We start from the raw sequence: 144,179 nt of genomic DNA, 5'->3' as shown, positions 1-144,179 counted from the left end.
AAAGCCACTGGGGCCATGTCAGAACTGGAATAATTCTACAGGCTCTTGAGAGAATGGAGAAGTGAGTCAATTACCCTCAAGACTGCATTTAAAAGCATTTACACAGGGATTGTTAGTGACACAGAAAAAACTTAATTACATTCTGAATCTCTGGTAGCTTCTAGGTTACAAATACTAATTTGTAAACAAGTCCCAACTGAATGAATGCATTAAAAAGCGGGTTGTTTTTTCCTTCTCAAACCACACTGAAAACAGCCCTCCCCCACTTATAGCTCCCATAGCTGGGCAGTTATGAGCCAATGGTGTCCCCTGGTGACTAACAAGGGGAACCATCTGGCACAGTGTGCTGCCTCTCTTTGTATCAGCCATCTCTTTACTCTTGTACCTATGGACACCATTTCTGAAAATCAAAGGTAAAAATAGTTGGATTTAGGTACTCTGTATGGATTTACATGTTATGGGAGTTTCCATTTCTAGAGAACTAAACTGGATAATCAAATTCTTAATTTTATTTCACAATCTTCAAATATATATTTCTAATAGTTGGCACATATTCTTTAATTTTCTTCTTTTTCTTTACTATTGCATCAGTGGACATTCGACCGAGACTTAGGACATGTTCCTCTGAGAGTCATCTCTGTCTCGATTGTATTCTATTAACATGGTCAACATGTTGTCTTTATTTTGAAATTTTCTCTGATTTTTTAATTAAAATAAGGGAAAACAGAATAAAGTATTAAATCACATGGGCAAACGTGCCAAACAAAGATGGCGTACTGTCTGCTGGGGGCAGGGACCTCTGTACAAGGGCCCAACTCCGTCGTTTGCTGGGTACCGTTGTTTACCATGTAAAATTGCAGGTCTGAAACATGCAGTGGGGGCTGGCCCCCTGGCTTAGCGGTTAAGTGCGCGCACTCTGCTGCTGGTGGCCCGGGTTCAGATCCCGGGCACGCACATTCACACTGCTTGTCCAGCCGTGCTGAGGCCGTGTCCCACATACAGCAACTAGAAGGATGTGCAGCTATGACATACAACTATCTACTGGGGCTTTGGGGGAAAAAAATAAAATAAATAAAAATTAAAAAAAAAAAAAGGAAACATGCAGTGGTTGCAAGTATGAAAGTCAAGGACTTTTATCATATTTTATTTTTCTTTTTGGAAACTCTATCCTGCCCTTATTTCTTAAAGCTGAGTTATTCCATTCCAGACAGTTTTTTTTCCTCCCACATGGATACATATCATTTTAAGGAAAATATATCTTCCTTTTGTCCTCTTCTGTCTCTGTCTTTCAATTCCATGTACAGGTGCAAAACCACTTCCAATAGTGGCTGGGGGAAGAAAGCCATATAAGTCCTGGGTGAAATAAGACTTTCGAAACAATTTTGAGTATCAACCTCTGAAACCTTTCAAGTGCGCACATGTTTCTTTTCGTCTTGTCACAAATTTCCATTTTCCTTTTCATCCATTTAAAAATCTACCCTGTTTTTCTTCAAGTGTCAACTTTCAAGATAAATAAAAAGCTACTGATTATATTTTTAATCATTGTTCCATTTATTTTCTGTTATTACAATAGAATGGTCTGAAATTTGTTTTTAAACTGCAAACACGTGAGTCTTCAGTGATAGCACGGCTTGAAGAGCCTTTTGTTGGAGGTCCTGGGAACTAAGCATCATCTATTACAATGTTTCTGTGTAAAGATATATCCAAAAAAAAAAAAAAGAGGAAAAAGCCTCAAAAAAAAAAAAAAAGATATACTCCAACCTCTGAAATAACAAACAGATGAGGACTTCTTGTGCTAAGTTTACAAAAATTCTAGCTGATTGGACTCATGCAGGGATATAAGACTTATTAGTAGTTTAAATAATAATAATTATTATTATAAACACTTATCGAATGTTTTCTGTGCTCCAGGCCCTGCTTAAGACATTTCTATGCATTGACTCATTTAATCCTCATCACAAGCCTGTGCCGCAGACACCTCCTGTTATCTTGTTTTACAGACAAGGATGCTGAAGCATAGAGAGGTTAAGTGACTTATTCAAGCTCACAGAGCTAGTAAGTGGTGGAACAGCTTGACTTTAGAGCCACCGTAATCCGCTCTTTTGCAGAATCGATTCTGTAACACAGACATATTTTGAAATCTCAGTTAACCAGAGATTCATATTAAAGCTGCGCGAAGTTGGGCACCAAGTCTTATTCATTTTTGTTTCTCTCGCAGTTTTACCCCTAGCACACTCTCAGGAGAGTTGTTGGCAACTAAGCTGGTTGGGGATACCTCTCTCTGATGGCTATTATCCTTCATACAAAAGGATTCTCTGTTCCCAATATGCCCCCGAGGGACATGCCTTAGCAGGTGTGAAAGACGGTCAGCGCTGTAAATGTTGATTTACTCGGAAGAGCTGAAGAGTGGCTTGCGGCACTGGTGCAGGTGAGTCCCTACAGGGCTGGGTGGGAGGGGGACAGCCCCCCGCAGCCTGTAGCAGAACCCGGCCGGGTCAAGGGTCACCGTATACCCGAGGCACCTGCTTTGCTCTGGTCCCACCCATTCAACCAGCGGCCTCCCTGTCTCTGTTTAAAACCTTGGGTTCTGCCTGCTGATCACTGCCAGAGATGGTGGAGCCAGGGACGTTGTGGGCCATGTGAGCTCTTGTTGAAGTAGCCTGACCAAAAAGAGTGGGGCAAAGTTCTTGGGTTTCCCTTTCCATGGAGTCTTTTGCTACAGGATACGGTGGGAGCGGGGGGGTGGGAGACTCTCCTGGACGCTGTCTCTAACATGTGAGGGCCAGCTCGTTTCCTCCCTAGCACTGATACCAAAGTTCAAGGCATTATTTGTTGAAGCCAGAAGCTGTCCAAGCAGGTTGTTGAAGGAGAGCAATTCTGATATAACTAGAGACTACTACTGGAAAAGAAAATGGAGAGATAAGAGAGTATAAAGGACATGATACAGAAGGAAGTCTTGAGGCAGATGGACCTGGATTGGAATCCAGGTTCTGCAATTGCCAGGGCCATGTGAATTTAGGCAAGTTACTTAAGCTGTTTGGCCTTAGTTTCCATATACTGTATTCAAACTGAGAAGAATCATCTACTTCACAAGGTTGCTATGAGAAGTAAATGAGATAATGTGAATGAGAACCTGCCATGCAGTGGCACTCGATAAATATTGTTTTACCTTCCCCTGAATTCCCTTCCTGTACTTCTGCCATATGAAAAAATCATTAGGCAGAATTGGCTGAGTCTAGGAGGGGAAAAGACACTAAACTTTCCTGGACTACATTTTTATATGGCTAAAGGTTTTTGCCACTGCAAATATAAGCAGCACTTAGCTCTTGGAGATATCAGTGATATTTTTCTCTGATGTTCTTTAAGCTCTTGAGAATCACCGTGGGCTGAGGGTTGGGGACAGACTGTGAAATACTGCCTGTTCCCACTCCCAGAAGCATATATGACTCAATAGACAGGACTCTAGTGACCTCCAGATGTTGTAGAGAAAATTGAGCGTTAGTGTGCATGACGTTAAAGCTGCTTTTCCATTCTAGCAGCCTGTGATTCTAGAACCTAGCATGAGTTTCCTCTTCTGAACAGACTGCTGTGCAGAATAAATGAAATACTTTATATAAGGGACGTGAAACGTAGTACACAGGTGATACCAGGTCATGATTGTATCATCACTGTTAACAATAGCTAATTATTGACTTGGACATCTAAATCTGATGGAGGCAGGGAAAGTTGGTGAGGATAACTGGACTATTCTTCCATCTTTTTATAATGGATAATTAACATACAGAGTTGTTTGAGCTTGGTGATGAGAAAGCTTTTCTTTCACCTTCCCAATACTCCTTACCTTGTGTACTCCATTTCCAGAGGCCATTGACATGTTGACAGCCACTGAACTGCTGTTTTCATTTTGTTACTCCTCTGATCACACACCTACCATGACTCCCAGTTAAAGTTCCCAATGGAATCCAAGCTTCTAAGCCTGGTGAATTGAGACCCTCCCCCAGCTGGCTCCATCCTATCCTTCTAATTTCATCTCCCACTCCCCGGCGCCCGTGAATGCTCCTCTCTAGCCAGACTGGGCTCTTTATCATCTCCAGAATGAACTTGTAAATTCTTGCCTTTGACTCTGTGCTTGAAATATCTTTCTCCTTTCTCATTATCGAGTCTAAATCCTTAAAGGCTAAGGGATATAGCACGGTGTTTACGTACACAGACCGGGAACTAGACTGCCTGGTTTTGTCTTCCCAGCTCCACTGAGAATTATTTATGAGACCTCAGGCGTGGTACCTAACCTCCCTGTGCCTCCGTTTCTTTACCTGTAAAGCAGAAGTTGTAACAGTACCTACATTTTAGACTTATTTTGAAGCTTAAAAGAGACAATTTATATCAAGTGCTTAGAACAGTATCTAGTGGGTAGTATGTGACCAACAAATGTTAGCTGTTACTGTTAATGTTGTCTTCTCGGACTGGAGCCTTTTCTGACCACCCTGTTTCACAACAATGACTCCTTTTTCTAAACTCATATATAATCTCTGCTACTTCTTTGCCACATATTCATTAATTCCACAAATATTTATTGAGTGCCGATTACGTGCCACGCAATGTTCTCAGTGCTGTAAACAAAGCGAATCCCTGTCCTCACGGAGCTTATGTTCTAGTGGGGGAGACAAGCAGTGGACAATTAAATAAGTGAGACAGACAGTATGTCAGATGGTAATAAATGCGATGGAAAAAAATTAGGCGGGGGATTGGGAATGCCGGAGTGGGCATGGCGGTGTTGTTATTTTATCTAAGGTGGTCAAGCACCCTGGAAAGGTGCCCTGCCAGCAGAGCCCTGAAGGAAGCAAGGGAGAGCCTTCGATATCTGGAGAGAAAGAGCATGCAAATGCTTGCTTCGCTCGTGGGAGCAGCAGCAAGAAGGCCAGGGTGACTACATCCTCCAGACGGCAAGGGGGAGAGTGCTGGGGATAAGAGCAGAGCAGTAGGGAGGGCCTTGAAGGCTATCAGGGCTTTGGCTTTTTTCTGAGAAGGAAAGCAGTTTGTACAAGTGTGTCTTTTTCCCCTGGGTACTATCTCCATCAATTAACCCCTGTATCTTTAGCTTCTCTCTCTCTATTGTTTTTTACTTTTCCTCAATGTAAAACAAATTTAAGTGTCATTAAGAATTTTGTCCTCTGGTTTATATCCTCATCCAGTGACTGCACTAGTTCTCACCCTCCATTTCCACAGCAAGGTCCTCGGGAAGTTATGGTAACATGCTTCCTCATTCTTCCTGCAGCAGGATGCTTTCTCCCACACGGCTCTGCTGAAACTGCCCTGTCGAGGCCGCTGTCAGACACTTTAAAACATTTCTCTTCCTTGGCCTCTGTATAGCCTTTAGAACTGTTGACTCTCCTTCCTTTTAGTTTCTAGGATACGATTCTTTATAATTTTCTTCCCGCTTTCTCTCCTTCCTTTTCCAGCCCTGTATCAGTGAGGATGGGTTTGGCTGCTCGGTGATGTCATCCAGAATCCTGGGACATGGTTCAGTGGTACCTCCCTGTCTGGTCACCAGGTGGTGCTGAAACCCCTGGTTGGTAGTATTTGTACCTACTAGGACAGCGTCCCGTACATCTCATGCCATTTTACCAGGGAGGCCTGCCCTGACCACTCCATATAAAATATTATTGTACCTCAGCCCATTTTCCCCCATTCCCCTTATTCTGCTTTTTCTTCTTAGGAATTATCAATAGCTGACATATGCCTTTATTTCTTTATTATCTGTCTCCTCCATGAAAAAGTAGGCTCCATAAGGGCGAAGATTTTGTTCTCAACTGTGTCCCCCACAGCCTTGACGCCTGGGAGGCAATGGCACCGTTTGCTGAAGGAACAAATGAATCCCATTTTCCAGAATTGGGTCACATGTCCACCCTTAGACCCACCACTGGCAAAAGGGGAAAGATTGGTCACGATTGGCTTGAATCGGTCATGATTCACCCTCAGCGCTGAGTCCACTGCTGCCCAAAATTAAAGAAGGGAGAATGGCTATTGGGTGAGCAACCAACAGTGCCATACAACTTTGGCCAGTTTTTCATTTTTCTACCTTTTCATTCGGTGTTAGTATTCCTCACATTCCTTCTTTGGTAGTTTTCTCTTTACACCACATTCTTCTTGAGTAATTCCATTCACTTCCTGTCTGTCACTTATAGGCTGATGCTGCCAAATGTATGTTTCTAACTCAGGTCTCTCTCGGACCCCAGACCTGTAGCAGGGTGACCAGCTGTACTCTGCCTGGGCCTTTCCTGGTTTTGGCACTGAAAGCCCCATGCCCCAGGAAACTCCTCAGTCCTAGGCAAACTGGAATGATTGGTCATCCTACACAACATCGAACCCAGAACGCTCTTGAATGCTAGAAGTAAATCTGAGTGCCTCTAGAACTTTCCATAATCACAGAGTCTCTTAGTTACTTCAAACTCAATATAAATGCAAATTTATATCTTCTACCCAAAATATATTCCTTTTCTTGTACTTCTCTAACTAGGAGAGTATTACCACTATGCATACAGTTCTTTAAATCAGAAAGCTGGGTGTTATCATCAAAGGAAAAAGTCTACTGTGCATTTGCCTTGGTTCTTTGCAAAATTTCTGGATTTTACCAAAGTCTGAGAAGGTTCATTAGAGTATGTTGCTCAGGTAGAAAAACAGCCGAGTGCCACATTTCTGAGTATAATGTCTCTGTGTCTCTTGAATCTGTTGCTTCCTCCCTATTCCTGCTGCAATTTTAATTAAGATCATTTCTGCTGTGGATTAAGCAACTGTCTATTGCCTGGTCTCTTTGAATCTAGTCATACACTTTCGCCTTCCGCAATCCATTCTGCATACTTTCTAAATCTTATCTTAACTCTTTTTTTTTTTTTAAAGATTTTATTTATTTATTTTTTCCCCCAAAGCCCCAGTAGATAGTCGTATGTCATAGCTGCACATCCTTCTAGTTGCTGTATGTGGGACTCAGCCTCAGGATGGACAGAGAAGTGGTGCCTCGGTGCGCGCCCGGGATCCGAACCCGAGCTGCCAGCATCAGAGCGCGCGCACTTAACCACCAAGCCACCGGCCCTTATCTTAACTCTTGATGCTTTAAATCATGGATGGTTCCCTTTCATGGTCTGAGTCCTATCTACTTGTTCTTCCTCTTTTCTAAAAATTTCCCCCTTCACTCTCTTGATCCAGCCATTCTCAACTACTTCAATTTCTGGAACACATCCTATATTCTCACCTTTCCATTTTTTCCTCAATCTGATTCCTTTGACTTGAGGGTCCCCTGTCCCATTCCAGCCTAGCAAACTACCAGTCATCTGTCATGCTGCACAGTGGTTACGAGTGTCGGTGGTTATGAGTATGGGTCGTTATGCCTGGTTATAAAGACTGCTCAGCTTTACCACTTCAGAGCTGTGTGACTTTTGGCTAGTCCCTGAACTTTACTGAAGCTCAGTTTCCTCTTCTGTAAAATGGGGATATTTGTACCATAGGATTGTAGAGAGGATTAAATGAGATAGCAATCTGTTAATAGTGTTAACTATTATTATATCAAGAATTAGTTTAGGCTCCTTTCAAAAGCCTTCAATGAACCCTCTCCTTCCCTGGCTCTGAGTTTGGATTAGGAAGATCTCCTCTGAGTGCCTGCAGCATCCTACACTTAACTCTAGTATTGATCAAACTGTAATATAATAGTCTTCCTTGTAATTTTCTCCATGAGATGATAAGTTTCCTGAGGACCTTGACTCATTTGTCATTGACTTTTAGGGAATACCTAATGGCCTGGACACAACAGGAACTCCCTTTTGCTCAATTTATCTTCCTGTCATTCCCCTGAAGATAAGGACAGTATTTCATACTTCTTTGTATCTTCCATAGGTCCTTGTTACACCATACCTCTCCATGCATAGCTTTATCTACATCTACTGTCCATTTCACTTGATGGGAAATATGTTCCCTGATAGTTTCTAAGAATCAGCCTCTTTCTTGGTTCCAAGTCCACATTCAGTCAGCTACCTCTCGTGGGCCAGCTGAATTGGGGAGGCTGGGTCACATAATGTAGACAAGCTGGTAGAAGCCCAGCCCTCTAGATCAGATCATGGACCTCTGTGGCCTGAGGGAAGGGTAGCTACCAGGGAGGTGGATTGTGAGCTGAGGGGACATCCTCATGGGGTCATACCACTCTTTATAATGCCTTGCATGAATATGGTCTCTTGATTCCCATGCAGAATTCCAAATAATTTATGTAGACACTTTGTTCTCCAGTAGGGGGAGCATAGCTCCCCATCCCTTAAGTGTGGGCTGTACATAGTGACTTTCTTCTAAAAAGTACAGAATAGAAACGAGGAAAAAGAGTAACTTTCCAGTGAGGAAATCTGATAAACACTACCACAACCAGGTAATCAAGGTCAATATCAATAGTCAAAAATTATGTTGATAGAATGTACCGTTGATATGATACCATTTTACCATTGATAAAAATGGCCCTTTGCTTCTGTGATGTTCCTTCCTAAAACCCATAACCCCATCTTATTATGAGAAAAACATTAGACAAATTCCAGTAGAGAGCATCCTGCAAAATACCTGAACAGTACTCTTTAAAACTCCCAACATCATCAAAAACAAGAAGTCTGAGACACTGCCACGCCTAAGAAGAGCCTAAAAGGGCATAACAGCTAAATGTAATATGGTATGCTGGAACAGAAAAAGAATATTAGGTTCAAACTAAGAAAATCTGAATAAAACATGGACTTTAATTAATAATAATGTATCAATATTGGTTCATTAATTGCAACAAATGCACCATACTAACTACATAACTACATATATGTTAGTAGCAGGAGAAACTGGGTGCAGAGTATACGAGTTTCATCTTCTCAATTTCTCTGTAAATTTAGAACTGTTCTAAGAAAATAAAATCTATTTTAAAAATGAAGGAGAAATTAATACATTTTCAGATTACAAAAACTGAGAGGATTTGTCCATAGCAGACAAATAGTAAAAGGAGTCTTTCAGGTTGAAATGAAAGAACATTAGAAATGGTTTTGTTTGTTTGTAACACTTTTTTCTTACACTATCTGATTTAAAGGGCAACCACATAAAGCAATAATTATAAATCTGTGTTAATGGGCATACAATGTATAAAGATGTAACATGTATGACATTAATAGCACAAAGGAGAGGGCAAGGAATGAAGTTCTATAGGAGTAAAGTTTTTGTATGCTATTGAAATTAGGCTGGTATTAATGTGAACTAGGTTTTTATAAGTTAATGTATTAATTGTAATCCCCAGGGCAACCACTGAGAAAATAACTAAAAAAAAAAAATACTAAAACAAATGACAAGGGAATTAAAGTGGTACACCAAAAAGTATCTATTTAACACAAAAGAAGACAGTAATGAAGAATAAAAGAACAAAAAAGAAGTGAGACATATAGAAAACAAGTAGCAAAATGGCAGAAGTAAGTCCTTCATTATCAGTAACACTTAATGTAAATGGATTAAAACTCTAATTAAAAGGCAGAGATTAGCAGAATGGATAAAAAAACATAATCCAACTATATGCTGTCTACAAGAGACTCACTTTGGATTCAAAGACATAAATAGGTGGAAAGTAAAAGAATAGAAAAAGATATTCCATGAAAAGAGTGAGCAAAAGAGAGTTGGAATGGCTATAACAATATTAGACAAAACAGACAATTAAGACAAAAATAGTTATGAGAGACAAAGAAGGACATTATATAATGACAAAAGGGCCAATTTATGGAAAAGATATTACAATTATAAACCTATACACACCTAACAACGAAGCCCCAAACTACATGAAGCAAAAACTGACAAAATTGAAAGAAGAAGTAGAAAATTCAATAACAATGAGTGGAGACTTCAGTACCCCCCTTCAATAATAGATAGAACAACTAGACAGAAGATCAACAAGGAAATAGAAGACTTAAACTACACTATAAACCAACTAGACCTAACAGATATCAATAGAATGCTATATCCAGTGACAGCAGAATACACATTCTTCTCAAGTACACATGGAACTTCTCCAGAAAAGACAGTGTCTACTGTCTAGGTGAGAAAACAAGTCTCAATAAGTTTAAAAGTATTGATCATACAAAAATGTGTTCTCTAATCACAATAGACTGAAATTAAAAATCAGTAGCAGAATGAAATTTGGAAATTTCACAAATATGTGGAAATTAAACAACATGCTCCTAAATAACCAGTGGTCAAAGAAGAAATCACCAGAAAAAATAGAAAATACTTTGAGATGAATGAAAACAAAAACACAACATACTAAAATTTGTAGGATGCTGCTAAAGCAGTGTCTAAAGGGAAATTTATAGCTAGAAATACCTATATTTAAAAAAATAGAGATTTCAAATCAATAACCTAACTATATTAGTTTCATAGGGCTGCCATAACAAAGTACCACAAACTGGGTGGTTTAAAACAACAGAAATTATTGTCTTACAGTTCTGGAGGCTAGAAGTCTGAAATCAAGGTGTCAGCAAGGCCATGCACTTTCTCCCAGCGTTGAGTAGTCACTGGCAATCCTTGGCATTCTTTGGTTTGTAGCTGCATAACTGTAATCTCTATCTCCAACCTTATATGGCCAGCTTCCCTTTCTGTGTCTGTGTCTTTACATCGCGTTCTCCTCTCTGTGTATCTCTATCTCTATGTCTCTTCTCCTCTTCTTATAAGGAAACCAGTCACATGGGATTAAGGGCCCATCTTACTCCAGTATGACCTCATCTTAACTTACATCTTACTTACAACTTTGCAAGATCCTATTCCCAAGTAACATCACATTCACAGGTAACAAGAGTTAGAACTTCAACTTATCATCTTGGGGGCTACAATTCATCCCATAGTGCTAATCGTTACCTTAAAGAAACTGGAAAAAGAAGAGCAAATCTAGCAGAAAGAAGGAAATATAAATATTTGGATGAAATAGAAAATAGAAAAATAAAACACAATCAAGGAAATTAAAAGTTGGCTCTTAAAAAAAAAAAAGTTGGCTCTTTGAAAATATCAACAAAATTGACAAACCTCTAGCTAGATTGATTAAAAAAAAAGAAAAGTGGGAGTCACAGTTTAGTCAAATTACTAAAACCAGGAACAGAAGAGGGAACATTACTATTGACTTTACAGAAATAAAAAAAAATTGTAAGCAAATACTATGAACAACTTTTTGCCAATAAGTTAGATAACCTAGATTAAATGGCTAGATTCCTAGATAGACACAAACTATTGAAATTGACTCAAGAATAAATAGAAAATATGAATAGATCTGTAACAAGTAAAGAAACTGAATTAGAAATTAAAAAAAAAAAATCCCAGGACAAGATAGCTTCACTGGTTAATTCTACCAAATGTTTAAAGAAGAATTAACACCAATAACACTTCCCGACTCATTACATGAAGCAAAACCAGAGACATTACAAGAAAAGGAAGCTGCAGACCAGTATCCCATATAAGCATAGATGTAAAAATCCTTGAAAGAATACTAGCAAATTGACCAAAATATAAGTGCTAAAACTACAAAATTGTTAGAAGGAAACTTAGGTGCAAATCTTTGCCATCTTGACTCATTCTATGGTTTCTAAGTTTTAACACCAAAAGCTCAAGCAACTAAAGAAAATATAGATAAACTGGACTTTATCAACTTGAAAATTTTTGTGCTTCAAAAGACACCATAAAGAAAGTGAAAACACAACCCACCAAATGGGAGAAATCATTTGCAAATCATGCGTCTAATAAGACTTTAGTATCCAGAATATATAAAGAATATTAGTAACTCAACAATAAAAAGACAAATTACTTAAATAAAAAATGGACAAAGGAATGAATATGCATTTCTCCAAAGAAGATAGACAAATGGTTAAAAAGTATATGAAAAGATGTTCGATGTCATTCGTCAACAGTGAAATGCAAACCAAAACTGCAATGAGATACCACTTCACATCTACTAACATGGCTAGAATCAAGAACACAGATGATAAGTGTTGGCAAGGATGTAGAGAAATTGGAATTATCATCAATTGCTGATGGAAGTGTAAAGTGGTGCAGCCACTTTGGAAAAAGTCTGGCAGTTCCTCAAAAAGTTAAACATAGAGTTACAATAGACCTATCACTTCCACCCCTAGGTGTATACCCAAGAGAAATGAAAGTGTATATCCACACAAAAACTTGTACACTAATATTCATAATGGCCAAAAAGCAGAAACAACCCAAGCATCCATAAATTGAAAAATGGATAAACAAAATATGGTATATCCACATAATAGAATATTATTCAGCCACAAAAAATGTATAAAGTACTGGTTCATGCTGCAACATGAATGACCTTGATAACTTTATGCTAAGTGAAAAAGCCAGTCACAAAGGATGACATATTGAAAGATTCCATTTATATGAAATGTCCAGAATAGGCAAGCTTGTAGAGACAGAAAGTAGATCAGTGCTTGTTAGGAGCTAGTGGGAGGGAATGAGGAGTGACTGCTAAAGAGTAAGAGTTTTTTGGGTTTTTTAAAAATTTATTTTATTGAGGTCTTATTGGTTTATAATATAGTATAATTTCAGGCGTACATTATTGGATATCAGTTTCTGTATAGACTACGTCATGCTCACCACCAATAGTCTAGTTTTTATCCATCACCTTACACATGTGCCCCTTTACCCCTTTTGCCCAACCCCCAACCCCCTTCCCCCCTGGTAACCACTAATCTGTTCTCTTTATCCATGTGTTTTTTTATCTTCCACATATGAGTGAAATCAAACGGTGTTTGTCTTTCTAAAGAGTACAGGTTTTTTAGGGGGCAATGAAAATATTCTGAAATTAGTGGTGATGGTTGCACAACTTTGTGAACGTACTAAAAATCACAGAATCATACAATTTTTTTTTTTGGTGAGGAAGATCGGCCCTGAGCTAATATCTGCCAATCCTCCTTTTTTTTTTTTTCTGCTGAGGAAGACTGGCCCTGGGCTAACATCCATGCCCATCTTCCTCCACTTTATATGGGATGCCGCCACAGCATGGCCTGACAAGTGGTGCGTTGGTGCGCGCCCGGGATCCGAACTGGCTAACCCTGAGCTGCTGCAGCGGAGCGCACGCACTTAACCGCTTGCGCCACCTGGCCGGCCCCAGAATCACACATTTAAAAGGCTGAATTTTATAGAATGTGAGCTATATCTCAAAAAAAAAATAAATAAAAAGAAGCAAAGGGTAATGCTTTAAAAGATTATGGTGCTAAATGAGCGGCTTTAATGAACTGCCAGGCTCTCCAACAGATCCAATGATCAAAGACAAAACTAACTCCTGAGTATTGTCATTAGGTCTTCAGTTAACTCCAGTCTCAAGCATCCGATTCTGAGAAAATGCATTGGAAAAGATCAAATGATTCTCTCCACTCAGATGCTCCTTGGTGGCGCCAAGATGATTGCTTGATCTGCTGAAATGGAACCTCTCAAATATGTTACATGCTATGACCCACCACAGAACGAAAACTTTTAAATTCATCTTTCTGCAATTCTCCAATTTTGTGAGCACCAACAAGGTGTCCAACAATTTAATTCTATTCTGACACTAACTACCCGGAATTAGCATCAGACTCCACAGTTTCAAGGGCTCAGTGCCACAAGACTACCCTCACCCGGCCCCCAGGTTACCCACACTTCTGTCCAACTTGGCTACAAATTTAGAGGTTCCCACAAATCCCTCCTCAGGTTCAATATTTCACTAGAATGACTCACAGAACTCGGGAAAGCACTTTACTTACTATTACCAGTTTATTGTAAAGGATACAACTCAAGAACAATCAAGTGGAAGAGATACATCAGGAGGGTATTAGGAGGGGGGCACAGAGCTTCCATGCCCTCTCCAGGCACACCACTCTCCAGCATCTCAATGTGTTCACAAACCTGGAAGCTCTCTGAACCCCATCATTGAAAGGTTTTTATGAAGCTTCCATTACGTAGGCATGGTTGATTAAATCATTGGCAATTGGTGATTGAACTCAATCTCCAGCCCCTCTTCTCTCCCCTAAATTCTGGAGATGGGGCTTAAAGTTCCAACCTTCTAATTACACGGTTGGTTCCTCTGGTGACCAGCTCCCATCCTGAAGCTATCTAGCGGCCTACTAAGAGTCACCTTACTAACATAAACTCAGGGATGATTGAAAAGGGCTTGTTATGTATAACAAAAGATGCTCCTATCACTCAGGAAATTCCAAGGGTTTTAGAAACTTTGTGCCAGGAACTGGGGACAAAGACCAAATGCATGTTTTTCGAGATACCACAGGCTATCCCTTAGTCTAAGGATTCTAACAGTTAAAAGATACCGGCACATTACTAGTGTCCCATTCGGTCATTCATAATTAGTCCAGTCCATCATCCTTATTGTATGAAAATGTCTCCCAAGGTGTGGCCACTCAGGTTTGCAGGCTTCTATTAGATCCTGTCACATTGCACAAGCAGAAGAGGTCTTTGATTTGATTTCTCTTATTACATAACTCATTTATTCATTCCTTTACCCTCAGCTACTATTCCTCCTTCTTTCTATTTATACCCAAGCTTTTCCACCTTTGGAAGGGACATTAAGTTTGGCCACTGCGCTGGTCTAGATTGCAGGCAGCAACACTAGTCTAGCAAGTACCTCTCCTTCAGCCCATATCCATATGTATAGCGTGGGGTTACAGAACTAGTATTTCTATTTCTATATAGCTATTTCTACCACTAGATGATACAATTGCATTCACTGTTAACCCCAATTTTGCCAGATAGGGTGAAGGCACAACCTTCACCAGGGATAAAGACCAAATATATATTTTATATTATACCACAGTCTTGAACAAACCTTTGTGGGAAATCTGTAAGATTTCAGAAGATATCTCTGGAATATGATCCATCTGTTCAAATCACACTCCTGGGAAAACCATAAGGATAGAACATTGGTATCAGCCAAAATCTTTATGTCCTTTTAAATCTCTACAAATTGATTTAATTAAGTTTCTTCCTCATAGGGTTATAAATATGTTCTTACTTCTCTGTCTCTGTTTTCTAGTTGGGTAAAGCCTTCTCTTGTTGTAAAGCAACTGCTTTGACAGTAGCAAATAATCTTTTTAGCTTTTATATTTCCCACTTGGAAAAAACCCATCTAATTTGCATAGTGATAGAGGAACCCAATTCACTGAAATAGTAATTAAGGAAATCTCGATGGCTCTGTCACTCATAAACCTTACCATCCACAGTCCTCAGAGAAAATTGAATGAATAAACGGTAACTTGAGAAACTACCAGAGGAGCTTCAGTAGCTGCAGTCAAAGGCTATGCCCTTGGCTCTTATGGCCATTAGGGTCACTCCAACAGGAATTCATAGACAATCCCCACATAAGCTGGTCACTGAATACTCCATGAGTCTATGGATCTTACCCTCATCCTTGGCTCTGTTCTTTTACAGTCCTATATGGCAAAAGGTTATAGAGGGTTAACGCAGATATCCAAGTTTATAATCAACAGGTCCAGTAGTTTTTCCTGAAGATAAACCAGAGGAACCCCTGCATGATCTTCTTCCCAGAGACCTAGCTTTTGAAGTTGATACCATTGTAAGACTGTTCTTGAACATCTTGGGAGGAACTTTATCAGAAACAGAAGGCATCACGACAGAGACCATTTTCTCAAGAGCCTCAGACTATGAGCAGGTGGCTAGACATAAATAATTTCTACCAAATTGGAATCAGGATCCAGGCACACCCAGAGTCATTGACTGCCACACCCTTCTTTGTCTCTTTCTCCTCCTTTTCTTGGCTATCTTTTCTTTCTCTGTTGGTTTAAAGCTTTTATTGCTAAAATGAAATTCTTAAAGTTTCTTCCCATAATCTTTGTTACTTTGGATAAAAAAGGAGGATGAACAAAGAAAGTGTTACACAAATCCATTAATATCAAATCTCATTTCCCTACAAACTCACAGTGGGGATGGAAATTGTTTTCCCTCCTAATCCCAGGTGGGCCGGTTCAGGCTGTTTTAACAGAATACCGTAGACTGGGTGAATTAAACAACAAATATTTATTTCTCACAATTCTAGTGGCTGGAAGTCCAAGATCAGTGTGCCAGCGTGGCTGGGCTCTTGGTGAGGGCTCTCTTCCCACTTTACAGATGGCGGCCTTCTTGCTATATCTTCACATGGTGGAGAGCAGAAAGAGAAATGAGCTCTCTCCTCTCTCTTCTTTAAGGGCACTTATCCCATCATGAGGGTTCCACTATTATGACATAATTACCTCCCAAAGGCTTGGGGACTAGGGTTTCAAGACACGAAATTGGAGAGGATATAAACGTGCAGTCCATCATAGCTGGTGTTAAAAGGACTTAGAGGCATTGTTCAAGGCCCTCTGATAAAATCTCATGCTAGCGCTTGTCTTCACAGTCATTCACTATACTCCCCTCTGTGCAACCACTCATTTGACAAATGATTGGAATTCAGCCTCAAAGGCAAAAGTCATGGGAAGCATTGATGCTTGTTCTTACCAGAGTATGAGATAATCATCAGGAGTAATGTAGATCTAGTAAACTAAAAAAACAAGGTATGATCAAGTCAAGATATGAGACTTAATATCCCAGTTGACCAAGATGGGGGATTGCAAGACCCTGACAGACTGGAAATTTTCCACTGAGGACCGAGCAGATTTTGTCCCGACAGCTCTTCTGCCCCACTCCTCTTGCACAGGGCTTTAGCTCCTATCTGCTCCTCTCCATCACTCTAGGTAAAATCTAGATTGTTCAAGATACGGCTGTTAATCCTCAAGAACAATCTCTCTCTATTCCTCAATCAAGCTAAGCTTTGACAGACCCCTCTTCCTAAAGTACCATAAAACATTCTACTCATTGTCCCGAAGTTGACTGCTCCTCTTGACATTTCTCCTGCCAAGTATTATCAAATAAAGTCTCATGCTAAGATTCTGTGGTTAATTTTTTTCCACATAAGCAATAATTAAGCTTTCTAAAATGCTCTCTGGGGGAATGCCTGGGTCCTTTCAGAATCATTACCTGAATGTCTGATTAAGGTGAAGATAAAGAAACAGAGCAACTTATCAAGACCTGGAGGAGATAATTCAGAAGTTAACACTGAAGTCAAACGATTGAAAGAATGAAGAAATCTTAGAGCTGGAAAGCAGATTAGAATGGTTTTCAAATTGTATTTGAGGGTCATTGTCTGCCAAACTTTTGGGCTGCTAGTCATTTGTGTCTTTTGTAAAATAGACAGATTCCTCAGTTCTACTCCAAACCTACTAAATCAGCATCTCCAAGCGAGGGCCTGGGAATTGGAATTGAATCAAGTGTATTAGTGGTTCTTATCATCAGGGGAGTTTGGAATACATTGTTCTAGAACTGTGTTTGTAAACAGAACTGGCACTTGGAGCTTTTAAAATTAGAGCTCCCCAGTTCCGTTCTGAAGCCTACATCTAAATGTGTAGTGAGGGATGTGCATGTGTAATTTAAAAACTCTTCTCTGGTGAGACCCACCGACAGCACTGGCTTCCCTGGGAACTTGTTAGCAATGTAGACTCTCAGGCACCACCATGACCTGAACCGGCATCTGATCTTTAACCAGATTCCTAGGCGATTGGCATGCATATTCAAGTTTGAGAAGCATTGCCCTGGGGTACTTGGAGGTGCAGGTATTTCCATTCCCAACATTTATGTAGGACAAGTGCAGGCCTCCCTCCAGAGGGGATGCACCAAGGTGCCTGTGAAGAGGAGCCATTACACCTTCTTGAGTTCTGGGTAATATTTCATTTGAAAAACAGTTTTTGCTGATGAGAAAATTGGAAATAGACGATGGTAAAGTGATGCTATGGAAAGAAATTGAAGTAAGAGTAAGCAAGATTTGAGCTTCAGAGTTTAGAGGCTACAATATGGCTAGAAGGAATGTTGGGGGACATGTCTTGAAACTGTGTTAGCAAATGGTTTCTCCTTAGGGTGTATGCTTATTTGAGGCTGCTAAGAGAAGGGGGTCATGGCAGAAGACACTCAGGCTATCCTTGGGGTCCCCACTGCTCAGACCACTTCATCTCCTTAGACCTTAATTTTGACTTCTGTAAACAACAAAGACTTTAGCCAGGAACAAGTCCCTTTCAGCCTTAAGATTGGAAAACTGGGAAAAAGCTACGTTTTTTTTCCGTACTAAAAATTAAAAACAAGTTCACTTTCAAAGTTTCATTTGTAATACTACATTTGTTAAGACAAAAATGACTGGCCTTTGAATTTGACTCTCTTGTTTGCTGTCCTAGAACTTTTCTGTATGATTTCACATCAGTAATATAGGTAAGGAATTTCTAGCCACTTTCTGATCTCCAGGAAGAATAAATGAATCTGTGGTTTTCTGAGTGTTTCCTCTGGGCCAACAATAAACTCTTCAAATAAGTTTCATAATTTTCTAGTGAAATACGTGTACTGTGTTGTGGAAATAAACGAAGAGCAGTATGTATTCAGAGTTTGCTATAGCAAGGGAGTGAACTACCATCACTTACATTTGGCAGAAACTCCCAGAGGAGTGGGAAGTGTCCAAGGATGCCGAGATTGGAGGCTGGTGGCGTGGGGAAGCAGGAGGTGGGCTAACTAGAAGCGGGGAGTCATATGAAATTGTGTTGGGGAGCAGATGTGGCTTTCTCTGATTAGTCCTGAGTTGCAAGTGGGGCAAATACTAAGGAAGCTGGCAGTCGTTGATCTAGTCTGACTGTTTTGGGTTAATTGCTGCAGAGGTTGGGGTTTGGCTCCTGGGACTGGTTGCTGCAAAGGTTGCGGGTCAGAGTTCTACGGTCACACAGGGTGGTCATCGTCCTCTGTTATTCAGTCTCTCAATATGAAATTGTTGGAAAAAGATATGGATTTTTTTTTTGCTTCTAAGAATAGCTCCTATCTGTCACAAGCTATATTTAAAATATATTTTGAAGCATAGAAAATATATTCTAGAGCTAATCTATCCTAGACAACTTTTGCTTTTAAAAGATGTAAGAGCCCGTGTCTATTGAAGGCCAAGTCTCTGATCAAACGTCACCTCAATTATCTATTCACAATCTGATCAGCTTGATCAATAGGTATATGTGGGGGAAAAAACCCCAACAAAACTAATTCTGGCCATACTAAGCCAGACCCCACTTACTAAAGATCATCTTTCTGGTTTTTTTTTTAATAATTTTATTTATTTATTTTTTTCCCCCAAAGCCCCAGTAGATAGTTGTATGTCATAGCTGCACATCCTTCTAGTGGCCGTGTGTGGGACGCGGCCTCAGCATGGCCAGAGAAGCGGTGGCCAGAGAAGTGGTGCGTCTGGACGCACCTGGGATCCGAACCCACGCCGCCAGCAGCAGAGCGCGCGCACTTAACCGCTAAGCCACAGGGCTGGCCCATAAGATCATCTTTCTATTAATGATGCATGTAGATAGACCAGACTCCCGAATTTAGAACTCAATTATAAGCCTCTTGTATGGTTAACTAATTCTTTAGTTGATCGACCACTTATTTAATTAAACGATAATTTTCCTCAAAAGGGTAAAATCATTACTCCCACATGGATAGAAAATGAACACGTGTTAAAGATTTTTAAAAACTCACTAATGAGGAAACTGGCGTTAAGGAAAAACCAAAATGGAGGCCACAGTTTTCCGATACAGTGAAGCCAATCACCCAGAGCCACATAACCAAAACTTCAACTTCCTGATTTCCCCAAAATGCTGACTCTGACCTTAAACAAAACTTAAGCTTTCTTCATGTCCGAGTCACCTTGCAGCTTCCCAGCCAATCAGCTACAAGCAAGGAAGCTTACTCAAGGCTACTGCTCTAATGTAAGTTTCTAGTAACCAATCACAATAGAAAGCAATGTACTTCCTCCTTCAAGCTTTATAAATTGAGCTGTGGAACTGTGGAAAGCGGAGCTTCTTATTGCTTTTGATTTTGAAGTCTCCCTGTTTTCGATTAGTTTGTTTCTCGCTCAATAAAATATTCATATCAGGTAAGCTCTCTGAATTTTCTTTTGACACTGTAAGCTATCACAACTTGTTCAAAGGAGACTCCAATGGATGCATTTATAGATCCAGGAATATTGAATCTGCAAATGGAGGCAAAACTGGCTTCTTCCTCTACAGAGCAGGAGAGAAGGCAATTGGACAGGACAGAATTTGCACGTCTATAGTCAGGATTTCTTTAGGATTGCTGTCGGCTATCTACAATTTACAACATTGTGAAATAGTTCCCAGAGAATCAGAATCAGATGACCCAGAGGGTCATTATGTTAAACAATGTATAGTTTTCTACTGGAGCATAAATTTTTCCCTATAACCATTAGAGAGAAATTCTAACTACAGAGATCCTTATAGTTAACAACTCTATCCCTAGCTTAATTTTTCTTTGTTACATAAGTTAATGGTTTATGTGAAAGCTTGTGCAGGGGCCGGCCCCCTGGCGTATTGGTTAAGCGCTCGCGCTCCGCTGCTGGCAGCCCGGGTTCAGAAGCCCAGGCGCCCACCGATGCACCGCTTGTCAGGCCATGCTGTGGCCGTGTCCCATATAAAGTGAAGGAAGATAGGCACAGACGTTAGCCCAGGGCCAGTCTTCCTCAGCAAAAAGAGGAGGATTGGCATGGATGTTAGCTCAGGGCTGATCTTCCTCACCAAAAAGTAAAATAAAATAAAATAAAACTTATAAAAAAAATTAAAAAAAAAAAAAAGCTTGTGCATATGTCAGTCATTACATTTTAAGAATTTAGAGCATATCAAATAAGTGCTCATGGAGAAAATAAAACCCCAAGGATAATTTCCAAACAGTTACATACATTTTATTAAAAGTTCTCGTATTTTTTTTCTCCCCAAGCTATAAAAGCCTTATGATGTTTGACAGTACCACACAGCCCTGTGGGCATAAAATAAATTTAAAAATTGTAAACAAGTTTTTAGGGAAGTAAAGCATCACGGTAAGTTGTAATTACCATGACTATCCGTGTGATATTGGTTCAGAATGGAAAAAAAAGGGCTGTGAGTTGAATATCATTCCGAGTCAACTAGGCAGGATGTCCTTTCTCTCCCATTCAAGAAAGATCTCAAAACCCAAGTCAGAGAGAGTATTTTCTGGGTTATAATCAAGGGATAATAACCTTGAATCCACTCTAATTTGTTTATTTCTTAGAGTAAATCATTAATTCATTCAACAAATATTTGTTGATCTGCTAGTATGAGCTCCACCTTGTTCTTATGTGCAGGAAATAAAGCAACAAATAAAGTGGACAAAATCCCAGCCTTCAATAAGCATGTGGAAATGAGTCATAGGGAAATGCAAATTAAAAACCCCAATGCGATACCACCCCACAACACTAGTACAGCTAACACTGAAATGACTGACACTGCAGTGCGTGACGTGGAGCTCTTGCACACAGCTGGTGGAATGTTAAAATGGTATAACCATTTTGGAAAACTGTTTGGTGGTTTCTTACAAAGTTAAACATACACCTGTAGTCTAGCGATTCGTCTCCTAGGAGTTTACCCAAGAGAAATGAAAACATATGTCCACATGAAGAGTTCTACAAGAATGTTCATAGCAGCTTTGTAGCTTTCTTTATAATGGCCTCAAACTGGAAACAACACAAATGTCCATAAACAGAAAAAGAGATAAACAAACCGAAGCATGTGCATACAATGGAATGCTACTGAACAACGAAAAGGAACGAAGTATCATTATAGGCAACAACATGGCTGAATCTCAAAAGCATTATGTTGAGCAAAAGAAGCCAGATACAAAAGAGAATATACTGTATAATTCCATTTATATAGATTCCAGAACAGGTAAAACTAACCTATAAGGATAGATGTCAAAACAGTGGTTGCCTAGAGTTGGGTGGGTAGATGTGTGAGATTGACTGAGAAGGGGCCGGTGGGAACTTTCCGGGCATTGGGAATGTTCTGTATCTATCTATAGGTGTGGGTTACATGTGTGCAAACATTTATCAAAACTCTCATCAGACTGTTCACTTAAGATTTATACATTTCAGTGTACGGGAATTAGACCTCAATTAGAAAAAAAAAAGGAAGGAAATCCGTCCTCATGGCAAGTCCCTGTCCTCAGGAGGGTTCAACAGGCAAAATAAGTGATGAATGTCTATGGGGAAAAGCAAAGCGGGGAAAGGAAGGTTTGCAATTTTAAATTTAAATTTTTAAAATTTAAATAGGGTGGTCAGACCTCACAGAGTTGGTAGCGTTTGAGCAAAGACTTAACGGCGAGGAGGGGTAAAAATCCTCCACAAAATACTAGAAAACCGAGTTCAGCAGCATATGAAAAGGATTATACACTGTGACAAGGTGGGATTTACCCTGGAAGGCAAGGATGATTCAATATATGAAAACTGATCCGTGTAGTACACCACGTTAACAGAAGGAAGGGGAAAAACCACATGGCCGTCTCAACTGATGCAGAAAAAGCACCTGAGAAAATTAAAAGAGATGAGGGGTTAGTTGCGCACCCGTCTGAGTGAAGGCCGTTCCAAGCTGACGATACAGCAACTGTAAAGTCCCTGAAGTAGGAAACAGCGAGATGGTCAGCCCAGTGTGTTTGAAAAGTTGTTGAAAGGGGGAAAGCAGCAGGAGTGGAAGTCAGAGAAGAGGCCAGGCTTGCTGTGAAGGGAAAGGCAACGGGATGCTATCGGAGGGTTTGCAGTGGAGGATGATGTGACCTGACTTCCTTTTAAAAGGATCCCTCTGGCTTTTTTGTTGAGAACAGACCACAGGGAGCAAGGGTGGAAATCGAGAGGTTACTTAGGAGATTATTACAATAGCCCAGGCTAGAGGTGATGGCGGCTTGTACTAGAGGGAAGCAGTGCGGGTGGTGAGCAGTGGTCAGATTCTGCATGTATTTTGAAGGTGGAGCCCGCAGGATTTGCTGGTGGATTAGTTGTGGAGTGTGTGTGTGTGTGTATGTGTGAGAGAGAGACAGAGACAGAGACAGAGACGGAGAGACAGAGAATGTGTCATGGATGGTACCAAATGTTTCTCAAACTTTGGGCCTTAACTATTATCAATGATGAGTATTTCCTCCATATCTGACAACTAGACAAGCATGCCAGTATGTGATAACATTGTGGGTGAGAATCTCTGCTCTGTATATATAACAAAGTCTATTTCACAGTTTCAGTTTTAGTTTTTTATTTTTTGTTTGTACCATGTTAGCTCAGACACACTTGGCCGATATTAAGCTAAATCATCCCTAGATGGCACTGTCACTTTAGTTAGTTCAAGATTTCACTTCTCGGTGAGAGCTCAAACCCTTGTAGAGATGACTGGTCTTAAAGGGCCAGCCGTCTAGATTTTTAGGTGTGACTTAGTGACCTGTGTTTAAAAGTTTGCCTAGCGACTAACTGAAGGAGCAGCAACTGCAAACCAAAGATAGGGAACCGAAAAGAGGAAAGCTCCGAATTCACACAGACATGGCGCTGTAGATTGGTTGCAAGGGCAGTTTGGTGGAGAGAGAAGCTAGAAGGAAGCGGAAGCTTTAGAGAACCCAAAACTTCAAACTTCCTTCAAAAGTCTTGGGAGAAACACATTCTAGGGTTGCAGAGGCAAATCACACTTGCTTGGGTACAATTTATCTGTTTGCCTCTCGAGGCTGATTTTAAAACTAAACAGAAATGGCAATATTTTATTAGAAATATATTTACAAATTTATTTAGAATTTATATTTATAAACATTTACAAATTATATGTTATGTCAATAAATAATATTCCCCCCAAATGGCAAGAGAAGTTATTTTTTTCTTATCGTGCCAGATAACAAAATGTGAATTAAAACCATGATGAGAAACCACTTCACACCTACTAGGTTGGCTATTATCAAAAAGACAATAACAAGTGTTGATGAGGATGTGGAGGAACTGGAATTCTCATACACTGATGGTAAAATGAGAAGGTAAAATGACACAGCCATTTTTGAAGAAGTTCACAGTTAATCACACCACCATATAATCTAGCCATTCCGTTCCTAAGTATTTACCCAATGGAAAAGAAAGCATATGTCCATGCAAAGACTTGTGTACAAATGTTCATAACAGCTTTTTTTGTAATAGAAAAAAAAAAGAAACCCAAATGTCCATCAATAGGTAAATGGATAAACAAACTTTGTATATACATATAATGGACCATTACTTAGGAATAAAAAGGAGTGAACTATTGATTCATGAAACAACATGGATAAATCTCAAAATAATCATGTTGACTGAAAGAAAAGACAAAAAAGAGTACATTCTGTATTACTGTATTTATATAAAAATCTAGGAAATGCAAACAAATCTATAGTGACAGAAAGCAGATCAGTGGCTGCCTGGCGATGGGGAATGTGTGGAAGGACAGGAGGGAGGGATAACATGGTATAACTCTGAGTATGTCTGTAAGTGAACATAGTGAGGCCATCTTGTTATGCTAAATGACCCCAGCCCCACCTCTGTGTGACTACTCAATGCTCTGCACATATTCTAAAATAATTCACATGCTCTCCTGATTTATGGCCTCCATTTACGCATGTACTCCCCTATATCTTGATAAATTAAAACTTTGTTCTATGAGTTTCTCTTCAGGAACAGGCTGACCACAGGTGGGAAACACATCTACAAGATATTCATCATCACTGACAGAAGAAAAGAACAATGAAAGACCCTGGAGTCCGTCATGCCTGAAAGCCAACATTTCTAAACCCACTCCTTACTGCCCATTTTCCCTATACTACTACCTCAAGATTCTGTAATTCTTGAAAATGGGTTTTTTGAGACATTAGTCACCTGTCTTCCGATTATGCTGGCTAATCAAATTAAAACTGCCTTTCTTGATCCCCAACTTGTTGTAATTAATTGGCTCACACCTCAGCAAGCAGAGTGAACCCATTGCTCGATATCATGTTCACTGTCTTGACTTTGGTCAAGATGGTTTCATGAGTATACACATATCAAAACATCAAAGTGTGCACTTTAAGTATGTGAAGTTTATTATATGTAAACTATACCTCAATAAAGCTGTTAAAAATAAAATTAAAAAATGAGGCACTGATATGTAATATTTGTTACTCATTTACTTGCTTTTTCTTTCATTTAACAGAGTTTATTGTCTAACTGTGCCAGAAGATAAAAGGGGGATGAGATGGTCTGCCTCGAAGTCCAGTAGAGGAGCCAGGCAATGAGAGGTCTGCAGGATATTCTTGGCTACACCCATAGGAAGCTAAGAGAATGTCCAGATCAGCGTGTGTGTTGGGGAGAGCTTTTCAGAGGACCTTGACCCTGAGCTATGTTCTGAAGGATGAGGAGCATATTTAATTAGGCTCCAAGTCCTGCTAAGAGCTTTTCCTGGATCATGTTCAGACGTGTCCAATTCTTTCCGTCCCTGCTGCAGTTGCCTTCGTTCTGCCCTTATTATTGCTCACTTGGATTACCACAATAGCCTCCAACGGGTGGTGTTGTCTTCAGTCCTGCCTCTACTTGCTACCTGCAGCTTAAAACATTTTTCTTTCTTGTTTTTTTTTTTTTTGTGAGGAAGATTAGCCCTGAGCTAACCCCTATTGCCAATCCTCCTCTTTTTGCTGAGGAAGATTGGCCCTGGGCTAACATCTGTGCCCATCTTCCTCTACTTTATATGTGGGACACGTGCCACAGCATGGCTTGGTAAGCGGTGCATAGGTCCTCACCTGGGATCCAAACCTGTGAACCCTGGGCCGCCAAAGTGAAGCACACAAACTTAACCACTATGCCACTGGGCCTGCCCCTTAAAACATTTTTCTAAGACTCAAATCTGTTCCTCTCATACTTAGCTGAAAACCTGATCTTCAGTCTCCACTCTTAAGCCTTACCAACACTATCTCTGTATTTCCAATAGTGATAATCACAGTTTTAGTGCTTTAATCATTTATCAAGCATTTACTATATGCCAGGAACTGTGCTAAGCACTTTACTTTTATCTCATTAAATCCTCCCAATATGTTGTTATTATTATCATTGCTATTTAACAGATGAGAAAACTGATTCTTAGTGAAGGGGAGCAAAAACTTTCCTCTACCCTCTTATGTTCAGTGTCTGGGACCTGCAAATTAAACTGACAAAAGCTAGACTAACAGGAGAAAAAGCAGAATTTACACGCACAACACATACACACAGGAGAATTCAGTAATGAGTAACTCAAAGGGGGTGGTTAGAATTTAGTGCTTGTACAACTAATTTAGTAGGTGATGGGGAAGGGGAGAAAGAGCACTTATGGGAATGACTTTTTGGAAAGATAAATGGTCCTTTAGGAGAATAGAAAGGAGATATGATAGTCTTGGGACAATGTCTGTTTGGGTGTGGTGTCTACTTCTCAAGTCCGAGAAGATTAGATTTGCTCCCGGGGAGGAGGTTTATGACAACTGAGTTCTTTTGGGAGGCTCTGCTTTAGGCAGATAAGGGATTTCAGGAATTCAAATCCGTTCAGCTCAAAATAATTCTTATGCCACAGTGGCATATTTTGGGGTGGCATATCCTGATCCCCTTCATTAGGAAAGTTTAATAATGTACTTGAGGTCATATAGCTAATAAGTATAACTGAATAGCTTGTTCAAAAAAACCCTTAAGACAAATTTGAGTACGGAATAAAAATAATTGCACTTGCAAGTGAGTCTAGTTATTAGAGAACTGGCTCTCTGACCAAAAATGTAGGCAGATATTTAAAGGCAAAAATCACAAGGTAAGACGATAGCTCAATTATCAGACGATTGAAGAGTCTGCTTTGTTGCATTTGGGTCAAATTTGATAAAAGCAAGACAGTTCTTTCTTTCAGTTAAAAACAACAACAGATCAACCCCAAACAACAGAAAAGAAAATCCATGTCTGTTTTTCGTGGTTATCTGGCTTATCTTATGGGAATGTAACGCCTTTTCTAGACTGTAGAAAGTAAGTTTCAGAAAATCCATTTAAGCTGTAGTATAGAGAATGAGATAGAGGATAGAGGAAGCAGGATTGCAGAGAGACCTGTTGCAGGAATTCAGGCAAGTGATCATAACGCTGAACTAAGGCAATGGCAGGAGGGATAGAAAGAAATGGATCAATCAAAAAACTATTAAGGGGTGGGCAGGACATGCAGCATTCCTTTTAGCCTAGTTCCAACTTTTGGATAAGGTGTCTTCATATTATTAAATGCATCTTCCATGATGAGCACCAAGATTTTTACTGGAAACTCTCTTTCGTAGAAATGTTAGGCTTGCCTCCATTCCCTGGTTTCTTGGGCAGTGATTGGGATGTTCTTGCTATTCACAGAGATAGAACACAGAAGCTGGTTAAAAACAATTCTTGGACAAATTGATCTTGAACATGTATTAAGGTTTATTGCTAGTAAGAGAATCGAAGAGTGTATGGAAACAAGAAGTTATAGTTGAGAAAGGTTTACATCGGCAGCTAATTTTTTAAAAAGCAGCTAGTAGGTTAATGAATACGGTTTGATTCACAGTCATAAAAACGCCTATTTTAGTTCTCAGAGGAAATCTAGGGCAGAATACACTGAAATGCCAATCAATCCTATTTGAAGTGCCTATCAATTCAACTGCCATTCACCTAAGAAGCAAATGATAAGGATGCATCTGGGGCTGATAATTGGAATAACAGTTTCATTCCCCTGTAGTAGTGCCTAGAGGTTCCATTTTACAGGGAAAATGGGAAAGTCTTAAACTGAGAACAGAAGCACAGAACCGAAGCAACAAGCTCTAATTTTGAACGGCAGCTGCCAGTTCATTTCTCAAACTGCAGACTAAGATGCAGAAACGTGCTTTGCCTATTTCTTGGGTCAATTTTTTTTTTCCCTTTGGCACTCTAGAGCAGGTTTTAATTGTTGTCAGGTGAGATGGTCAGTTAATTTGAAATGTGTTGAGTGAGGGGTTGGAAGATGGACATATAGGTCCAGAACTTGAGTGATATAGATTGCAAATAGATTTAGATTTTACGTTTATGGAAATTATTATAAAAGGGATTACAATTTAATCTTGGTTGACTGTAAGCATCATAAGGGCTTATACTGTGTCTATTTTGCTCATCAATCTGTGCACAGTGCCTAGGACTGTGTTTGGCACAAAGCAGATGCTCCACAGTTTCAGAATGGATTTTTTGAAAATCAGAATTTGAAGTTCTCTTATTTCCGAAGTGAGGTCAGGGCATGCTGTGGTTTCGCACTTCCTGCCCCTTTAAGAAAGCGCAGGAAAAGGGAGAGCAGGCGCTGCTGGGACGAAGGGCGCAGGGGGGAGCGGGAGGGCTGGGGACCCGGTGTTGCTGCTCGGCGGCAGCTTTCGGCTTGGAAGCGGAACCCACGTTCGGTTGTAAAGAATGCGAGAAAAGAGGCTCAAGGGCAAGTGACAGACGTGCCCTGAGCTTAGCTTCCCAGGGCGGTGTTAGCAAAGACAGGTAAGGAGAAAAGGAGGACTGTGCCTGCCCCTTTAAGATTGTCTCCTATCCTCTTGGAGGGAAAAATAACGTGGTCAGAAACACCGTTGGAACTTACACTTTTTACCCTGTCTTCTTTCCTTACCAGTTAATACATGTACAGTGTCCGCCACATAAACACGTATTCATAACCGATATTCCATTGGCGCTGGGGTGGAGGGGGAGGCGTCGGTCTAGAAGACGTGGTGTCCAAAACCCAAATCATCTCATATTTGCTCTGCTTTATTTTTAAACCTTAGGCTTGTGCGATTCAAGGGCTGACCCAATACTGCCTAACAGAATTAGTCCCCTGAGAAGTCAGGCTGTTAGAGACCCTGGGATCCTGAGGGCACAAACCCTCAGGTTTGTGGGATAGCTAACACCCACTGAAAGTCTCTCCTGAGTTCACATACTAGTGGCCTGACAGGCATTTTGGCCTGCCCTGTGTTTTGATATTTTAATTAATCGCCAGCGTTTAAAAGTGGAGTTTTATATGTAAATATCTGGATTATCTTGTGACATTGGAAGATCTGGCAGCATGTTCCTGCCTTGCAGCAGTTTGCTGGCCCCTTTGGACTGTTGAGAAACAGTCTCCAGGTTGCCATCACCGCCCTTTTACCTTATAACCAGCCTGCATCATTCATTTATCAACAGTCTGGCTGCTGGCTGGCATTTAAGTTTGGGGCCCCTTCTCTAAATACTTGGGTGGATATAAGACTAAAACATTTATGCAGAACAGATGAGAGGTCCCAAACAACTTGGGTGTATAATTTGTGTTAAAACTACTCTTCCTCATTCCTACTTATTCTTATCAAGGTGTTTTCTGTTGGAACAAGCCTTTTCAGCCCAGGCTTGGTAAGGATCATCAGAGATATTTACAGAAAGAGACTTGGGAGTTAATATTCTTTTATTACAATTAAATCCATAAAGTTTTTTTTTTTTAGAATGTGTTTTGTTTTGTTTTTTTTTTTTGGTGAGGAAGGTCAGCCATGAGCTAACATCCATGCTCATCCTCCTCTTTTTGCTGAGGAAGACTGGCTCTGAACTAACATCTATTGCCAATCCTCCTCCTTTTTTTTCCCCCAAAGCCCCAGTAGATAGCTGTATGTCATAGTTGCACATCCTTCTAGTTGCTGTATGTGGGACACGGCCTCAGCATGGCTGGAGAAGCGGTGTGTTGGTGCGCGCCCGGGATCTGAACCCCGGCCGCCAGCAGTGGAGCGCCCGTACTTAACTGCTAAGCTACGGGGCCGGCCCTAAAGTTTTTTTTTTTAAGGACAAAATCTGAGTCTTGATTACATTGATGTTTTATGCTACGACAATCTTTATCAAAATAGGGTGTAGTCAGTATAATTTGTATGCCGCTGCCCACAGACAACTGTAGTTTGTTAACGTCGACACCTCTTGGCTAGACTTCATAAAAGCAAGAACTGTGTGTGCCCTGTTAATTGCTCTTTCTCACCACTAGAATCTAAGCTTCCTGAAGAGGGGGACTTTTGTTTGTTTATAATTGCCAAGCGTATACCTGATTTTCTGTAACAGGCATGTTCCTGAGGATTTCTCTCAAAATCAAATAGTTGTATATTTGTTGTTCTAAATTATTAAAAGCATCCTGTTGTGAAAAGACATCCTTGTAAAAGATTGAATTTTCCTAAATTGATGCACCTATGTCTTCATCTAAAATGAACTTGCACTTCTGAATCATCTGCTACAGAACTTACACTGTAATATTGTCTTACTACGTAATAGGATTTGGAACTGTCAGTGAGCCTTGGAATTTTCAGTATTATTTCTGTTTTCAGAGATCCAGAGATTCCAGTTGAGAGCAAGTTGGCAGCCAGACCCTTGTTCTTTCCCTGTGAGGAGCAGCTCTTACCAACAGCAACATTGACAGAACCTGTGTTTTGGAAAAGGCCTGATGGCTTTGAGCCTAGGCTGGAGAGCATTTGCCCTGCTTCCCATGAACCACTTCGGTGTTTCTCTGAAGGCTGTGAGGAACAGTGGTCTTCCCTTGTTTCCCTGGGGCCACTGCCCCTGGAGAGGAACTGGAAGCTTTTTGGACCCTGAGATGAAAGCTTTCCTGGAGGAGAACACTGAAGTCACCAACAGGGGCAGCCTCACCCCCGAAATCCAGTTGCGGCTTTTGACCCCTAGATGCAAGTTCTGGTGGGAAAGAGCTGACCTATGGCCCCACAGCGACCCGTACTGGGCAATCTACTGGCCCGGAGGCCAAGCCCTGTCTAGGTACTGCCCCTGTTGAAATGGGAACCTTTAAGGCTGCTACAGATCCTTTCTCTTTTCAGCCCCTTCCAACTCTGCATTCTCCTTGCCCTGACAAAAAACCAGAGCAAAACCCAAAATTCTTGTTTTCCTAATTTAGAGCAGATTAAGAATATTTTTCGGTGCTTTGTTGCATAGTTCTCCCTTCTACTCCAAGCTTATCAAGGTATTTCCCCAAATATAGTTCTCTCCCTAAGAGAGATGCTAGGGTCACCTGTCGAGACCCTAGATAGCTATAAGTGATCCAGAAATCTCACAGTATCCTCAGGTTCATGGTTCATAATGTATGGCCAGTGCAGTTCCTCAATGGAACCTAAAGCCCCAGTCCTTCAGTTCTCCTAGTTTAATCCTGTAAATGTTGCTCCTTAAGCCTCACACTTCCTCCGTCGTTGCCTCTCCATCTCCCAAAGAATAAGAGATATGAGTGATTGGGCTGCTCAAGGATTCCCTCTTCTCTAGTGGTTTGCTGACATCTCAGGTGAACTCTGGACCCGAACCTGCGTTGTTAAGGTCCCCCCTTCCAGCTCCCCATGCTGCAAAGGTCTTCTCTACTACATTTTCTCACACACTCACACTATGCTTTTATTAAAACACAGCTGCTGAAACAAAGCCAAGGACCTTCAGCATTTCATCTAGTCTTTGCTCTTGGCTTGGTAAATGATTTAATGTTTATGCTTTGAGGTTACAAAGCTGTGAAATGAGAAGGATGTGGATTTCTCTTTCACAGGAACGGTATGGCCTAACAGAATTAATGTTGTATATACAGTCATGCGTCACTTAACCACGGGGATATGTTCTGAGAAACGCAACATCGTCACTGTGTGAACATCACAGAGTGTACTTACACAAACCCAGATGGTATAGCCTACTACACACCTAGGCTATATGGTACTAATTTTATGGGACCACAGTTGTATATGCGGTCCATCGTTGACCGAAACGTCATTATGCTGCACATGACTATAGTTTTAAATGCAAAATAAATAAATGCAAACATAGAGCTTTTTGGAGAATCCCAAGGACTACAAAACTTTCCAGTTGGTATCAAACAATTCCAATTTTCTGGTTGTGTTGCCAAATTTTCAAGCTTTATTTACTTACATCATATTTTTAAAATACTGACATTTTAAGTGATGTCTATTAAAGTTATTGTTTATCAACTCCAAATATAAACACAGTCAAACTCCTTAAGAGACTGTCTGAATCAGAGGTCACAAACTGGTGACCCACAGATGTCTTTTGTTTGGCCTTTATTTGTAAACTTATAACAGATCAGTTGCTAACATTTAAAACTTGAGAGATTTCATCTAAAAATCTACTTTGATTTGAAAAACAGGAATCTCTGATAACACGGGATTTCTATGTGGCAAGAATTAGCTGAAGATGGCTAGCAACTGTCCCTTTAGACAGGGCATGTACACCCTTACTTTGCCTTAGTCCCTGCTATTCTTTATTACTCCAATACTAAGATCAAGTGTCAGTTGATTTATTATTTCAGTGTTTTCCTCTTCATCTTCACTTGTTTGGTTACTACTTAACCCTGGTCCAAATCTTTGGTTGAACTGGACTTTGATCATACCTTACCAGAGAGGTCATTATAATACAATTAAAGCAGTTGGTAAAACCAGTCTAATGGACAATCAAAAGGAGATGGTTAATTTGGGGTTAGCCTACTGAGTCCTGATTTTAGCAGTACTTTGTCAGTCTATATTCTTGGTGCTTGGTAGTTTCTGGATCATAGTAAGTGCTCAGTTGTGTGGAACTGCTCTTCACAACTGCTAAAGAGAAAGACCAAATGATCAGGGTCTCTCTCTGCCACTTCTGCCCAGCTCTTAAGATTAACATTTTGTCTCACGCTAGTCAGGACAGACTTGCCAAGGTTGGACCAAATTCTTCTGCTAAGTTCCACTATTTCTTTGTCCAGTCAACTCAAAGAAATTCTTTTTGGACATCTCTTACCGACCTTCTCCCATCTTTCTTAGATAATGTTTTTCGCTTTCTCTTTTTCTAACTTAGGTATTTTTTGGATAATCCTGATGTTGTCAGAGGAAAATCTGTGTTGGATCTTGGGAGTGGATGTGGAGCGACAGCTATTGCTGCAAAGATGAGTGGGGCATCAAGGGTCTTGGCCAACGACATAGACCCTAGTAAGGATTTCATATTGAAAAATATTCAAAGCTCATCTTCTTTTCTTCCAGGATAAATAACTACAAATGCCTCAATGTGATAGCTTATTTCCATGTGTATTTTGCAATCTGATATTGTGAATTTTGTTCAGTGGGACATTATCTGTGGGAATCATGTAGGCCTGAGTTGACGGTGCATTTTTCCCAAGAGGATTTGTATTTGTGTCTGTCAGATAGCCCAAAGTGATACCAACCTGGGAGCACTTACTGTTAATTTCTGAGCTAGGAATTTCCTGAAATATGTAGGTGGGTGTTTATTTGACCCAAAACCCAAGTGAGGATAGGCCTGTGTCTTTGAGGGAGATTTTGTTCCATTAGAACCCAAGTTGAGACAGGTAAGTTTTAATTTTATCTGGTTTTCTTCTAGTCTTCCCTTTCACTGAGGATCTAGCCCTTGAAGATTCTTATTTTATACAGGGGTCCCAGTTCTAACTTGCCAGCTTTCTCGCCCAAGGCTTGTTTCCCTGTCTCCTGTATAGCCCTAACAAACCAAAACTCTTGGTTATTGAGATCAGCACATGTTCCTGAAAACCTCAACATTTGCAGGTGTTTTGTATTGTTTGTTTTATTTTCAGGATATCCATTCATATATTTGAAAATTGCAGCTTCCTTACCTAAAAAAACAACTTTCAGCAAAAAGGGAAAAAAATATTGTTATGAGATTTTCTAAATTACTTAAATTAATCAATAGGGAATTAAACAGCCTAGCATATCTCAATTCATTATGTGCTTTTTTAAAGTTGCAGGAATGGCTATCACACTAAATTGTGAATTGAACCAACTGAATCCTTTTCCCATTTTAACCAAAAACATTTTGGATTTGGAACAAGATAAGTGGGACCTTGTCATGCTTGGAGATATGTTTTATGATGAAGACCTTGCAGATAGTCTTCATCAATGGCTGAAGAACTGCTTTTGGACCCACGGAACTCGAGTATTGATTGGTGACCCTGGGCGACCCCAGTTCAGTGGACACAGCATTCAGCATCACCTGCACAAAGTGGTAGAATATTCACTTCCAGAGCCCACTAGGCAGGAAAACAACGGACTGACAACAAGCACAGTGTGGGATTTTCAGCCTTGAGTTGTCAAAGTGCTTCCAAGGATGGATATGGCAATGTTGGGGTTTAACCCTAAAAGATTCTCCAGTTTAAAGAATGCAATTCCTGTTAAATAGCAGATCTTGTTTCCAAAATATGAAGGTTTAAAGTTTTGTCAGCCTTTGTCGTGTAACTAGTTCTGCATTATGCCAAATCTCTATTTGTAATTTTTTTTTCCTCATTTTACTGCTATAGGAATATAATTATAGAAGGCAATGCCCAATGGTAGCAACAGGTAATTTAAGCAGCGGAGAGGAATTAGACATTGTAGCAAGAGTCTGTTTCTGTAGTTGAGGACAACTATATGATGTATCTAAGTACAAAATATTGGAGAATACTATATATATATATTTTGTGTGTGTGAGGAAGATTAGCCCTGAGCTAACATCCGATGCCAATCCCCCTCTTTTAGCTAAGGAAGATTGGCCCTGGGCTAACATCTGTGCCCATCTTCCTCTGCTTTATATGGGATGCCGCCTCAGCATGGCTTGACAAGCAGTGTATCAGTCCGTGCCCGGGATCCAAACCTGCGAACCCTGGGCTGCTGAAGCAGAGTGTGCGAACTTAACCACTATGCCACTGGGCCGGTCCCTGAAGAATACTGGTATTTTAAAAAAATTATCTGTAAAGATCAAAGATGCAGTTAGTATGGTACAGAGTACATGGGCTTTGGAATCAGGTAACTCTTGTCACTTTCTAGTTGGGATTTTGGCCTAGTTATGCTCTCTGAGCTTTAATTTCTTCATCTATTAAATAGTAACAAAAATTTATAAACCTCACCTCAAATGGCTATTGTATTAAATGGAAGTATAAAGTGCCTAATATAGTATTTAGTACATTATAGGGCCTCAATTGACAACCATGGATAAAAATAAAGATTTTAGAATTTCCTTCATACTCTGTACTGTGACACCTTATGGTCCCTCTTTATGCCTCACTAAGGTTAGCTAGAAATTGGTTTTGCCACCACTACATGCCTCAGCGTGTCAGGATCTTATATATCAATAAAAACACCATGACATAAATGAGAAACAATGTGAATAAGAATGTCTATAGCATATTACTATTTATATAAAAAAGATGTATGCATATACCTACATATGTATGTATGTGTATAAAATACATACTTGCTTGCAGTATACATAGAATATCACTAAAATAAGACACTGGTAACAGTGGTTGCCTTCTGAGAGGGTACCAGATAGCTGGAGGACTGGGATGGGAGGGAGACCTCCTTTTTACCTTTGGGTCTTGTAATTTTGTACTAATTATATGTACTGTATTTCCTATTCTCTAATTTAAAACTAAACACTACCACTATATAGGTTACAAGTGAAGTATAAAATGTAGCCTTTCCAATGTACTCTCATGTTCTTATATACTGCTTAGGAATTGTTTATGACACTTACATTATCTGCTTTCTAATAATACACACATGCCAGTGGGATTAGGACACCAGGGAGACATGATCAGAGTTACAGTCATACAGCAGAAATGTGGAGAAAGCAATTAAGGGTAAGTTGTTGCTTAGATAGGAAAACAGGATAATTAGATGGGAGTTTTGGAGCTGGGGTCGCAGAGGATCTTGAAATGTGTTTACTTGTGATTCTTGAACTTTGGAAGTCAGAGTTTATTACAGCCCAGTCAGTCAACTCTTGCTGCATCCAATTTCCATTGGTCTACTGGGGCTTAAAAATTATAAACTCAAAATTTTGATTCAGCCTTGGTTGAAATTAATAGAAATTACAGGCTACAGTGGCATTGGATGATATTTGAGAGGAAAGTTTTATTGACATATGCTTTGAAAATTCAGGGTATTCTGGTTATTGCTCTTCTCAGCAAGGTAAGAAAGAGAAAATTAAACTCTGGAGCACCATTAGAAATCAACTTGATGAGGCAAAGAGTAGATTTAATTTTAAATATCTACAACCCTGTTTCTGTTATCTTAATGATTTATGAAGAGGGCCCAAGAAGGTCTTTGAGGTATCCAAATATTACTTAAAATATTTTTGAGTCTCTCATGTATATAACAGTGAGACTTGAAGTGACTTCATAGCTTAACAGGTTTGTATTAAAACCATTCACATCTCAAGTGGTTATTCATACAGTTGGATTAATTCCTACCATATTTTTAATTTTCCTATCCATTGCCCCTGTTCTTTTTTTTGTGTTCTACTCTTTTTTTCTGCCTTCTCTGGTTTTAATTGAGCATTTTATGTGATTCCATTTTCTCTCCTGCCTTACGATACCAATTATACTTACTTAAAAATTTTTTTTAGTGGTTGCCCTAGAGTTTGTAGTATACATTTACAACTAATCCAAGTCCACTTTCAAATAATACTGTACTGCTTCATGATTTTCAGTTTGTTCAGCTTTTATCTTATTGTGAGGATGGGAGTGATGACTTCTAATCTCTCTACATGTCAGACTGGAAGCTAGAAGTATGTGTTACTGTTATTTATTTCTTTTCTCCTTTATTTATTTTCTTGCCCATTCATTCAACAAATATTTGGATGCTTATTATGTACCAGACACTGTTTTCTAGGCACTGGGGATACAACAGTTAAAAAACAAGACAAAAATTTCTGTCTTCATGAAGCTTATATTCTGGGGTGAAGAGACATAATAAATAAAACAGATGTCAGATGGTGATAGGTGGTAAGGAGAAAAAGAGAGGTCAGGGAGATAGGGATAGGTGGGGTAGGAAATGAGGTACAGAGATTTTAAACAGGGTGGTAAGAAATAGCTAATACAACCAGCAACAGAAAAAAAAGCAAGATCAAACTGCAAACTGCTTTAGGAAGATAAATCCTTCACAAACCCTAAAAAGCTGACATTTTAGATCTTGAAACTATATTCCCAAAAAGGGGAAAAAGCTATTGACTTAGATGTTCAATATTAAATTTTACTGAATTTGCCTTCAGAAAAATGTCATAGATGGAACTATGGCCTTACCCATTTTACACGTAGATACATATGTGCCACTTTTGCAGTGGCAATATATATATAGCCACACTATAAACATACCACATTTATAAAGTAATTAATAGTGAGGACGAGAAATAGAGTTGAATATGTAAACCCTCCCTGTAAACAGGTACAAGAAACTTACCATACCTTACTCTCCTAGCTTTTTGCTACATCAGAGTTAAAATAGGAAATCTTGACAAAGTCCCACTGGGACAGGCTCATGGCACAGGGAATATGCTGAATTTAGGGTCAGTTTAAGCACAGTATACTTCAGGGAATTTTTTGATTATAGAAAAGTAATACATTTCATTTGAAAACTAAGACCTGTGCTGTTTATTTCACAATGTGAAAACCAATAGAGCTTCTGGATACAACCTCTGTAATGATATTTTGTATTTACTAATTCTTACACATTCCTGAATGCAGTTTTTAAGGAAGGAAGTTCATAGACGTATTTGGGAAAAGTAGCCATAAAAATCAATGAAGTAATGGCTGGGCAAGGGGCTCAGTAACGTTCATATGCTGAATGGCTAAGGTGTATTATGTCATGGATTATGACATTAAACTATTATATTTCTCTGTTTCATTGAAATATTAAATTCTGTGAAGAATTTATAGGCCTGATGTTCAGCTTTGCTTTTGGCCAATGTGTGAACAGGGAACCAGGCAAAGAAAAGGTTACTGAGGATCTGCTCAATAACTAACATGGTCTGTCCAATGTTTTTCAGACAGGAAGAAACTATGCGTTCTGTTTTGCAGAAATTGATGTTCCCATTTTTGCAGATGTTGCTATCTTGCAGATAAACTTACATGTTTGCAGCAAGACCCCTGCAAATGTTCCAGCTCTAAGTGTCCTAAAGTTACCTTAAATTCATTAGCATCTTAAATTCTCCTCCTCTGGGAGGGTCTAAGCAGCCATTTTCAGATCATGTATGTAGTAGCATGTTTACCTGCTATGCATGCGCCCTGAATGAGCATAGTTGTTACACAGTTGTTATAAATAAACCTGTTATCTTCTGCTGTCTTGTGTATAAAGTTTCCACCAGCACTGAGCTCAGGGAGACACTGCTTTGGGGAGATATCCCCGGTGGTCTCCATTGCTTGTGCAAGCAAAAAACCTTTTCTTCACCTACTTCTGCCTTGGTTGTGCTTTTCCACTTTGCACCCACCAAGAGACAAACCCATTGAGTTCGGTTACAAATGGGCATTTAAATACTTCAGGTAGGTAGGAGCCAGAAAATAGCTAGGAAGGTAATTATGCTTTTAGAAATAACTTTACTTAGAATTTTCCTAATGTTTATCCATATTGGTAAATTTATAACAGCTCAAATATCTAGGTAGGAGAAGGGAATCTACAGGGAAGACAGGTAATTTGAAATTTTGTTATTTACGCAACAAACACAACACCTCACTCCCACTCCAAATACATCAGAGGGCATGCTACGATTACCATTTCAAAAACAATGACTCATTAAACAAACACAGAACAACAGCACTATTAAAATGTTTAAGGGTCTGGTTAACTTCAAAGCACAAACCATATTATTGGAAAGCCAATCTCTAAGACCATTGTTTCCTGGGACAGTAGTATGACGATCACAGCTTTGACAAGCTTCAATAAGCATCAATAAACAGTCCATGTCACTTGCTTTAGCTTGTTTGGGCCTACTAATTGCTCCAAGACTTCTCGTGAATGATCTATAAAAGAAAACAATGACAATACATTAATTCACAGTAATCAATGATATTTCATGTGTCCTAATGTATAAACTGGGGATGATGATAACTATTATATCTCATAGAGTTATTTAAAGGATTAAATGAGACGATAGATAAAGAATAGTATATGGGTCGGCCAAGTGGCATAGTGGTTAAGTTCGAGTGTTCAGCTTCAGTGGCCCAGGGTTTACCAATTTGGATCCTGGGCACGGATCTACTCACCACTCATCAAGCCATGCTGAGGGGGCATTCTGCATAGAAGAGCTACATCTCTACAACTATGATATACAACTATGTACTGGGGCTTTGGGGAGGAAAAAAAAAAAAGGAAGATTGGCAACAGATGTTAGCGTACAGCCAATCTTCCTCAAAAAAAAAAAAAGAATAGTATACAACTAAAAATACATTTAATTAATGGTAACCCTCACTATTATTAGCTGTAGTGCACAAATCATAGTAATACTTTTTAAAAGATAGGCATTTATTGTTTTCTCTATAATTTCACCAACCACAGAGTAACAGTGTAATTTCACCATTAACCTGTGTATAATGTTTCCCAGGGTCCCGGCAGGAAATAGATGACGCACTAAAGTGAGGTGTTTCAACAGGGTTTAATGAAGCGACTATTTACAAAGGAGTGAGCAAGATTAAAGAAAGCTGACACATGTGGTAAAGCACCTTGGGAAGCTACAACATGCGCAAAAGGTTAGGGGAGGGAGCAGTTACTAGAACAGGACAACCTGAACCTGTAGTTGAACATCTTTCCACGTCATATAATACTATTATAAAGCATGACTTTTAATAGATAACTATTATATGATTTCATTACAATTTAACCAAGCTATATTATCTGACATCCAGATGGTTTTCAATTATTCAGTGTACAGTAGTAATTTTAATATGGTTTACAGCCCTTTTGCAAAGTCAGTTTTATAATGCCTTCGAAAATTATGAATTAAAGCAAAAATACTGCTAAAATTTTATTACCTAGAAAATTACTCAGAAGTTTAACAAACTTGTTCCATAGATACAACCTATGTTGTATGTACAATATATCTCTAATCTAGTCTTGGAAATTTTCTAGTTTAGTGGTTCTGAGACTTACAGATTTCATAGATCAGTAGGAAAAAAAAGTGGGTCCAAATATGGTTACTAAATTTTATTTTAAGCAAAACAAAAAAAAGCCAAAATACCCAAAGTTCAGTGCAAGAAAGAGAACCAGAGAGCATATGGAAACAAGAAGTTATTACAGTAGTGAAAATAAAGGTTTACATCAGCAAATTAAAAAAGAGCAGCTAGTAAGATAAATGCAGTTTTATTCATTGTAATAAAAATATCATCAGTTATTATAGAGGAAATCTATTACATGGGAAATCTAGATTAAAGACAGGTTTCAAATAGGTTGAAAGTAAAAGGATGGACAAAGATATATCATGCAAGCAGCAACTATAACAAAGTTGGAGTGCCTATATTAATAGAAAAAGGAGGAACACTTCCCAGCCCATTCTATGAGGTCAGTATTACCCTGACACCAAAGCCAGACAAAGACATCACACACACACAAAACACCCAACCAATATCTCTTATGAATATGTACTCAAAAATCGTCAATAAAACACTAGCAAATGAAATCTAACAAAAAGAATTATATGCCATGATCAACTGGGATTTATCCCAGGAATTCAAGGTTAGTTTAATATCTGAAAATCATTTAATGTAATACACTGTATTAGTTTCCTATTGCTGCTGAAATAAATTACTATGACCTTAATGGCTTAAAACAACACAAATTTATTATCATACAGTTCTTGAGTTCAGAATTCCAAAATGGGTCTCATGTGGCTAAAATCAGGCATTAGTAGGTCAGCATTCCTTTTTTGGAGGCTCTAGGGGAGAATCTACCTCCTTGACTTTTCCAGCTTCTAGAGACCACCACATTCCTTGTATTCCTCCACATTCAAAGTGAGCAACATTGGACAGAGTCCTTCTCATGCTGCCATCTTTCTGGTTCTCATTCTGCCTCCCTCTTCCACTTTTAAGGACCCTTGTGATTACGTTGGGCCCACCTGATAATCCAGGATAATCTCTCTATTTTAAGGTCAACAAACTCACAGGTTCTGGGCATTAGAACATGAACATCTTTGGGTAGGGCATTATTCTGCCTATGGCATACACGATATCAATAGAATATATAGGTCAAAAACCACATGATCATCTCAATAGATACAGAAAAGGCATTTGACAAAACTCAACATGATAAAAACACTCATGAACAAAACCTTCAACAAACTAGGAATAGAAGGGAACTTCCTCAACCTGATAAAGGGCATCTATGAAAAACCCACAGCTAACATCATCCTTAATGGTGAAACACTAAATGTTGTCCCCTTAAGATCAGGAACAAGACAAGATGTCGGCTCTTGCTGCTTCTATTCAACATTGCACTGGAGGTTCCAGCAACAGAAATTAGGGAAGAAAAAGAAATAAAAGGCATTCACATCAGAAAGGAAGAAGTAAAACTATCTGTATTTGTACATTATGTAATGTGGTATATAGAATATCCAAAGGAATCCAATAAAAGGTTAGAACTAATAAACAAGTTCAGAAAGATTTCAGGGTACAAGATCAATATACAGTCATTTGCCGAATAATGATGTTTCAGTCAACAACAGACCGCATATACAACAGTGGTCCCATAAGATTAGTATCATATAGCCTAGGTGTGTCGCAGGCTATACCATCTAGGTTTAGGTTTACGCTCTATGATGTTTGAACAATGATGAAATCGTCTAACGACACATTTCTCAGAACATATCCCTGTCATTAAGTGATGCATTACTGTACAAAAATCAAATATATTTCTATACACTAGCAATGAATAATCCAAAAATGAAATTAAGAAAATAATTCCATTTACATTACCATCAAAAAGAATAAAATACTTAGGAATTAATTTAACAAAAGAAGTGAAAAAAACTTATACTCTGAAAACTACAAAACATTATTGAAAGAAATTAAAGATTTAATAAATGGAAAGACATTCATGTTCATAGATCAGAAGATTTAATATTAAGATGACAATACTCCCAAAATTGATCTACAGATTCAATGCAATCCCTACCAAAATCCCAGCTGGCCTCTTTTTTTTTTTTTTAGAAATTGACAAGATGATCATAATATTTTTTTCTTTTTAAAGCAACTGAATTTTTATTTATTTATTTATTTTGTGTGTGTGTGTGTGAGGAAGATCAGCCTTGAGTTAACATCCGTGCCCATCTTCCTCTACTTTATATGGGACGCCACCAGAGCAAGGCCTGACAAGCAGTGTGTCAGTGCGCGCCGGGGATCCCAACTGGCAAACCCCAGCCGCCAAAGCAGAACGTACACACTTAACCGCTTGCGCCACCGGGCTGGCCCCGTGATCATAATATTTACATGCGAATTCAAGGGACCCAGAATAGCCAACACAATTTTGAAAAAGAACAAAATTAGAAACTTACACTTCCCAATTTCATTTTAGCTGGTGTTTCTGGAATTATTTTGGCAGTTTTACTAGTTATGAATGTTATCAAATACTATATACAAAGATTTGTTTTCTGACTATATTTGTGTCACTCTTCTGTAGGAGTTTATTATTGCACATAAATAGGAAGATACTTTTCCCTCCAATAGTAAGCACACAATATATTTTTAGGTAGTTTAAAAATTTTGATACTAGATGGCAGTATTACATTATTCAAAGTCTCCTCAGGCAGCTTTTTCCTTTGAAAGTATATTTCAGTCTGTGAGCTTGAATAGCAGGAATATTCAATGCCTGTGAGTTTATTATGCTATAAAGAGAAACTGTGGGGTCTCTAGTTCATGATCCCTTGCCAGAACACTTTATAGAAACTGTAGGGGAGAAAAAAGCATTTTCTCTCTACCCTTCTGAGTTCTTGGTCGAGACCCCTGTAATAAAAGACAGATTAACAAGAGAAAAACTGTGGACACAGATAATCAATAATTATTCTATAGTAAAGAAAAGAAGAGAGTTTTTTATTTGAGCCAAACTGAAGACGACAGCCCGGGAGTCGAAGCCCTCACAAGGGAAAAAAGTGCTCTGGGGAAGACCGATTTTCAGCATAGTTATATACCATTTCGAAACAAAGATACCTTCATCAAGCATGACGGGGGTACATTCCTTCAAGGGTTCGAGGAGATGTTCATTACAGATTAGCACATACACAGTGGGTCAACATGACGCTGGCATCATGGGAAGGGAGACTTATCTTCAGAGGGTACTGGCGTCATAAGAAGGGAGGTATTAATTCTTATCTTTAAAGAGTACATTCTTTATTTTAGGGTAATGATTAAAGCAGATGTACAATGTATGACAGGCTTTAAGTCAGGCTTCTTTGGTTCAAAAAAATTCAGGCCAAACCAGAATGGCTTCCCCATATACTTCAAAATAAAAATTTTCTCATTTCAAAACAAACATACATTTATCAACATGTATACCTCATGCATACACAGGAGATACCCAGGAAAAATGAGTCAACTCCTTCAGATGGCCCAAGCCACCACCTTAAACACCATCTTCAGCTAAAGACAAAAGAAAGATGTTGGGGTGGGGAGGGGCAGTTATGGGAGGTTGCCAGGAAAAGCACAGTAAACAGGGGTAATGTTTGCTCTACAGATTTAAGTCAGTGCCTTCTCCATTGATAAGATTTTCTTATGATTTAGAGTCATCCTTCTCTTCCTTGAACAGAGAGGAGAACATTTACAGAGGGAAACACTTTACAAATAGAGATTTCCTTTATAAATGTAAACTTCCCTTACAAAAGCGTAACTTCCACTCTGTTTTCAGAGCTTCTGCAGTGCCTGCTGTTTCTCAAAAATTATCAGCTCAAAATAATCCTTCTGCCAAAGAGGTATAATTTAGGGTGGCATATTCTGCTACCCTTCAAAACACAGACTCTCAGGACTGAAAAAGACCCAAAAGGTCATTTATACCAATCACACTACTGATGCTTGAAGTCACTCTCCTATTTCCTTCCCTTTTCTAGTCATAGTTAAGCCACTTGACACTAAAGGCTCAGGAATTGCTCTACTGGGGAAAGAATTAGAGATTATGGATCAGGTGACTTAGATTTTTACTTCCAGTTCTATCAACTATTTCTAAGGTCTGGCGTGAGTCACTTAAATTCACTGTATCTCTGTTCGCTTATCTTTAAAACAAGGAAGTTGGACAGATGACTTCTAAGGAAGCTTTCACCATCTCTCTAAAAATCTATAACTAATATGGATGGAGACCATCTCTTGAAAGAGATTCACGACAGGAGCTTTCGGAGCACCAAGGAAAAGAAACTATAGGAAACATAAATTAACAATCTTTTTTTCAAATGATCAAGTAAAACAAATTTAGACATTTTTATAGAATACACTATGAAAAAAGACGCTGGGCACATTTTTACAAACAACAGTCAAGGTTCTAATGCTTCATCACAGTGTCTGGCATAAAAAAGTTCTGTCATGCTGGATTAGTAATGAACGAATAAATAATGATGAGGAAACAGAATATAGCATTTAGAACATGAAAAATATGAAATAAAAAAAGAGCTGTCCTTGCAAGAAATCAGCTTTAATTACAGGGAAACTCTGAAGCAAACCACTTGGGTCTTAAAATACTTTTGTTTTGGCTCTTTGTGGTAAATCTTGACATATTTATTACTCAGGAATCTAAGTAAAGAACTTGCTTGTAAAATAGTCGGGTTGAAACAAATCCTCAGATATCACTAAAATTTGAGTCAAATCAAATCAAAGTGGCAGATTTCCTGCTGGGTTTTCCTGCCTTTCAATGTAAACATAAGGACTCTAGGGCTATCTAATTCCTTCATTGCCCTTCTAAAATCCAAACCTTCGTGTGTGTGAATACTGTGAAACATTTTTAGACAATTATGAGAAACTGAAATGAATGTCCATTGTAGGGGATTAACAAAGTGTGTGAGTTGAACTAACTGATAACCATTGTAAACATAATTGAATTAAAGAGAATTTAATAAGTTTAAAAATTATTTTCTGCTTTCATAACGTTTATGATTTACAATATTTTAAATAGCACCTTAGTTTTTTTGTCTCCTCTGAAGAAAGAAAATCAGAATGCTTCTAACAGTTTAAACTTCCAATTTATAATGTGGAGTTCTGTTTACAGCCTGACTGTAAGGTTAAGAAATTTTATAAAAACTTAGAAATATAGCAGAGAAGATAAACCTATTAATTGAGGGAATCTGAATGGTAACTACAGGGGACACTGCCAATCTAGGGGTCAGGTTGCTTTGAGGATAACATAACATTAGAATTGCACAAACATATGGATGTACATATATTCTTTTTATAGAATAAGTATTGTGTTGTCTTATATAGTCATATAGGAGCCATCACATGAATACATAAGCAAGAGGAAATATGTTCTATAAGGTGTCATGAAAGAAGAAAGAACTTTCACTTATCAGGCAAAAAAAAAAAAGCATTTGTCTTCTTTGGAGAAAAAAGAAATTAAACATTAACTATGAGGTGAATATCTTAGCCCACTCTATTTTCATTCAATGATGGTAGCAAAAATATACAAAATATACAATGGTAGCAGTGCTGACAGGAAAGGAGGAAGAGTAGAGATGATCTGGGTAGTTGAAAAACTTCAGATTTTTTCTCTTTAAGAGCCTTTATTGATAAAAGCCATTGTGTTCTCTTTTACATTATTATCAGTTCCCCCCTTCTTATGACTCACGTAAGGGAAAGTTGAGGTCTATAAAAGTTAAGTTCTTCAACATTTTGGAGACATGGCAGCAGACGGGATTGGTGCTCATTTCATTATATCTTGAGATTTTAGTTTTAGTCTTGGCACTATTATTAAAAACTGTGACACAATGGGCAAACAAGATTTCAATATCTCACTTTCCTATTCTGTGAAATCAGGGATCAGAAGAAATATATAAAGTATTCTGTGCTAAAAAAAAATTTGGGAAGTACTTGGGTAAAAAAGTTAAGTTTCTTAGATATAGTATTTTTTCAGAGCCTTTGATAAATTGATATTCATTATAGTGGTATGTTGCATTTCCCAAACTTTTTGGACATAGAAACATTTTTTGTTTTATGCTATACCTCTGGTGTCTTCCAGAACACCATACCATATAATAGTAGTTAGTGAATTTAAGGGATTTGGGGGCAGATCAAGGAAAAAGATATGACCACAAGGTGGCAGCAGGACACAACGAGCTTTAGTTGGGCAGCACTTGGATAGGTTTGCACGGAGAGAAGTCCCTTACAATATGAAACCTTCCAACCAGGAGTGTGGGGGAGGGGATACTACTCAGAAGGGCATCAGGGTAAGGGAACTCCCAGAGGACTCAGGAGGGGATTTATGTTTCATGATGTTGCTAGGCAACAAGATTGGAGCTCTTGGGTCAGAGAGCTCCAAAGGGCAAGAATGGCTTGGGGTCTTTACAGCCCTGGGTTTCATCTTATCTATGGGTAGTAGACGTTGAGTGCTGTTTTTCGGGGTATGCAAAGCAGGCAGGCTCCAGATGGCTAAAAATCTGCTTAGTTAGGTTATATTTAAAACAACTGGATGGGTAAAAATTTGAGTTTGGTGCTGGTGGGCTTTTGAACTAACAGTCCCAGTCTGCTGTGAAGAAGTAACCAACAGAGGGCCAATATATAGAGGCCATCTTTGGCTCATTTATATAACAGCAATACAGTTGGTAAATACTGGGCTAGGTGATCTTCTAGGTCAAAAATATTATTCTATCCCAAATATTTTGAACGCTTGTCATTTCAATGTCTACTTCCACCACTTTGCAGCTACACGAAAATATAAGAAGTGATTCGAAAGGGATATTGTTAAACAACTGTTTAATAATGTGTGTGGACCATTGCTCTCAGAGGAAGCTGGTTCTGTTTTGGGATTCTTCTATTTTTATATACAGTCATTCTCACACAACGATGTTTTGATCAATGACAGACTGCCTATATGACAGTGGTCCCATAAGATTAGTACCATATAGCCTAAATGTATAATAGGCTATACTCTCTAGGTTTGTGTAATGTTTGCACAATGACGAAACTGCCTAACACCACATTTTTCAGAACGTATCCCTATGGTTAAATGACACATGACTGTACTCTGCTAGTTACACAGATAGAAAAGAGTCTATGTGATAACTATTCTCCATCCAGCCATGCCCCATAAAGTCATATATTGCAGGTCTATTTAAATAAGCAATCTAAACAGACCCTTTCCACTGGCAAATACCATTAGCATGTTTATAAGGAGGTCTGGTTTAGGCAATCGTTCCCTCACTGAACCTGAGTTGAAGGAGGTGACCACAGCCTGGATGGTCACTCTTTCCCTTGTGATACCAAAAGGATTGAACTATTGAGTCACGAAGTCCCCTAAACTTGGGAAGAAATGGTTCATATTCAGTGCCAAGAGAATAAACTATATGCTCATAATTTGACTAACATTTATCAAAGGTATTACAGAATATTACAGATTGAATAATCTAATAATTCCATAAATAGAGAGTACAAGTAAATAGCTTTATTTGATTAAGTTTCTAAACACATTAATTTGGAAGTCTACTGAATGAATAAGAATTCCATGAAGTAGGGAATAGCTAGGTAAGTCTCTCAGGATTAGGAATCAGTTTAGGTTTTTGTATTATATTTTCAGGCACTATGACCTCTGAATAAATCAGAATATTTTAAAAGTATTTTTTCCTTTTCTGAAGAAAAAGAAGTAATCTTTAATTGACCATAGGCATGGGAATAGCTTTTCTGATTAACTGAATATTTTTATTTTTATAATTGTAATTACCATTTTGTTTGTGATTAAAAATGTTTCTAAATATGTCATGACATTTTTCTATAATGAGACTTTCATTTGTATGTTGAATAAGCATGGCTCTTAAGGTACAACGTTAATATCAACTCTATTTTTGTTCTTTTTGTCCCTCCAAAACTGTTCATTGAGGGATCATTCTCCCCCTGCTTTTGGATGAAAATTTAGGTAATACTATGATGTTCTAATCATTCCTACCATAGACTATCCAACTACATTTTAAGTTGCAAAATATCCAGTCCCCCCTCTGCAGTTATCCCTCTTGGATGGCTCTCCCTCCCACTATGCCCACATCTGGTCTATGGGCAACATTTATGCATCTTCAAATTCTACGAGTGCAGGCTGATTTTAGTGCAGCAGCAATAACCTTTCCTTCACTTCTACTGCCAGCAGCTAGCCTACGGCCACCTGGCAACTGCAGGGGACACATATCAGGCCTGAGTAGTCCCATTGAAGGTCCTCTCATTGGACTCTAGGTGAAAGGTGAAACAGCAGCACTATCCAGAAGTCCTCACCAAAACCCTTTCTCAATAGTCACCATCTCAACCCCTTTAAAACCTTTTTGTGGATGATGGGTTTTTAGGGTTGTGAAATAGGTTCTCAGATATATCTTTTGAAAATTTGCATCTCTGGCATTTCTCTCACCTTAGAATTTTATACCTACTGTATCTAGTTGCCTTAGTTGAAATTTCCAATTTAATGTTTTACTAAAGTAGCCATATTGTATAGAAGAATATAATTAATTTTACTTTTATGATCTAGAATTAATTATACATATTCATTGAGTATCTGCTATGTGTACAACACTACACTAGATATGGAAGACAACAAAACAAAAAAAAGAATTGCATGGCATAATCCCTGTCCTTTACGATCTTCAAGTTGAGTTGGTAAGGTCAGCATTTTGAGTCATTATGTGGATGGGGAAAAATTTATTAGGATTAAGCCTCCCCAGGGCCGGCCCGGTGGCTTATCAGTTAAGTGCGAGGGCCCCGCTACTGGCGGCCCGGGTTTGGATCCCAGGCACGCACCAACGCACCGCTTCTCCAGCCATGCTGAGGCTGCGTCCCACATACAGCAACCAGAAGGATGTGCAACTATGACGTACAACTATCTACTGGGGCTTTGGGGGAAAAAAACAAAAAAACCAAGCCTCCCCAGCTTCTGGAATCATACCAGGAAGGCGTTTATCTTGAATCCACCAACTGATAACATATCTTTGGTTATCAGTGATCTCAATAATTATGTTATTTATCTCAAAAGACTCCTGGTTTGAAAATCAGATTAACCCATCCAACATATTTTTCAGACTTGAAAATTGTTGGTATTTGTCAGTCATCTCTGTATTAATACAGGCACATTTAAATATTTTAATATTGGTCTTGTATTCAAATAAGCTTTTGGTCGTATCTTCTAAAGATTTCATTACCCATAAGGTCTTTGATAACTGTTTTAGGCAGTTTGCCTAAGGATACATTTTCTTGGTTGACTGTATACATTTTTTCTGACTTAACTTCTGTTAAAAGTAGAGGGAAAGTGCCAATTTAATTATTTCCAAATGGTAACCAGAAAGATAATCAAGATAAAATTAGCAAAGGTTGATTTTATAACATGTTGTATAGCCAAAGGATCCTGAGACAAATATAACAGAACATTAAAATAGAACTATTTCAGCTAAGGTTCCAGGACTAGAGGTACCAACTACTCTCATCTCAAAATGAGATGCCAGACCACCTATACACATGACTTGCAAATGCTTGGCTGAAAACTGGTTTCAGAATCCATGGTGCCTCATCCTTTCAAAGGTACAAAAGTGTTAAAGTGGGAAGGATAGAGAGTTGAAAATTTCTTTGAAGATAGCTGTGATTTGAGTTCTAGAGAGAGGGCTAGAGGTGCTTGCTTTTCCCCTCAAGCCTAGTGACAGGGGGCTCTAAGGAGATCAGTTGCAGAGTCTGATATGTCCCATGGAGCTTGGGGGACACTGCACACTAATATCAGACCCACATCTAAGAATACTAAAGGGTAAGAGGTTATGGCAAGAGTCCATGCAGCTAAAGAGAGGACTGAAGTTGGGAAAGACCTGCACTCTCATTGTCTGAAGCATGTATTTCCTGTGGATGGACGTGGGCTGGCATAGGGTTGCCTCATGAGAGCAACATGGATGGGCTAGGAAACCTCGACAAAAAGAGACTGAGGGTGTATTGCCAGATGCCTGAGGGCAGAGGAAGAAAATGCTGGCTACAAGGCAGAAGAGACACATTTGCTTGAATCAAGAGAACTGCAGATAGGAGACATATGCAATGATGAGGGTGGAGATAGGAAGAAAAGGGCTCTGAAGAACCCCAGAAACAACTCCACCCTTGAGAGAGTACAGATCAGAATCAGCTCACCCACAGAGCCCAGAGTGCTGACACTAGATCACAGTAGTAGTGGTCAAGTAAGATTTTTCTTTCCCTTACCTCGCCCTCCTACCCACCCCTGTCCCACCCTGTACTGACATTGGTGGGGTCAGAAACCATATGGGCAACCTGGGGAAGGAAGAGGAAAAGCACAGGATGGTAAAACAGAGAAACTAACAGTCCCCTTACCCACTGCAGCCTTTCCACCTCCAGCAACCCTGGGCTGACTGGAGGAGCAAAAAGCTTTAACTTGCACTTGTTTAGAGTGTTACATGGGTCTAAGACATTTTAATTACTGAAATGAGAGGGCTTCAGTGATATGAAATGACAAGACTTTTAACTATCTAAGGATGATGAGAAAAGTCAATGGCACATGTCTGAGATTTCATCTAGCTTTGGGAAAAATTATTCCCTTTAGAGCAGATTTGTAGTAAAATAGTGTGAGGAAAATAGAGTCACTATATGAGTCCCACTTGCTTATTCAATGTATTGATTAAATGCACACATAGCTCAGTGGGTAGATTTACACATTTTTAGTTGGTATTCTGGAAAGATTATCAAAGGTTGCCATTATTACATTTCACATATTGTGGTAACCTACACCTTACAATAACAGCCTACTCAGAAGACAATTTTCTGCCTTGTTTGATGACTAGAGAGCCTCTCTTTGCCTTCTCACAACTGCCAGAATAGTGTACACATGTACCAATCCCCTGTACTCAGTCCCATGAGTTTTTCCAGTTCTAAATTATTTTCTTAAAGTTATTATTATTAATTTTTAATAGCTAAAATCATCCATGTGATACAAAATTCAAAAGGTACAAAAGGGTATATAATAAAGGCTTTTTCTTATTCTTGTCCCTCCACAACTTTCTCTAGAGGTAACCACTGTTAACGGTTTCAAATGTCCCTTCTGGTTTTAATTTTTTTTTGTGAGGAAGATTAGCCCTGAGCTAACATCCGATGCCAATCCTCCTCTTTTTGCTGAGGAAGATTGGCCCTGGGCTAACATCCATGCCCATCTTCCTCAATTTTATATGGGATGCCGCCATGTAAACTGAACCCGCGAACCCCAAGACGCCAAAACGGAGTGTGCGCACTTAACCACTACGCCACCAGGCCGGCCCCTGGTTTTAATTTTTTGAGAAATGTTTTTGCCTAAAATAAGATTTAGTCTTCATTATAGATGTCACTGATAACCAGATATAACCCGCTACATGTTTGGTTTAGATTGGCAGTCCAAACATGAGAAAAAACAGAACTTGTCAAAAGGACTTCTAGGAAAATAACTCAACCTAGAGAGTAACTGTTTAGACTGTAATTAGAGAAATGAACTGGAAGGACTGGGCATAAGTACCAATTTACAAGTGAGACCCAGGTTATATTGTGGTATGGGACCCATTGCAGGGGTAATATGAAAGGGGTGAGGTGCTGTGGTTTAGGGGGCACAATGATATACAGTGTCATGGCTCTTGTACAGGCCAAATGGGCTGTGACTACTTTGTTCTCCTTCAGTGAAGTGCCACATTAGCCGAAGAGTCCAAATTATTCTGAATCTCAATTGCTACCGCTTGATGAGATTACAGTTAACAGGCCATTTAGTATATTTGATAGATGTAATATTATAAACTTGAATTTTTTTATTGTCTACATAAAGCATAAGTTTGATATCATGACCACTACCTCCACCACCATCATCATCCTCATCATAGTTAACATTTATTGAGCACTTACCATCACCACCGCCATCGTCATCATGACTAATATTTACTGAGCCCTTACTACATGGAGGCACCATATAAAGTGCCGTCAGATAATCATCATGGTCAAGTTTATGAGGTAGGTACTGTCATTATACCCATTTCACAGACAAGGAAACTGAATAATGGAACCGGTTAAGTAATTTACTCAAGGTGACATAGTTATTAAAAGGTGAAACCAGGATGTGAACCCAAGCAATCTATCATACTAACCTGTGATAAGAGGGCATCCGTGGAAGAGTAAGATGCGTATCTGAGGACAACAAGTAAGGACAGCTTCCACAGCCTCGTCAGTCAAATTCACACAATGTCCCATATGAATCTCCTGTTCAAAAATAAAGAAAGGATAATCCAAAGAAAAAACAGGCCTACAATAACAGTTTGAAAAAGCTTGGAAAACACTGATCCAAAAAGAACCAAATACATACTTGCAAGAAAAACTACAGAAAGGACCAATGTAAGTCTGCAGTAATTTGGAAGCTATAACAGCTTTAAAAGTTAAATGCCCAACCATTTTATAAAGCAATTTGGCAATATCTATTAAAGCTGAAGATGAGTATACCCCCAAACCCAGCAATTCCAACTGCAGATGTCCACTATACAGAGAAACGCTTGTACACGTGCACAAGGAAACAATTTATAAATATGCCCATTGCAATATTATTTGTAATAGTAAAGAAGTGGAGAATGGGTAGATAAATGGTGGTTCATTAATATAACGGAATAATATAAAACAGTTAAGATGAAAAAAATCTACTTGGGTTAATAGACATAAATCTCAAACATAATGTTAGTTCACACACTTTGGAAAACAATATGGTAGTATCTTATAACGCTAAACATGTACTTACTATATGACCCAGCAATTCCATTCCTAGGTGTTTACCCAAGAAAATTGAAAACATATGTCTACACAAAGACTTGTATGCAAGTGTCCATAGCAGTATTCATAACAGTCCAAAATTGGAACAACCCAAATGTCCATCAAATGGTGAACGTATGAACAAACTGTGTCATATCCAGACTACGGAATACTACTCAGCAAAAAAAAAGAAATGAAATATTAAGACATACAACAACATGGATGAATCTCAAAAACATTACACTAAGTGAAAGAAGTAAAAGAAAAAAGTAAAAAACCAAAAGACTACATACTGTATGATTCCATTTATATAAAATTCTAGAAAAGGCAAAACTATAATGACAAAGTAAATTAGTGGTTGCTTGGGGGAGGGCCACGCAAGGGGACTGACTGCAAAGGGATGGGAAAAAACCTTTTAAGTTGATGGAAATGTTCTACACTTAATTGTGGTGGTGATTACAAGGCTTTATAATAATTACCAAAATTGATCCAACTGTATACTTAAAATGGATGAATTTTATTGTATATGTAAATTATACCCCAATAAAGCTTGAAAAATTAAAAAACATAATTTTGAATAAAAAGCAAATTGTAAAAGAACACATACATTATGAAACTATTATATAAAATTTTAAAATATATAAAACAATACTATATCGTGTTTACGGATCTCTATAGAGAGAGAGAGGGGCAGAGAGATGAAGGATCCAAACGTGCAAGAAAAGATGCAGGTATCTTTAGAATAGTGGTTACTCTGAAGGAAGAGAAGGGGAATCAAGGAGCAGGGAGCTTTAGATAGAACATATCATTTTTAAAAAGAACTGAAGTAAATACAAAAAATGTTAAAATTCAAGTGGTTGGTCCACAGGTTTCTGTTATATTATTTTCTATACTTTTCCATATGTTTGAAATAGTCTATATCCTTTGTTTGATGTTCTCATTTGGAACCCTTTTGCCTTGATGGTGAGAATGTAAAATGGCACTGCTGCTATGGAAACAGTATGGCAGTTCATCAAACAATGAAACACAGAATTACCATATGATCTGATCTAGCGGTTTCACCTTTAGGTATATACCCAAAAGAATGGAAAACAAGGACTCGAACAGATATTTGTACACCTATGTTCATAGCAGCAGTATTCGCAATAGCCAAAAGGTGGAAACAAATATCAATGGATGAATGGATAAACAAAATGTGATTAGAATCAGCAAACGCATAGAGATGGAAAGTAGAATAGAGGTTGCCAGAGGCTGGGGGAGGGGGTAACAGAGAGTTATTATTTAATGGGTAACGAGTTTCAATTTGGGATGATGAAAAAGTTCTGGAGATGGATAGTGGTAATGGCTGCACATCAATGTGAACGAACTTAATTTCACTAATTGTACACTAAAAATGGTTAAAATAGTAAATTTTATGTACATTTGACCACTATAAAAAATATTTTAACAATTCTGGAAGTAAGATTCATCTAATAGCTGATGTGTACAGATGGTCCCCAATTACAATGGTTTGACTTACAATTTTTTGACTTTATGATGGTGCAAAAGCGATACACATTCAGTAGAAACTTTACTTCAAATTTTGAATTTTGATCTTTTCGCGGGCTAGTGATATGCAGTACAATGCTCTCTTGTGATGTTGGGCAGCAGCAGTGAGCTACAGCTCCCCGTCAGCCACGCAATCACGAGGGTAAACAACCAATACCCTACGAGCATTCTGTACCCACACAACCATTCTGTTTTTCACTTTCAGTACAGTATTCAATAAATTATATGAGATATTCAACACTTTATTATAAAACAGGCTTTGTGTTAGATGATTTTGCCCAACTGTAGGCTAATGTGAGTGTTCTGAGCACATTTAAGGTAGGCTAGGCTAAGCTACGATGTTCAATAGGTTAGGTGTATTAAATGTATTTTTGACTTATGATATTTTCAACTTATGATGGGTTTATCGCGACGTAACCCCATCGTAAATTGAGGAAAATCTGTATATTTATGGGAGTAGTATTTCTTTTCTCCAGAAAAGCTGATATCAAGTTGGTGTACATATTACAATCAATCATATCTTAGAAATAAAGGAAACCTGAGTATATTGAAAACTCATAAAAATTGAGGCAAAAAGTATCCTATGATATAAATTGGCAAAGGCTACAAAGAAATACAATTTGAGAACAACCGATGGAAGGAACAGTGTTCAGCTCAGGTTCCATTTAAAATATATTAAATTAAGGCATTAAAAAAAAACAGAAAATATTCAATTCTGGCTAATTGGGCTCCAGGCAAAAATTGAATTTACAACATAACCTTTACAGGAAACAATTTAGCAATATGAATTTAGGACCACTAAAAAACTGTTTATACCTATTGATCCACTTGTTCCATTTTTGTGAGTTTGTTATAATAACGGAAGAAAAAAGTGATACACCACAACATAAACTATTTAAAATAGCTAAAAACTAAATAATCTGAATTATCAACAATAGAAAAATGATTAAAGGAAAGAATGATACATTATATGGACAGATTTTGTTCTCTGATATGCCAGTGCCTAGAACATATCTGATACTTAATATTTGTTGAATAAATGAATAATTTTATAGAACAAATTAAACTTTTAATCATGAAGATTATAGAAAATTATAAAATGACTGAATATGAAGAATGTGATAATATTTATTGAGATACTACCATGTGTCTAGAACTATAGTAAACCTGAGGATAAAATGATGAACAAAATGGTCCCTGCTCACTAGGAATTCAGATCAACAGAGATTTTAGAAACAATCATGACATTTAATAAATGCTGTAACATAAGTTTGTACTAAGTGTTTGTCAATCTTTAGGAGAGGTCCTTAGACTTTTAAGCAAATTTATTTTCAAGTTATAAACAATTTGGGAACATTAATAATTTAACTTCCCAGAATAGAACAAATTCAGAGCAACAGATTAAAACAGGGCATCTGATAAAAGGTAGGCATACATATTACGTACAAGAGAAGAACCAGTTAAAAAGATGAAAAAGTTTGTATTTCAATTTCAGTCAGAAATTGTGGTCACAAAAATGCTATGAGCCAAACGTTAAAGTACATTCACTCTACTTTCCTTAAGGAAGGAATTAAGTTCTAATAAATTTTAGAAAGATTTCCATTAAAATGTTTTGGCACTTAAAGAAACAACCTTTGGAAAAATGAAAAATTCAACGATATGGCACTATAATCGCCAACACTTACTGGTTATTAGATTTTTTCCTAAGTTTGCTTAGGTTGGTGCTCCTAATTTTATAACACTAAAGTAAATATGTAGGTATATTCCTATCACTGCATAACAACTAATTTCCTGGTGGTTTTATAAGGAAGTGATAAACTAGGTTAACTGTTTGAGAACTTTATTAAAAATGATGGTGGTTATAGGATAACGTTGTAAGAATTAAATAACCTAATGAATATGAGGCAGTAGCATGGAGGCTGGAATATAGTCAGTGCTCAACAAATGTTAATATTTAAAACAGTAGGGGCCAGCCCTGCAGTGTAGTGGTTAAGTTCGCACGTTCCGCCTCAGCAGCCTGGGGTTCGCACAAAGGTTTGGATTCTGGGCACGGACCTACATACTGCTCATCAAGCCACGCTGTGGAGGCATCCCACATACAAAACAGAGGAAGACTGGCATGGATGTTAGCTCAGGGACAACCTTCCTCAAACAAAAAGAGGAAGACTGGCAACTGATGTTAGCTCAGGGCCGATCTTCCTCACACACACACACAAAAAGTTAAAACAGTAAAAATTATGGCAGAATTTATTTCTGCTACAAATAGGATGCAATTTGGAATTTGGAACTTGGTATAAGGAAAATATGGTAATTTCTTAATATAAAGATTTATAAAAAATATATATGTGATTTTTATATATATACACATACAGATACATACAAGCAAGATGCAGATATATAAATTACACAAAAAAACTCTTTGGGCAATAAATCAAAGAAAAATATTTTGGCAAAAACATGGCACTGCCATTCTATCACAATAGTTATTACTAATGTTTATAATTCATTTATATCTTGGTTACTTTCAAAAAGGATTTGGTGTGGCTTACTGATGAAAAGCACAGCTATATTAAAGAAGAATTAAAAAAAAAAAAACCACTATAAACCGAGAAAGGAAGAAACCAAAATCCCTGGCACAAAAGGCTTCTTAACATATTTAGAAATAGGTTATAGGTGCCATATCAGTCATTGGATCCAAAGGCTGAACACTAATTTAAGATCTTTTTAAATGGCTGTACAATGTGGCTGTTGGGGAGGAAAAACCTTTTCTCTGTCCTCTTAGGTTCTTGTTTTGGAGGCCTGTGAATCAAACTGACAAAAGATAGATTAGCAAGAGAAAAGCCAAAGTTTATTTACATGAGTGCTCACAAAGAAAGTGGCTCAAAGAAATGGCTAGAATTTAGAATTTATATACCATCTTAATAGGGGAGGCGAAGGGGAGAAAGGACAAAAACCAAATGATTTTCAGGGAAGACAAAATGGGCCTTTAGGAAAGCAGATGGGAGGTATGATAGTCTCGTGACAATGTTTGTTTATGCAATTTCTCATCTGGCTTCCCCAGTGATAGGAGTGATATTCCCAGGTATGGGAAGTCTTCCTTGAAGGGGTTCTGATGGCAGCTGAATTCTTCTGGAAGGCTCTGCTTTTAGGCAGATGGGGGAAGGGAGGGTTTAGACAAAGCCTCTTGCTGCATCTGTGGATTCTCAAACATCTTCAGCTCAAAATAATTTTTATGCCGCAGTGGTATATTCTGGATCCCTTCACGGATTCAGAAAAATACAATGGCAAGAAAATAAATACAATAGCAAGGAAAATATGATGGCAAAAGAATAAGTAGTCCTGGTAGAAATATCAGTCAGACATGAAAATTGTACGGAATATCACTTTACATTGACAAATTATCACAATCTTCATCTATAATAAGACTATTCTTAAAAGTGTTAGAAGCTAAAACTTCTGGAAAATAAAAACTTTCACTGGAAGTAAAATGGGTTTTTATTTTAAAGCATACTTTATCTCCTAACTTTATCAGTTTTCCTTTACTCTGGGAATAAAGAGGTGGAAGCAAAAAAAAAAAAAAAAATTCCATGGAAATACCTCATTGATAATAAGGCCTTGGTTATCTGGTTTAAAAAATAATTTCCGAGGATAATATAAAAATTTAGTTAGCATCATCATTACAGATATTTTTAAGTTACCTCCAATTTCTTGGCACAAGGTCCACTGACAAGCGCAACCACACCATTGTCAGACACCTGAGCAACGGGAAAAAGCAATACAGCACATAAATGGAGATGACGGAAATAAAATTTTCTAAAAATTATTAAGCATTTAGATATAGTTTTATTGCCTCCCATTCAGCAAACATGTGTTTTAGCCACACACACCTTCCACCCTTACTTAAAATAATTGAGGGGAATGTGTCAAATTGTATTGCAATTATTTAAACCACCAAAGCATGAAGTGGTCAATAATTTCAACAACAACAAAAATTAATTATGTCCTTCTGATGAGTCATGGAAATACACTGGCAAACATATATAGTCTTTATATTTCAAGTCTATATTTCACTTACCTGAGTAGCTGAAAAATCAACACACTGCAAAAATGAGCAGTTTTCTCCTAAGGCATGTAAGGATACATCAGTAATACCCAAGCAGCCACCTAAATCAAGGATCTTCAGCAGCCGGCAATTGAACGCGAGAGCAAGAACTCCTTCATCAGTGAGATTGCAGCATCTTTTCAAAGAAGCTTCATGCAGGTAAGAACAAGATGATGCTACAGCTTTTATTCCTGGGAGAAAACACAATCATGTATCGATGAGCTATATATGTATATGTATGAGAAATGTGACTGATTTTCATTTTAGTGTCACCAGGACTGGTACATCCACTTCTTTGTTAGCCTTTTTCAAAGTAGTCCATCTGTGAGGATATACTTATTCTCTAGTGCTGCTGTCATTATTTAAAAGTCTTTTGGAATGTTTCAGGAATTCTCTACACAGTATCTTCTTCAGAATATCTGCAATTAATGGCAAGCCTTTATTGTTTATGAGTAGATTTGCTTTTAGGAAACAGCCAAAAGTCATTCAGAACCAAATTAGGTAATTAAATAGTAAATGATTCTCCTTTTTGTTAAAACAAAAGTTTTAATGTAGTAAAATTAATTTTCTTGTGAACTCTCAAGGGAAATCAGATGTTAAATTGCCCAAATGCTTTAAGTAACAGTTTTCATGCTTATCCTTAAGAATCATACCTGTGTCTTTGCATTTTCTCTTCCTCCTTTGACTCTGCTCTTTTCTACTACCAAGCTCCTTCTCTGTTAGTCCGGACCAATCTTTTTTTTTTTTTTTTAATGCCCTCAAATACCTCTTCTTTTTTTTTTTTTTGAGGAAGATTGGCCCTGAGCTAACATCTGTTGCCAATCTTCCTCTTTTTTTCTTTTTTTTTCTCCCCAAAGCCCCAGTACATAGTTGTATATCCTAGTTGTAGGTCCCTCTAGTTCTTCCATGTGGGACACTGCCTCAGCGAGGCCTGACGAGCGGTGAGTAGGTCTGAGCCCAGGATGTGAACGGGCCAACCCCGGGCCGCCCAGGCAGAATGCACAAACTTAACCACTGCGCCACTGGGCTGGCCCCCCACACCAATCTTATATTTTACTGAGGGTCAAGAAGAGAGAAGTCCTTAAATCCAATTAAACAGATGTAAATGCATGATGGAGACTGGTACATGATAACGTGCCACAGAAATACAGTTGTGTGTCGCTTAACGACGGGGATACATTCTGAGAAATGTTGTTAGGCGATTTGGTCATTGTGTGAACATTATAGAGGACACACCTAGGCTATATGGCACTAATCTTATGTGACCACTGTCGTATATGCGGTCTATTGTTGACCAAAATGTCATTATGTGGCACATGACTATAAAAGTGTACTTGGTAGATCCCCCTTCAATCACAGACAAACATTATTGAACCGTTAAAAGATAGCCTTATGGGCAAAATACACAAAAGGGAAGATGGTAAATTCATGAATAGGTCAATATTTTATTGTTTTCCATATCTTAAGAAAGAATTTTTATTTTATTCATCATTGTCCAGCATGGAAGTTCTTTCTAGTCAGTCATTACTTGTGTGAACACTTAAAACCTATAGTTCTTTGCAATACTGTGAATATCCTAACTTGCTAACCAAGTTGATTGCAAAATATAGCTGACCACCCACAAAATTTTCCAGAAACCTAGTTAGCCATATAAGTCCCTCTTTCTTATATTGAAAAAAAAAAAAGGTAAAAATTCTATATCGAAAAAAAAATGGTCTATATTGAAAAAAATGGTAAAAATCCACTAATTCATGTTATAGTGACATTGAAAAATGAAATCTGGCTATAAAAAACTATACATTGTACAGACTGATTGGAGAGTGTCTGGTAAATTTAATCTGATGCTGATCTAACCTTCTGTTGTAATATTGTATCAAAAAAGTCTTAACAGGGCCGGCCCCGTGGCTTGGCGGTTGAGTGCGTGTGCTCCGCTGTTGGCAGCCCGGGTTTGGATCCCGGGCGTGCACCAATGCACCGCTTCTCCGGCCATGCTGAGGCTACGTCCCACGTACAGCAGCTAGAAGGATGTGCAGCTATGGCATACAACTGTCTACTGGGGCTTTGGGGGAAAAAAAATAAATAAATAAAATTTAAAAAAAAAGTCTTAACAAAGTATGAACTGTTCATTTCTTGTTCCACTATACCAGGCAAAATATTTAAAATACATAGTTATCTATCCATGTTTATTTTAAATATGTTTAAAATACAAGATAGTGACTTACCCAATTATTTCTTAACTTTCAGCACTGGTTATAATCAAGAACTCTAATTTGGATTCTTCATCTTAGTTTGAATATTTTTATTGATAAATATAGTACCTATTTTTTGATACCTTCATACTCTCTTTTGACATATTTTCCCCTTCTTTGCTCCAAAATGATACCAGATGGTGAAGAGTAATCTACCAATTCATTCAGTGTTAATGACCATACCTTTTGAAGTTACAGAAATTCTGTTTCCTTTTGAGCAATTTAAATTTAATTTTTTCAGTTTTCTGCAGTTACACAGATGCAGGAGAGCAGTATCTGAAACATCACAACTCCGTAGATCTAGAGTTTGGACTTCAGGATGTAAAATCTGTAATAAATACATGATTTTGAAAAATTAACTTTTCCTATAAATACAAATATTTATTCCATATTCAGTGTTTTGGTGGTCATAACAGACAAAGAGTGGATGGAAGATACAGCAAAGAATACAGAAGTTTACCTGTGTGGAGACAGACATATAAAGCATGAAAAAACCAAGTCCACTTCCAGCTGGAGATGCAGCTTCTAATGTCCCCAAAGTCCTCATTGGGACACACAGCACTGTTGAGAAGCTGGTGCAGAGTAAGGATCCACTAGCCCTGAGATGCAGAACCAAGGTGGTGGTGGGCACTTTTCCTCTTCTAGTAGTTCCTGACTGCTATTAGAGATTCTGGCTATAATGCCTCTTTGCTCAGCAGGTATGAGTCTTTAATCACTTATATACCAAATGCTTACAGGGTATTAGTATTGCTTATCTAGTACACTTACCTTCTTCATTCTTATTTTTGGGAGCTAGTAACAAACCCAGTATTATTGAGTGTTTACTTGAGACTAACAAATAGCAGATCAGTTTCAAAGCATTCTGAGCTCTCTTCCTGGGGGTATTTTCCTTTTCTTTTACTTTATTTTTTCCAAAATAGAAATGCCTTTGCTATTCTGCATATAAAAGTACTGTATTATTACTGTAAAACATTCAGACAATATAGAAAAATTATAATAAATGATAAGAATAACTGTTTCTATTTATTGGGCACTTACCAGGAAGGGTACTAAGTATGTTACATACATTGTCACTGAATATTCTCTCTCTCTCTCACACACACACACACACACACACACCCGCTGAGAGATGGGTCATTACCATTTTAGAAATGAGGAAATTGAGGCACCGAGAGCTTAAGCAGCGCACACAAAGTACACAGCCAAAAAAGGAGCAGAGCTGGGATTGGAACCCAGGTTTTTCTAATTCCAAAGGCTATGCTTTTAACCACTATACTTAAAATTGCTCATAATACCAACATCTGGAGACAAACATAATATTAGTTTTGATGTTTTTGAGTTAAAAAGAAAAACCCTTTGAAGAAAAATGGGATCAGATCATATATACCATAAGATGAGCACTTTTTACAAAAATAACTTATTGTGGTTACATACTATTCCATTTTATGCATGTACCATAACTTACTAAACATATCCTACACTGGCAAACACTCAAGTTGAACATTCGGGCTGATTTAGGGAGGCAATATAGTATGGTGATTAAGAACACGTGCTCTTGAGGCAGACTGCCTTAAACTTGTACTTGCACCTTAAACTTGCACAATACGTCAATTATATCTCAATAAAGCTGGAAAAAAAATACCAGAAGTAAAATTGTTGAGTCAATAGGAAGCAAATTTTTGGGACTTTTGATAGTTAATGCCCAACTGTCCTCCTAAAAGGTTTTTATCAATTTACACTCTCACCAGCAGGGGATAAAAGCGAGTTCCCCACATTACTGCCAACACTCGGTATTATTATTTTTTAAGTCTCTGACAAACTGATAGACAAACTGTGACTTTGATTACCAATGAGGTTAAATATCCTTTTATATATTATCGGTGATTTTTTTTTTTTGAGTATTTCCTGATTCTTCTATTTTGTTATTTGATTTTTCTTACTGGTTTGTAGATAAAAATTGGTTTGTAGATTTTATCTTGAAATTGGTTTCAAGATGAAAAATCCTGTAGAATTTCATACATATTGCAAATATTTTTCCTAGTTTGTTACTTAACTTTGTTTCTTTTTTTTTCTTCTTGCCATAAATAAGTTTATATTTTTATGTAATCAAATCCATCAATCTTTTTCTTCTTGTTTTCTAAATTTGGTGTCATGTTTAAAAAGGTTTTTTCCATCCAGAGACTACAAAAAGATTTAGGAAATATTTCAAAAAGAGCCATCTAAAGATGTGTGCAACTTGGTAACAGACGTTAGATCTGGCTTTTCGAATAATTTCATAAGCAGGACTCTTGTAAGGATGGGGATTAGAGGGAGAGCAACAAGGAAAATCATGCTTTTTTTCCTCATCTCATTCATCCCTTTACCCCTTTTTTATTCAGGTAAAATTAGGTTTAAATGAATGTTAAGGATTGCCATAAAACAAAAGTTTAAGTCACTGAAATATAGGCTAAAGGGGTAGAACGAAATGGGGATGGTGGGGAAGTGAAGGAAACCTATAGTGTCTGTAGTGTCATGTTTCATCTGTGAACCACACATAAATTTTTCTCTTTTTTTGAGGAAGATTGGCTCTGAGCTAACATCTGTTGCCAATCTTCCTCCTTTTTTCCTTTTTTCTCCCCAAAGCCCCAGTAGATAGTTGTATGTCATAGTTGTACATCCTTCTAATTGCTCTATGTGCGACACTGTCTCAGCATGGCATGATGAGCGGTGCGTAGGTCCACACCCAGGATCCAAAGCAGCAAACCCCAGGCCACTGAAGCAGAGTGCACAAACTTAACTGCTATGCCACCAGGCCGGCCCCACACATAAATTATATACATCCACAGAACCATCAACAATAAGTGCCTAGAGATATTATTCTACCTCCCTAGAGCCAAGCAGGCTATAACACTAAAATGTCTATGTTCAAATGCAAGCTAACATGAAGAATATAAAGCATTAAAGGTACCTCAGGTTAATGTAGAAGAAACATGAATGGCCCACTGAAGCACAATCACAATGTGAAGTCACAGGGACGGTCATATGCAGGATAGCTGATATGCTATCAGCAGTTTGTTTCCTTTTGATCACAGGATTTGGGCAGAATGTGTGGTAAAGTCAGCAATTAGTAGTTCCAGTCTCTGCAGATAGTGATGGTGGCTGCAAACCCATTTTATAGAGAACTGAGGCTCAATCTCAGAAAAGATGGCAAAGCCTGAATTTTAACTCAGGGTGGAGGCCTTTACTATATTTTTTACCTTATAAAATAGCCAATTTTAGCTTAGTTGTAGGGAAGGGGAGTAAGTCTAAGTTAGCAAGAGTAAGGTACCCAGAAGAATGAGAAGAGTTTAAATGAGTGATTTTTTTAACTGCTGATTGTTATTCATGAATGGATAAAACTGATTTAGACTGTGATCAACATTTTTTAAATGAAATAAGACAAATTAGAATAAAATAGAAGATGTCCAAGTATACTGCACACAGTATTGGTACACGTAAGCATGGTTTGTGTACTAGAGTCACAATGTAACATATATTTCTTACTATGAGTCTTTTTTTGGCCATGTGTTTATTCACCCTGCATTTTTATTTTTATTTTTTCCAGCTTTATTGAGGTACAATTGATCAAAAAATTTAAAACTTTTTGAAAACATGGAGATCAAGGGTGCTGGTACCATGAAGACAAGGCAAGTAATTGGAAGAATAGTGGGAGTTTTTTTTAGGAACTATTACACACGGACATTCTGGTTATCTGGAGAAAAAAGAACCCTGATGCTTTATTATATTTTAAAATTATTACTAATCTTACTGTGTACCATTGCTCCAACAGTCTGAAACCATATCTAAACAGTAAAGTATGCTTGCTTTACAGCTGTACATACTCTTACCTCACTGATATTTGAATCTGTTATCTGCCCGTGCATGCTCATTATTTTAATCAGTCTATCTTTTATGTTGGGAGGCAAAGGCTTAATGTCTGTACTATATCTGGAAATATTCTTCATGAAGCACCAAAGGCATCTGAAACACAAATACAACATAATAAATTACACTGCACAGTACTGATTCCTAATATTTGTTTAATGCTGTTTGCTAGCACTTAGTCCTGTCCTAAGCAGGGTGCACATTTTATATTAATATTTACAACTGAAGCGTGGTAAGATTCAAAAGCCTTGTCTGTGCTCAGTTATGGACAGGTTGCTCTTCCTCTACGTAACTTTTCTCAGCATACCTCATTTCCTAAAATGCATTCTAAATGACAAAAAAGTGTTTCTTCTAAGGCCGTCTCTCAAATTCCTAAGACACAGTTACCACCAAGGTTTCAGTTGCCTATACCTATTGATGTAGATATACATTGATGCCTACTGATGTAGATCAATATTAAACTAGGGCCTACTAATCAACAAGTTTTATCTGTTAACCCAGGAAACTTGTTTTCACTATTTTTCCTAAAAATTATGTGGGTAAGGAATCACTACAGAAAGAACGATAACCACAAAGATTCCACAAATAGCACAAATCATAGAGATAACAAACTTAGTGTAAGGACTGTAAATGCATAAAGTAGAATTATCAGAGCAGGCAACAACCAAGACCCATATGACCAATGTATCTCATAGGTGGCCTGAAATTCCAACTATCTAAGAAACTTATACGTTAAACAAATAAATACAAATCTTATTATTCTCTGCCTACAAATACCCCACATATACATAATTTTACATTCATGAATAAACGTGATCACACACTTGAACTCTTTTTTTTTTTTTTTTTTTGCTGAGGAAGATTAGCCCTGAGCTAACATCTGTGCCAATCTTCCTCTATTTTTGTTGTATGTGGGTCACCGCCACACCACGGCTGATGAGTGGCGTAGGTCTGTGCCCAGGATCCAAACCCATGAACCTGGGATGTCAAAGCAGAGCATGCCAAACTTAACAACTGTGCCACAGGGCCAGCCCCACACACTTGAGTTTTTTAGTGCTATCTTTATTTTTTCTTTTCCTGTTTTGGTTGCCTCCACCTTCCCCTCACCTATCCTTCCACCTCCCATTAGTTTAGCTCCTCACGCTAACTTAGCATATGTTCTTTCTCATTTTTCTCTGTGCTCGTACACACACACATACTCATATATACATTTAAAGGGTTGAGGGGGGAATCGTTAATAAATAAAATGGCATTATTGTACACTCATTTTTCTACACCTTCTTTTATTTAATACCTTATGAAATTCTTCAAAGCATCAAGTATAGTTTTAATTCTCCTTTAATGGCGATATACCATTTCACAGTACGGATGATTTCTTTAGTCATTCCCCTATTGACGGGCATTCCACTGTTTCTAGAATGTGGTAGCACATGTTGTCAGATTGTTTTCCAGAAAGTCTGTAACACTTCATGTTTCTACCAGCAGTGTCGAAGGGTTGCTCATCCTCTACATCCCTCAAGCAATAGGTATTATCATTCATTTCATTTACTTTTCCATTTGTTTCCATTATTTCCATTTCCCAATCCCATCCTCTACGACTCCAGGAAACAATTCTAATGTCTAATGTCCTGTTGTTGTATGTGTCCTGTTACATGCTTGTTGTATGTATGTATTTTTGATTTACGTATACAGCATTTGTCATAGATTTGTTTAGTTTTTCACTCAGCCCTATGTTTTTAAGATCTACCTACTCTTAAATGTTGGAAGATCTCACGGGTGAAAAGTGGTATCTCCTTATTACTTAAATTGACTAGTAATTAGAAAAATACAAATTAAACATATTTCGTGAACTTGCTGGCTATCTGGATATGCTTTTCTCTAAATTGTCTATTCATATCCTTTGCCTATTTTGCTATTTTTTTGGCTTAAATTTGTAAGAGCTGTTTTTGTGGCCAAATACATGATTGATTTTGTTTATGGTCCATAAATATTCAAAGAATATATAGTCTCTATTTGAGAGATGTAGTGTTTTCTCTCTCTCTATTATATATGTCTAAATATCCTTTTCCACGCGTGTATATATATGTGCACGCAAATATATTATGTAAATATACTGTTTACTAATAGTATTATTTAATTTTCTTTTTCTTATTTTTTCTACTAAATCTGTAGAATTCTTAATTTACAATACTTGTATTTTGAAATGAAATTTTCCTTTCATTTCTACTAGTTTTTGCTAGTTTGTGTGCATTACTGTTTTATAATGAAAAATTTCAAAAATACAGAAAAATAAAATGGGATGATCTAAATTCATGTGCCCAAAACCTAGCATTTTAAAATGTTACTACTTTATCATATTGTGTCAGCTCTGTTTCTTAAACCATAAAACACCTCAGATAAAATTAAAATCTCCTTTGTATACCTACTCAGGCTTACTCTCTTTATCTCCCTTTCCAGAGGTAACTACTACCATGAAGTTTTTAAACTAGTTTCTGTCCATGATCGTATTATACTTTTAATACTAAAGTATATACCCATAAATAACATATAGTATTATTTTCTGTATTTATAAAATGTAGAGTAGCATATTAAGTTTCCTACCATGACCGAATTTTGTCAATTGTCCTTATAATTGTAATAATTTTCCTTTTTATAAGACTATGGTGTTTGTTGCAAATTCATGCTCATTATATCTTCTTGTGGAATATTCCTTTTATCATTAAGTAATGTCTCTCCATACCCATATTAATGTCTTTCACTTTAGATTCTATTCAGTCTGGTTTTAATATTGCTCCACCACCCTTTGTTGGCTTGTTTTGCTAACATGTTTGCGAGATTCATCTGCACTGTTGCAGATAGCTATGGTTTGTTCATTTTCATTTTCAGTTTGTTCACATCCATTTTCACTGCTGCATAATATTCCATTGTTTGAACAATTTATTTATCTATTCCACTGCTGAAGTATATAGTTGGGTGGCTTATAATTTTTTACTATTCTGAATAATATTAAGTACTGTTGGACATGTCTTTTGCTGCACCATGTACCTGTGTTTCAATTGAGTATATATCTAGGAGTAGAATTACCGGCTTATAGGATATGCATATGTTTAGCTTAATGCCAAACAGTTTTTCAAAGTGGTTATACTGATTCACACTCCTACCATCAGTCAGTGAGAGTTCCTGGAATCCATATCCTTGCCAACACTCAACATTGCCAGTCTTTTTAATTTTAGCCAATTTAGTGAGTGTATAGTAGCAATGCAATGTGGCTTTAAATTGCAATCCCTGATTATTAATTAATTGAAACACATTTTCATTTCTTTATTGTCCAGTTGGATAGCCTCTTGTGGAGTATCTACTCAAGTCTCTTGCCTAGTTTTCTTTTGGGTCGACTGTTTTACTTACTGATATGTAGAAGTTCCTCTTACATTCTGGACATGAGCCTTTTGTTGGTTATATATATGTTATAAACATATCTCTCATTCTGTGGGTTGCCTTTTCACTCTCTTAATCACGTTTTTTTGCTGAAGAGAAGTACATTCTAATATAGTCCAATATATCAGTGTTTTCTTTATGGCAAGTATTTTTTGTGTCCTGTTTATGAACTCTTTCCCTGTCCTAAGTTTATGAAGATAGTCTTCTATGTTTTTTTCTAGAAAAAATTCACTAAATTTATTGTTTTACCTTTTACTTTTTGACTTAAAAACCACCAGGAACTGATTTTTACAATGTCAAGAATTGTGCAGGGTCTGAGAGTTCACCCTACTTATAAGCTTACAAGTTAGCCTATTACCACTTCATAAATGCTGTCAGAAGACATGAGATTCCTGGGTCAGAAAAAAAGGACTTTATTACTCATGACAAGAGTAATACTAATACTCAGTATCCAGACCTTCATGTTTGTTTTGGCTCCCCAGGCCCTCCAAGTCCTTCAGTGTAAAGTAGACGAGCCCAGATGGATGCTTGCCCTGCACTGAGTTGTATTATAGGAGAGGAACACTAAGCTTGAGCAATTCACCACTTTTATAGCAAACTGAAGCAAGCCCGCTCTTTTTTGGAAAGAAACAATACTTCATCCCTCAGGGTTGCTTGCTGCAAACACATAACCTTAAGAAATGCCTAGGTAAAGAGCAATTAGGGCCCTGCATTCTTGGCATACCCAGCAAGAATGTGCTGGTCCATGGCAGATTGCCTCTCCCAACTATCTACCCAACATGTTCTTGATTGAACTCAAATATTTATATAAGTATGCCACTCTGTCAGCTACTTTGACTAATTTGACCAACAGAGGCTGAAACCAAATCTGTTCAATTTGTCTTAAAGCATTTAATTAAGGCTACTATCAACAGCATGCCAAGGAGCAGGATAAGGCCAACCTGTAGTAATGAGCTCAATCGTGCCCCCAGAGTCCCAGACTCAGCTAACCGCGAATCAGTATGGCAGGAAGGGGTACCAGTAGGTTTTATTTTAGACAGACAGGATATAGTCAAAGCCCAGTCTATGATCCTGCTGGTAGGAATGTAAAATGGTGCAGCCACTTTGGAAAACAGTTTGACAGTTCCTCAAAAGTTTATACACAGAGTTACCATATGACCAAGCAGTTTATGTGAGCCAACAATTGAACTAGATATGTCCCCAAGAGACATAAAACCATATGTGCAAAGGAACTTAGATTGATATTGAAATCAGATACTCTACCATCAACAGAAATTTATGTCACTTATTCTAAAAGTTAAAAGCTTAACTAAAAAAAAATTTTTTTTTGGTAACTACTTTTAAAGATATAATTGACATCAGTGGTTTTTAGTGTATCCACAGAATTCTGCATCCATCATCACTATCTAATTCCAGAACATTTTCATCACTCTAAAAAGAAATCTTGAACCCATTAGCAGTCACCTGCCAATTTCCCCCATCTCCCACAGCCTACAGAACCCGCAATCTACTTTCTGTTTCTCTAGATTAGCCTATTCTGCACATTTCATATAAATGGAATCATACAATATGTGGTCTTTTGTTACTGGCTTCTTTCACTTAGCATAATGTTTTCATGTTCATCCATGTTGTAACATGTATTGACACTTTATTCATTTTACTGCTGAATAATATTCCACTGAATGGATATACCACATTTTGTTTATCCATTCATCAGTTTACGGATGTTTGGGTTGTTTGGCTATTATGAATAATGCTGCTAATGCTGCTATAAAGGTTGTACAATTTTTCGGCGGGGGACATATGGTTTTATGTCTCTTGGGGACATATCTAGTTCAATTGTTGGCTCACATAAACTGCTTGGTCATATGGTAACTCTGTGTATAAACTTTTGAGGAACTGTCAAACTGTTTTCCAAAGTGGCTGCACCATTTTACATTCCTACCAGCAGTGTATGAGGGTTCCAATTTCTCCGATTTCAGATATTTCACATAAAAGAATTCATACAATATGTGGCCTTTTAGGTCTGCCTTCCTCCCCTTAGCATAATGTTTCCAAGGTTCATCCATGTTGTAGCATGTATCAGTACTTCATTCCTTTTTATGGCTGAATGATATTTCATTGTATAGATATACCATATTTTGCTTATTAATTCATTGGTGACAGACATTTTGGTTGTTTCCATCTTTTGGCTATTGAATAGTGCTGCTATGAACATTTGTGTACAAGTATTTGTTTGAGTACCCAGTTTCAATTCTGTTATGTATATACCTAGGAGTGGAATTCCTGGGTAATATGGTAATTCTATGTTTAACTTTTTGAGGAAGTGCCAAACTGTTTTCCCCTTTACTTCTTTAAGCAAGCTTCCTTTAGTTCTTTGAACATATTTACAATAGTTTCTTTGAAGTCTTTGCTAAGTCCAACATCTGGGTCCTCTCATAGGCAGTTTCTGTTGCCTGTTTTTTCCCCCTGTGCATAGGTCATACTTTGTTTCTTTGCTTGTCTGGCAATTTTTTGTTGAAAACTGGACACTTTAGATAATATAATATAGTAACTCTGGATAGTGATCCCCCTAGACTTGTGACTGTTTACTTGTTTATTTGTTTAGTTACATGGCTGGACTATTTTAGTGAAATATACTTCCCTCACTGTATACAACCTCTGATGTTGCTCCTTAGTGGGCACAGCCTTGGACATAAGCATTGTCACTTTGGAATGACAGTGGTTTTTGTAGGGCTTTCTTTGACCATCTCTTTCTTTGATTATTCTGTTAAGCCTCTATTGATATCACACCCAGCTGTTAGCCTTCACTCATTGCAGATTAATTGCTCTAATGTTTTCAACAATGCCTAGGGTATAAATTGCTTCACTATGTCATCCAATTCACTTTGGACTCCTTTGCAAGGTTAGTTTCTGAGGTCAGTGTTTGAGGTTTGCTCTGACTCCAGGCAGGCTCTTCTTAGATGTCTCTTTCTCTGGTTTTCTCTAGAAAACTTGCTGGCCTATGGGTTAGCTTGTGTCTCACATGAAGCCATCAGCCTCTTTGTAATTACTTAATACCAAAATCTCCATTGATTTTGAGAGCACCCTTAGGCTTGAACTTCCCCCACCCTCTGTTTCAAATAAAGTCAGTTTCTCGAGAGTTTTGGAATTCTTTGTTTTGCAGCCTGCCTTTCCTCCTGGGAAAAATCTCTGAGCCGCAATTTCAGAGCTGGGAACAAGGACAATGACGTGCTTCTCTCTGAATGACACCCCTGCTTTCGGAGAAGGGTGCTAGGCAGTAGCCTCTGATCTTCTTGGCTTGCCTCTTCTAGGATGGAACTTCTATTCATGAATGAGCGGGGATGAGGGAGTTTGGGACCCCAGTATGCTCAGCATGACATGCTGAGATAGAGCCTCTGTCCTATCAGTGGAGGCTAGGTGGAAGTAGCAATCACCCAACCTCTTGGCCATACTTGCTTATAATTTAGCCTGTGAACAAGTATCTGGGGAGATAGGTGATGAGAAATGCTGGCATCCCGCCTTTCCCAGGAAGATACTGAAGCCCTCAACTGGGAGCTGGAGGGGAGAGGTAGCCTCATCATCTTGGCCACACTCACCTGGAGTGGAGCTTCCAGCCAAGCTGAGCTGGGGAGGGAGATGGAGGGAGGGAGCAGGTGTCGTTCAAATGCCACAGACTCTCGCTGTTCTTACTGAGTTTTAATAAATTATCTTAAATGAATGTTTCTTCATTTGCTGTATCCCCTTAGGACGATTTCCAGAGTTTAAGTGATTGTTTTTGTTTTATAATTTTCAACTTTTATGCTTATTTTACTGGGGAGCGGGTCCATGGAGCTCCTCATGCTGCCATTTTGTAAGTCTTCCAAATCTTGTCAATCTTCTCATCAATTTAACAAACATCTAGATCCCATTAGCAGGAAATACTGTTACTCCTTCTCTTTCAAATATATACTCAATTTCTTTTTGAATGAATTGGTCATTTTAAGTTTGCTTACTTTTGAGTACAGGGTTCTTCCATCCCAATGGATTCCAAAACAATTCTTGGAAAGCGTAGTGTGTGTGTGTGTGTGTGTGTGTGTGTGTGTGTGTTATACTCATGTATATTTTTAAAACTCCATAAAATTGTTAAATTGTGTTAAAAATTGCAGTGAGATAGTTTTCCAACTTCCGCCTGGTGGTCATAGTTAAGTCTTTCACACTTCTATGGGTATGCCAAAAATGCAAGGTCCTCACTGATCTTTATTGGGCCCATTTCTCAGGTGGGTTGTGTTTGTGGCAAGCAATTCTAAGAGATGAGATACTGTCTTCCTCTAGGACAAAGGGCAAGTTTGCTTTTTGCTTGCTATAAAATGGTTTCTTACCCAAGCTCAGTGTTCCTCTCCTGTAATGCACCCACAGATATGTGCAGACATCCATCTGAGCCCTCTGTGTCACCCTATGGGATTTGGGGGAGAAGGGGAGCTGAGGCAAACACGTTAATACTCATGCTGCTTGTTGTGCTGTAACAAAGTCCTTTGTCCCTACCCAGGAATCTTGTGTCTTCTGCCAGCATCCATGAAACAATAACAGTCTAATCTATTAGTGTGTAAGTAACCTAAAATTAAATCCTAGATCTGACAGTTTGGCAATGAGAATCAGATGCTGACAGAAACATAGCTTTATGGAAGAGGAAGGTTTGGTAAGCCAGGTTTGGGGATACAAGGAGACTCTCTGAGATTTGGTAGCAAATGTTCTCACCCAGGTGGTGGGTGAAGAGAAAGGAATAAGTGTCCTCCACTGTCCTACCTGTTGATGAGGCTGAGTGATTAGACAAAGGATTGAAACAAGCCACCTGAATGGTGTTTTGGTTATTGCTCCCTCTCCTTTATATGGGAGGAGGAAGGGATGTCATTATGACAATTAGGTAGCAAACCCTGTGGCTCCAGGTGAAAGGCTACATTATTGTGGCTTCTGAGGCAATTAAACCCTAATGCTGAAATAAACGGTAACAGTAGTGAGGATCTTGCTATTTGACAGACCTATGAGCGGACCAAAAACATTAGAAGTTCCTTTGGTTGAGCCACAGGTGAGCAGCCCTTCAAAATAAAAGTGAATGTAAAGCCTTGCCTAACAGTGCAAAGCCAGCTGCTCATGTTTCTGGCTCCCACCACAGTCCAGTGTGACTGGTGAGGAGGATGGGGTGCTGGGCATAGAGGTGGCCCAAATTACCAAGGACTGTGGGGTAAAATGCAGTGGTATCCACTGGGGCAGAAAGAAAGGGACCTCTGAGCCAGGATGCTCACTGGGAGGTACCCAGAGGAGGAAGCAGTACCTACGCTCACCAATATTGGAGTGGGAGGGCCAAGGAAGGAAAAAGCATCCTTGCCCCTCCTAATATCCCCTCTGAGCTAGCCTTTCTCACCACTCTGCATTCTCCACTAGCTAGGGAATCACATAGTCTCTTGTTGGCTGTTGCTGTAATTCATAACTTGTGCATGCGTTAAGATCCTTGGTCTCTGATAACTTAGGAGGAAAAGGCACCCAAATTCAACTTACAGCATTTGAGTAAAGTTCTCAGTGGGGAAGAGATGCTAAAGTGACCCTATGGGTGGAGCCCTTTGGGCCTATCAATATACTGTTACTGTGGCTTTTGCTGCTGAATGTATAATTGATACTGATGTGTTACATGGTTATACTTCTCTACTCCATGAGAATCAGAGCTGATTCTCCTGTTCCAGAAATGCCACATGTAGAAAGGTAACACGGAATATGTAACTTGCTCTCTACCTCTCTGTCCCCTCCTGAAGAGTCCAGAAGAAAAAATACAGAATCCCAAGAGAAGGAAAAATCACAGCTTTAAAGACTTAATAGCTGCCAGAGTATTCAGACAAGCCCTTTTCAAGGACAACATTACTACCTGCCTGATGCACATACATACACTTGTTTTTTAAGGCAGCTATTAATCTGCTAATAAGCTCCTGTTGAAACAGAATGCTGAGCATGAGGCCTTGTGACTGCACGGCCTGATATGCTCATTTTGGTGTGGCTCAACTAGGACTCTACAACTAACAAGAGAAGGGCCCAAAGGCCTTGCTGATCATATGGAAATTGTATAGTCAAGATCACAACTGGCCTGGTTCTAGAGGGATCTTGTTTTGTGTGGAAAAACGACAGTTTTGGGGGACACATTACCTGCCGCTCCTACCACCTGGAGCAAAGCCATCGGCTCAGTGGCCCTGCATGCACAGGTTTCCCTAAAAGTCTGAGCCTCATTCATTGATGGTTCAGCTCAGCTGAAAGCGGATGGTGGTCACTGGGTGTCAGTAGCTGTCCAGCCCGAATGATAACTTTGGAAGATAGACCGCACTATGGGCTGGTCAGGGCAACGGGTGAATGAAAGCTGTTACCCTTGCCTTAGACCACGGTCATAAAACTATGGCCCATGGGCCAAATCCAGCCTGTTGCCTGCTTTTGTAAATAAAGTTTTCTTGGAATACAGCCATGTCCAGTCATTTATGTACTGTCTATGACTGCTTTCATACTATAATGGCAGAGATGAGTAGTTGTGAGAGAGACTGTATGGCCTACAAAGCCAAAAATATTTACTATCTGGACCTTTACAAACAAAGTTTGCCAATATCTGCCCTAGATAATAGACAGTACTCCTAAGATTGAGGCATATTTTATTTTTACTGACTCATGGACTGTTGCCAATGGCCTAGTCACCTGGTCTGCCACTTGGAAGATCATAGATAAGCAGATTAAAGACACCCCTCTTTAGGAATGTGAACTATGGAAACAAATTATAGCTGACAGTTGGACAGATATACATGGCAATGGCTCATTCTATAAGGGAATGGGCTGAAATTATGCTGCTGATTAAGTGTGTACCACCCAGATCCCAGCCATTGATACTGGGATCCATCATCATACCAAACATAGCAACACATCAACCACCATGGCCTGGGAACAAAGTAAGGATTACATGTGTCTGATGCTGAAGCTACCATTGCATGCCAGTCTTGTACCTCCCTTCAAAAGTCAGCCTGTTTGTCTTTAATGAAATAGGCCACATTGCATGGGGTGTTATCTGCTCTCACTCCTGACAAGCTGACTACATCAGGCCTTTGGCTCCCCTCTCGGGGCCTCCACTGATGCCTTACTGTTGTTGACACCTTTTCAGGTTACGGTGCCACTGTTTCAGTCTGATCAACCAACTCCAGCCACACTGGCCATCACATAAAATGTGTTATGTTTTTGGCTTTTTCAGATCATTTGCAGTCTGACAATGAGATGCCTTTTATTGCAAAGGTCACTCAACACTGGGCCAATAGTCCAAGTATTTTATGGACAATTTCATATCCCTTATCATCCTTAGGCTGCTGGCTCCAACAAGAGATAAAACGGACTTTAAAAAAGTCAACTAAAAAAAAAAATCAACTAAAAGAGATTTCTGACTCTACCTCCTTCACCTTCTCCTGCCCCACACACCTTAGTGAGGTAGTTTCGTCACTAAATGCAAGCATCCCCTGAAAGAGTTCATATCCTCTTGGCCACCTTCTAGGTAATGATCAGGATGAAAGGGGTGGAGGGTTATCTAGACCTATTCTGAAAATTTAGGATTCCACTCTGAAATTCCTGAGCATGATGCGTCTTTCTTTTCCCTAACAGCAACTCCAATCCAGCCTGGTTGGTACACCCTCTGGGTGGCAGCCTGGCCAAAATGGAGCTTAGGGAATTCAAACTTAACTCTGGTTTAGTACCCTGAATTCTCCTGTTGGAATGAATTGGTTCCAGATCAGTGGTCCGCAAACTGTGACCTATGGCTGAATCTAGCCTGCTGTCTGTTTTGGAAATAAAGTTTTATTGGAACACAGCCATGACCATTTCTTTACAGCTGCTTGTGCTATATAATGGCAGAATTGAGCAACTATGATGGAAGCCTACAAAGCTGAAAATATTACTATCAGGCCCTTTCCAGAAAAAGTCTGCCAACCTCTGTCCTGTGAAGATAATGACCACTTGGTTGACTACACTGTTCACCAAGTCCCCCTACAGTGGCCCACGCCTGTCAAAGTGGGAAATATGATGGGTCTCTATAACTTTTGTAAAAAGACCCTAGTCCCTCTTGCACTTGACTTCTGTGAGTAGGAGATGACTGGAAAAAGTGAAGCTATATGTACTGGTATGGGACACACCACTCTTGTGATCGTAAGGAATAGCAATAACTCCAGAACCTGGGGAGGGAACACTTTAGACCTTGAGAAGTACTCCAGGGAGAGGAGGAATTAATTCTCCCTTTGTCCTCTGGATCCAGCACTGCACCTTGGCAAAACAAGTATATGGTCCACCTGAGGCAAGCAGCAGCTGCAGCTGACAATCTGACCTGCTACTGGGTTTCTCATCCTTGTCCATGTGCTACGAAAACAAAAAATTCACGTGGAGATGGATGACCCTGAACTATGCTGTTGTGCCTGGCCTCTCCACACGTGCGTATAAAACCTTGGACTAGCACAACCTTGTTTCATTCTGACAGATACAAATTCATGTTTCTCCTGATGCCCAAGTCATCTTGGGCTATTCTATGTATAGCAATCAAGGCTGCAACTACTCAGAGACATTGCCCATGGGGCATAAGCAAAACAATGTCATAGTGATCCGAATCAAGTTTAACAATAAATTTGTACTAGAGTGACCTCTGTTCCTTTGGGTTATATGATGGTATGTACAGAAGAACAGGCCATGGAATATCTCTCAGTTGGGTTGGAGGTTGCTTTTTGGCCTATCTATTGGCCCTTTAATTACTGACAACACCACCAAAGATTAGCAGATAAGCTTAAATATCTTTGTGCAGGTCATAATGGATACTATTCTGGGCTTAGACTACATCTTGGCTGTCTGAACTAAGACATACTGGTCTCCCCTGGGATTTATTCAACAGTTGGCTGAGTCTGGGACCCTGGGGGCATAGTTGAGGTCAATACTGCAGGTATGCCTCATCCTGCTTCTTGGAGCACTATTAAACAACGTATAACACAAATTGAATACATTTGGTCCCAGTGTCTGCTGGTCAAATTAATCAGTGTGGCTGAAGGAGTGGCTTGTGATAATTTGTCAGAACCCAAGATGGCAGGACCAAGAGGTGGAATGTTGAGGAAGGCAATCTTCTAAGATTTTTCATGGTTCGACCTGTCTTGCTGGGAATGGCAAGAATACAAGGCCTGATACTCTCTATCTGGGCCATTCTCAGGGTTGTGTTTACAATGAACAACACTGTTGGGATAAAGTAATGTCTCCATCCAGGACCAAGAGGCTGCTTACTGCTTGCTATAAAACGGCAGAGTCCCCAAATTTAGTGTTTCTCCTGTAATGTAACCCACTACTTGTGTAGGCATCCATCGGGGCCCTCTGTGTTTCTCTTCTGTAACACAACCCACTGTCTGTGTACGCACACCTCGGGGCCCTCTGTGTTTCTCTTCTGTGACACAACCCACTGCCTGTGTAGGCACACCAAGGGGCCCTCTGTGTTTCTCTTCTGTAACACAACCCACTGCCTGTGTAGGCACACTTCCGGGCCCTCTGTGTTTCTCTTCTGCAGTGCAACCCACTGCTTGTGTAGGCATCCTTTTGGGCCCTCTGTGTTGCTGCTGTGTCTTGAAGGTCAAGGGGAAGTAACATAAACATGCTAATGCTCACGCTGCTTGCTGTGCAATGAATAATCAAGCCCTTTGTGTCTCTGACCCAAGAGTCTGCAGTCTTCTACCAGCATCCATGAAACAAGACCAGGCTAAAAACATACTGGCTTATAAGAAGGATAAAATCAAATTCCACACTAACAATCACTCCCCTTATATTTTCCTTTATGCAGATTTCAGCTATATTTTTTAAATGTTTCTTTTTTTCCACAATACCACTCTTTTTTCTCCCCCCCTCTCTTCCTCTCAGTCTTTTTCATCTTGGTCCTTTAATATCCTCTTCTCTGAGCTCAGCTGTGCAAGCTGTGCCACGTGTTCCCCACAGTAAATGGTTTCCTCTTTTGTTCCAGTTCCCTCCAGCAGCAACAGCAGGGAGCTGGGACAGAAACAAATATTTCCTAAAATACTGCTATGAGAACTATTAAATGGCTCACAAAGACCCGCTAAAAAGCCTGTTGGTTAAACAAAGCGAGCTTATTACATTTACTGCAGCAAGGGTCTAACGGGGTTTTAGTAGTGTCTCAATAGGGTAAAGCTAGAGAAGAGTACATTCAGGATTTGGGATGTAAGCTCAAGTAGTTTAAGAGGGTTCTCACCCTCCAAAATGGGGAATGGGTTAGGATTAGGAAAAAGTTGTGACACAACAGCTTAAAAGACTGATGGACATGGAGTCTCAAAGCAAGCCTGGATGAACAATCTATCCTGATAAACATAATGTTTGCCCTAACAATCAAAATGTTTGTCCTAATAACCAAATGTTTATTTAGATAAATTGATTGCAGAAACTTCTTGGAGCAAAAAGTTACATTGAGGTAAGTGATCTCAGTTCTCAATCCCAACAGTTGACACGGGTAATCTCGGTTCTCAAGACAAAATAAAAAGTGATCAGCTAAAACTTAAAAAAAATCTTCAGGGGGCTGGGCCGGTGGCGCAAGCGGTTAAGTGTGAGCGCTCCGCTGCGGCGGCCCGGGGTTCGCTGGTTCGGATCCTGGGCGTGCACCAACGCACCACTTGTCAAGCCATGCTGCGGCAGCGTCCCATATAAAGTAGAGGAAGATGGCATGGATGTTAGCCCAGGGCCAGTCTTCCTCAGCAAAAAGAGGAGGATCGCAGATGTTAGCTCAGGGCCGATCTTCCTCACACACACAAAAAAAATCTTCAAAAGCTGTAAGAAAAAGGGGAGAGGTAGACATCTTGTCCAATATGAGTTGCTCTAAACTTCACAGTTAAAAGAAACAACTTATTAACATTTAGCCAATCAGTTATACGGTGAATTAATCTAACAAAGAAATGACTTTTGGCAAAATGGTCTGCTTCTAACGGTAAGTGTTGCATAAAACTTGGTCCTTGGCTTCCTTTTCTTTTCTCTATATCCTCTCCCTTACACTTAACCATGGCTTCACCTATCTGTAAGGAGTTTACTTCTTATCCTAGTCTCAATCCTTGATCTCTCTTTCAGATTAAAAATTATATTTCTAACTGCCTATTTGATACTTCTACTGGTTGTTCTGATTTATTTTCCTCATAAGACACTTAACTCCACAATTATCTAATGATAGCACCATTCTCCCAGTACACAAAGCTGAAAACTTTAGAGTAATTTTTTATTTTTCTCTTTTCCTTGTTCCCTCTATTCAAAACTATTCACCATAGCCCAGATCCAAAGGATTCTCTAAGGCAGTGCTATTCAAAGCGCTGGTCGGGGAGGAGATTAGGAGCTTACGCAAGGATGCAAACCAAGCAGTTTCCTTCATGGAGGAAATCCCATCATCTGGACTACACAGTGTGCTTAGTAAAAACAGGTGATTGCTATTCTGGATCAAGCTCCTCACCTTGTCACAATCCAGAAATAGCTTGCTGACCAACTGCCAATCTGACCATACCTTGTCCCAAGAGGGGTAGAAAATATAAGCTAAAGGCAAATATGGATCCTTACATGGGGACCAACACCTGAGTATGATAATGAAGGTCATGTGATCATCCTTTTGCTTTACTTTCAAGTTTTGAATAATTTTTCTTAATCTGTATTACTCTGTTTCCTCTTTTTTCACTAAGCACTATGTTTTTAAGTTCCATCCATGTGACTACATATACATCTACTCTTTACCTTTCTTTTTTTTTTTTTTGGTGAGGAAGATCAGCCCTGAGCTAACATCCATGCTAATCCTCCTCTTTTTGCTGAGGAAGACCGGCTCTGAGCTAACATCTATTGCCAATCCTCCTCCTCTTTTTTCCCCAAAGCCCCAGTAGATAGTTGTACATCATAGTTGCACATCCTTCTAGTTGCTGTTACTTTTTACCTTTCTAACAGCTGCATAATACTCTAAGGCACCTTTCCCAGTGATGGACATTCCAATTCTGTCACCAGAAAGAATTCTGCAATGAACATTTTCACACGTATCTCTTAGTTTGTGCTCTCCTTACTTCTTCCCACGATTCTGTAACAGTTTCCTAAGTGTCTCCTTATTCCCAACTCCTCCCTAATTCAAATCTCCCTCTGCTCCCAGCACAGTTCCAAAACCTTTGATAGCTCCCCACTACTACAGAATTAACACCCTTATCTCATTCTGTTCCCCAAGGTTCTACTCCTAATTATCTGGCCTTATGTCGTATTCTCCACCATTCATATTGTACTCTCCAGGCAAAATGAAATACTACTTTTTGGTCTTCTCATATATTTCTAACTTTCCTGCTTGTCAAGCCTTTACTCTTATTATTCTACTCCCTCTTGGACGCATTTCCTCCTATTTGTTAATCCTTCCTTTGTGGTATTATTCTACCTATGTTATAGTTATTTATATACTTGTCTTGTGCTAGTCCCATAAGACTGTACCTCCTTTATGCTAGTTATTTCCCGCAATCATCAGCAAAGTGCTTCATATGCCACATGTACTCTTTAGATACATGCTTAAATGTATACTGAGCAACTACTAAAAATAAGGAAACTAGATATAAAGAGGAAAAAGACTTGATTCTGGCCACAGTAGTTCAACGGATCATTTGTACGGAACCCTCGAGATAGAGATAGGAATTAAGAGATAGGAATTAAGCCAGGCCTTAGAAAAAAGGTCAGGCCTTAGGTAACATATCCTTTGTTACACTGCTTTCTATGCTAGGTATAATATTAATAACTAACATAAATGAACACTTACTATGTTCAAGCACTGTTCTGTGGGCTTTACATGTATTGGCTTTAATCTTTGCAAGTTCAATAAGGTAGGTAATATTATCATTACCTTCTATTTACAAATGTGAAAACTGAAACCCAGACAGGTTATATCATTTGCTCAAGATTTTATAACTAATAAACGTTAGGTGTATGAATAGAACTCAGGTAGTCTGTCTTCCTAACTTGCACTCTTAACCACTACTCTGTCTTAAAAAGAAAAAACATCCCAGTTGGATCAGGTGTAAAATTTATGCCAAGAACTAAAGCAAGACACTTTTCTTAAGACTCTACACAAGTCTGAGTCTACACAAGGGAGAATCAACAGATTTCCCTTTTACGAAAAGTGACTGTGAACTGAGGGCCAGAAGTTTATGAGATATAATGTAAATGTCAAATCCTACTGTTTTAGAAAGCATTCAGTGAAGTGATTGTTCTCCTTAGCCTTAATTTTTTACATAGCAATATTAACAGACTGAAAGCTCTTGGAGAGAAGAAATTGCCATTGTAACTGCAATTTCTAGCACAATTTCTGGTGTGAAGTAATTAATAACAATAATAACTAACACTCAGTTTATTATTTGCTAGTATTAAAATAAAATTAAATGGAGACCAGGCTTGAAAATCTCCCAGGCAGACAAAACCTGTTAGGCCACATAAGTGCAACTTAATTTAGCTTATTTCATGAACGTTAAGTGAAACTTAGGTTATTTCTTGTAAATGCCTCTGACAATCACAAACAAAACTTAAATTGTCTTCTAAAATAGTATAAGATAATCACTTTTAATCAATCCCCTGCTGTATGTAAACTCCTGTAACCAATCACTGTAAAGGTTAAACACCTTACTCATTCTCACTTTATAAGCCATCCTGTAACTACATGCCTCTCAGCTTCTAACCACTCTTGGTTTGAAGTCTCCCTGTTCACAAATAGTTTCTTTCTCACTCAATAAAAATATTCATATCAAGTAAAGCTCTCTGAATTTTCTTTTGACAGTTTTTGGTGTCAGAAGTGGGATCTATGGAAGACACCCCAACACACACACTCCCACACTCCATTAGGTGCAAGTACTCATGGAGCCCATTGTGCTCACTGCTTTCTCACCAGTCATAGAGTTCCCAGTAACTCTCTCTCACATCCAAGCTCCACTCCCTTTGTGTTGAGCTCTCCAATTTTACTGAGCAAGCTTTGTTGAAACTTTCCAGTAAGTCACCCTGTTATGTTCAAAATAGGGAGGGAAATGCATAATTCCTTGTGTTTTGGAACAGCTGTTGAAAAACAAGACCCCTCATAGTTAAGATGTCTTAGGGAATCTAAAGCAAAGATGGGTTCCACCTGGTCCAAATCTCAGACCAGGATCTTGTGCCATTTTTAAAAATGGGTGAACTTTACAGAGGATAATTGGAATTGCAGTGGCCACTTTGGGGAACCTTTAACTTAGATAAGATAGTCTATCTTAGGGGTGCCCTTAAAAAAAGAAGATTCCAAACTTCTCAGAGACAATGGAATGCATTCTTTGATTGGTATGCAAAGTTTCTTAAAGACAAAATGACTCCAAAAATAGCTTCTCTGAAAGAATCCTCACAGCACACAAATAAAAAATTTTTGGAAAAAAGCTTCAGCCATCTGAGCAGGAACTTTAACTTATTCCATCTGCCAGAAACACAATTTGGATCCAACTATTCTTTTGAGTTTTATATTATCGTACCTGACACATGGCTAAAATTTTCAAATGAAAGCTGTAAGATCTCTGTTTGTGTCTGTATATTTATGTATATGTGTGTATGTATGTACATATGTATGTATGTATGTAGGCATGTTATATATGTGAGATATTTTTTAAAGAGCTCTATTTAATTGGCTTAAAGGAAAATAAGAATTTATATAAAATAAGTATTCTTAAAACTCTCAGAAATATAGAAACGAACCCAAATGCTTTTCAAGTTTGTGTGATCTGAGATAATCTTTGGTAAATAAAAACTAATTTAAATGTGTTGATTTAATAAAAACAGGTATGTCTTCAGAGTGTCAACATTAAATATAATGCAAATATACAACCTTTTCTACCTGGGTTTACTAGTAGAATAAGCTCATGCCATCTCTATGTTACAAAGTTTGTCAGCAAGAAAAACAATTTAAGATGATGGTTAACTGTGTAATGTTTAATCCAAGCATAATTATGAAAAACAAGTAAATTAAATAGATGTAAGTAAAAGTTTATACTAAGTTAAATTAAATTATAGATATTCATTAAATATCTAGATCATTTCCAAATAAAATAATATACTGAAACATTAATTGCTAAATATAAGTTTAAGTTTATCTACTTTTGGCTTCTTAATTTTCACAGAGACAAAAAATACTTGGGACTATTAGTAAACACATCTTTTGCCACATAAAAATTATACTATGAAAAAGCATGTTTCTAAAAATACATAAATTTTTATAATTATGTATTCATGAATTTGCTAATCTACTACAGGATGCTGATACATGACAGTTCACAATTGTTTGCTTCCTAGTTTTCACTGGAAAATAAAGGTTACTAATGGTTAAAATTTATAATCAACATATAAAATAAAATACTAGAAACAAGAATGAAAGAAAACAACTTTGTATATAAAGTATGAAAGAAAATGAGATGCATTTTATATGAGGACTATGCAAGAAATATAGGATGTGTTTTTGTTAAAGAAAAAAGAGAGTAATTTTGTACTGTAATTTTGTAAAGTAAAATTACTGGTTATTCCAGAATGAAAAAGAAAAAAGGAATAAGACAAAATCTAAATGGATATAGAAAGTTGCAGAAAGCTTGTTTAGAAATTTTACGCTGCAAGGTCAAAGTTAACTAAAATTAAATGGATTTATTTTTAAGCCTTTTTAAAAATGAGCTCAATAATGTACTGATACAAAACTAGAGTTTAATTTTCTCTTTGTTTCTTAGATTATTGGTCTGCTCTTATTCTGAGATTATAAAAGGTTTTTCTTTACCTTTTGTGTAATCTGCCCAGGAATCAAAGATTCTCTGCCTGAGCAAAACAATTTCCTGTGCTTCATGTTGGTTTTATCAGGTCGTTGATTACTTAGGAAAACTGAATCTTTTCAATATTAAAAGAGCTAAGGTTGTTTTTACAACTATGTAACTTTTTTTCTTTTGCTGAGGAAGATTCCCCCTGAACTAATGTCTGTCACCCATCTTTCCCCTTTTGCTTGAGGAAGATTCGCCCTGAGCTAACACCTGTTGCCAATCTTCCTCTATTTTGTAACTTATTGTAATGTAACTTATTGTATTGTAACTATTTTGTAACCACAACTATGTAACTTTTTATATTTGCTTTTGAAATCTTTTAACTGTCACTTTGGTTGCATAGATAACTGAGTATTGTTTCACAATGACCTGTGACATTTCACAAGGTCACAATGACCTGTGACCTTATTTAATCAAGTGTTTTAAACCCTTTGACATTTTTGAGAAATTTCCCAAAATCTAAGTGAGGTCTCGTTGATCTTGAACTAATTTTGGGATTTTTCAGAGGGCCCCTGGAAGATCTCAAAAGATTTGTTATCTCTCCTTATAAAGAGAGATATTAAACTAATTAGGCTGTTTTGATATGTTGAATTGCAAGGGAAGTATTGTTAAATAAAGGTGATGCTTAACCTCTTTAGGTTGTATTTTTCTGGACATACGTGTTCCAGAATATATAAGTGTTCCAGAAACTGCATGAAATTCCTAGAAATCTGATATGTCCTGGTATTATGTTATCAGTCATAACTCTAGTTATTATCTTAAAAACTGTAGGTCACAGAAATACCCAAATTTACCTGTCAATTAGGTCATTTTTTTCAAAAATGTGAAGATTTATGTATTTATTTTGTGCTGAGCAAGATTCGTCCTGAGCTAACATCTGTGCCAATCTTCCTCTATTTTGTACATGTGGTGCCACCACAGCATGGCTGCTGACAAGTGGTGTAGGTCTGCGCCTGGGAACCAAACCTGGGCTGCCAAAGTGGAGCACACCGAACTTAACCACTAGGCCATGGGGCCGACCTCATGTCATTTTTTAATAGTGAACTTTCATCAGATCTTTAACCATGGCTATTTTTAAGTCTTTTGCCATTCACAGACAGTTATTTTAATTTTAATTCTTCCCTGAAAGCATTTACAATCAACTACAGGCCAAAATGCTTTGTCTTCATGGACATTCATGGAAAGAACCCTGACAAGTACTCTAGAATACAAGTTTCTGATAACTTTAAGATCATACCACTGAACTGGGTAAGAATTTCTAGAACTTTAATGGAGAAACTGATCAAAACTTAAAACTGCTAACCCAAGATCAAGCAAAACAAGGATTAATTTCATGAGATTAAATGAACTGATGAAGATGATGATAATTTTTACGACTTTGTTTGAAACACTGTTGGTTCTTTAATGTTTTGTTTTCTAGGTTTAAAGAACCCTTTTTCTCTTTTCTTTTAAACTATCTATAACTTACAATAATTTGGTGAAGTATACTTTTGAAAACAAAATGAAACATTTATCTTTTTTCCCTATTTGATCTCTACAGAATTTAAAAACTCTTATTGAGTATTCTTATTTTCATGGCAATATAGATATTTGCATAAATTCAATAAGAACCTGTTCTCTTTGTAAGAGGACACAATTGGATGAATCCTTGGACTGGCTTCTTAGCATAAAGAGGCTTTTAAAGATCTAATCTGAGATTCCTTATTACCAGACAGTATTAAGGAACTCAGGTTGACTTTATGGAGCCAATAAAACCCCTTGGACATTACCAAAGCTTTGACTGAAATATCATATCTGAGAATGTGCATAAAATCACTATTCTTGCTGCGCTTATGTAAATAACAAGCCAAGTAATGAAACTAGACTTATTTTACAAACAAATTAATCTTATTGTGATTATCTTTGGTAAAAATGGGGTGACTATAGAGAGAAAAATTATGTTTCAGCAGAAAACTTTGGTGTACCCATTATCAGATTCTAGTCCTGTTCATCGTCTTTGAGGTTTTGTATCTACCTGTAAACTGGACTGGATCCTGAATTCTTCTAGTTTCCTTCAATATCTGGCTACATTTCCAATTTTCTCCCACACTTCTGACTTGGAATAAAAACTAAAACTGCCCTTTTCTCCAAACCCTACAAGCTAAAGCTGTATGTCTTGGTATAAACTTCAGAGAAATCACCACAATAGATCATGTATAGACAACCTTCATACTTACTTCTATGTGGGCCACCAAGAGAGCTTACCAGAACACCTGATGATATCATCAGAGACATTTAAACTGCAAACCAGGAAAATCCATCAGATTGAAATTGCCATCCTCATTCTACCATCTAAAGATTCGAGCTCAAATCCAGAAATGTTTTCAACTGGCTGCTCTCTGGACTCAGAAACTAAGCTTATAATTTGCTCCAACTATTAATCTTTGTCTTTCTTTTGTTTCCTTAGAAATGCCTCATTAAATACGTGATGCTCTCACTATACAGGGGCCTAACTTAGATGGACGCTTACCTATATAACACCGCCTCCTGAAATAGGACATCCTCCTGTTTAACCTGCCCTAAGTAATCGTGACATAGTTCAATACTGTAAGGCCCTAATGCAGTACTGAAAGGCTTATTTCTACCAGGTCCAAAAAGCTTTCTGAGATCTGCTTCCAAAGGAAGACACTGTGTCCCATACATTAGAGCCTAGACACTTTGTTTATTGGAAAAGACACCAACAGAATATGGCACTTAAACCTCATTAGGAGGGATCTTATCCTCTGCAAAATCTCTACAATTACAGCAAGAATCTATAAACTCTTTAGCCGGAGTTATGTCAGACAGTTGCATAGCCTTAGACCCCCTGACCAGCCCACAAAGAGGTGCATGTGCTGTAACTGGTAACTAATGTTGTTTGTATGTTAATAATTTAAGAATTGTTATCCCAAATCTAAAAGATCTTAAAGATCAGATGCCAATCTCTCATCAAATAGGCAATGCTTCTTCCATTAATTTATTTAGTTGATTAAATCTTGGCTCTTGGGGCTCTCTGCTCTGGGGAACTGTTCAATCCTTGGCTATTATTCTCCTCATAGTCATCATGTATCCTCTCACGAGTTTTAAATGCCTTTCAGGGCCACTGACACATCCAATGTTATCACAGCATTAGACAACTTGGAAGAACTCAATGATCCTACCACCCATGTCTAGGATGACTACACAACTGTCGGTAATAGCGATTACATAACCATTTATCCCAATGACTACATCAAAAGTGGTAGTGAGAGTAATACTATAGTGGTTCACATTCTCAGCTTGCTGAGAGAATGACCAAAACAGGAGAATTTTTTAAATAAAATAAAATGGAGACCAGGCCTGAAAACCCCCCAAGCAGGCCAAACCATGTAGGCTACACAAGCGAGACTTAATCTAGTTTACTTCACGAACATAAGCAAAACATGTTATTTCCCGTAAATGCCTCTGATAATCAACTTAAATCGTCTTCCTAAAATAGTGTAAGACAATCACTTTTAACCAATCCTTTGCCAACTGTAAATTCCCACTGTAATAACCATTGTAAAGGTTAAACAACTTCCTCATTCTCACTTTATAAGCCATCCTGTAACTATATGCATCTGAGCTTGTTTCTCCCTCAATAAGATATTCATATCAAGTAAAAGCCTCTGAAATTTCTTTTGATATTAGGCATCCTTCTGAAGACTTTACATATGTTAAATTTATTCCTCACTACAACTCCATGAGCTAGGCACTGTTATTACACTAATTTCATAGATCAAGAGCTCGGGCACAGAGAGAGATTGTTAGTGTCCCGTGGTCACACAGCTGGTGAACGCAGAGCCGGGAGCTGAACCCAGCAATCACAATCAAGATCCGTGCTGCCTCAAGGAATCAATCTTTATCCCAGTTACAGAAACTGGGTGGAACTTCGCTGAAGGCTTTTGAGAGCCTATCCAGTGTGTTTTGTCCTACGAAGGCTTTCTGCTCATGTCAGAAAGAGGCCACTGCCAGGAGCTACCCGGGCGGGCATCGAGCGGTCAAGGCTGACTGCGAGTTCGGACACCCGTCTGGGGGCGCCCAGGGCAGAGGACAGAGGGGCAAGGCCGCCTACCAGCCCACTCGGCACAACCGTTCTCAACGAGGAGACGACAGGTCAGAAACCCAGGAAAAGAAACCCCAGCGGGGCCTCTTCAGAGTCTGGGGGTGGAACGGAGCGGGGAGGCAGAGCAGCGCAGGGCCCCGCCGGGCGGAGGAGGTGCTGGGGCGGGGCGAAGGGGAGGCGGGGACGGGTGGACTCACAGATCCAGGAGCTGACTGACTCGCTGCGGGCGAGGCATCGCGGCCGCCCTCGGGAGCCTCTTCCGCGGTCCCTGGGCCGCCCGAAACCAGCCAGAGACCGTCCGTCAACTCCCACCCCCCGCGCGACGCGTAGGCCCCCGTGACGTCACACGGAGTCTTCCGGTGACGGGGGCGCGGCCAAGCTCGGGACTACAGAGGGAAAGAAGAGAGCCCACCCTCGGGGCGGAGCCTCTGGAGGCTGTGCGGAAGGCGCTGGGAGCGATAAAATATAGAGTACCCCTAACTCGGGTGAAGCACGACGGGAGTTGTAGTTCTTCCGCCTCGCGGGCTCCGGCTCGGGGCGGTTTCCCGGGTGTTGCAGCCTAGCGCGCAGCCGAGCCCGGTGCACCTGGAGCCGCGCCTTGCTGAGAGCTCGCTGCTGTTACTGCAGGATTGCGTTTGCTGCTGGGCGATGAATTTGGCGATGCACAGCGAAGACCCCCCTCAGATGCAGACTCCTTACAGATACCGTCTAATGGAGCGTTTTAGAGGATCCGGGAGTGACTGCCGTTTACCGAGCACCTTCTATGAAGCACGCACTGAGCTACATGCTTTCAATAATTGGCCATATTCATTTAGTCCTGTGAAATAGGAAATATTTAGCTTTGTTTTACAGATGAGGACACTACCTGCCAACAAAAAAGTTCAGTAAGAATTTCATCATGGGGTTAGGGGTTTATGTTCAAATCAGAAAGGATTCTAAAGAAGGGGCACCTTTCGCCAGGGGGAATTCTCTCTCCTTGCAGAGTACTTGCTGCGTTTTAGTGCTTTTTTATTCTTCCTTGTAGGTGAATTTGTTGTTTGTATGTCTGTCTTCCCTTCGTAAGCTCTTGAAAATTGGAACCCAGTCTTGTTTATCTCTTCAGGATGCTACTTATTCAATCAGTACGCATTTATCAAGCACTGAAGGAGGGCAGAGATTGTGCTGGGCGCTAAGGATTCAGTGGTGAACACTTGGACCAGACAAGTAAACGGACAATCAGAATAACTTAAATTCTAAAATGGAGATAGTTCCATGGGAGCACCCATGGAGGGGTGATGGGAGCAGATCAGAGAGAAAAGGGTGGTTTGTTAGGGACTGCAAATAGTTCAGGATAGCTACAGTGGAGAGTGGTGAGAGATGAGTGTAGAGCAGAGGTTAGCACACTTTTTCTATAAAGGGCCCAATAGTAAATATTTTAGGTGTTGTGGGCCATACTGGCTGGCTGAGTAGCTACTCAACTTATAACTCAAAAGCAGCCATAGACAGTGTAGATGGGTGGGGCTGTGTTCCAGTAAAACTTTATTTATGGACACTGAAGTTTGAATTTCATGTAGTTTTCAGTGTCATGAAATATTTTTCATCTTTTGGTTTTTTTCCAACCATTTAAAAATCTAAAAACCTTAAACTGCAAACTGTACAAAAACAAGCAGTGGGCTGGATTTCGTTGGCTGGTGGTTTGCCCTCTCCTAATCTAGAAAGCTAAAATGGGGCCTGATGGCCTGTGTAGTTAGACAATTTAGGCTTTGTCTGGAGGACTTTGGGAAGAGTCATAAATAGGTTTTGAGCAAGGATAGGATGTGCATAAGAAAGATTTTAACTGAGCAATGGCTCGTTCTGCTTGCCGCAACCTTGAAGCCAATCAATTGCGAGAGGAGTTGGTGGTTGCACAAGGGATCTATTCGATTAGCCAGCAAAATCAGAAGATGGTGGACTCATGTCCCAAAGATCATCTTAAACAAGCACAAAATTTAAGCAGTTGTATAGGGCTGGTGGGCTATGAAGGAAGGGCTCAGGAATGTTGACCATCTGGCATCTACGGCTAGAGACGCCACACCAGGTCTTTCAGTTGTCATTGATGGTGGATGCCAGCATAGATGTTCTTCTCCAAGGAGGTCATCATATTCCTAAGAAACTCAAAAAGAACAAAGTTATCATCTTTAACTACAGGGAGGTACATGTGTCAGCCAGGATTATAAAATCTACAGAGCATGCATATTTCCTCAAGGGTAGCTATTTATCACCTAGGCTATGTGAAAGTTAAAACATATACACCTGGGTGGGTTGGTTAGAGGTTATTCTAAGTTACAGTATGGCATCCCTCATGTCAACCTTGGTTTAGGCCTGTATCAAGAGGAGTTTTAGAAAGAACTCTAGCTGTTAAGTGGTAAATGAATTGTGGAGGTCACAGGTGGAGGCTCAGAGACCAAATAGGAGTCCTTTGATGACTAGCCTAAAAAGTAATAGCAGTGGAATGAACTATTCAAGAGGTAATGGAGGGCCGGCCCCGTGGCTTGGTGGTTAAGTGCGCGCGCTCCGATGCTGGCGGCCCGGGTTCGGATCCCGGGCACGCACCGAGGCACCGCTTCTCCGTTCATCCTGGGGCCGAGTCCCACATACAGCAACTAGAAGGATGTGCAGCTATGACATACAACTATCCACTGGGGCTTTGGGGGGAAAAAATAAAATAAATAAAAAAAATCTTTAAAAGAGGTAATGGAGGTAGAATTGATAAGATTTAGAGATTGGCGGGGATAGGGGAAAGTGAAGAGTCAAGGCAAATTTCTAGGCTTTGGGTTTGAAGAATTGAGTGGCATATGGTGGTGGCATTTATTGAGCTGAGAGGAGTAGAGGGGTTTTTTGAAGAGGGGGAAATTACTTAAAGTTTGGACATGTGGATTTTGAAGTGCCTATGGAAAATATAGGCTTGGAACTATAGATCTGGAAGTTGTGCTGATTTGCTTTTAAAGAAGAGATTGAATAGCAGTGATAGTGCATGTATTTACTTATGAATACAATAATTTTTTGGAAGACTGCTCTGCTGCTCTGAGAGCCAGTTAGACCTTGGAAGACCATGGAAGAACTTGACAGAGCAGATAAGGGCAGAACTTTTCATGGTTGTTCCTATCTGTCATTCATAGCTGTCTATCTAGGGCCTCTCTTTGATTACTTGATTCTTCAAGGTGAGGAAAATGCAGGGCACTGCCCCAGTCTTATGAGATGTACAGCTTTGGGTGCCTGCATTCTTCTAGATAGTCAAAAAAATTTGTCACAGCTGGTGTTTTTATTTTTAAGAAAGCATGAATTATGTAACAAGGTAAGATAACAAAGTCTTATTTCTAGCCAATTATTTTAAAGGTTAAAGATGTGTAAACCCTCATGATTTCATAATTCTTAGAACTATTCACAATGATTTCCTGCAGGTTTTAGGGCCTGCAGTATCTTCGAACCAGCCTCTCAGATATTTAGCATAACTGTATCAAGAAATTTATTTTGAGTCTCTTGCCACTGAATAAGATAGATCTGATGTACATTGTGGTTGCCTTGACATACTCATTTCATCCCTTCGTTATTTTATAGCAGCCGTATGGTTTGGGGAACTGACCCTATGTTCAGAGGTGGATCTAGATTAAGACTAAGCAGTGCTCACTGCAGTGGATGATTCAGCGATTAGCAAGCCTAAAGCAATCAAGAAATCATCCATATTCCCTCAGCCAGAGGGATGGGTTCAAGAACGGGCATGTGGGCATGTGACGCATTTGGGGCCAATAAGCAGGAAAAGTTTTGCTGGAGATTTCTGGGAAAGAAGTTTCCTTCAATTTACGACAATGCTTTGTGAAGCAACACTCTTTTCTCAGCCTTGTCATATTGAACGAAGTAAAGCAGAGGAAGAGAGAGTACAAGAATCACAGGAGAACAGCAAGGGTCCTGATTGAACTACTTCTGAGCATCACCCCTCCTCTCTACTGTCAGGTGACAAAAATAAAACAATTTAGCAATGAGTTTGATGTCCTTCATTCAAGTGAACGTAATCCACGGATTGGGGGATGTTTGGGCGGGAGTGAGTTTCATAGTGTCTGAAGGGATGTTTGGGCGAGAGTGAGTTTCAGTGTCTGAAGCAGCAAGAAGGAAACAGGCATGATTGGCTAGGAGGTCAGAGATTTCCTTAATAAGGAAAGAGTACTTGGCTTAAGCTGATTGGCTGGGCTCACATATCTGAGAACAAGGGAATCATTACAGATTCTTGGCAGTTGGGGATTGGCTGGCTGGATACACTAAGCTTCTGGTGGAGCAGAGCATTTACAGGAACAGGAGTTACTAAGTTTTGGTTGGCTGACGTGGCATCCTGGGCAGGAACAGCTCCATCTTGGGCCTAGGAATTTATTTCAACACTACTTTCTGTTACATAATTCAGTTAATCTCCTTTGTTGATAAAATCAGTGGAGTTGAATTTGCTCTTTCTTGCTGCCAAAAAATACTAAATTACATATTCATAGCTGAAGTCACCAGCACATAGTTGGAAATTGAAGGTATAGGAATAGATGAGCTCACCCAACCGTATATGTAGAGTAAAAAGTATGTAGATTCCTAGGAGAGAGAGCTGAGAAACAGCAATTGGCTGGCAATTGACACTGAGAAGGAGCAGCCAAAGAGGTAGGGAAAAAACATCGGCATGCTACAGAAGATAAACATGATTACAATTGTCACATTCTGCAGAGAGGTCAAGTAAGATAACACTTGAAGGTGATTTAACAACAGGAAGGGCATTGAGGGTCATTGTCTCCACGCAGCCTGATTGTAATGGGAGCAATGAATGGGAAGTGAGGAAATGAACACATAAGTAGCTCAGCTCTCTCTCACAATAAATACTTGTTCAAATGAATTGCTGTTTCTATTTAGGCTCATGCTGAGAAGAAAAGTAGATTGTATAAGGGTATCACTCTACTTCAAAGAAGGTAAATGGGACAATTCAGAACTGCTATTTATGGACCTTCTAGGTGTCAAACATGGTAAACACTTAGATGATCTCACGTGATCATTTAACAAGTCTGAGGTATCACGCTATTTTATAGATGAAGGTGAGAACTTTCTCAAATGAAAAGGTCTGTCAGACTGCAAAGACCATGCTCTTTCTACTCTGTGGGTGATCAGGAGAGAGGTTTATGGTGCTTCCAAGACCAGCAATATAACTTGCAGAGCCCCTTTTTAAAAAGTTATTGAGAATTTCAAGATGGTGATAGCAGAGCATTAAACCAAGGGCGGGGCACTGTGCAACTGCACAAGTGGCCTACACGTGAAGCTGGCCCTGAGTGCGTCCAACCTCAGGACTTCCCAAGAAAATCAATTCTAACTACTGACTATTCAGGAACTCTGTCAAAATAAAATTCAGAGACAAAAGCGAACACAGGGAAACATTTTCCTAGCAGTTCAAGGGAATGAGGCTTTCAGAAGTAGTGGCTCATCAAATAGAAGAGGAATTTATAGCTCAGATGATATGGCAGTTGACAATTCAGATTGGATAAGAACAAAATGTTCCTGTCTTTTGGTAAGGAAAACAGGATGTGCTTGTTTTTGTGGCTTATCTCGGGAGGCAAAGCTTTTAGGATTTCCTGTTAGTCAAGGCTTTTAGAAGGTTCCTGTTATTCATGGTTTATCTTGGAATGCAAGGTCATTAGGAATGGAAGTCTTTTCTGGTGCATGGTAAGTGATTTGTGGATAAGGCTAGGCTAAGGGCAAGATGTCATTTTCCCTTTCTCATCTCTTTGCTTGCCGTGCCCACTCTACTGTAGTTTCCTCCAGCTCAGAACCTCCTCCATTTCCTACCCTAGGTACCATATAAGTTAGTTATATTTGTTTGTTAGATATTTGTTTATTATAAGTTTGTTCTTCTGGATAGGTTATATAAAAATAATAAGCAATACTACTTTCCTTAAATCATGCTATTCATTCCTAGTATGTGTGTATTAAAACATATAAATGTATGTGTATAAAATGATTAAGTATATCTCATGCTGTATATACGTAAGTGTGCATACACAAACACACATATATAGTGAATATTGGGTTGATAATAAGAACGTATATGCGCACAAGTAGATGGCAATAAATTGTTGTTCAAATCATCTTCACGTGTCCTATCTCAAAATATAACAAGAGGCTCTGAGTCAGGTTCTTAAGCCATACTGCTTATATTTGGATTAAAAATAGCAATTGCGCTTCTAATATTAATTTTCACTTCAATGTAACATACACATCATCAGGTATTTCTAACCCCAAATCATTTCAGTTGACTATTGTTAAAGTGTCCAGACTAGGCCCCAGATGGAGCTGCTTATGCTAAGCCCCACATCTGCAAACTGGAACTTAACTAAGTTTCTATGCTCAGCTCTCCCAGAAAAGGAAGGCCTACACCAACCAACCAGCACTTGCCTGCTTAGCAAAGTTACCTGACCCTGCTCAGGCTCCTACTCCAAGACTTCCCTTTGCTCCAGATAAGGGAAGTAATACTGCTTTAACCAATCAGCAAATACCCCATATAACTTCTCTTGTTTCTTCTAGCTTTGGTCTATAAACAGCTCTTGCCTTGTACAGCTCTTTGAAGCTCCTTCCTATCTGCCAGATTGAATGCTGCCCTATTTGTGAATTGCGAAATAAAAGCCTGCTAGATCAGTAAATTGTCTGTGGAGTATTTGCTTTTAACAGCATCAGTGATAATTGTGAACATTTATTGAGTAGTTAGAATAATGCCTTGTGCACAGTATGTATTTTACAAGTTCCAACTCATTTAATCCTCAAAGCAATCCTGATTGGTAGGTATTTTTACTATTATCATACCCATTTTCCAGATGAGGAAACTGAGGCCCAAAGAGATTAAGAAACATGCCCAAGTCCACGTGGCTAGTCAGTGGTAGGGCTGGGATTTGAAACCAAGCAATTAGGCTGGAGAGCTGGGTTCTTAAGCAATACTGTATTGCTGCCCCTACAACTTTAAAATGAAAACTCTTGACAGTTCTTCATAATTATAAAATAGGATTATCAGATATTTAGAGCTAAAGGATATCTTAGCTACAATTTATTCCAACATCCTAATTTTACAGTTTGGGAAACTATGTTTTGGAAAAGTGGACTGATTTCTCAAGATTTCTGAGCAGACAAATGGCAAAGATGGAACTAGAACCTAGGTTTGCCACCACCTTGTCTTAACAATCTTTAGGTTATAACTCTGAAGGGGGCTGAAGACAAACAGAACTAAGATAAGCCGAATGAGCCACTATTTTATTATCCTACCATGTGCAGGTTATTTCCAAGTAAGAGTATCCTTAATTCGTGCCAATGTGAAAATAACATGTTCTTTTTATTTAATTTCTTTTTACATCTCGTATTATGTCTTATTCCAAATTGGAAACAATAGTGCCGATGCTCATGAATTCTTGTGCATTGTTAAAATTTTCCGTTGGCTGGACTCTTGATTTAATTTGTTTCTAGGCTATAGATCCGTGTCTTTCAAATTCTCAGGAGTTTGAGGCGTACAATGTATGACTCAGGATCCAAGCAGGAAACAGCCGGGCAAGTTCAAACAGGATAAGCAGAGATATTAATAAAGAGGCTGTTTACAAAGGTGTGGGCAGAGTTAAGGGAAAACAGGGGTAAGGGTGGTTCAATACCCTAGGGCTAGCAATAGCAGGAAGCCTTTACCTCTCCTAGTCCTGAAAGGGCAAGGGGAGGGAGCAGTTACCAAAACCTGGAGAAAATGGCCATAGGTGTGACCACCTACAAGGAGCTATGGCCTTTGGGTCAGTAAAGGGACATAGCCAGCCTATGGCGACCCAGCCAGGAGGGAGCTGGAAGAATAAATACTCTAACCCCATTCTCCATCCCCCTTTTGATCTCCTGCTGGTGCCTCTCAGGACCTCAACCCAACCAGAAGTTAAGGTCAAGGGGATCCCAGTTTTCACAGTCTACAAAGGTCAGCCTGTTAGAGCCCAGAGTAGAGAAGGATAGAGTGGAAAATATCCAATTCATAGACCACCGATTTTTTAGATAAAGTAATGAAATATCACAAACATTTTGATAGTTAATAAGAATAATAGCTTAGTCCAAGCCAAAATAATAATTATAGTTTCATACAGCGAGAGGGATGGCAATTGTGGTCTTTCATCAGCATGCTGAGAACCTGTGCAATGACAACTTAAACCTTATCTTGTTCTAGTGAGCTTCCTTTGTTATTTTTATTTTTACAAAGTTATATGACTCCCAACTCACAGTTATTGGTCATTTGCAATGGAATCAAATACCTGGTTGTTCTGGCAGATTAGTCAGATGTTAAAAATTCATTAATTATGTTCATTCAAACAAATATGTAATATCTACTATGTGCCAGGCAGGATACATCAGTAAACAAACACCTCCTCTTGGAGTTTACATTTTAGATTGAGAGACAGAAAACAAGCACACAAACAGTATGTGGAGATAGGGACTATAAAGAAGATAGGAGGGGGAGAGAGGGAGAAGGAGGAGGAGACAGGGAACAAGAGCGATTACTTTTGCCAGAGTGGTCAGGGAAGGCATCTCTGAGGCTATGACATTTTTGCTGAGACCTCTTAAAAGATAAACTGAGCCATATTAAAATTTTCAAGAGCTTATTCTTTTTTTTTTTTTCCTAAGGAAGCTTTGCCCTGAGCTAACATCTGCTGCCAGTCTTCCTCTTTTTGTATGTGAGTTGCCGCCACAGCATGGCCACTGACAGATGAATGGTGTAGGTCCACGCCCGGAAACTAAAGCTGGGCTGCCAAATGGCTGAACTAAACCATTAGACCACTGGGGCTGGCCCGAGGTTTATTCATTTGTAATTGTTTGGAATCGGGCAGCACGAAACCGGAAGTAGTTAGGAGTGCTCTGCCAACAGGATTCAGGGGAAAGACTTATATAGAGAAAGTGCAGAAGCAAAGAAAGGGAATCATTTTTAAAGCCTCATTGGCTGATTGTGATTGCTTATCCTTAGCATTTGATATTGTAACCTTGAGGCATTTACAGGCTTAAATTTTGGTTTGCTTATGTAGGCTGCTATGGCATTAGAGCCACTTCAGTCTAATGGCCTCTTTGTTTAATTAATTTAATAGACCTGAAGGATAAAAAGGAGCTAAGCATGAAGAAATCTGGGGACAGAGGGAAGAGAAAGACTCTGAAGCAAAAAATCTGCTTGGTGAATTTTGAAGGACTGAAGGAGGACAGTGTGATTGAATGGAGGGAGGTGATGAATAAATGAAAAGGAATAGGATATATTGGAGGATATGAGGAAGCCATTTGGTTTAAAACTAATTTGGCCAGACCTTGTTTTTCCAGAAAGGCCTGATGTGACCTGTTGAGCATGCATTGTACATCTGCTTTAAACACTGACAATGTCCCAAAGCCAAGAATGACGCCCTTAAAGATAAGGCTGTTGCCTCCCCCATATCAGCATTTCTTTAAGGATAAGCATTTCTTCCCAGAAACTAAGGCTTAATTACTGACCTGCTTTAACTCATCTCATGACCACTGACCTGCTGACCACTGCCTTGCTGTGCTCACCTTGTGACCATTGACCTTCTGTGCTAGCAAAGCATCTCGTGACGGTAGTAAAAGAGATGTTCCTGTCATATGTGGCGGATGTTCCTTGTTCCAAGATGGTATGCACACCCTGCTTCTTCAGAGTGCTTCCTTCCTTGGGGAAGGAATCCCCTGGGCTATAGTCTTCAGACCTGGCTCCTATAATAAACTCACCCCCAATTTTGATTTATAGATTGATTATGGATTATTTACGTAGACAGAGGAATAGTAGGAGATAAGATTGGAAAATCCAGAGGCCAGCTCACATGGAACCTTGATGACCAAAGGACTGAATGTGAATGTTATTCAAAATGAAATGAAAAATATTGAAGGTTTAAAGAAGGGGATTGATACCATTTGGGCTGCAGTGTGAAGAATGGAGGAGGCTGTGGGGAGTGAATCACAGAATGTCTTGAACACAGCTGAGCCTGGTGATGACTTTCCCCCAAAGCTATACCTCTCCTTAGGCCCCACCTTGCATCCTCAGCCCCCTGACAAGCAGATGGAAGATGCCCTTGTTATGAGAGGTTTGGGGGATTCGATCGGAGACATAAAAGAAACTTTCCACTCCAAACAAATGGACTGAAGGTATATTTTATTATATAGAGGATAGTAAAGGTGATAGTCTGCAAACAGATCCGAACAGGTCAAATATTAAGAGGGAAAAACATCAGCTCGACTAGAAAGGGAAAACATCCACATCTACTGAAGAGAAATGACACAAATCAACCAGAAAGAGAAACACCAGGTTGACCCAAAAGAGAACACGTCAGATCAATTACTTCACAATAAATCAATTGCTCACAATAAATCAATTACTCACAACATTCACGCCCCACTGCTGGGAGAGTCCTGTCAATCGACACGGCTGGGCGGGGATCACACGTCCTGAGCAAGGTGTCCCTTCCACAGGTGGAACTCTCACCAGGCCTCAGTTTCTATAACATCAGTAATTTCCAGAGTAAGCAGTTACAGAGTTTTGCAGAGCAAGCATTTAGTGTTCCCAGGCAAAAATGGTTATCAGTGGCGTACGTGCACTGAGCCCCCTGGCTATCGTCCCAGCCCAGTAGTTATGTACGTGCATTGTTCTCTCTGGTTATGGTCCCAGCCCAGCACAGATGGCCCGTCCATCCCGTGCTACGACGCCCAAAGAGCCTTGAAATGTTACAACTTGCAACTCTCTCCGTGGGAGAAAGGGCAGTTCCTGGGAAAAAGGCCAGTTCCCACCACACGGAAAGCAGCTTTATATTTCTTTGTGTGCTGGTGGCTATAGGTCAATGGAACGGCCAAACATGGCTGTACTTATGTCAAGACAGCCCTCCAGGGAAAGAAGAGCTGTAGTGGTGGTAAGCAGCATGTGCATCTGCAGGACCTCTGTGCCAGGGCTCTGAAGCCTTCAATCCTTGGTTGCCATCATGGCAGTGATGGTACATGGAATCTCCACATCATACACTCCTAAATCTCAGAACTGTAGGGAAGGAAGAACTATTCCTCTACCCTTTACGTCCTTCTGGCTGGTCTAAGAATTAAATAGACATTAGCTGGAATAACAAGAGAATAATAAAACAAAGTTTAATAACATGTACACCTGGAAGAAACCCAGGAAATCTGAGTAACTCACCAAAAATGGCCAAAGCCACCATCTTAAATACCATCTTCAGCTAAAGACAAAGGAGGATGTTGGGGGTAGTGGTTTGGGACTTCAAAGGGGAGGAAGGCAATTTACATGGAGATGAAAAAGCAAATGTTTGATAAACAAATGTTGCCCGTGCCTTGCAAAGACAATGAGAGACGGAGAGGACTTTGATTAAAAAGTCCTTGTTAGGTTCCTCCCTGTCTATCGCACTTAGTTTATATTACACTATAGTTACCTTATGGTATTAACTCTTTCCTGGAACAGGCCTTCTATCTTAAATTCTTTGAGGCAGTTAGGGGGAAGGTCAAAGTTTCTTTCAGAGCCTTCTGTTTTTTTTTAAATAGTCAAGCCAAGGAGATACATTTTGGTGTGGCAAATTCTGATCCCCCACAGAACCATGGAGCCTGCATGTGGCTAAGAGCTTGGGCTCTGATCTCAGAGTCTGAACCCTTAATTTTGTGTAAGATGAGTATGATATTGTGATTTATAATAAGAAGTGTATATTTGGTCTTCATCTTGTTTCTGGCACAGAGCTCCTAAAACCTTTGGAACTTCCTAAGAGCAATGGAGCATCTTTTGTTACAGTATTTGGTCTTTTGTCCTCAGTTCCTGAAACAGCTCCAGAGCCTTAAAGGTTAAAGGAGTTATTATTCATAACAAGGCCCTTTCAACCACACCTGAGTTTATGTTAATAAGGTGACTTTTGGAAAGCCCCTAAGGATGGGGGCTAGTTGCCAGGGGAACCAACCATGTGATTAGAGGGTTGGAACTTTCAGTCCCACCCCCTACACAGCCTTCTAGGGAGGATAGAGGGGCTGGAAGTTGAATCAATCACCAATGGCCAATGATTTAGTCAATCGTCCCTATGTAATGAAGCCTCCATAAAAACTTAAAAAGACGGAGTTTGGGGAGCTCCAGGGTGGGTGAGCATGTGTAGTTTTGGGGAGGGTGGTGCACCCAGAGAAAGCATGGGAGCTCTGTGCTCCTTCCCCAAAACTTGCCCTGTGCATTTCTTCCATCTCTCTATTCCTGACTTATATTCTTTTACAATAAACTGGTGATCTAGTAAGTAAAATGTTTTCCTGAGTTCTGTGAGCCACTCTAGCAAATTAATTGAACCCAAGGAGGGGTTCATGGAAACCTCCAATATATAGCCGGTAGGTCAGAAGCACAGGTAACAACCTGGACTTGTGATTGGCGTCTGAAGTGATGGGGGTGGGGGGCAGGACTTGTGGGACTGAGCCCTTAACCTTTGGGATCTGATGCTATCACCAGGTAGACAGTGTCAGAAATAGTTAAATTGTAGGATACCCAGCTGGTGTCACAGAATGGCTTGATGTGTGGAAAACTCAGAAGTGGAGTACTGGAGTAGTGGAGTACTGAGAGTAGAGGAGAAACAGGGAAGTGAGTTTTCCTTAGACTGAGTCACTTAACTCCTTGGTAACTCAATTTCTTCACATGTAAAATGAGGATAGTAATATAGTACTTTATCTAAAACCCATGAGGACTGATATGTCTCAGAATTTAAAAATTTCAGGATTTTAGGAAGCTCTTATGGTGCATATACCAGATATTGTGAGACACCCCCTTGAGGCCCAAGGGCATAATCAAACAGTAATATATCTGCACTGAAAGAATGTATTATGGTGGACACACGCTTAAGACTGCCCCACAATCCCCACTTCCTGGTGTTCACTCGCTTATGTGATCCTGTCCCTTCAAGTGTGGGCAGGACCTGTGACATGCTTCTAACTGAAAGAATACAGCAAAGATAATAAGACGTGTGTGATTATATGTACATGATTCTGTTATATAAGATTGTAGTATCCATCTTGCTGGAATCAATCTCGCTCCCCCTCCCCCTTGCTGGCTTTGCGGAAGGAAATGGCCATGGTAGCAGACCCCACATAGCAAGGAATGTGGGCAGCCTCTAAGAGCTGAGGGCAGCCTCTGGCTGAGAGGTGGCAAAAAATACAAAGAAACATGAACAAAAAAAACCAACCCCCCAAAATAAACTAAGGCCCTCAGCTGTACCACCTTGAGAAACTGAATTCTGCCAATAACATGAGTGAGCTTGGAAGTGGATCCTTCCCCATTTGAACCCAGATGAGACTGCAGCCCTAGCTGACACCTTGATTGAAGCCTGTGAGACCCTAAGCGGAGGACCCAGCTTGCACTCCTGACCAACATATACATAGAGATATTAAATGTGTGTTGGTTTAAGTCACTAAGTTTGTAGTAATATTATTACATGGCAATAGAAAACTAATAAAGGTATGAATATTCATGCTTTTTTTCCCTGATTTTTAAAATTTATAAATAAGAAATAATAATTTAAATAGCCTCACACCTCTTCAGGACTAATTTTGCCACCAAAAGAGTTTGGGCAGCAAATATAGGAAAAGTCTATTGGTTTCCAAAATTTTGGGGCTTCCAAATTACAGATAAGGGATTGTGGCTTTGTAGCATATAACTTATAGGGTTGCCAGGGGATGGAAAAAGATACTATGTGTAAAGGTCTTGGAAGAGGAGTTAGCACATAGGAAGTACTCCATAAATATTGGCTATTATTATGATTAGAATCAGAGCTCCTGAGGCAGCCCTCAGCCTGTCTGCTCTGTTATTCCTTGCCAGTCACTTCTCTTCTCAGTCCCTCCTTCTCTAACAGGAGGGCCTCTCAGAGGAGCCTAGAAAGGGGATAGGGTGAACAACTCCTATTTATGGAACCCATGTTATAGAGAGGCTTAGGCTGGGTGCTCAGCGAACTGTAATGTGAATTGTTCCTGAGGGAAAAGGCGTATGGTCTGCTTGTGGCCTTACTGCTGCAGTGATGCACAACCCTGAGGAAACGGCTTCTCCTTACTAAGTCTCAATTTCTCCATCTGTCAAATGGGGCTGGCTTGTCCCTCCCACCTAAATATGTGAGAGGAGAGGTATGACAACGTATACTCACTCTGGACTGAGGGATTATTTTGGTTTTTAATATCTTTTGAGCGGAAGAACATATACAAGGGTTTGCCTGGCCTCTCCTTATATACACAAAGGAAATGCCCCCAACCCTAATATTAACCCCTGCCTCCACTCCTGTCCAGAGCATGGAGGAGTGGCTCCTTGTTTCTCGCCCAGTCTTCTGTGCAATTGGAGTGGGCACTGCAGGTCTCTGCCTGCCCAGACCACCATACCCACCTCTATCCCCCATTTCTTGCACAGTAATGATATTCCTAGAGATCATTAAGGTAAGATGACCTTCCTAGAGATGGGAATGTTTTACTTGAGTCTTGTCAAGAAGTGGTGTTCGGTCTTATGAAATCTGGGAACTAACAGTCCAGGTATAAAGAAGAGCAAACACATCACTTACGGGTACAGGGTTTCTTTTTAGGCTGATGAAAATGTTCTAAAATTGTTTGTGGTGATAGTTGTAAAACTCTGTGAATATACTAAAATCTATTAAATTGTATACTTTAAATGAGTGAATTGTATGGCATATGAATGATATCTCAATGCTGTTATTTAAGAAAAGAACAGTAAACACAAATGCCTTGAGACTAGACAAACTCGGTATGAGTCACAAGATTTATTTGATTCACTGGGTCAGATTCAGTGGAGAATTCTCAGAGCAGAGCTTAGTCACAGTTCATCTATTAACAAAGGGTATGGAACTCAATTTCAGAACTCCTAATAAAAGATAGAGAAATACCCTATATTTTCAGATGTGATGTTCCCTGGTGGTGCTTCTTTCCCAGGAATGCACAGTTTTCATAGGCTTCAAGCTACTCAGCAAGTATGGCCTCCAACAGACCTGCAACCAGTAGGAGGTAGGACCTACTCATCTGAAGGGCTTCTTCTGTGGCTTATATAATTCTCCTTGCACGTGACATCTGGTATATTACTTAAGCTGGTAATTTTCCGTTGGATGCAAGCTTTGACAATAGACGTTGCCCCGGTTAGTTTCTGTCTTCTTTTGTGGTTGAGATTATTTTTGCTGTTTTATTTCATTTCTGGTCTTACGCAACTGCAAGAAAGCGTTTTATGAGGGCCAGTGTTACGCACCTTGCGGCTGGGCCTCTCTAACTTCCTGCAGAGGTGCAAGCGAGCCTTTGCTAAGAACTGGCACTTGTCCAAAACTGCGCAGGGCAGGGAAGCTCAAGTCTCTCTCACACACATAATTAAGGAAGAAAAAGAAAGCCAGTGTTGCTGGAGCTTAGGGAGGAAGGAGATAAGGCCAAAGAGGCAGGCAGGGACTAGATCGTATAAGGCCTTGAGGATCAGGAAAGTTTAGATTTTACAGCTAAGTGCAGTTGAGAGTCACTGGAAGTCTTTAAACAAGGATATGACAAGATCTGACAGGCATTTTTAACAGATCAATTTGGAGCCATAAATTTGGGGAAAATACCTGCAGTACGAATAACTGAAGAAGGCTATAGAGTATAAAAAAAGTATAGAAAAGTACTCTAGAGTATAAAAAGTACTCCTATGAATCAATACGATAAAAGACAAAAAACGCAGTCAGAAAATTAGCAAAATGCTTGAGTAGGCAGTTCCCTAAAAGAGGAAATCCAGATGGTCAATAAACATATAAAAAATGAATGAAAAATGAATTTTGAAAAATGAATCTCATTAACCAACCAGGGAAATACATGTTAAAACCTTTCAATAAATACCTGTATAAGCCACCAGGTTGGTAAAAGTGGGGGAAAAAAATCTGACATCACAAAAGAACTTTGACAATATCAACACAAACTCATCCTCTGGTGGTCAGAGAGTTAAACTGGTATAACCATTTTGGAAAATTGAGGATGTGCACTTTCATGTTTATTAAACAGTCCAATATCTATATTTTCCTAGATATAAATCTTAGAGAAACTCTTGCATGTAAGTACCAAGAGATATGTATCATAACGTTCATTCTAGCACTAGTAATAATTGAAAACACCCCAAGGTCCATGAATAGCATAATCTATGGTATTAATTATGGTATATTATATTATGAAATTTTACACAGAGCTACAGCTATATCCATCAGGATGGATGAGGCTCACAAACGTAATATTCAGCAAAAAGCAACAAGTCATAAAAGAATATATATAGTGGGATTCCATTTATATAATTGCAAGATTAATAAAACTAAACTATATTTTTAGGCATGTATACACGTGGTAAAACTGAAGTTAAGAGAATGATCAGAAAAAAAAAGAATAAGGATTGTGGTTATCTCAACAGGAAGGGAAGAGATGTCAACAGGAAGTAGCCCTCTGAGGTACTGAAAGTATTCCATTTCTATGAAGCACAAAAGTTTAAAATTTTGATGAAGTTCAATTTATCTATGTTTTTCTTTGGTTGCTTGTGCTTTTGGTGTCATATTTAAGAAATATTTGCTAAATCCATGGACACAAAGATTTATCTCTATATTTTCTTCAACGAGTATTAGTTTTAGCTCTTACATTCAGATCTTTGGTCCATTTTGAGTTAATTTTTGTATATAATGTGAGGTAGAGGGTCCAACACCATTCTTTTGCATATGGCGTTCCATCTCTAAACTTGTGTGTAGATCCATGGATATTTACTTTATAATATATTGTATATACTCTTCCATATGTGAAATATATTTCATAGATTTAAAAGCATAAATAGGAAACAATTGCTTTGGATACTGTGTGGAGTACCCTGTCTGTAGAGAATAAGTTGTAGTGAAACAAGAGAAACCAGGACCACCAGTTGGAATGTCTCATGGGTTTTTGGCTGAAGCAATAGGGAAGATGGTGGTGCTGTTAACTGAGATGGCAATGAATGCAGAAGGAGCATGATTTGGAGGGGAGAAACAAAATTATCTTTAGGATATATTAAATTTGAGTAGCTTTTTCAACATCCAAGTGGAGAAGTCAAAAAGACAATTGGATAGATGAATCTGGAGTTTAGAGAGGGGAGCAGAGCTAGAGATAAACATTTGGGAATCTGTAGCATATGGTTGTTATAAAGCCGTGGGACTGGTTGAGATAACATAGAGAAAGAGTGTAGACAAAGAAGAGAAGTGTCAAGGACCAGCTCTAGAGTATGCTGATATTTAGAAGATGGGCAAGGCCGTAGGTACTAGAACGGAGACTGAGAAGGAGCAGCCAGTGATGAAGACGGGAAATAGGAGAGTGCAGTTTCAGGAAAGCTTAGAGAAGAAAATGTTTCAAAGAGAAAGGAATGATCAAATTCTGCTAAGAGATCAACTGTGATTTGGACAGAGAACTAATTATTAGATTTGGCAAGACAAAGATGGTTGGCAACTTTGATAAGAGATTAGGGGAAGCAGGTAGAAGTCCGACTGGCTTTACAAAACACACTGGGGAGTTGAGTGCTCAGTGGCCACCATTTGGTTTATTCACATTTTTTTTTTTTTACAGTTGCCTTCAAATGAGCTCAGGAGGCATATTACTGACCACCCATTCTTCTTTATGAAGCAATGCATGCATTGTCTTTAAAGTGCACCTTTCATTGTTACATGTAGTTAGCTGGTGTACCATCAGAACTGAACCCAGCATACCCTTTTGTAAGGTCTCGCTTGCCCGGCAATAACCTACATGCCCTATAGTAACCATCTGTCCCCCTGGCCTCCTTCAAGTCATGACGCCAACCATCTGGTATTTCAACAATCCAGGGCCTGGCCAACACGGATCTGCTTATCTCAAAGAACATCACGTCTTGAAGGAACACAGAGTCCTTGCACGTGAGCTACTGGTCCTTGGAATGCTGGTCATGTAAGGGCAGTCTGTCTTGGGAAGCACGGAACCTTTGTTCCCCTGCCTACTTAAGCAACCGTCTCTCTGTACGCAGTAGCGGTGCGCAACTCTGTCCCGCCGGCCACTCCTGGACTCCCCGTATGCAAGTTCCCAGCAAACACTTATGTCTCACACAGCCAACTCGGGGTCTTTTCTTTGGTCTCTCTGGCACCTTCCCATCGCAGCTCACACTGCTGGGCTTGTGGTCAGACATTTTTCCAGTCTATGTTAAGGCTCACAAAATAGTGATTATCTAAATAAAAAATAGATTTTCCTGAAGCATTGGATTTTAGTAATGAGCAGAACAAAAAGTCCTCTAGTACTTCTCCCTCATATACCACATATGCCAAGAACTGATTCATTTTCTGCATATTAGTAATTAGTGGCTTCATCCAGCTCTGAACAGAATATTTGCTAGCATACAAACAGGACAGTAATTCCTCTTTCACATTGGATGCCATTGACATTACACAATGCCAAATAAGTTGATGGTGGAACTTTGCTAGTAGCTTATTTAGCTTTCTCTCTGAGCATATTTTTAATAACTTTGCAGCTGGTTTTTACAAACCTTTTGACAACAGTGAGAACTAACTGTTTTAGTACATAAGGAGTGCAACTTTGAATAAAATATCTGTAGTTTGGGCATCTTTCTGACTGTAGCAGAAATAATTGTTTAATTTTGTACCATTCTGTTTGTTTTAGTAATGAAAAATTTAACTGGGTTACCAGAGGTCACAGTGTTTTGTTAGAAATTGAAATGAAAGCATCATTAACTTCATGCCAAAACTTGACAAAGTTTCTTAGAAGATAACACAGTGAGAAAAAAAAATAACTGGATTGCTAATTTTCGGATATCCACTCTCACACTTCTATTCATATTTTTCTTTTTCACTTGTTTCTATGAAATTATCACATTTGCCTCTTCACTTATCTAACAATGGTGGTCCTGTTCATTTTTTACATTTATAAAGTTCTGAACTTGAATATTTACATTACTATTTTCATCATTATGTTTTTGCTCTAACAAAACACTTTCAAAGTCCTTGATAACAATTTTTTTAAACATTGGAGATATAAGGCCACACAATAGTAACCACAAGAAAAATTAAAATGTTGTGAAAATATTTTAAACCAAGATGAGTTGCACCTGGTAATGGAATATTAGTGGAGACAAACTGCCAGTTTTTACAGTGCATGTGGTATCTTCAAAAATAAAATGATCACAAAGAATGTATTGGGACTTAAGATTTGAAGACAGTAGTATAAGGTTAGCATTTTTCCTTTTGGGGAGGTAATCACCCCAAAATAACAACCAAAATGAGAAGAACAAACTATGAGACAAATCCCTAAATTACAAAATAAACGGGAAGGGTGGAGTATGGGAGGATGTTAAGAGCGCAGATTTTAGAAACATCTCACTAAATTTAGGGTTTGGACTTGGATTTGGGTCAGGGTTAGAGTTAAGTAGCAAAGTATACTGCTTGAAGGCTAAAGACATAACTTAAATCTCTTGTGTAGAGGCTGAATCTTTTCTTTCAAAGGCAGGAATGAGATTCACAGGTTAGCTGCAGGAGCTTCCCTGGACCCCATATGGTTCCAAGAAGCAGAGAAAGTGCAGCAACCTATGTATCACATGGACAAATTCTATTTGCAGAAAATAGTCTGTATCTGTTACAGTAGGGGAGAAGAGAGACTTTGCATTGTGAATATCACTGTCATGGCCTCTCTCCATTGGCTGGGGAGAAGTCAAGGTCAAACTAACTCATAAACAAAATACTGCGTCATAAGCCAAATTCCTGCTGGCTTGGAAAACAGTGGAGAGCCAGAGCAACAGGAAGCCGCTTGGACGGGCAGGAAGCCAGGAAGTACAGTGTTTGCCTAAGGAAGTATTGCTATAGCAACACAACTGTTGTGGTTACCAAAGTTTGGAACGACAGCCATGTGGACAAGCTGAATCTGGGACACTCTAAGCCAAAAACCCCAAGGAGGAGTGAAGTGGTTTTGGTTACTGACAGAAGTAGACACAAACTTCGGTGCAGAGCTCTCCAAGTTTGGTTCAGAGGACTCCCACAGATTATGATTAAGCTATGAACTCACAAACAAGATTACCAAAAACACAAGAAGGCAATAACCATGAGTGAGAGTCAGCAGAAACAAGAAACAGATTCAGATCCCCCAAAGATTTCAAGTATTAGAATTATAATTACATACATATAACATAAAACAGCTATATGTGAAGTGTTTAAATAAAGTATGCAATTAAAAAAGTGAACATTCAACTAGAAACACTCAGGAATGAACAGAAACGTTTTGGGAACAACCCAAAAGAAACCAGAAATAAAAAATACAATTGTTGGCAGCAGAAAAAACCTCAGTGGAGGGATTAACTAGATTAGATAACTCAAGTGAGAATTTGTGAACCAGAAGATACATCTGAAGAACTGATCCAGAATGCAGTAAAGAAAAACAAGGAAATGGAAAATAAGAAAAAAAGGTTAAAAGATATAGAAGACAGAATGAGAAGATCAAATACTTAGATAGAGTTCCAAATAGAAAGAATAATGAGATAGGAGAAGAGGCAATATATAAAGAGATAATGGCTGTGAATTTGCCAGAATTGACGAAAACCAGAAATCTAGACATTGAAAGCAAAGAAGAAAAAAAATGGAATAGGAAAAAAAATTAAAAATATAACTCAAGAAAAAACTGCAGAAATAAAAGGAGACGAGTCTGAAAATGAATAAATATATGAAATGAAATGAAAATAAATGAAAAATGAAAATAAATACATATATATGCCCTTTTACATATGCCCTTATATATATATATATATATATATATATATATATATATATATATAATTTTTTTTAAGTGGTCCCACATGGTCAACATCAATAGATGTCCTCATACAATTATCACATTTCAAAAATAAAGCATTCTTTGAAAGTCAAAGAAAATAAATCCCTTTATGAAACTGAATAAAGGAAACTTCATTTAAAGTGGAGTCAGGAGGCCAGAGGGGAGCTCTCATGCACTATCAATCACTATCAATCAATGTCAATTACAGGAAAAATTGTCAATTACATCCCCCATCAGAAAGAAGTGGTCAGCAGGAAGAATGTCAATTACAGACCCCAACAGGAGGAGATGTACATCGCATCCCCAATAAGAAACGGACTATCCCAGCAACTCAGCCAATGAGAAACCATCACCATCCTGAACTCGCACTTTCTACCGTGGACTTTAGTTCAAAACAACCACACTCAACTTCTCTTTTTTCTCTGTAAAATAACATTCCTCTCCATTGCTTGCTGGACTTGCCTATGGCTTTTGTTATTGCTTGCTTGTCCCGAATTGCAATTCCTCTCCTATTCCCAAATAAACCCATTTTGCTGGTAAAATAGCTGGCTGTTTTATTTTTTTAGGACAACAATTTATAATGAGGAAAACTGAGGCTGACTTCAGATTTCTCCACAATGTTCATTTCTAGAAGACACTGTAGACAGAGCAATACAGACAAAATCCTCAAAGAAAGAGGTGTGACCCAGGATTTTATATCCAATCAAACTGTTGCTTAAGTATAAAGGCAAAGAGTTTTGAAAACATAAGACCTTAGGGGTACTGTTTCCATTACCTCACTTGAAAAATCTGTCAGTGGACAAATTTTATCAAACAAGAGATGATTAGAAAGCATAAATTAGATAGCAGCATAAGGACTGCTGAGAAGTAAGACTAACACAACGTGAGTATTATTGTTATTAAACAGAAAGATAAACATTAAGAAAGATAATTAATATTGGGAAGTTGTGGAGAGAAAGGAGAGGTGGAAGGAAGAGGAAAGCTACTAAATTAATTATTGTTCAGAATAGGACATTTATAATACTGTCTAAAAAAAGAGAAGATTAGACATTAAACAAAAATACAAACATTCATAAACATCAGAAGAAAGGCACACGTAACCAAGCAAAATCTCACACAGGAAATTATTTTTTAACCTTGAAAACATGAATCATAATGCAAAATAACATGACATAACCGTGACTAACCATACTTTTCATATTAATAATTGTAAATCATTGTAACAATTATAAATGAGTTAAACTCATCCTGTAAAAGGGGAAAAGTCATATTGGACACAAAACAAAAATACTCCTACACCATAAAAAAAGAAAAACCTAAAACTAAGACATGCAGAAGATAGAAAATGAAAATAGAGAAATGATAAACGAATGGGTAAACCAGACTATGTCAATGCAAACAAGAGTGGTCACAACCTTAATTTCAGATATGACTGAGTTCAGGACAAAAAGCATTAAATGAGACAAAGAAGGGCACTTCATGTGCTCATCTGCAATTCAGAGATAACAGTTATGAATATGTATGTACAAATAGCATAGCATCAATATAAGCAGAGCCCTTAAAGCAAAAGTTAAGGTACACAGAAGTAGACAGAGACACGTTAGTGGCAGGATACTTTAATTCACCTCCTCAGTCCATAACAAAGCACACAAAAAAAGAAAAGGATATAGTAGACATAAATAACAATAATTAATAAGGTAGAGCTAATTGATATATGTCGAATTCTGTGATTCTGAAAACAAAGAATATACCTCCTATTTATATTCCCAATTAAAAAGGACATCGCAATAATTTCCAAAAAGATAAAACATTACAACAACTTTCTCTAGTAGTGACGCAATAAAATGAGAAGGCAATAGCATAACGAGGAATCAAAAGCCCCTACCCGCTTGGAAATAAAACAACTCACATTAAACAGCTCTTGGGCCTAAGAGGAAAATCCAAATGGAATTGAAAACTATTTAGAAAACAACAATAATAAAAATGTTACATATCAGAACCTATGTGATACTGCTAAAGGGGAAATGTTCAGAGGAAACATTATATTTTAAATACTTTCATAATATGCCACAATAGCAGATATATTGACGTGGATTTGTTCAGAATAGATAGAGATTGTACTAGGAGATTCCAAAAACCTACTACATATGTAAATATACTATTTAATAAGCAAAAATCACTTGCAGCAAAATTATAATCCAAAAATTAGTGGAGTTCTACGAATCAAAGTGTCTTTCAAACTCTTCTGGTATCAAAGCAAAAATGCAAGTCTGGACATTAGCAAGGCATGACTTTATTAAGGGAGACTACTTCAATAGGGAGACACTCAAAAACTAAGCCAGAAACTTCTCTGAGAAGGAGTGGGCAAGCAAAGCTTTTATATGTAGAGACCAGGACAGGTGGCAGTGGAAAGAGGAAAGGGTGTACTAAAATTGCTAGGGGGGTTCTTGAACTTAACGAACTGTGTCGAGTATTGCAAAAACAGGAACATCAGGGCAGGAAATTGTAGTCGGTGGTTAGGCACATGGGGTGGAGTTTGGGTCTGAGATGGGGCAAACAAGTTACAGTGCAGAGAGTCTGCATAAAGTTCAGGGCCTATCTGTCCTTTAGCTGATTAAAATTATGTCAAGCACGAAGTTTGACCAGCCTGGTCAATGGCTATCAGTGCCTGCTGAAATGATTTTGGTTTCTAAGCAGATATAAATTGCATATATTCCAGATCATGCTGATACAAACATATCCTAGAATCCAGCACTACAAATATTCCAAACTCGGTCTTATCCACAGGTGAAAAAAACACAAAGCAGCTAGAAAATTTCAGTATATTAACCAATAAGAAAGAATGAAAACAAATGGAGTAAGCATCCAAATGAAGGTAAATAAAGATCAGCAAATAAATCTAAGAAGGCAGAGAGAAGAGATTAAAAAAATAAAAGTAGAAACTACTTTATTGAAAACAAAAAATGGTAGAAATCAGTAACCCAAGAGCTGAGTGCCTAAAAAAAATAAACTTTTAACTAAGTTAATTAAGAAAAAAAGCAAAAATAGACTTGATGCAATAATTTGGAAATTCTAGATGAAATGGATTCTTTTCTAAGAAACTGTAATTTACCAAAACTGATCTCAAAAGAAACAGAAAGTCTAAACAAATCAATTACCATAAAAGAAAGTACAAAGAGCTATCCCCCCAAAAAGCACCAGGGGCTTCTCATAGATGGTTATGCTGCACCTTTAAGGAACGGATAGTTTCAAAATTATTTAATTTATTCTGGCACATAGAGAAAGAAAGAAACCTTCTAAATTCTTTATATGAAGCAGAATAATTTTGATACTAAATTTGACAAAGACTATAGCGAAAAAAACTGCCCATTAATCTCACTTATAGATATTGCTGAAATAATACTAAATAAAATATTAGGAAAAGGAATCCTGCAATATCTTAAAAGAATAACATGACAAAATGGGGTTTATTTCAGGAATACAAGAAAGATTAAATATTTGGACATATATTTTATGAATAGATCTAAGGAAGATCAACTCTATAGACTTTGAAAAAGAATTTGATAAAAACTTTTAATGTCTACTTTTGAATCAAAAATGTTCATAATACCCACTTACACCAATGGATAGATCATGCAGACAAAAAGTCAATACAGAAACAGCGGACTTAAATGAAAAACTGGACAAGATGGACCTAGTAGACATATACAGAGCACTCCATCCAAAAACAGCTGACTACACATTCTTCTCAAGCATGCATGGAACATTCTCAAGATAGACCATATGTTGGGAAACAAAGTAAGCCTCAATAAATTTAAGAAGATTGAAATCATAACAAGCATCTTTTCAGACCATAATGCCATGAAACTGGAAATCAACTACGAGAAAAAAACTGGGAAAGTGACAAAGATGTGGAGATTAAACAACATGCTACTGAACAAGCAATGGATCATTGATGAAATTAAAGGAGAAATCAAAAAATATCTGGAAACAAACGAAAATGAAAATATGCCATACCAAATCATATGGGATGCAACAAAAGCGGTCCTGAGAGGGAAACTCATAGCAATACAAGCCCACCTTAACAAACAAGAAAAAGCCCAAATAAGCAACCTTAAATTACACCTAACAGAACTAGAAAAAGAAAAACAAACAAAGCCCAAAGTCAGCAGAAGGAGAGAAATAATAAAAATCAGAGCAGAAATAAATGAAATTGAGACCAAAAAAACAGTAGAAAGGATTAATGAAACAAAGAGTTGGTTCTTTGAGAAGATTAAAAAAATTGACAAACCCTTAGCTAGACTTACTAAGAAAAAAAAGAAAAGGCTCAAATAAATAAAATGAAAAATGAAAGAGGAGAAATTACAACAGATACCACAGAAATACAAAGGATTATAAGAGAATACTATGAGAAATTATATGTCAAAAAATTGGACAATCTAGAAGAAATGGATAAATTGTTAGACTCATACAACCTCCCAAAACTGAACCAAGAAGAAATGGAGAATCTGAATAGACCAATCACAAGTAAAGAGATTGAAATAGTAATCAAAACCCTCCCAAAAAATAAAAGTCCAGGACCAGATGGCTTCTCTGGTGAATTTTACCAAACATTCAAAGAAGATTTAATACCCATCCTTCTCAAACTATTCCAAAAAATAGAGGAAGATGGAACACTTCCTAACTCATTCTAGGAGGCCAACATCACCCTGCTACCAAAGCCAGACAAAGACAATACAAAGAAGGAAAATTACAGGCCAATATCACCGATGAACATAGATGCAAAAATCCTCAACAAAATATCGGCAAACCGAATACAACAATGCATTAAAAAGACCATACCGGGCCGGCCCGGTGGCTTAGCGGTTAAGTGTGTGCACTCCGCTGCTGGCAGCCCGGGTTTGGATCCTGGGCGCGCACTGACGCACCGCTTCTCTGGCCATGCTGAGGCCGCGTCCCACATACAGCAGCTAGAAGGATGTGCAACTATGACGTAGAACTGTCTACTGGGGCTTTGGGGGGAAAATAAATAAATAAATAAAATCTTAAAAAAAAAAAAATAAAAAGACCATACACCATGATCCAGTTGGATTTATACCAGGGACACAGGATGGTTCAACATCTGCAAATCCATCAACGTGATACACCACATCAACAAAACAAAGAATAAAAACCACATGGTCATCTCAATAGATGCAGAGAAGGCATTTGACAAGATAGAACATTCATTTATGATAAAAACTCTTAACAAAATGGGTATAGAAGGAAAGTAACTCAACATAATAAAGGGTATCTATGACAAAGCCACAGCCAACATCATACTCGACAGGGAAAGGCTGAAAGCCCTTCCTCTGAGAACAGGAATGAGACAAGGTTGCCCACTCTCACCACTCTTATTCAACATAGTACTGGAGGTTTTGGCCAGAGCAATTAAGCAAGAAAAAGAAATAAAAGGAATCCAAATAGGCAACGAAAAAGTGAAACTCTCACTATTTGCAGATGACATGATTTTATATATAGAAAACCCTAAAGAATCCATTGGAAAACTATTAGAATAATCAACAACTACAGCAAAGTCACAGGGTACAAAATCAATCTACAAAAATCAGTTGCATTTCTGTATGCTAATAATGAACTAACAGAAAGAGAGCTCAAAAAGATAATACCATTTACAATCACATCAAAAGAATAAAATATCTAGGAATAAATCTTACCAAGGAGGTTAAAGACCTATACAATGAAAACTACAAGACATTATTGAAAGAAATCGATGATGACATAAAGAAATGGAAAGACATCCCATACACATGGATTAGAAGAATGAATGTAGGTAAAATGTCTATATTACCTAAAGCAATCTACAGATTTAATGCAATCCCAATCAGAATCCCAATGACATTCTTCACGGAAATAGAAAAAAGAATACTAAAATTCATATGGGGCAACAAAAGACCCCAAATAGCTAAAGCAATCCTAAGAAAAAAGAACAAAGCTGGAGGCATCACAATCCCTGACTTCAAAACATACTACAAAGCAATAGTAATCAAAACAGCATGGTACTGGTATAAAAACAGACACACAGATCAATGGAACAGAATTGAAAGCCCAGAAATAAAACCACACATATACGGACAGCCAATTTTCAACAAAGGAGCTAAGAACATACAATGGAGAAAGGAATGTCTCTTCAATAAATGGTGTTGGGAAAACTGGACAGCCACATGCAAAAGACTGAAAGTGGACCATCTGCTATCACCATTCACAAAAATTAACTCAAAATGGACCAAAGACCTGAAGGTGAGACCTGAAACTATAAAACTCATAGAAGAAAATATAGGCAACATAATACACGACATTGGTCATAAAGGAATCTTTTCGGATGCCATGCCTATCCAGACTAGTGAAACTAAAGAAACAATAAGCAAGTGGGACTTTATCAGATTAAAGAGCTTCTACAAGACAAATGAAACCAGAATCAAAATGAACAGACAACCCACCAGCTGGGAGAAAATATTTGCAAAACATACATCTGACAAGGGGTTGATCTCCATAATATATAAAGTACCTGCACAACTGAACAACAAAAAAACAAACAACCTGGTCAAAAAATGGGCAGAGGAAATGAACAGACACTTCTCCAAAGAAGATATACAGATGGCCAATAGGCGCAAGAAAAGATGTTCAACATCACTAATCATCAGGGAAATGCAAATCAAAACAACACTAAGATATCACCTCACGCCTGTTAGAATGGCTATAATCACCAAGACAAAAAACAACAAATGTTGGAGAGGATGTTGAGAAACAGGAACCCTCATACACAGCTGGTGGGAATGCAAACTGGTGCAGCCTCTATGGAAAATGGTATGGAGATTCCTCAAAAAATTAAAAATAGAAATACTCTATGAGTCAGCTACCCCACTACTTGGAATCTATCCAACGAACCTGAAATCAACAATCCAAAGAGGCTTATGCACCCCTATGTTCATTGCAGCATTATTCACTATAGCCAAGAAGTGGAAGCAACCCAAGTGTCCCTCGACTGATGATTGGATCAAGAAGATGTGGTATATATATACAATGGAATACTACTCAGCCATAAAAAAGACAAAATCGTCCCATTTGCAACAAAATGGATGGACCTGGAACAGCATTGAAAGCCCAGAAATAAAACCACACATATACGGATAGCTAATTTTCAACAAAGGAGCTAAGAATATACAATGGAGAAAGGAAAGTCTCTTCAATAAATGGTGTTGGGAAAACTGGACACATTTGCAGACGACATGATTTTATATATAGAAAACCCTAAAGAATCCATTAGAAAACTATTAGAAATAATCAACAACTACAGCATGTTATGTTAAGTGAAATAAGCCAGAAAGAGAAAGACAAACACCGTATGATCTCCCTCATATGTGGAATATAAACCAACACATGGACAGAGAAAACTGTATGGTGGTTACCAGGGGTAATGGGGGTAGGGGGTGCGCACAACAGGTGAAGGAAGACATGTATATGGTGATGTACAAACAAAAATGTACAACCAAAAATTTCACAATGTTATAAACTATTAAAACATCAATTAAAAAAAAAAATGTTCATAATAGAAGACACTTCCTTAACATGAATCTGTTTTAACATCCAAGACAGCTTATGTTCAATAGGAAAATATTAGAAGCACTCTCTTTAATAAAAGGTTAAGAAAATGATGACTACTATTTCCACTAACATTCTCCTAGATAATGTAATTATCTTTATAATTTGGGGAAAAACTACAAGTTAAAAAAATACTAAAACTAGGATGCCTGCTCTTGTCAGTTCTATTCAACCTTGTATTGGAGGTTCTAGCCAGGGCAATTAGGTAAGAAAATGAAATAAAAGGCATTTATATTGAAAAAGAAGAAGTAAAACTATCTCTATTTGCAGACGACATAATCCTATATGTATAGGAAATCCTAAAGAATCCACAGATTCATTAGGGTTAATAAATGAGTTCAGCAATGTTGCAGAGATATTAGATCAATATACAAAAATAGTTGTATTTCTATACACTAGTAATAACAATTCAAAAATGAAATTAAGAAAACAATTCCATTCACAATATCATCAAAAATAATAAAATACTTAAATTTAATAAAAGAAGTGGATGACATACTGAAAAAAAACAAAACACCATTGAAAGAAATTAAAGAAGACTTGCAATTAAAAAGATATCTGTGTTCATGTACTGGAACACCTAGTATTGTTAAGATGACAATACTCCCCTAAATTAATCTACTGATTCAATAGAATTCCTGTCAAAATTCCAATAGTCTTTTTTTCAGAAATGGAAAAGTTGGTCCTCAAGTTCATATAAAATTGCAAGGGACCCTGAATAGCCAAAACAATCTTGAAAAAGAAGTTCAAAGTTGGAGGATTCACACTTTCCCATTTCAAAACTTACTTCAAAGCTACAGTAATCAAGACTGTGTGGTACTGGCATAAGGATAGACATATAGATGAACGGAATGAATTGGGAGTCCAGAAATATCCATACACTTATGGTTAACTAATTTTCAACAAGGGTGTCAAGATAATTCAATGGGGGAAAAATAATCTTTAGCAAATGGTGATACCGAACCAAGCGGGCTCACCTCCTGGTGAGTTAAATAAGACTCTACACCAGTGGAAGTTGTCTCACAAAGTAAAGCGTATTGGCAGCAAATAGGAGGCCATGAGGAATCATTTCCAAAGTCATGGAGTCCCCAAACAAAGTAAAGCAGGAACTTTTATTTGGTTGGGGAACAAATATTCAAAAGGGAGAGGTGGGTATTCTCTTACACTGGTTCAGTTGGAGAACATGCTTCCACATAATGAGGCCTAGGCTCCTCCTGGAGAGATCTTTGCATTAAAAATAAGGCAAAGGTCATGGGCATAGCTCTTGTGGTGAGGCTTGGTCGGTTTCAGGATGGCTGGTGGTTACATCTCCCTTGAGTGCCTCACTTGGTCTGTTTCAGGATGGCTGGTGATTATATCTCCTTAACATACAAAAGGAAAAGAAACAACTTGGAAAAACAATTGATTGCTTCCAAACCCACCTTTGAGTTTCTCGAGGCCCCAACTCGGTGACAATGGGTCTGGGACAACTGGATATCTACGTATAAAAGAATGAATTTGGAACTCAAGTACCACATACTATATACAAAAATTAACTCAAAATGGATCAAGACCTAAATGTAAGAGCTAAAATTGTAAAACCCATATAAGAAAACATAGATATAAATCCTTGTGACCTTGCATTAGACAATAGTTTCTTAGATATGACACCAAAAGCACCAGCAACAAAAGCAAAAAATAGATAAATTGGACTTTAATAAAATTAAAAATTTTTGTGCTTCAAAGAACACGATCCAGAAAGTGAAATGATAACTTACAGAATGGGATAAGTATTTGCAAGTTATATATCTATCTGATAAGGGATTTGTATCTAGAAAGGATATAGAACTTTAACAACTTAACAATAAAAGACAACCCAACTAAAAAAATGGACAAAGGATTTGAATAGGCATTTCTCCAAAGAAGAAACACAAATGGCCAATAAACACATGAAAAGATGCTCAACACCACTAATCATTAGGGAAATGCACATCAAAATTACAATGAGATACCACATCACACCCACTATGATGGCTATAATAATCTTTAAAAAGGACAATAACATGTTGGCGAGAACGTGGAGAAATAGGAAGCCTCGTACATTGCTGGTGGGGAAAAAAGTGGTTCAGAAGCTGTGGAAAACAGTTTGGCAGTTCCTTAAAAAGTTAAACCTAGAGTTATTATGACTGAGCAATTCCTCTCCTAGGTGTATACCTTAGAGAAATGAAAACATATATCCACACAAAATCTTGTACACAAATGTTCATAGCAGCATTATCCATAATATCCACAAAGTGGAAACAACCCAAATGTCCATCAACTGGTGAACAGATGAAAAATGTGGTATATCCATAAGATGGAGTATAATTTAGCTATAAAAAGGAATGAAGTTCTGGTACATGCTACAACATGGATGAATCTTGAAAACATTATTGAAAAAAACTATATACAAAAGGCCACATATTGTATATGAAATGTCCAGAATAGGCAAATCCATATAGACAGTAGATTAGTAGTTACCAGAGGTTAGGGGGAAGGAAGAATGGGAAATGACTATTAATGGCTATGGGGTTTATTTGGGGTGACAAAAATGTTCTGGAATTAGATAGTGGTGATGGTTGTACAGCCTTGTGAATATACTAAAAATCACTAACTTACACATTTTAAAATGGTGAATTTTATCATATTTTAATGTATCTCAAAAATATTGCCAAGCTTCAAGTTTATCATATAGTAGAGAATTTTTCAAAAAATGAAAAAAATAATTTTGAGGGAATGGAAGTGCTAAATTTATAAATTATTTGCAGATGATATGATTATATACCTGGGAAGTCTGAGAGAAAAACACAGAATTTTATAGATTATAAGAGAATTAAGATGGATTGGTATGAAGTTAATATTCAGAAATCACACTCATTTTCATACAAAGAAAGAATAGCAGTTCGAAAAGATCTAGTTACAATAGCAACAAGAAAGAAGGAACTCCTGGGATCAATCTAACAAGAAGTGTGCAAAATCTGAACAAAGAAAACTTCTAACTCATTAAGGGAAACAAAAGGTTTGAACAAATGGAAAGGCATAACTTAACATAGGATAGGATGACTCAACATCATCAAACTAAAAATTCTTTCTAAATTAGTGTTCAACACACTCCCCTCGTTCTAAGGATTTTTTTTTAAGAGACAGACTGATTCTAAAGTTTATAAAATTAAAAAACCCAAACATGTTTGATCAAGAAGAGAAATGACAGAGAACTAGTCAAGCCAGAGAGTAAAGCCTGTTTTAAAGCTGTAATTATAGCTGCATGGAGCTAGAGCCTAAACAGACAGACATAGCAATAGAGCAGAATGGAGTCCAGAAATAGACCCAACTCCATGAATGAATATATAATCAAGTGATTTATTAAAGCACTAGGGTAAAAGTGAACTATGCAATGCATATTTGAGGACAACTGGATAGTCATCTTAGAAAAAAAAAGCTGTTGGATCCATGTCTCACACCCTGATCAAGATAGATCTTAGGTAATCAAAGATTAAAATAGAACAAAAATGCAGTTATCAAAGTAATAGAATAAATCATTGCATAAATTTAAATATAATTTCCTAGAAGCTCAAAAGCTGCTAAAGAAAAGCTTGAGAAATGCAATCCCATATTTTTAAAAATCCTGCATGGAAAAAGTTACCCTAAACTAAGTCGAAAAGGCAGTGGCAACTTGAGGAAAATCATTTGATACAGTATCACAAAGGGCTAATTATCCTAATATAAAAGAGCACCTAAAATAACTAAAGAAAAAAACAACTCATTACAAAAATAGACAAATCATGTGACCAGGCAATTCAGAGAAAAGGTAATACTGATGCCTCGAACATATGGAAAAAATGTTAACTTCACTCGCAATAGAATGCAAGTTAATGTCCCACTGAGAGATCATTTTTGAACTCTCTGATTAGCAAAGAAAATATATTTGATAATGTAATGTGTCGCTGAGCCTATGGGAAACCAGGCATTATTCATTTCCGTGAATGGGTAAATTGTCCTCCATGAAGAGTGATTTGGGCAGTAACTTTAAAAGTTACAAAATTCACATACCTTTTGACTCAGCAATTATGTTTCTAGGAATTTGTCCTACAGATAGATACAAATGAGTATGAACTGACATTTGTGCAGTTATTTGTTATTTCAAATGCATATGAACTGACATTTGTATAAAGTTATTTATTAAGACTTTCTTTGTAATTTGAAAAATATCTTTGTGTCCATTCAAGAATTCTCGGGGCCAGTCCTGTGGCACAAACGGTTAAGCTCACGCGCTCTGCTGCAGCGGCCCGGGGTTCGCTGGTTTGGATCCCGGGCGTGCACCAACGCACCGCTTGGCAAGCCATGCTGTGGCGGCGTCCCATATAAAGTGGAGGAAGATGGGCATGGATGTTAGCCTAGGGCCAGTCTTCCTCAGCAAAAAAAGAGGAGGATTGGCAGATGTTAGCACAAGGCTGATCTTCCTCACAAAAAAAAAAAAAAGTTTCTCTGCAACTGTAAAAAAGAATGAGGCCACTCTTTGTGTACTGATATGCAAGGTTGTTCTAGACATACTGTTGCATGTAACAAGTAAGGTGCAGAAGAGTATATAGCCTAAACTACTTATGTAAAAAAAGAGAATTGTGTGTATGTAAGTATTTTCTTGTATATTATAAAATATCTCTGGAAGGATACATAACAAACTGATCAGTACTGGCTAGGGGATGTGGCTGGAGGGAGACCTTTTGCTGTTTGACCTTTTCCAATTTTGAATCATGTGAAAATCATATCTATTTTTTAAATAAACTAAGAATATAAGAGGATTTCTGTAAAAAGTAGTAATCTTAATTTCACATTTATAAACCATGTGTGAACAAAATTACTACTTTGCTTTTTCCTCTGACATGGCCAAACTCTTTTGACTACTTGATGGACCACCAGTTGACCACTTTTTGAGCAATACTGTCCTAGAACTTGAAACATTCAGATCCCAAAATGTCTACCGCAGTTGGGCCCAGTACCTGTATCTATATCCCATTAGGACTAAGTATTAAATTCTTATACCAGAGATTAAATGGAATCTTATTAGAGAAGTTTAGTTCTTAATTCAATAAATACTTGTTGAAAACCTACTAAGTAACATAATGCGTTATGCAGAGATAAATGTATCATGGCTCCTGTTATCAAGAAGCTCACAACCATGTTAAAATACTAAACTATATCCAACTGTATAAAATATGTCCCAAAGACTCCAGCAACACCATGGCTATTGGTTAAAATTGGCTTTTTATAACACCCCTGTGTGGTGCTGGCCTGGTGGCATAGTGGTTAAGTGCGTGTGCTCCGCTGCAGCGGCCCGGGGTTCGCAGGTTCGGATCCCGGGTGCACACTGACACACCACTTGTCAAGCCATGGTGTGGTGGCGTCCCACATAAAGTGGAGGAAGATGGGCATGGACGTTAGCCCAGGGCCAGTCTTCCTTAGCAAAAAAAAAAAAAAAAAAAGAGGAGGATTGGCAACAGATGTTAGCTCAGGGCTAATCTTCCTCATACACACAAAAAAACAAAAAACACCCCTGTGCTTAGGTTTACATCTGAAAAGATACACATAAAATTGTTATTGGCAATTATCTCTGTTGAGTGGGATTGGTTAGAAGGAGATCAGGGAAGACTTTTACTTCTTTAAATATTTCAAAAATGAAGATGGTGGGACTATGAGTGAGTGAGTTTATTTTTAGGGGTTTTGTTTTTCAAATAAAAACAGGAACAAATCAAAAGTTTTAAACAAACACATACTTATTTCTTTATATAATTAAAACAAATTCTCATATACCACTTTCCCACCTCCCTTCACTTAATAGTTAGTACCAAAACTTGGTACTTTGTGTTTTCCTTGCCCCTTGTTAAGAACACATCTCTTTTTTCTTAAGAAGAATGTGCAATATAGCAAAGGATGAGACCATCACCCCAAATCTGGAACCTAGAAACTGAATTTACTGCTTATTTAAGTAAGGAAAACCTATACTGATCAGACAAAATCTCATTAAGCAAAGCAAACATAGGATTTATGGGAATTGTTTGTCTTGGGAAATATTGGTTACTGAGGCAGGAGTAGTTGAAAACAAGCCTTAGAAGCATGGGTTACAGAAGCTCGTTTCCTGTTACTGAGACGTGTTTACTGTAGCAAGTTGTCACTGATCAATTAAACAGGTTTAAAACCAGCATTGGTGTTTATTTGTTACCATGGCTATAAAAATATCAGTCTTTTGCTAGGTTTGTGGGGATTTTTTTAATTCTTAAAAAATAAAGGGCCAGCCCCAGTGGCCTAGTGGTTAAGATTGGGGCACTCTGCTTCAGCAGCCCAGGGTTGGTTCCCGGGCACAGACCTATACCACCCATCTGTCAGTGGCCATGTTGTGGCAGAGGCTCACATACAAAAAGAGGAAGATTGGCAACAGATGTTAGATCAGGGCGAATCTTCCTCACCAAAAAAAAAAAAAAGGGATGTCTCTTTTTGCCTGTCCTTGATGAAAAAACTAGAGGTGTCTTGCACTGAGAAGAAGCAATTTTCTTAGACTTATAATTTGTTATTAAAAGGCCTTAATATAGTGTATTAGTTTTCTATTGCTGCTGTAACTGATTACTGTAAGTTTAGTGGCTTAAACAACACAAATTTATTATCTTATGGTTTGGTAGGCTAGAAGTCTGACACAGGCCTTACTAGGCTAAAATCACGGTGTTAGAAGGGCTGCGTTCCTTTCTTTTTCCAGCTTCTAGAGATTGCCCACATTCCTTGACTCATGGCCTCCTTCGTCCTTCTTCCAAACCAGCAATACAGCATTCTTCTGACCCTGGTTTTGTTGTCACATCTCTTTCTCCAATCCTCCCCTCTGCCTCCCTCTTTTACTTATAAGGACGTTTATGATTATACTGGGTCGACCTGGATAATCCAGGCTACTCTCCCCACCTGGAGGTCCTTAACTTAATCCTGGCTGCAAAGTCCCTTTTGCCATGTAAGGTAATGTATTTACAGGTTTCAGGGATCAGGATATGGACATCTTTAGGGAGCTGTTATTCTACCTACCATACATGGAAATGGGATTGATAAATATATCAGTTAGGATTGCACTTGACTGCTTAAAGAAGTAAAAGATCTCTTTGTCTCGTGCACCAGGAAGTCTGGAGACGGGAAATCCAGCACTGGTATGGTAGCTCAACAGTGCTGTCAAGGAACCTGACTCCTGTCTAGCTCTCTACCATACTCAGCAATGACTGCTAAGCCTCAGGCATCACACGTGTCTGGGCAAGAAGAATGCCGTGGAAGAGGCAGCACCAGAAAATTCCAGTTTACATTCTTTAGCCAGAAATGAGTCACTGGGGCCACCCCTACCCACAAGGAAATCTGAGAAGGTAAGTTTTTGGCTTTCCTGCTTCTCTAAAAAAGAAAGGAAAATTGAAATAAGGGTTGGAATGAGTGATAGAGGCGCTAACCTACAGATGACTGCAACTAGGTGAATTTAACAAAGAACTTTAATTATCTGGTTACTGAAGAGCAGGTACCAAGTGTAGGAATTTTATTGGACTGCTTGCTACATGTATTACTCAATATCTGTTGGCCCTAGGTTCAATATTGATAAAAAGACTCACAAGTTACAGTATGTTCCCCACACCGGTTTACTTAGCTTTAAAAGACAGACAGTAAACAATGCCCATGGCCAAACAGCAGAGACCTTCTGACATCTGGCAATAGGTTAGGTACGGCTTCCACTCTCCTCCACTCCTCAGGGCTCAGTCACAAGAGACGAGGTTGAACCCGGTGCACACAACTTCACCTTAGGGCACCCTTTCTATTCCCTACCTGTGTGTATCCCACGCTTGTTGCACAGCCTTTCTAGGAATAAGTGCCAAGTCACATCACGTGCCTCCCCGTGCAGCTGCAACTCATCAGTCAGAGATTTCACAATAAATGCTTCTGTAAACCAGGTGCAATCTGACCTGCTAACATTCCACATTTATCTTACTTTGCTACGTTCTGGAGAGCAGAGTGGCAAGAGGGCAAATCTAAGGTCATATCCCCAGGGTTCCTGGGGTAAAAGTTCAGATCAGCTGAAAACCCTTTTCTTGCAGCTACCAGGTACTTAATAAATATTGTCCCTTTCTTCCTCTTGAATTCAGAATCAGCTGAGAGATACAGAAGTCAGACAGATGAAGGTCAAAATATTACCTTAATAAAGCCGACTGGAAGACATGGCCAAGTGGGCATGCTCACGCTTTTCTCAGACTTATCCACTAGTCACTGGCCCAGTTGAATAACACAGGCTTCCCAGTAGAATACAGGTCCATGGAGGAGAGCAGACCCACTCTCTGCAAGACAAGGGTCTAGAAAGGGTAGGGGAAGGGCTGAGCTGTTTATTCTCCCCAACTCACGTGTCCAACTAGTCACTCCTATTCCCCTGGGGAGGAGTAAATAAGGAATGGGGAGAGGCTCAGTGATTCTCAGTCCTCCTGGCAGTTTGAGGTCACCCAGGGAATAAATGTGCAGCCAGAGTAGAGAACCACTGGTCTAGCCAAAGTTATTGTGTATGGAAACTTAGGGGGTGGAGATAACTGTTCTTTCCTATAATTAGGAAAGTTCATTATGTGTGTGTGTGTGTGTGTGTGTTCTTTTCTTTCTTAATTAAATGTTTAATTTTAAGATGATTGTAGATTCACATACAGTTGCAAGAAATAATACAGAGAGATCCCATGTAGCCTTTATCTAGTTTTCCTCAGTGGTAACATGTTGTTCAACTAAAGCACCATATCACAACCAGGATATTGACATTGAGACAGTCGAGATACAGAACATTTCCATCCCCACAAGGATCCTTCATGTCGCCCTTTTATAGCCATACCTGTTTCTTTCCCTCCCCTCCCCTTTCTTGGAAGGTTCATTTTAACCATGCTTTGCTCTTTTCATAAATGGCATATTTCTTTTGCTGTTTTTTCCTTCCTTTTAATACAAAGCAAATAAAGACAACTGTTTTCAATTTCTTGTATCAGTAAGACTATCTTTAGGCACCTAAAACCTATTGCCTCTAGGCTTGTTTTAACACTCTTGTTTGAAAGAATTATCTGGAGTCATTTAACAGTTCTTTGGGGGAAAGAGTGAGTAGAAAAATAAGTTCCTTCATAAAATATTCTTCAGACATTCTTCACTTAGTTTGTAAATACCATGATCAATATAGTTTCCTTTCTCCTTTGCTCTGGAGAAGCTTTTATATTTAAGATGACTGTGGCAATTAACGATCTCCCTCCTGATTAAGTTTTCAGTAAACCAAATAATTAGTGTGCTTCTGACTGTATCAGAAACTAAAACACAATTGGGACTTTGTTCTTTGATGATCCTTCATGAGACACCTCAGCGTCTCAGGACATGTCTCTCACTTGGTTTACATCATTGAATTTCTGGCATCATGTCAGAAGATTCTCAGAAATGTCCTTGCCTCACATGTCTTACCACCTTGTCTCTCCAGTTCTCCTGGTTTTCAAGTCTCCTTCTGGCCTCATTTACTTCCCTAGCTTGTAGGCTCCATCATCTATCATTATTGCCAGCATTCTCAACTCTCTCAAATTTTTACTCTTCTGTTTCACATGTGCTATAACCCCCTAAACAACAGTCTCCCTTCTCCATTCCTGTTAGGAGGTAACTTGGTAAAGAAAGTACAACATTAGGTTTTACATCTGATAAATATAGATTCAGATCTTAATTCTGCTATTTTATCTGCAGTGGACATTTACTAGTTTTTGCTCACCATCATCCAACCCCTTTTCTTTTGGCAACAGCATCCCAATTCTCTGGTGAATTACCGCTCCAACACTGTATTCCAGTCTTGGAGCCAGCTCCCCTAACTAAGCATATGACTCTTGCTGGGGCAAACAGTTTCTCTCTCTCTGGAATTGGACTCTGGAGTGGAGTGATCCAAAGACATTAAGTGATTTACATAGGCAGCTGTGTCCTAAACAATCAGTCTATTCATTTCTACTAGCGAGACCTGTGAAAATGCTTTGGTTTCATCCTCTACATATTGATTCATTAGCCTCCCCTTTGTTTTGTCAGCTTGCACATATCCTTTCAATGAAATTATTTTTATCTTATACTAGCCAGAGTAATTTTCTGTTGTTTGCAACCACAAAACCCTAACTAACTAGCTGTAGAAGCTTATATTAGTGACTTAAATGCTGTATAATCAAGAAAATTATATTTATGTATATGGATGTCATGAGGATTAAATGTGAAAACAAACTTGAGGGGGCTGGCATGCAATAGCCATAATAAATCCATGACCTCTAAACTCAGGTGAACCTCCAACAGAGGTTAGCCATCTTTTTATTTGTTCTGGGCCATCTGCTTCTGCAAAATTCCCTCAGCAGATTTTACAAACATTTACAATTTTCTTTAGGCTGCCCATTCAACCTCTCCCTCAATCTCAACAGCCTGTCTCAAGTGTAACAGGAGAATGTCAAGGAGACGGAGGTACCAGGTTTGCAGAATCTTGGAAGGTTTTATTGATCTTGTGATTCATGCCGGTGCCAAGATGTCTCAAACTCAGCTCGTAAGAATAAACTCTTGAAAAAACATACACTCAAAGCCATCCCAAATGTACAACATTGATCAGAGTCTCCTTATCGTTATCTACATCCTCTAATAAGTGTTTGTAATACTTGGAGTGATTCAGTGGTTCCTTTTGCACATGTGTACCACTCTGTGATATGCATGTTAGACTGGGTAGATTGATGGAGTGAGGTTGTAATCTACTCTGCTGCTAAAATTCTTCCTCCTAATTTGACAATGTTGGGCTTAAAGGTCTTATCTTTAAGTAGTTTATCTTCTTGCTGTGGGCTTTGGGAATGCTGTGAAAGTCAGCACTATTCCATGTTTAAACAACTGTCAGGATCAGAACGATCCTGCTTTGTCCTCGTACCAGAGATCCTATTTGAAATTTTTTATACCTTCTTCCAAGTCGATCATCAGAGCATCAAGATTACAGGCGACTACAAATAATTTATGTAGTACAGGATGAGAATTATGTCTTAATTACCAAAGAGTCTATAAAGCATTCTCAACCTAACAAAAATACAAACATATTGGTATAAAACAACTCCAGCCATAAATTTATACAATCCCAATAATAAATAAAAAGTAGCACTATGAGATGAAGGAACATTGGCTAACTTGAAAAGGTAGGTTCAGGGTATCTAGAACCAAGCCTTATACATTTCTCACTGATTTCTGGATAAAGAGGCTCCCTTTGTATATTTTTTTATCTCCCTCCCTCCCTTTCTCTCTCCCATCCTCCCCTCCCTTCTGTCCCTCCCTTTTTTCCTTCTTCCTTCCTTCCTCCCTTCCTTCCTTCCTTCCTTCCTTCCTTCCTTCTTCTCTCTGTTTTTAAAGCTCCATAAACAATCTAGGACTAGCATTAAGTTTATTAGACATGGCATTTTCTCAGTACGTACATTTCCAATTTTCTTTCTATTTAAAATTTCATTTTATTTTGCAGTTTTACCCCTCACTACTGAAGTTTTTCAGTGTTCAGATATTTCTCCTTGGATGAAACATGAGTTTCTTCTTGTGATTCCTGATCAGTTTTAAACCTTAGAACAGCCGTAGCGCTGCTGCCTGGTTCTGGGCAGGCTTGGGGACTGGACAGGCTTGAAGCACAGAGATGGTTTCATCAGTCTTAGAATGGAGACTCTGGAGGGTCAAACCTGTGGAGAAGTTCTGAGTAATCAGTCTTTTTTTTTTTTTTTTTTTTTAAAGCCTGAAGTCTTAAGGTTTTTTTTTTTTTTTTTAATTTATTTATTTTATTTTTTCCCCCAAAGCCCCAGTAGATAGTTGTATGTCATAGTTGCACATCCTTCTAGTTGCTGTATGTGGGACGCGGCCTCAGCATGGCCAGAGAAGCGGTGTGTCGGTGTGTGGCCGGGATCTGAACCCAGGCCGCCAGCAGCGGAGCGCGCGCACTTAACCACTAAGCCACGGAGCTGGCCCTGAGTAATCAGTCTTAATGCCAGCAATTTCACTGGCAAAAATAAGGTTCATGGCTCGAGTAAGAAGAAACACCTGTCCACCTGACATCTGGTTTTGCTCTTGAGAAAGGGCACATACCAACATGGAAATGTTAAAAGTTGAAATGATCTTGTATGTATAGGAACAGCAGGCTGCTGCCTGGTAGCCTGTGATGGGACATTACAATGTGATTGAGCATGATGACCTCTTGCTCACAGCTCATTTATATGGTAGAAATGTGGGGACAGCAGGAGTAGCTATAGCAGTACCAGCTGCTGGATGTGGACCCATTGTCTATGCTAACAACACACGTGGAACATGACTCAGAACTTGGTCTCATAGCAGTGGTTTACGAGAGGTTTAGGTCTGAAACTCTGAGCATTCCAGGGTGAAGTTGGTCTTAGTTGAGCAATTTGGTCTGAGAGGACAGAAGGTGGCTGTTTGGGAGTTCTGGAAGTCTTTGGACAACCACCATGAAGTATCTGAAGGAGGTGCTGGCAAATAGGAGTTGACTATATGGCTGGGTGCAGCTCTTAATTAGGGTGAGGCTTCTGCTCTTCTTTATGTTGAATTAAAACTATAAAGGCTTGGTGGATGGTGGCTTCTTCTAGGAGGGGAGGGGAACCCTTTGCTAGGTCCACATTCCATAGTGCCTTTGCACTAGGGCTTGTACCAAATAGATCAAACTCTTTTTGGACACAAGGTTCCCTTCAGAATACTTCTGTTTGTTTGTTTCCTCTCCCCGACAGAAGTTCTCAGAAATAATTGATCCCCTCAAATTGAGCCAACACATCTATCAATTGAGAAACCTGTAGGGCTTTCACACTGCTAAGCAAGGAGTTGGTTACAATGGTGTGGAACTCAAGAAAGAGAAGTAATCTGGGTATTTAGATTTGGTAGTTAACAGTATACAGATGGTAGCTAAAGCCACTGGTATAGAAGTTATAAAGGGAGAGTGTTTAGGATAATAAGAAAAAAGCAGTGAGGGTTGAATTGTGGAGGCTACCAATATTTATAGGGAGGTAAAGGAAGAGGATCAGCTGCGGAGGCTGAGAAACGGTCACGAAAGGGTTAGGACAAACGCCAGGGAAGAATGGTGTCAGAACAGCTAAGGGAAGAGATTCATGGAAAACAAATGCTACAGAGATTAAGTAAGGACTGAAAAATGTATTGGAATTTTCAACCAAGAAGTCCTTGCAATGCCCCAGTGATGTGGGGATCACAGTTCCTTTGGAGAGGTTGGGGTGCAGGTCAAATTGCTGTGGACCAAGGAAATGGGAAGTGAGGAAGTGGAGGTGTGTGTGGACTTCTCTTTCAGGAGCTCAGCCTTGGAGATAGAGTTGTAACTAGAGCAGAACCTATAGTCTAGGAAGGGTTTGTTTTTTCTGTTTTCCCCAATAAGGTATAGATGTAGGTGGGAGAAGATAATCAAGTACACAAGGGAAGTGTAGAAGCCAGACTCCAAGATGGTCCCCAATGCCCCCTGCTTTCTGGTATTCACACAATTGTGTCATCCCTGCCATGTTGTACCAGAGATGGTCTGCGTGACTGATTGAATATGACAGAAGTGATGCTCTGTGATAGATAAATGAAAAACAATAGGATATCTTGGAGTATACGAGGAAGCAATTTGGTTTAAAACTACTATAGCCTGGCCTTGTTTTTTCCAAAACAGCCTGACATGGCCTGTTGAGCATGCATTGTACATCTGCTTTAAACAGTGACAATGTCCCAAAGACAAGAATGATGCCCTCAAAGATAGGGACATAGCCTCCCACCCATAACGGCATTTCTTTAAGGATAAGCATCTCTTCCTGGAAACTAAGGATTAACCACCCATCTGCTGTGCTCACCTTGTGAGCACTGACCTGTTATACTAGCTACGCATCTGGTGACAGTGGTAAAAGGGATATTCCTGTCATAGGTGATGTATGCTCTTTGTTCTGAGACAGTATATAACCACTCTGTACACCCCACTTCTTGGGTGTTCTTACTTCATTGGGGAAAGAAGCCCCCCAGGCTATAGTCCTCACACTTGGCTGATAATAAACTCACCCCAATTTTGTTTTATGGATTGATTATGGATTATTTGCCTCCACATATGTCACTTCTGAGATGAGCTTATAAAAGACACTGTAGCTTCCATCTTGGTGGCACTCGCATGCTCTCTCTCTCTCATCATTCCCTCTGGGGGAAGCCAGCTGCCATTCCATAAGCAACCCTCTGGAGAGACCTACATGGTGAGGAGCTGAGACTTCTTGCCGACAACCGTGTGAGTGAACTTGGAAGTGGATCCTGCAGCTCAGATAAGCCTTCAGATGACTGCAGGCTGGGTGACATTTTGGCTGTAACTGCATGAGATACTGTGAGCCAGAACCTCTCAGCTAAGCTGCTCCCTGATTCCTCAACATCTGAGAGGGTGTGAGATAACAAATGATTATTGTTTCAAGATTCTAAGTCTCCAGTAATTTGTTATGCAGTGTAGGGGGAGAAAAGCTTTCCTTGACTCTCCCTGGCTGGGTCTGAAAATTAAACTGACAGAGACAGATGAGCAGGAGAAAAGCATTCACATTTATTTAATATGTTTATGTGACACAGGAACCTTCATAAGGAAATGAAGACCAGGAGCAACATTTAAACCTGAGTATTTTTATGCTGGATTTGATGAAGAGTAGACAGTCGTGGAGAAATATGATAGGTCAAGGAGTATGAGGTAATTGTAGTAAACTGGGGGACACTTAGTAAGGCCTGTTTGTTAGGATTCTTCTCAGTGTCTCTTTGTCTTTGAAGATAAGGATGCTCCTTTCCACCGGGTATAGGGAGGCCACCTCCCACATGAGGGTTTTACGATCTGTTTCAAGGGAGAAGGGCAGGGGGAAGGTCAGAGTGACATTCCTGCTTCTGCTGTTTTCTCAGACTCCTCCAGATTAAAATATTCAATATGCCAATGTGCCATATTTTGGGGTAGGAAGTCCTGAAACCCATCAGCAGAAATAGATAAATAATACAGCAGGGATTGCCATTGGGCAGGAGGATGCACTCTGCTTCCTCTGAGAAGCTATCAAGTCTGGTCATTTATACAAATTCTCATTCTTTAAGCTTACTCTTTATTGCTTAGGCTTGGTATCTTAAAATATTTCAAATTCTAACTTACAACTAGACTTAAACTATTTTCATTGCTTATCAAAAAATATTTAAAACATGAGAATCTCCTACTTTTTGTAACATTCCACTCAAAGTTGGCTATAATACCTCTTTTCTTAGCTGATATCCATTTAATCATTCATTTGATACATATTTATTGTGACGTTATTATACCCTTTAGAGAAAGCAATGTTGCTTTTAAAGTGATTATTAGAGTGATAGACGAGCTATTTGCTAGTATATCCAAATTATCCAGCAATAAGGCTTTACTGAACAAAGCAGTATGGGTGCTACCAGAAAAGCATGAGCAAATACCCAAACGGTATACGTGCGAAGTTAATAATCCAGGCAAGAAAAAAATGATACATAGAAAAAACCCATGCATGCATGAAGAACAACCTGAGAACGTATCAAGTCAAAATTGTGTTCAAAGCAAAAACCATGTTTGCATGACGAACAGTTGAGTATCGGTTAAGACAAATGAATACCCTTGATCACAGTACAATGAGATTCTTCCAGCCAGTGGGCGTAACTGCCAAATGGAATCACATAAAAGAAGTATGAAGGGAAAACTAATTTTGAGGCTATAATGAGGTGGAACTGAAGCTGATTCTTGAAGTTCTGCTTCAGGTTATCCAAGAGAATTACGCTTCCCTTTTAACCATTTGTGATAAATATAAGATTCATGCATAAAAATTATTCTGCTGGTGGATGTGACTCATCGCAATAATAAACTTGTAAATTTTTTGGTTATTTCCATTATTTATCTCAGACCTTTACTCTTGTACTCATTTTAGGAAGGACTTATGTGCAAACTGTTGTGCAAAGTTTAAAATGCCAAATATCCTTTAAAGAAATGAAAAAAAAGTGTTTTTTTTCCTTAATGAAAGAGTTTTTAACCACTTTCTATTCTCCCTTGTATTTTGGGTTTCCCTAGGTTGGAGCAGCCTGGACCACAGTGAGAGCCTGGAGCTTAACCAGGTCACGGGGCTGAGCAAAGGTGGTGAGATTAACAGGCCCCACCATCAGTATAGAGAAAGGTCTAACCCGGTGGGCAAGGCAGGGTTTTCATGGTTTCCCATTCATAATCTGCAGGAAAAATGACAGTACTTGGAGATGGAAGAACTTGATTTGAATTCTGGTTTTACCATTTACCAGCTGTGTGATACTGAGCAAGAGATGTTACCTCTCTGATTCTCAATGTTTCCTCCACAAAATAGAGCTAAAAAACCCTGCTGTTATTGTATTCTGGTTTTGTCTTAAAGGTCAAATGATCCTCGCATCAAATACATGTGAAGCCACTTTTTTAACTTTAAAGCACTATAAACATATTATTATTTTTATTGTTGATACTATTATTATTCCTTCTTATTTTGAATCTTTATGTTCTTGGCAAAAGCTTAAATAGGCTTTTTAAGTCTTGAATACAACGTAAGAAAGGCTAATAGCTAATGCTGAAAAAAAACTATGTCTTTAAAAATAAATCATGAACCCATTTGAAATTAATTTTTGATCAGAAAATAATGCCTAAAACAAATCTATATTACTGGAAAACATTACTATTTATCTCCTTGAGATTGTATCTAGCACCCTAGAACAAGACCTATTTTCCCAGCACCAAAAGGCCAACCTATTAGCGTTTGCCTTTGCAAACGGTTGCTGCAAAAAACAAAATAGAGATTTAATCTATGAATTATGTAAAAGACAAGTCTCTCAGGATATTTAAAAATATTTTTTCTGATTGCAAATACAACACATTCATTATAGAAATTTCGGAAATTCCATATAAGTATAGAAAAGAGAATTATTTTAACTCATAGTCGCATTACTCATAGATAGCTGCTGTTAACATTTTTGCAGTTTTTCTAATTTCCTTCTTCCTCTTGTGTGCATTTTTTGCACATATTTTTAATTATAAGCAGTACCATAGCATTACATAATCTTTCAAAACATGATTTTTACTAACTTTTCCTAAAATTGTTTTTTTTGCATGTAAAATCTAAAATTATTTTGGATCTAAAAATCCTTTAAAAAAAGTCTGGGGGCCAGTATGGTGACGCAAGTGGTTGGGTGCGCGTACTCCGCTGCGGTGGCCCGGGGTTCACTGGTTCAGATCCCGGGCACACACCGATGCACCGCTTGTCAAGCCATGCTGTGGCAGCATTCCATATAAAGTAGAGGAAGATGGGCATGGACGTTAGCCCAGGGCCAGTCTTCCTCAGCAAAAAAAGAGGAGGATTGGCAGATGTTAGCTCAGGGCCGATCTTCTTCATGAAAAAAAAAAAGTCTGAATTTGTTTCAAAAGTAAATATTTTTCCTCCAAGTATGTTCCCAAGGGCCTGACTTCAAAACCTTGTATCACTCTGGACTCCCTTCTCTTTTTTTCTTATGGAAAATTGTCTGAATTGACTTGATTCTGAATCAAATCTGAATTCTATCACTGAATCCTCTTAATTCTTTCCTTTCTATTCCTATTACCATGAGCCTGGGCTGAAACCCCTTTTCCTCCACTTTAGATTATTGAAGTAGTTTTTTGACTGATCTCTTTCTTTCTAGTCTCTTGTCACTGTAATCTATTTTACAAACTTCTTTAATGCGTCATTACCCTGCTCAAAAATGTTGACTGACTACATTCTGTAGCAGAGGCCTATAGCTGCAAATTTGTTTCACTACAACTCCACAGTGTTCTGAACATTGTTTTTTAATTAGTTGGAATCCTTTAGAAGAGCCATATACTTCACTGATTTGTGTTATCTGCCTGGCCTCTAGGTTTCCAAGCGTGGCTGGGCAGATTTTGCATTGTGTAACTCCAGGGGGCGCTGTGTACATAGCACCCCCTAGAGTTGTACAGTGCACAGCCTGTATGATCAGCACAACTCTACCTGGTGGCCCTGATGAAGCCTATGGTTTCATAGGTTCTACACTCTAGTCTACACAACATGAGAAAGAAAACTGATATCTTGTCTAATCCTGTCTATCATAACAACTAATCAAGCTCATCCTGAACCACAGCCTAGAAAAGGCTGACATTCATAAAAGCCTTGCGCTCTAAGACAAGCCTTAAAAAACAGGAATATTCTAAAAGCCTTGAATTCTAAGATAAGCCATAAAGTTGTTTTTTATTCAAAAGACAGAAATATCTTGTTTTTCTTTTTATCAAAATGGACCCAAAAGTTATCCAATCAGAATTGCTGACTACCATGTAACAATCTGAGTTATCTCCTGATGGCGTGATGTTTTTACTCAACTGCTTCTTATTTTCTTGATTAGGTGAGCCAGTTCCGTACTGACTTGTCTCCTTTGCAAATGCAAGTTAAAACTCTATTCAGTTCTTGAATTTGTCTCTGAGTTTTACACAATAAAGTTTAAAATTCCTTAAATCCTAATTCCAGGCTCTTTACAATGTGGATCCTATATCCCCAAAGTTTTCTCCTTTCCATAAACATAACACGAACGTCGCAATTCTTCATTGTGTTTCTCCCTCCCCTAATTCCTCTGCTTTCCTTTTCCCCTACTCTTAACCCGTATCACTTCCATTCTTCAAGCCCCATTTCAATCCTATCTCTTTCACGAAGCATTCTTTAGCCACCTAAGTTTTCATCCTTTTTTCTCTGAATTCTTTCTGTCCTTATTGTCTACCTTAGCGTTTATTTGACCTATGTAAATTACATATATATGTATTTTTCTTTTTATTATAAAAGTAAAACATGTTCAATCTAAATATAGAAAATATAGAGGAGCAAAATGGAATGTTGAAACTCTTGTAATAAAACAATAAAAACAAAAGGAGACAAACTAGTTGAATATTTGTATAATCTTGGGATGAGGAAGGACTATCTAGTCTGATGCAAAAAATATACACCTTAAATTTAGAAACCATAATTTGCCTTTGTAAAAGTGTTACAATTCTATATATTCATGATCATCTCAATAGATGCAGAGAAAGCATTTGACAAGATACAGCATCCATTTATGATAAAAACTCTGAATAAAATGGGTATAGAAGGAAAGTACCTCAACATAATAAAGACCATATACGACAAACCCACAGCTAATATCATCCTCAATGGTGAAAAACTGAAAGCTATCCCTCTAAGAACAGGAACCAGACAAGGATGCCCACTGTCACCACTCCTATTTAACATAGTACTGGAAGTCCTAGCCAGAGCAATCAGGCAAGAGAAAGAAATAAAAGGGATCCAAATTGGAAAGGAAGAAGTGAAACTGTCACTATTTGCAGATGACATGATTTTATATATAGAAAACCCTAAAGAATCCACCAGAAAACTTTTAGAAGTAATAAACGAATATGGTAAAGTTGCAGGATACAAAATCAACATACAAAAGTCAGTTGCATTTCTGTACACTAACAACGAAGTAGCAGAAAGAGAAATTAAAAATACCATCCCATTTACAGTTGCAACAAAAAGAATAAAATACCTAGGAATAAACTTAACCAAAGAGGTGAGAGATCTGTACACCAAAAACTATAAAACATTGCTGAAAGAAATTGAAGAAGACACAAAGAAATGGCAAGATATTCCATGCTCTTGGATTGGAAGAATTAACATAGTTAGGATGTCCGTACTTCCTAAAGCCATCTATAGATTCAATGCAATCCCTATCAAAGTTCCAACAACATTTTTCACAGAAATAGAACAAAGAATCCTAAAATTTATATGGAACAACAAAAGACCCCGAATAGCTAAAGGAATCCTGAGAAAAAAGAACAAAGCTGGAGGTATCACACTCCCTGATTGCAAAATATACTACAAAGCTATAGTAACCAAAACAGCATGGTACTGGCACAAAAACAGACACACAGATCAATGGAATAGAATCGAAAGCCCAGAAATAAACCCACACATCTATGGACAGCTAATCTTTGACAAAGGAGCCAAGAACATACAATGGGGAAAAGAAAGTCTCTTCAACAAATGGTGTTGGGAAAACTGGATAGCCATATGCAAAAAAAATGAAAGTAGACCCTTACCTTACACCATACACAAAAATTAACTCCAAATGGATTAAAGACTTGAATGTAAGACCTGAAACTGTGAAAGTTCTAGAAGAAAACATAGGCAGTACGCTCTTCCACATCGGTCTTAGCAACATCTTTTCAAACACCACATCTGACCGGGCAAGAGAAACAATAGAAAAAATAAACAAATGGGACTACATCAAACTAAAATCTTCTGCACAGCAAAGGAAACCATCAACAAAACAAAAAGACAACCTAACAATTGGGAGAAGATATTTGCAAACCATACATCTGATAAGGGCTTAATCTCCAAAATATATAAAGAACTCATGCATCTCAACAACAAAAAACTACCAACCCAATTAAAAAATGGGCAAAAGACCTGAACAGACATTTCTCCAAAGAAGATATACAGATGGCCAACAGACACATGAAAAGATGTTCAAAATCACTAACTATCAGGGAAATGCAAATCAAAACTACAATGAGATATCACCTCACGCCCGTCAGAATGGCTATAATTAACAAGACAGGAAACAACATGTGTTGGAGAGGTTGTGAAGAGAAGGGAACTCTCATACACTGCTGGTGGGAGTGCAAACTGGTGCAGCCACTATGGAAAATGGTATGGAGATTCCTCAAAAAATCAACGATAGAACTACCATATGATCCAGCTATTCCACTGTTGGGTATTTATCCAAAGAACTTGAAAACACCAATTTGCAAAGGTACATGCACCCCTGTGTTCATTGCAGCCTTATTCACGATAGCCAAGACTTGGAAGCAACCTGAGTGCCCATCAAGGGACGAATGGATAAAGAAGCTGTGGTATATATACACAATGGATTACTACTCAGCCATAAGAAACGACGAAATCCAGCCATTTGTGACAACATGGATGGACATTGAGGGTATAATGCAAAGTGAAATAAGTCAGAGGGAGAAGGTCAAATACCGTATGACTTCCTTCATTAAGTAGTAGATAATAACAACAATAAACAAACACATAGGGACAGAGATTGGATTGGTGGTTACCAGAGGGGAAGGGGGGAGGGAGGAGGGTGAAAGGGATAATTTGGTACATGTGTGTGGTGATGGGTTGTAATTAGTATTTTGGTGGTGAACATGATGTAGTCCATGCAGAAATAGAAGTACAATGATGTACACCTGAAATTTTTACAATGTTATAAACCAATGTTACTGCAATAAACAAAAAATTAAAAAATAAATAAATAAATAAATAAAAAATAAAAAAAATAAAAAATAAAATAAAAAAAACTTACTCATAAAAAAAAAAAAAAACGTGAAGTATCTTTTTTGTTTCAACTTGTCGAGATGTGCCATGAAGTTCTGTTGATTTCAGAAGAGACTGATTTCCTTGAACATGGGAAAAAACGGCCAGCCTTTTCAGACCTTGATTAATAGCAGCACTATCCCTATAAAGCACTTTTTGCTGTTGTAAAGATAGAGTTAAAATGTGTAGAACATTGACACTTACAATGGAAACTGTCAGTATTACCAGAGCCTTTGGTTCTAGACAGAGTTTGAATAGTTTCAGCAAGAAAATAATGGAAAATTTATGAATGCTGGCAACGAAACTACTCAACAGTAAGTGGAAGTTAATCACTGTTCTTTTAGTCTTATGGCTAAAGAAAAGCTGTTGGACTGGTCATTAATATTTTTGACACCTGAAGAAATCTACCTTATTTTCAAGAAGCCAAAAAAGGAAGATTTTTTTTTCCAGGGAAAATATAGTAAAAATTCTGAATAATGCATAATAAACAAAGCACCTTCAAACTACCACAAGTCGCCTCTCTATGTTCCAATCTGTTGAGTGGGTGAGGTCTAAGCATGGCGTGGGAGGTTCCCTGCCTCCATAATCTCTATGCACACCCTCTATCCCTCACCCCAGATGCCTTTTGGAGTTTTCATCCTTTATTATAAACAACTGATATTTTCTCATACTTATGTAAAGTGTAAATCAAAGCTTCTTTGGTAAATTGTGTTATACTTATCCATCTATAATACGTAATCTAAGTAGTGAATGGTGACCTTACTACGCAAATACAAGAAAGCCTTGAGAAAGTCCCGTAGCTCTCCCTTACAGATCCAGGACGTTGGCGTTTAGGGATGGCATCTTAGTTGGGGTGAGAGAGGTGACAAATGGTACAGTGTGACAGGGATTTGTGTTGGGCTAGTGCTTTGAGAGTCATTTATCCACATCAGAGATGTATGTGGGAGAGTTCATCAAAATTATGGAGGTGCTAATGCCAATCCAAGCTGCCCTTGTCACCGTCCCACTTCCAAATTGTCAGTCCTAAGCACAACTACATAAAAATTCTGGAGATGGCACTGCCCTAAACCTTTCTGGCGAATAGTATCTTCACCCTCATTTCCATTTCACCCTCCTTTAGAAGACAAAAATAAGTGAAGACAGAAAATAATAATAATAATAATAGCATTTATTAAGCACTTAATATGTGTCAGACAATATTATATCTGCTTTATTTTTAAGAACACATTTACTCTTCTCAACAACTTAGGAGGTATGTACCATAATTGGTCTTATTTTACAGATGAGGAAACTGAAGCACAGACAAGCTAAGTAACCTGCCCAAGGTCACAAAGCTAATAAATGGTAGAGCCAAGATTCTAACCCAGGCAGCTAAGCTTCAGATTCCACGCCCTTAGCTACTACACTAGGGACGTGGGGTGGGGGTGAGTGGATGGGGAGAGAGACTCAAAGAAATAATAATAGCTACTGTTATTGAACACTTACGTAGTGAGTATCACCTTCAGAATCTTCAGAACCACCATATAAACTATTTTCATCCTTATTTTACAGATGAAGAAACTGAGGCTTGGAGAAGTTAATTAATGTAAGAGATCTTGAAGTCCTAAGAATTTTCCACATGGCCCCGATATGTCTACTTTGCCTGAAGTTGTTCCTCCCATTCCTTCTTGCACAGGATCTTAGCGCCTAATTCCTACCATCCATTTTGATAAAGCCAAATTGTCCAAACAATGGTGGTTAATTTGCAACAATTCCCTCCTCTTCCAAGAAGCTTTTCTGACCAACTATTCCCAAAACTAGCTGAATTTCGGCTGATAGTCCCCTCCCCTTCCCCATCTAAATTTCTATAAAATTCTTGCTCCTTCTTTCCCCAAGATAGACCATTCTTTAGCTCCTTCAGGAGCCTTCTCAGGCTGGACTTTTTTTTAATAAAGTCTTATGCTAATGGTGCTCTGGCTGATTTTTTCCACATTAATTTCCCCAAAGCCACACAGTTAAAACATAGTAGAGATGAGGTGCAGACCCTGATTATCTAACTGCTATACCATCCTGGTAATTTTCAATTTTAAAAGTTACTGGTTGAGTTGTTCGTTTGCAAATTGAAATGCCCTTTCTCATAGAAGTGATTTCATGGTCTGAAGATAGCCCTCTCGGCTGTTATAACCACCTGAGCTGCTATAAGTAGAGGAAGCAAAGCAATAATGATATAAAAGACTATAATTAAGTGAATGGAAGAAGTAGGTTTTGGTAGAGTGACCCTAAAATTTACGGTCCAACTAGGAGACTTTCGAGAGTGAAAGGTGCTGTTAATAATTACACTGGAACAATAGGCATAAACTGGGAGTATCCTGGACACACAAGGACATCTCTTCACTCTAGGTTTAGGGCACAATTGAATGACTTTGAGCCAGTCATCTGAATCTGCTTGAGCCTCAGTTTCTTCATTGTAAAATGGCAGTGTTGACACCTAGCTCATGGGGTGGATGTGAAAATGAAATAGTCTATAGTGCACACTTGAATTTGTAAAGTATCATAGAAATAAAACTTTTTAATCGTAATTATTACTAATATACTGACTTCAGGTCTTTGGTACATCAGAACACTATCACACTGTAAATAATTGTGTAATCACAATTATTTTTTTAATTGAAGTATAATTGACATATAACATTATGTTAGTTTTATATGTGCAACATAATGATTTGGTATTTGTATATATTGCAAAACGATCACCACAATAAGTCTAGTTAACATCCTCACACTTATAATAATTCTTGATTTGTGTTGCTCTCCCCTTTGACACTCTCCCTGTCTAGATAGTCTGTTCTCTTAGCTGCAGTGAGAGGCAGAGAAAGCAAACCAAGCAGTAAGAGGCCATAGGCCTTCCATTCCCTCTCCAGGGCACACAAACCACCTAGAGAATAAATTCTATTTCCTTCCAGAAAAAAAATACTTTGTTTTTATTGAAGTATAAAATGAATCAGTGTTGGTGAGTAAAACATCAAATTTATAAACATGAACCACAAACCCCAATCATCAAGCCAGTTGGTTCACAAGAAAGGTTCATGGATATTCAGTACCCACGAAGTCCCTGAGCCCCAGTCTCGGTTTACTTTTTATTTATAATCTAAAATCTGTGCTCAGGTTATCTTATCCTTTGTCTCCTGTTCAAATATCTCTCCCCCAGATCTTCCTCCAAGATGGCACTAATCAGACCAACGTGCTTTTCAGCTCTTGTTGACTATGTACTTCATTTCTCATTACAATACGATCTTGAGGAGGAAGCCCATTTCTACAGTAACCAATACACGCCTGGGGAGTCTCCCGTTGTGGAGCCCTTCACCCACCCCCTTGGCCAGGTTCCAATGTGTTCTTGGCTTACATGGTAAGTGAGATCTGGAAGTCTCAAGTCTGAAATATAATTTGGCTTCACGCTCTTATCTCATGTCTGAGAGCCAGCTGTTCAACTTCCTTCTTCTTTATTGCTGACCAGGCAGTTTTCCCATAGAACTGAAAATCCTCCAAATACCCGCATCTGTATGACCTTGTTCTCTATTTTATCCAAAGCTTTTAACTAAATACAATTATTATTTACAATTCTGTGTAAATTCTATGTGTGTTTACTACATACCATTATGATTCATTTATTCATACATTCAACAAATGTTTATTGAGCACCTAGTATACAATAGGCATTGGTCTAGGTCTAGGGATAAGACAGTGAACAAAACTAAGTTTTCATTCTCAAAGAGTTTACATTTATTGGCGGAACACAAAAAAGTACAAATAGATAAGATATCAAAGGGTGATAGGTGCTAAGGAGAAAAAATAAGATAGAACAGGGGGGATACACAGGCCTGGGGGCGGGGGAAATACAAAATAGTATATAGGGTGGTCGTGGAAAGCTTCACCATGAAGGTGACATCTGAAAAGAGACCTGAAGGAAGTAAGGGAGGAAGCCATATGGTTATAGGATGAAAGAGTGTTCCAAATGGGAGATAGAGTAAGTGCAAAGGTCCTGAGGTGGAAAACTGCTTGCATTCAGGGAACAGAGAGGAAGCCAGTGTGACTGGAGCTGAGGGACCAAGGGAAAGAGAATAAGGAGATGAGGTCAGGGAGGTGGGCTGAGCATTGGTTGTCAAATCATGAGTGACATAGGATGCCATTGGAGGTTTTGAGCTAAAGTGTGACGTGATCTGGTTTGCATTTTAGCAGTTTAAAGAATAGATACAGAGAAGTATAGAGATTAATTAGGAAGTCATTGCAATAATCTGGGCAAGAAATGATAATGGTTTGGAACAGAGCTGTAGCAGTGAAGTGGTACAAGGTAGTCAGATTACAGATATGTTATGTTTTGAATTTAAAGTCAATAAAATTTGTTAAAGGATTCATGTAGAGTTTGAGAGAAAGAGATGTCAAAGATGACACCAAGATTTTTGCCCTAAACATGTAAGAGAAAAGTTTTTCTTCACTGAGATAGGTAATACTATAGAAAGAGTACATTTGAAAGGAAATCAAGAATTTGTTTTTAGATGAATTGAGTTTTTGATGCCTATCTGACATCCAAGGGGAGATACTGAATAGGCAGGAGTTCAGAGGAGAGGCCCAGGCTCAACAAATAAATTGGGGCATTATCAGCTTGTAGATGATCTTTAGAGCCATACAACTAGTTAAGTGTACCTAAGGAGCAAGAGTAGGCAGAGAAGGGAAGAGGTCCACAGAGTGACTTCTGTCGCACCCCAGAATTTAGAGTTTGGGGAGATGTAGAGGAATTAGCAAAAGATACTGAGAAGTAACAGCCAGGGAGATAGGAGAGAAATCAAGAATGACATTATGTAAGCCAAGTGAAGAAAATGATCATAATCATACTCTAAAATAATATACTTTTGGGGGCCAGCCCAGTGGCATAGTGGTTAAGTTTGCATGCTCCACTTTGGTGGCCTGGGGTTCACAGGTTCACATCCTGGGTGTGGACGTACACACTGCTCATGAAGCCATGCTGTGGAGGCATCTCATGTACAAAATAGAGGAAGATGGGCACAGATGTTAGCTCAGTGGCAATCTTTCTCAAGCAAAAAGAGGAAGGTTGGAAACAGACGTTAGCTCAGGGCCAATCTTCCTCACCAAAAATAATAATAATAATATACTTTTTTATTTTTATCACATGATATCAATTTGCTTGTTTATCTCCTACGCTAGAAAGTTGGGGTTTTGAGGCCTGGACATATATCCCATCCATGACTCTATCTCTAGGGCTATAGTTAGCTGGTGCCTGCCACATATTAGACTTTCTATTGATGGGAATACTTTTCTTTTTTTTTTTATTTGGAAAAAAAAATTAATCAGAGAAAAATTGCAAGAATAGTACCATGAACTCTGGAACCCCCTTCACCTGGTCACCAACATGCAATAAACATTTTTTTCTCTCTCTCTCTCCCTTGGAAACTAATTTACAGATATCATGACCTGTCATACCTAAATAATTTAGCATCTATCTTCTAAGAAAAAGGTAATCTCTCACAAAATCACAGTATAATTACCAAATTCAGGAAATTTAACATTGATACTCTGTTATTATCAATATACAGTCCATATGCAAATTTTGCCAGTTGTTCCACTAATGTCCTCTGTAACAGTCCTTCCCCCTTCACACATTTCATTTAGGTCCTATGTTTCTGTAGACTCCTTTAAGTCTTCACAAGAAGACTTTGTCTTCTATGACATTGACATTTGTGAAGCACACAGACCGATCCAAATGTTTGTCAATTTGGATTTTCTCAATGTTTCCTCATATTTAGATTTCGTTCATTTTAGGCAGGAAAACACATAAGTGATATTCTATACATATTAGACACTCAATGTTGGTTGAATTACTATTAAAGAGAGTAATTTACTAATTTCTTTTTTTTTTTTTTTTGTGAGGAAGATCAGCCCTGAGCTAACATCCATGCCAGTCCTCCTCTTTTTGCTGAGGAAGACTGGCCCTGGAAGACTGCCCAGCTTCCTCCACTTTATATGGGACACCGCCACAGCATGGCCTGACAAGGGGTGTGTCGGTGCGCGCCCAGGATCCGAACCTGGGCCGCCAGCAGCAGAGCACACGCACTTAACCGCTGTGCCACAGGGCCTGCCCTACTAATTTCTTAAAGGAAGATGGTGTCAAGTCAGAAACTGTGATGGGTCTGAGACGTTACCCTACTTGCGTAGAGATAGACAGGCAGGCAGATAGATAGATAGATAGATAAGTAGACAGACAGATAGATAGATAGATACTAGCAAAAACACCAGGTCTCTGGATGAGAAATCAGAGCTTCATTTACTCACAGCAATAACACCAGGCGGAGAAACATTGCTGCGTTGTCCCTCAGGCCTAGCGCCCCACACAGTG

The 144,179-nt window shown here is 38.6% G+C and overlaps 2 protein-coding genes and 1 long non-coding RNA gene across 3 annotated transcripts; 1 reads left to right on the top strand and 2 right to left on the bottom strand.

The window, feature by feature from the left end:
* The first annotated feature begins 28,088 nt into the window (after window positions 1–28,088).
* Window positions 28,089–35,108, top strand: ETFBKMT (electron transfer flavoprotein subunit beta lysine methyltransferase). The gene is made up of 4 exons (XM_004441169.3): window positions 28,089–28,450; window positions 30,271–30,712; window positions 32,765–32,895; window positions 33,675–35,108. The coding sequence occupies exons 2-4, from the start codon at window positions 30,387–30,389 to the stop codon at window positions 34,016–34,018; spliced, it is 801 nt and encodes a 266-aa protein (XP_004441226.1). The 5' UTR covers window positions 28,089–28,450; window positions 30,271–30,386; the 3' UTR covers window positions 34,019–35,108.
* Window positions 35,109–38,259: 3,151 nt separating this feature from the next.
* AMN1 (antagonist of mitotic exit network 1 homolog) lies at window positions 38,260–88,275 on the bottom strand. The gene is made up of 7 exons (XM_004441168.3): window positions 88,028–88,275; window positions 64,388–64,520; window positions 60,705–60,849; window positions 58,246–58,463; window positions 57,869–57,925; window positions 51,974–52,085; window positions 38,260–38,702 (listed from the first exon to the last, which is right to left on the bottom strand). Exons 1-7 carry the CDS (start codon window positions 88,063–88,065, stop codon window positions 38,629–38,631), a joined length of 777 nt encoding a protein of 258 aa, XP_004441225.1. The 5' UTR covers window positions 88,066–88,275; the 3' UTR covers window positions 38,260–38,628.
* Window positions 88,276–89,484: 1,209 nt separating this feature from the next.
* On the bottom strand, window positions 89,485–124,628 carry LOC147914767 (uncharacterized). Its single transcript, XR_015554973.1, has 3 exons — window positions 124,548–124,628; window positions 98,236–98,350; window positions 89,485–89,953 (listed from the first exon to the last, which is right to left on the bottom strand). It is a non-coding gene; the product is annotated as an uncharacterized LOC147914767 (long non-coding RNA).
* Window positions 124,629–144,179: the final 19,551 nt, after the last annotated feature.

Source organism: Ceratotherium simum, chromosome 17 (genome assembly GCF_057802395.1).
Source record: "Ceratotherium simum simum isolate JZ-2026a chromosome 17, ASM5780239v1, whole genome shotgun sequence".
NCBI classification, from domain to species: Eukaryota; Metazoa; Chordata; class Mammalia; order Perissodactyla; family Rhinocerotidae; genus Ceratotherium; species Ceratotherium simum.
Note: the sequence above shows the minus strand (reverse complement) of the source record. Positions and strands in the feature narration are given on the sequence as shown.

Bases quoted from the DNA above. Each gene is read 5' to 3' on its own strand.
- ETFBKMT (XM_004441169.3), top strand. From the start codon at position 30,387: ATGGCTTTGAGCCTAGGCTGGAGAGCATTTGCCCTGCTTCCCATGAAC. The intron at 30,713-32,764 runs GTACTGCCCCTG...TTTCTAACTTAG, and splicing joins GGAGGCCAAGCCCTGTCTAG to GTATTTTTTGGATAATCCTG. The intron at 32,896-33,674 runs GTAAGGATTTCA...GCTTTTTTAAAG, and splicing joins GGCCAACGACATAGACCCTA to TTGCAGGAATGGCTATCACA.
- AMN1 (XM_004441168.3), bottom strand. From the start codon at position 88,065: ATGCCTCGCCCGCAGCGAGTCAGTCAGCTCCTGGATCT. The intron at 58,464-60,704 runs GTATGGTCATTA...GTTTTCTCCCAG, and splicing joins AATTTCTGTAACTTCAAAAG to GAATAAAAGCTGTAGCATCA. The intron at 52,086-57,868 runs GTAACTTAAAAA...ATTTTTGAACAG, and splicing joins CTTGTGCCAAGAAATTGGAG to GAGATTCATATGGGACATTG.